General features: G+C 35.3%; 1 protein-coding gene across 1 annotated transcript; it reads right to left on the bottom strand.

The window, feature by feature from the left end:
• Positions 1 to 16,514: 16,514 nt before the first annotated feature.
• On the bottom strand, positions 16,515 to 96,295 carry LOC150097889 (cell adhesion molecule Dscam1-like). The gene is made up of 18 exons (XM_090405938.1): positions 96,080 to 96,295; positions 56,678 to 57,016; positions 53,770 to 54,069; positions 52,851 to 53,105; positions 51,653 to 51,934; positions 48,800 to 49,063; positions 46,710 to 47,048; positions 44,307 to 44,603; positions 39,867 to 40,052; positions 38,733 to 38,828; positions 34,958 to 34,969; positions 34,114 to 34,205; positions 30,909 to 31,092; positions 29,455 to 29,595; positions 27,798 to 27,828; positions 25,105 to 25,265; positions 23,115 to 23,315; positions 16,515 to 17,692 (listed from the first exon to the last, which is right to left on the bottom strand). Exons 1-18 carry the CDS (start codon positions 96,138 to 96,140, stop codon positions 17,532 to 17,534), a joined length of 3,402 nt encoding a protein of 1,133 aa, XP_090262064.1. The 5' UTR covers positions 96,141 to 96,295; the 3' UTR covers positions 16,515 to 17,531.
• Positions 96,296 to 121,896: the final 25,601 nt, after the last annotated feature.

Here is a 121,896-nt window from a genome sequence, read left to right as displayed (position 1 = left end):
ACTCAGATTTTTATTTTTAAATAAATCTATTCTCTACCAGTTTCTTCGCTTGCTATTAATAAGACAAGAAACTAGCCATAAATTTGCAATATTAGTTGACACATGCTTTCAGCAGTCATTGAAAGCATGGTTCTTCACACTAATTCAGAACTCAAGATTATTTAATTTCTGTCAAAGACAGTTTCCATAACAGTTGCAGAAAGATAAGTATATTTTGGAAATATTGTGCTTATTTATTAATAGCTTTTCTTGTTTAATGAACTGATCATTATTTTACGTTGTTCAGATATAGTAAGTTATGTGGTCCCAGTGCATATTAGAGCAATGACAGCCAAGATGTCTTTGTTTAGGGCATTTATTATCAGACCTTCATGAAGTTAAAAGACTCTTTGTGGAAGGTCCCACTGTCATGCACACACAACTCACTAAACTATGCCTTAAACACATTCACTATACCTGCACTCACCGTGTTCTCTCAGCAATGGATTTCAGAGACCTACCACTTCCTATACAAAAAAAAAAATAAAAAATAAAAAATACTCCTCCTCACACAGCTTCCAAGGATAGCTTCTTGTTTTTTTTCTGTTCCTCTCCCCATTCTATGAAAAACCACCTCCTATCCATTAAAGAATCCAAGAAATTATATTCTTGGTTTCATCCTTTATCCAAGTGTAAGCAAACAAAGTTTGCACGTGAAGTAACTTCACAACTGGGCTACCTGTATATAGAGGCTAATGACTTCACATCAATTGCCTTAGTATCCCATATATTTATGGACATATATAATGCTATGCATTATGGGAAGGGCCACCTTATAAGGTATCACACCTTTATATAGAATGATTACATGATAAGAGCATGATGAAATAATTGTTTCTTGATGTAAAAATAGAGGATATTAGTGATTCTGTCGGAATGCAGAGAGTCACGTTTAAAATCATTGGAAAGTGTGAAAGAGTAACTACAAAGAGCTGTAATCGCAAAATAATCAAGACATATGTTGTGCAGGAGGAATGGTGCTCAGTTTATAGATCTGTGGAATGGATTTCATGAATGAGCTTATATATGACTAATGGAATGCACTCAGGGGAAAATGCTGGTCTTGAAATTCACACTTGCTCTTGTTATCAATCAGAGAATGAGAGGTGGGATTGAAGTCTGATTAGCGGAATAATGAATACTGACCATTTAAAACTATGTACAGGTAACCCTCATATAACGCAGATGTTAGGTTACGCAGAAATGCCGCGTTATGCCAGTCTCAGATCACACAGAAAAAGTAGGGTTATGTTCCAAAATCGTTTTTTTTTTTGAATTATATAAACAACAATGACATCCAATAAAAAATATATTTTTATTTAATTCAGGTAATTCATGTAAGTTAAGAAAACATAAACTATGAAACAAATACATAGTATAAAAGTATAAAAATAACAAATTGTACTTATTTCAATGCACATAATGCATAAATGTTTTAGGCAAAATAAAATAGTGCATATTTTAATCTTTCATAGCATGAGGATTTGATAATTGGTTAATAAACATTAATTTTATCATGTAATCACCTGATGCATTACTACAAAACAGTAGAGTAATTCTATCTTTCGAAACTTTGAATCCTGGAGCTGATCTTTCATTTTTCGAAATATAGGTGCGTTTTTGCACTTTTTTCCAATATAACCTGGATTCATCCACATTGAACACCTGGTCTGCACTATAAATGTTTATAAACTTTGAGAGTTTTTTGTTTAATAAGATTTCCATCCATAGGAATTTTCTTTTGAGGTGCAATCTTCTATCGAAATCATTAGAGATTTCTCCATTTTTCCATTAGAATATCGCATACACCAGCAACACACTTTGCACTTATCGTTGACCCAGCAATAAACACTTTCTCGGATTTTATGTTCATTTTGTTTGATTGTTTGAATTGTTGATTCATTTAAATTCAAAGTCCCTGCAAAAACTCCTGATTTTTCTCCATTTTTCAACACCGATCCAAGATTTTGAATATTTTTCTTCTAGAGAAATTAATTTTGTTTTCAATGTTAGTTTTTCCCTTTCATTGCAGTTTGTGGCCATTACTATAAAAATAATTTTTTACACAAAAAAAGCAAGCATTACATATTGTATGTAACTCACCAGAAAATAAAGTGCTCAGCTTGAGATGAACACACTTATGATTTTTAATGCACTTTCTTGGTGGAAGCGAGGACAATTTTCAACAATAAACGTTTTATACGGTAAACAATTGAGGTACATGCGTGCTAAAGGGTATTTCCCCTTAATATAAATTCGCTACTTATAATTACACGTGGGATACAGGCAGACACAAATTTAAAGAAGATAAAATTTGATTTTTAAGTCGCATGGTGAAAACCATGAAAAAGATAAAGGGTTACTACAATTTTAGACCACGTTATATCGAAACTGCGTTGTATAAGTACCACGTTATATGAGGGTTACCTGTATTTAGAAATTTATGTACATTTAATCATACAAATACAACATTTATTTTACAAATGATATTCTATCTTTTTCAATTTAGCTAGTTGAATACAAATTCTACCCTATGGTTCTTCATGAGCTGGTCAATAACATTGGCATAAAAAGTTGGTTGTAACTTAATTTTCCCAAGCAACACGCACACTTGTAAAGGCTAGCTGAAGCTCACTGGCTAGGGCTACTTTGACAGTGTATGGCCCGTGTTTAAGCAACAGGGTGAGATGACGTGGAGGGAGCGGAAATGGCTATGCGCGGGCATGAAATCACAGTGCTGAAGTGAGGACCTGGATGCTCCCACAACCGAGCAAGCCAATGTAGCTTGACTAACATTGGCCTTCGATATGCATCGCAAAGCTCAATTATTGTCGCGCAAGCTTAAAACGTCTTGTCTACAAAAATAAAAGCCTAAATGGAATGCTTATAAATGCATGCATTTATTAACAAATAAATAGTACTTCTTTCTCAATTAATGAGCTTGTGCAGCAAGCATGGAGAATTCGCCACTGAGTGCACTTAAATGGTTCTGGAGAAGAATGTTGTTTAGTGAGAGTGAAAGTACCGGGGAAACTAGAAGGGGGGGGGGGGATACAGACAAGTGAATGATCATAAAATTAGTGTTATATAGTTATTATTACATGATACTTCCAACAAGGACTCATTGAGGAAGGGCACTCTACCATACTGAGATTAAAAATTATTGAGGAATGGCTGAATGGAGATAGTCATGACAAGATGCAGTTGTTGGGTAAAGTAGTTACTGCAGTTTATATACAGATAAATGATAGAAGTGTCAGGAATAAGGGTGAAAAGTTTTTAGCATTGTCACTTCATCTTGGCTCAGAGAGGTCGATGCAGTTTTAGGGATAGATCATAAGAGGTACTGATGGTGATTTAGATAATTATGCATCTACTCAGGGATAAATTCCATTTTCATGCCATATGTCTCTTCTGATCTGTCTCCAGCAAAAAGAATTACAACCAATCAGAGTAAAAGTTCAACAGGAAGATAGTGCACTGTGGATACCTAATGTATAATAGAGGCTAGCAAGGCAAAATATATAGTCAGTTGTAAAGAGAGATGTAGGCATGTATCAGGAGATTTGTGCAATGTATGCAGGACCGCAACTGTGGAGATAGATCAGAAGAGATATGGCATGAAAATGGAATTTATCCCTGAGTAGATGCATAATTATCTAAAACATGTGATAGAGTATACCTGGGGTTTGAGAGTACCGATTCTAGTGATTGCATCAAATGTCCAGTCTTAAACTAGAGGTTGTTAAAAGTGAAACTGCAGAGCTGGTGATTATAACAAACTTGCAAGGTGGCTTTCAGCAGAGTTCTGCCATAAGAAACCTCGAGGGGAAGATAAGTAGTATCAGATGAGTAAATAGCATATTGAACATGAGCTCAAAAAAAAAGTGATCAGCAGATCTGATTTTGCCTTCGTTATTATGCTATTAACTAGCATAATAACGAAGGCAAAATCAGATTATGAGCAGGCCAAAGAAAATCCCAATGGATTCTTTCACCATATGCTAAGTAAAATGGGAAAATGATTATAATATAGAGCAGTGATGGCGAACCTTTTTACCCAGGTGTGTCAAACATCTTTTTTTTTTTTAAATATTGACTGTTGATGTGCACTTGCATACATGCATTATAAATTTAACTACTTAATCATAGATGGTGACGTATACATATCATATTAGGCTATTTATTTAATAGGACATTGATATACAATCTATGAATTCATATTATACAATTAATTTAATAAACTGAAATTATTGAAATTAGTTTTTTCATCAGAATACCAATATTTTTCAACATCCAAGGTGTGTCACCTGAAACCCTCAAGTGTGTCAGTGCTGACATGTGTGTTATAGGTTTGCCATCTCACTGGTATAGAGGTAGCAGAAGGAAGAGTTGAATTACTGAGTGATTAATTTGCAAGATTAATCATCTGGACGGAGATACTTAAGATATTACAAAATCTTAATGTGAATATAGCTATGGATTTATTATAGCAGATGAGCACAGCACAGAAAACTGTTTATGTAAATTATGTAATAGCAGGATTTTTTCTCCTAGAAACTCGGGTTTTTCATCCCGCATACAGACAAATCGGCCCTTCAGAACACACGCAATTTACAGGCAAAAAATACTAGCTGTGGTGAGCAATGGATGGCGCTGATGTTGGTTATTGGTGATAGAGGTTCGGTGTAGTGGTGGAGACGGAGAATTGTATAATAGGTGTCCTCCCACGATGAGTCTTCGGATTCCTTGGAGGTGTCACAAATAATAATAATAATAATAATAAATTGAACAAATGGAGATGCATGTGAAACAGCTAGGGACAGCCAGACATTATCTGTTTATTTTCTTTCGGAATGCATTAAAAAAAAAAAATCACTGCCAGATCAGCTTTGACTATGATTTTCCAGTTGAAAGTGAAATTGATACTGCTGGTTAGTCACAAGTATGTATGTGGGAATAAAATATTGAGACTGCAAGTTGTTAGGATATTAAACATAAATGGCGTATTTTTCTACCATACTTTTTCGAACCCAAAATTAAGAAATCAATATTTTAAACATGAAACAGAACACATTTGATATTTTTTAAATATTAAAAGTATATTTAATAATTATTTTTAAGATACATACTAAGATGCATTTTTAGGGATGCATTTTCTGGGCTAACTTGGTTCGTGTTCTCATGGCCAACCCTTCTCTCCTCATGAAGTCAAAGCACCATTTTGCCTTTCCTGTGAAATCAATGTTCATTTCTCTTGCAAACCTTTTTGCCTCATATTGAACAAACTTGGTTGACACACATATCCCATTCTGGCACTGCTCCATAATCCAAGTCTTAAGCCTCTTCTCCAAGTTTGACCATTTTGCTATTAAGGCTATCTTCTTTTTTGGCATCTTGAGTAGTTGTTCTTCCTGTTTTCTCCACTGTCTAATCATACACTCAGTGGGAGGAGGTCGAAACTGTCTCTCTGAAGCTATATTTCCATCTTCTTTTGCGTAATTGATGACTTTGAATTTGAATTTTGAAGAATATGACAATCGTTTTTTATTTTTGAACATTTTTATGGGCTAATGCTCAAAATATTGTTAATGCATTAACTTACCCTGCCAACGAGTTGCAGACATATGAATGATTTCAGAGTTCTGATTGGTTTATTCACAATCAGCCATTATGACGTCAACAAACAGATTTAGCAAAGGCTAGTGATTGGCAGAAGCCTGTTCGCTGAGACAAGATACCAGCAGTTTTGCCACAGCAAACCATGGGTCTCTCAACCAGTTACACCCCACCCCCCATGTATAAGAATAACACCCCATTTTTGGTCTAAAACTTTTAGAAAAAAGTATCGTCTTATACACGGAAAAATACAGTATATGCTGCGTATGTATTTTTTTTAATCCACCAAATTTTGATCCATTTTTATGTGTATTTATATATATATATATATATATATATATAATTAGTTTCCAATTACAGAGAAACAACAAGTCTTCAACTTTTCATCATCTTGTCTTATGTGAGATAGCACCAAAATTAAAGACATGCAAGAAAACATTCTGTGGTTACATGTCATGCTTGCACTCATAGAGCATATATATATATATATATATATATATATATATAAAGTATTCTGTTTTGAGATTTCAGAACATTTGAACAATTTTTATGATTCAATAAAAAAAAAGGGAGAAATAAAACTGTGAGAATTACAGAGGAATTTCTCTACTGACTCAACATTCCTGCTAAGATTTATACAAGTATTCTTGAGAAACGGCTAGGAAAAATTGTGGAGGCGAAGTTTGGTTTTCACTTTAAGAAAAATAGTTGAGAAATCACAGGAATATAACAAGGATTTGTATTTAAATTTTGTAAATCTGGAAAAGGCATATGACAAGCTGCCAAGAGGAAAGTTGAAAAATGCTCCATTTATATGGTGTAAATGGGACATTATATCAAGCAACATAGTCTCCATTTGAGTTTTAAATCAGTAGTTAAAAGTGGAGGTACAAGAAGGTGGTTCAGTGTTAAATCAGGTGTCTGAGGAGGATGCATATTATGTCCACTGTTATTCATTATCTATATGGATCACTTTATGAAGGAAAGTGATATTAAACCTGATATCAAAATTGGAGATGTTAATCTTAGCTCTTTACTTTATGCAGATAATGTTATACTCCTAAATAAATTTGGTATGAAAATGACCATTAAAAAGACAAAAATTATATTTTTTAGTGAAGATGGCAAATTAAATTTGGAAATAGACAACAGAATTAGTAAAGCTGGTATTGTAGGAAGTCAAGTGAATCAATTTATATGAAATAAGATAGATATTAGTCAAAACAATAAACTAGGTGTATCAATGGTGTAGCTAGAGCTTTTGCTGCCCAGGACGGTCCCTGAGTTTGCCGTCCCTCTCAATACACACCAGAAATACTACAAAAAGTCAAAACGACGTATAGGGAAATAAATTAAACTATGTTTATTTTTGAAGTAAAACGTTCTAAAATGTTTTTACTTTAATTTCAACATTCTAAATGTTATTTTTCTTGCTTTTCTGTTAGCAAAATCGTCGATGACATTGGCGAAGTCTATTTCATAATAATGTAGGTAATTCTTAATATATTTTATTTCTCCACAAAATAAAAACTCCTCTCACAACTAGCAACACTTACATCAATTGTGAAAAAAATTCCCAGTAGTATTACGATATTTGAAAATGAGTTCTCGAGACTGTATTTTAGAATTAACTGCAAAAGTTCAAAAAAGGTTCAAAGTGCTGCCCAGGGTGGACCACCCTCTCCACTCCTCCCTAGCTACGCCTCTGAGGTGTATACAAGACGATGTTCAGACTAATTTTAACTTATGGATCTACGTGTGTAGTTAAGAAATAAGATACTTGATCAAAAACTGGAGACTGCAGATGGTAGCATCATATTAAGAAAAGAAGATAATCAGGAATGTGTGAGCAGAGCTAATCTCAGGTAGTATGATCACTTAAATTTGGAAGAAATTTTTCAATTTTTATTTATTTATTCTTGGCAAAAGGAATACAAAGCAGCTACCGGTGAATGTCCAGTCTAGAAAGCCAGCCCAGGGCCTTGTGGATATCCAGGAGGTCACCACCATGAAAAATTAGCACCTGGGGCAGTCATTCAAAATATGAGTAATTGTCTGGGCCATGGGGTAACAATCACAATAAGGGTGGTCTGACAGTCTCCATTTATGTAGTAGATAGCCACATCTACACTGGTTAGTTCTGATCCTGTTGATAGATGACCAAATCTTCCTAAGAAGAGCAAAACCAAGCTGTGGAGCACAGAATCTTCAACCAGGAATCCATTTGTTGGACCAGTGTTCTCTTCAGATGTCAGGTGTTGATGGTAAGGCAGCTGAAGAGAGTTCGTCCATGGACCAGAAAGGGTTTCTTGATTTTAGGCAAAGACGATGGATTTATGAGAGTCTAGTGCAGGGGCAGGAATGGGTTGTTCATCACTTTATTAAATTCTTTAATTGAGGCTTGTCTTCTCTGTATGTTTGGTGGTGCAATGTTAGATAGGACAGGCAGCCAGGGAAGAGGGGTGTCGCAGTGTCCCACTAATTGTGTGCATGGTAGAGTTTATTGGGTATCTATGTTAGTGTGTGCACTTCTTTCCCAGATGGGGGCACAGTATTCTGCTGCAGAGAATGTGAGAGCTAGTGCAGACGTCCTTAGGACCTCAGCACCACAACTCCAGGTTGTTCCAACAAGCCTTGAAATGATATTATTCCTCGTTTTAATTTTGTTGGACAGGGTGGTGATGTGCCTTTTATAGGTTAGTTTTTTGTTCAGGCTCACTTAGAGTATCATAAAAAAAAATGAAACCCTTCTTTCATGTGCTTGCTAATATGATTTCTTTTTGATATTCTTTTATCACTCTCCTACTTGATTTGCTTTCTTCCATTTCTCCTTGACCATTTGTCATGCAGTTTCTTAATGCATCTTAAGTTAGTCATAATTACCAGCTTTGTAGTTCTATACATACATACATACATACCCCCTTCTTAAATGTAAACCTCCCAGATATAGACTGCATGATCAACCTTCCTCAGGTAGAAAACAGAATTGCTAGTCATAGACAAATATCACCAGATCCACTCAATTTTAGGTAATTATATTTCTCACAGTCGCTGCATGAATTCCATTGCACTCTGAATGAGAGTGAAAATTTTTGCAACCATTTGCTTGGGTAAAAATGTAAATTATTATTGTCCATTATTCACATATAACACCTATCATACCCCTTCCTTGAACTTATTCACTTTTGAGACAATCACCACTATCTCTGGTAATCCATTTCCCTCCAACTAAACCTAGTCCACACACCCTTATATAACTTCCCTCGTTCTTTCCCTACTCATATATTGAAAATTTTTGTGTCGATCTTAAAGAATCCGTTAAGTAACTTCTGTCTTATCCCCTCTCCTCTGCAACTCACACCCCTTCATAAAGAGAATTCCATAGACCTGTCACCAGCTTGATCACCTGATCTCCAAGAAGCCAGGGTGCCAAATCTATGCACAGTATTCAAGTGGCTGAATCATAGTCTTATAGAGATAAGAACCTCTTTAACATTACTTGTCAACATCCAAGTAATCCTTTGAGTTATTTTTCCAACATATCCCTGGCCTTGTCAGTTTTCTGTAATGTGGTCCCAAAATATGTAATGTTTCCATCCCAAATTACCTTGCATTTTACAATATTAAAGAGTAGTGGCCCCAGTACTGAGTCCTGGGATACTCCACTAGTCACCCTCTGATGTCTGTCTGTCAGCCACCCCCACCATTTGTTCTATATGCAAAGCTGTACTGCCCCTATAGAATATCATATTACTATGTGCCCATTCCTGAATGATGCCTTTAACCACTTCAGAGATACTAATGGGACTATCTTACTCTCTTTCTGGTCCTGAGACTAAGATTAAACAACTTCTTCAGAAGCACTGCCAGTTCTTTTGCTCATTCTTGTAGCACACAAGTTGACATACCATCCAGTCCTACTGTTATATTTCCATTGATATTTTTCAATATGTTGAGTACCTCCAGTTCATCTACCTCAATTCTCACATCAGTAACTCTCAACTTGGATAGATACTCCACTAAGTGGAGTTGCCACTTCTTCTGAATCTGTCACTCTCCTACCATAATCATTCTCTTTTGGATTTACTTTGGCCTGTTTAGCTAATTTTCTCTCATAATCTGATTTATCTTCCTTACCATACTAGTTAATCTTCTTGGCTGTGCTTTGTATTGCTCATGAGCATGCTGATCACCTTTTTTCTTTATATTCCTTCCACAGTGCTTTCTTTTTCTTTTTTCTTTTTTTTTTGCAGCTTCTGTTTTATATTGCTACTCATCCACTTGATCTCTACTCACTTTATCCTTCTTAACCTTGGTATGAAGTTAGATAATGCCTCAAAGCATCCATGCCATAACACTACTCCAAGCTTCCACCCAAGTTTGTCATTATTATTAACACTAGACCTCATGGGAGGCAAATACTGTTAGACACAAAGACCATCAAACCATGCTTTAAACTCATTCAATGTATCTGCATTCACCACATTATCAGGCAATACATTTTCCACTTTCCATGCAAAGAACCTGCTCCTTATGCCCCTACTCACATCTTCCAGGTATGTTCCCTTGTTTTTCTCCTATACTAACCTGGTAAAAATTCTTTACTAACTTAAATGTCTCAATCATATTCCCTCTCTTCCTCCTATTCTTAAGGCTTTGCATTCCCTCAATCTGTTCTCATGTCCCATAAACCTTAGTCAGTCTTCTCTGGACCTGCTCCTTATGCCCCTACTCACATCTTCCAGGTATGTTCCCTTGTTTTTCTCCTATACTAACCTGGTAAAAATTCTTTACTAACTTAAATGTCTCAATCATATTCCCTCTCTTCCTCCTATTCTTAAGGCTTTGCATTCCCTCAATCTGTTCTCATGTCCCATAAACCTTAGTCAGTCTTCTCTGGACCCTGTCCAATATATCATCACCATGAAACCAAATCTGTGCACAATAATCCATATGAGGCCTGATCAAAGTAATGGAACCAGAACATCTTTATTTCTACAAGTTAAGGTTCTTCACATCATTGCCATAATCTGATGTGATATCTTTACAACTTGTGCAATGTAACCTCTAAACTTAAGATCTTTGTCCACTACCACTCCAAAGTTGCTTATCTTCTCAACTTGCTCCAAAACTTCCTGGCTAAGTGTATACTTTGTATCCCATTGTTGCCTACCAAATTTCAGAAACTTACACTTTGCAACATTTAATTGACAGTTCCATACTGTTGCCCACTCACACAATCTATTCGTCCTCCTCTAAGAACACATCTGCTGGATTCCTTATCACTCTCCCCAGTTGTATATATCATTAATATATATATACAAATTAAATAACAATGGTCCCAAAACAGACCCTGTGGCATACCACTAGTGACTTTCCTATTTCAAGATAGTGCCCCCCCCCCCATACAAAGCTTGCTGATACCCAGTCGCCTATCCAACTGACTAGTCTGTTATCCAATCCCATCTGCTTCAGTTTAGTGACCAACTTGTGGTGTGATAATCTAAGTATACTACTTTTTATGCATCCCTGACCTTTTTGTAATACATAAGCAAGTTTGTAAAGCATGACCTCCCTTTTAACAAATCCATGCTGACAAGGATAAAGAATACTAGTTATATCCTCTGTCTCACCAACCTCTCCAGTTATATAAATCAGGCTATAATTTGTTGCCTTAACCACTTTTGTGAAGTGGAACGATTTTGCTTTCCTTCACAAAACTCTTGTTAAACAGGTAGGCCAAGGCTGATGCTAATTCCTTGGAACATTCCCTTAAGACATGTCACCTAGCTTACTTAACTCATATATAATTCTCGCTCACTCACTATTAAGTCTTCTTTCATTCCATTCTCTACACTTAATCACCCACTGACAGCTTTGTAGTTCTACATAAACCCTTTGTTGATTGAGAATTCCACACATTGAGCAACCTCCCAGAACAAGACTGTATGGTCACTTTGCCCAATTGAAAATAGAATTGCAATTACAGATCCACCACTCTTAAACACTTGGTTCTATCATTAGCTGTTCACAGTCATTGCATCCCCTCCCCAATATCTCTACAGTTTTTCTGATTGTCCTACCAAGCTCTCACTGAACAATACCTTCTCCAAACCATTCAGATGCAGTCCATCAAATTCACAATCTTCTCATTTCTGAACCCTATGTACTTGCACCAAAAAACCACAGATCAATCAATCTCATTTCTGTCCTATTATATCAAGGCAGCACTCATAATTTTTACTTCTTTCATTTCTCCTTTCTGCAAACTAACTATTTCAATAACATCATTGATCTTCACACCTAGGAAACATGATTTTGTCACTTTCTCATTAAATACACATCTTATCAAATATCCATACAATACTTCACCTTTACTACCACTTTTCTTATTCACTCTCCTTAATGCTGTAACACACACCAAATTACATATTTATTAGTTGAGAATTTACCCGTGTGTAGGCAAAGTCTGAATGTGACGTTTCTTTGTGCAGATGACATAACATTATCATTACACCCTCCATGGAGTCAACAGACTCATCATGGGCGGTTCATTCAACTAACAACATATTTATCATATAGAATCTTAAATTCCTTAACACATTCTGGTAATGCATTCCATTCACTGACAATTCTCCACGTAAAAATCTACTCCTCACACCCTTCTTCACCACACTTTTACTTAACTTCCAGGAATGACCTCTGGTTGTTCCTCTCTCACCACTTGTTGAACGTGACTGTAGAGTGCTACAAAGGATAACATGTAAAAACTGCCATTCTTTGTCCGACATGTTGAATGTGAAATTCCAGGCATTGGAACACGAATTTGCACAAAAACATTCAGAACTGAGGCTCACAACATGGGTTTCCATAGTAGGACTGTAATATGCAAGCCCCACATTACTCAAACCAATATGAAGTGCTGTCTTCAGTGGTGTAAAGCATGTGTACATTGGGACATGAAAGCTTGGAAAGCTGTATTATTGAGTGACGCTACACCCTCTACCTAGCAGGTCAGATATCTGGTTAATATCTCTTACCAGTGTGTGTAACTCTGAAATTCGGAGGTGACAGTGTGGTGGTCCTGTTTTGGCTTTGGATCTCTGAGAGGTATCAGGACAATGCACTGTGTCATTTTTGGATATGAACGCTTCCACAAAGCCCTGATCTCAATCCTGTTGAACATCTGTGGATGAACTAGAGCATCAGGTGAGGTCAAGGGACATGCCATGGTTGGTTGTTCTCACAGCATGGTGTCTGTTGAGGCTGCTAACTTCATATCAGTTGCCTCGTTTTGGAAGTGTATATTGCTATGGCATTATGGAAAGAGTCGCTACTCAGACTAGTTTAACCTTTATGTATATTTTATTTTTTGTCCTGTTGGCTTTCCTCTTACATTAGCAATACCCCCCTCCTCCTCCCCCCAAAAAAAATTCTTTTCTCTATTTGAAAGAAAGTTGTGAAGCTTTGCTACACAGACAAAAACTAACTATTTTTAAATTTTAATTCATCAGTGATACTATCAAAAAGGGTTTTCTTGATGCCCTGGTTTTATAGTAGAAATAAGTGCTGCATTACTTTACAGGTTTGAGTTTAAATAAAATGTATCATGATACAAAAGCATATTTATAGGCATAACTAATTTTTTAATTCCCAAACACCATAAAATTGGTGGGCAACAATCTGAAGGTCCTAATAGGTATATGCCATGTCTAAAATAGATTTATTTCCATACAACTCAGCTTACCTGTGTTAAAGTTTCTAAGTAGAATTGAACCTTTAATAGCCCAATGTTTCACATATACCTGTACATTCATAACTTTTCTATTCGTGTACAATGCTCTGTACCTACACAATTCACAGTGTCCATGTTGCTTATATTTCCTGTAGTTATTTTTCTCATTCCCTCCATATCTATCAATAATGAGTAGTGATAGGTCTTTGTCCAGAAGAGAAATCTACCAGTTCTATCCCTTCTTCTCCTCCCCCCCCCCCAAAAAAAAATTTTTTTTTTCATTAACTTTATATACAAGTAACCCTCGTATAATGCGGTCTACAAATTGTAGTAACCCTTGTTGAATGTGGTACTTATACAATGCAGTTTCGACATAAGATGGTCTACAAACTGTAGTAACCCTTTATCTTTTCATATTTTTTCAACGTGCGACTTAAAAATCAAATTTTATCTTCGTTAAATCTGTGTCTCCCCGTATCGCACATGTAGTTATAAGTAGCAAATTTATATTAGGGGGAAATACTCTTTAGCATGCATGTACATCAATTGTTTACCGTATAAAGTGTTTATTGTTGAAATTTGTCTTCTTTTTTTGCCAGGAAAGCGCATTAAAAATCATAACTGTTAATCTCAAGCTGAGCACTATTTTCTGGTGAGTTACATACACAATATGTAATGCTTTTTTTGTGTAAAAATTTATTGTATAGTAATGGCCACTTAGAGGCCTTTTGCAATATGGTTGAAAATAAAATTAGTGGATTAATTAATGGGAAAACAGATTTAAATGAGAAGGAACTGGTACAATTAATAGATGACGTCAAACCAAATGGTGGGGAAAGTTCTGCCAAAGATTCTGATTGTGATGAATTCGTTAAAGAAATTAACAGAAGGATTGGACTTGGCAAGAAAAATAGGAAGTTATTTTACGCATAATCCCTCAATGGAGTGCTCCGGAAAATTAATGAGACAATTGGATATTTGTTTAGCTCCATATTATGAACTTAATAAAAAATTGCAGCATAGTGGTAAGCAAGGTCTTATTACTGACTTCTTCATAACTAAACCAGCCGAAGTATTCAATGAAAATTATACTAATGATGTCCAAGAGATTTCAAGTGATGATGACCATAAATAAAGAATATCTACGAAATGTTAGTTTTGAAGACAGTGATGACTATTAAAATATGCACTTTATTTATTTTACCTAAAACATTTATACATTATGTGCAATGAAGTTTACGTATGATTTGTAATTTTTATAAATTTATACTGTACTATGTATTTGTTTCATAGTTTGTTTTCTTACCTTACATGAATTACCTGAATTAAATAAAAATATATTTTTGTTGGATATGTCATTGTTGTTTATATAATCAAAAAAAAAACCTATTTAGAATCGTTTGTGTTCTGAGTCTCGCATAACGCGCATATGGAACCTAACATCCGCATTATACGAGAGTTACCTGTTTTTGGAGATTTCAAGTAGTAAGAACTTATTCATCTGTTTTGTCTCGGAAAGAAAGTATGATTATATATCGACCTTCTTAATACATTGCCCATTTATGTCTAGGAGATAGATGAAGTCTTTTCCCTGCCATTTTTTTTTTTTCAAACTCATTTCTACTGTAGTTCCTTAATGTTTATTTGAATTAACATTCATATAATGCTAGCCTTGCATATATTTATACATGTGGGCTCAAGAGCAACAACATACATTTTCCACTTTGTTTAGTATAAGTGTATAATTAATAGTCAAAAGAGTATGTTATATCTAGTAAACAAAGCTCTTGGCATGTCTAACAAAATTCTTCTCTAAAAGATTAGATTAATGCATGTGATACTTGAAAACTTTCTTTGGTTTTGCTTCATATATTTCAAACAATAGTATTTGAATAAAATTGCTATATTTACCTGTAAGTAATTATAGAATGCCTTTGAAACTAGCTATTTTTGGTATGTTATTATGGCAATACACCACAGATGATTATGAATACATCTAACTGGAAGATAACTTCATTGCCCACTGTACGACCAGAGAAAGTTTGGTCTCTAGAGCATCTAATCCTTACTGCACCCACAGTATGACAAATGCATGATACACTTACAACGTTCATGGATAGGATTCTCATTTAAAAAATTAGCTAGCTGCTGTTGCATAAAATTTTTTACAGTTTGTGTTACTCATCAGAAGTTCCCCCTCCCTCCCCCCAATTTTTTTTTACGACTGAGAAATCATTGTTGTGATTTGATGACAGCGTTCATATAATAATCCAGGCCTAAGGATGTAGATGAAATGTGTTGGCAATCACCATTTCCCTCCATTCTAATATTACTTAGGATATGAAGTTTGAACCCAACAGATAAGCTGTGTAGCCTTAACATTGGAGATGCCTGAGTATATGGAACTACAAAACAGGTAGTTATGACAAACTCAAGTGGCACATGGTATTCTCACAATTAAATGGATCAACAAGCTCATGATCAGTATGGATTTTGCCTTCTTTGCCATTTATGAGCTAAGCAGGCCAAAGATCTTATTCATTTGACATAACTGTCCAATTTTCGCAAGAAAGGTTTCTTTTCTTGTGACACCTGTCCTCAGCCTCCAAGAAGCTAGGTGTACTTTTCCACTCAAACTTCTTATCTTGTATATATCCACCCAGCTATTAGAATATTGCCTGATGCTATACAGAAGAGAACAATCTGAAAATTTATCTACCCATTTCTTTGGAATAGGTCTGCTGTATAAGTAGAGGTAATACTTGAGAAGAGCAGAACATAAACAGCTAATCAAATAGTAACAGGAGCCTTTGTAGTTCACTCATTAATGATGATGCCCTTTGGAAAGACAGGATTAATTAAGGTTTCTCTGAATTACAAAGGCAGTGGTTTCTATGTTAATGAAATGACCATATAGGGTTGTTGAAAACTCCTGCAATGGATTAAATTATATATTTTTTATCCTTTTCCAGTCTCTTTAGAAGAAATTCTCTTACACACCAACTTCATAATTCAGTAGACAGGTTTTGGGGTTAAAAATCTAGAAAACAATAGTTCATCATCCTTTTGGTGGGTATCTGTTTCTTAGACTAATTACCACGATTTTACTACAAAAAGAAAATTTATTAACAAGAACTGTCGGGGTGGGAGACTGTACAATGTAAGGCTGAGCTTTGTAAAATTAAAATCCAACAGACAACATATTTTACAAATGACAGAGATACAACAGAATAGCATACCAATATGGTACAATATACAATATATAACAACATGCACAGAAATTTTAGAATACAACAAATTCCAAACTTTTTGTTATAATGAAATGTTCAAAGAGCAACTATTCCTTATAAATTTTCAACATGCATTCTTAAATAAATATATTTTAGTAGGAAGGGATTTCTTGGCCTAAAATAATGATTTTACTCTGAGTGATTAAAAAAAAAAAAAAAAAACAATACTGGAGTGCACAACTTGTACATATTGCCTTGCTTTGTGGTGGACAATACGAATGTCAAAAAAAATTTAAATAACCAAACCTGTCCATCCTATATGATAAATATACAGACTTTGATTATTTTTCCTCCTAAGAATGAATTCATTGGAGTTTGATGTTATTTCTAGCAGGCAATTTAAAATGCATGCTTTAACACCCACAATTTACAAAAGATGGAAATGACAATAATAGGTATGCAAACTAAATTACTGCAATGATGAGTATACTGTGAAATATATTACAGCTATTTACATCTTATTTTTGTAAAAACATTTACATGTGTGTGCTTCATACACACTCCAAATGCCATGTCTACAGGTAAGAAAGAGCCTATCCTTTCATCCTTAGAAATATACTGTGAAGATTTTGGACATGGCATAAACTACTTTACATCAGGTGATTGAATACTATACCATCTCTAATCACTTTACTTTAGAAATGGTACTGCTCTCGTTCTACATTTTATTTCTTCAGCGATGAGTCTGAAAATACGTTTTTCTTGAATTCTGCACCAGTGGAGTCGATCTCACTTTGACTGTGAAAATAAATGCTGTCAGTTTAATTTACAATGTTTTCTCCTCAAAAGACTGGCAGGCATGGAGAGCTTGTGGCAGTACTGAGCTTAGTCTTTGGCATCAAGACAATTTACACAATAATTTCTCTTATTACTCGTCGTGACCTAGAATTTGGTGTTGAATATCCACTCTCTAAGCTTTCATCAAATGAGAGGGAAATCTGTGGATTTTTTTCTTCATCTCCCATGGCATAAGGATCAGGTAATCCACTGACATCATAATATGGAGGATCTGCAAATATAAAATGTAGTATTGTTAGATTATTAAAATATTTTGTTTAACTTGGCTTACACATGCTATAAGTGTCAATACTATTCTTAGTTATTACACAAAACAACAATATTGAAATTTTTTTTTCTTTCTTAATTATTTGGTCAACTGCCTCTGAAATCCTCCAGCTAAGGTGGGATTGTAATTTTCTTATTCCTTCCTACAACATAGATTTAAATCAATCCTCCACTCTGCAAACGAGAGTGGCCGAAAGTTCAAGTTATCAGGCTGTTATAGTCCACTGAACTTAAATTCATGCAGATCTAATTAATGTTACAATAAGGTGGTTAATCCTGCTAATTACATGTACTCGTGTGGCTGGATGAAACTCCCACCTTTCCTATGAGAAATCAGTTTGGTGAGCAAGAGCTACCCATATTTTTACTGTACCATACCCTTCTTTCCCGATCCCACCACTGTAATTGATTCATATGAGTCCCTAGTGTATCTGCAATAACATTAATTTCTCTGAAAGAAATGGGTTGTGTAGCACATGATCCTTGTGCTACACAAATAAGGTGGGGCACCACACATGCATGAGTCAACAACCATGTGAATGTTTCTGCTTAGATTTAAGGTATGTAATAATTACTCCATCTATGATGTTTGTTATTTCCCCTGTAACAAACATCATAGATGGAGAGATGAAGATAAGATGAAGATAACATAGAGATGAATAACAAATATACTAACCATATTTCATCATCAAATTCCTGATATGTACCAGATATTATGATAGTAATAACTTCACATCATCTATCAAAGAATACTTGTTTCGCTAATCTTTCCTCTCCCAACACCCTCACATTTTTAATGTGATACTGCCATCTGTTCACTCCAGTTTTTGATTTCAACACTGTCTTGTATACAGCTAACTTCCAACCATACGAAGTTTACTAATTCACCAACTTCAATAAAAATTGTGCCTAAATAGCTGAAATGTTTTACAGGTTCACCATTCAGGATACAGTTTATGTTTCTGCCTATTTTCATACAGCAGTTATTCAATTTAGCCAGGGAATCTTGTAGACTTTACTTCTGAATAAATCCAGTACAAGAGTTAAAATTAACATCTGATGTAATACCACTTTCTTTCCTTCATAATGTGCATTTTACCTCAAACTTCTGAAATAGGCTTTGTATTGCTTGATATATGGTGTAAGTGGGACCTTATAACTGGAGCGTTTTGAAGAGCTTTCCTCGTGGCATCTTATTTCTCAACTATTTAAAAACTTCAATAGTTGAGAAATAAGGATTTGTCTTAAAGTGAAAATCTGATCCTGAATATCTATTTGAACTGAATCTAGCTTCCCTTCCACAATTATTCTTAGCTGTTTCCCGCTTTAAGCGAGTGATTAATCAGTTAACGTGATTTTTTGTTGTCAATCTGCAGCAAGCAGTGGCCGGCAACACAGCTATCATCACAAGCGCAAACTCTGTTCTCTTGCTCAATCAATTTTCCTTCAATTTAGATACCTATAAGGGTTTATTATATTCAACCCCTAATATGGAAAAGAAAGCAGCAGTAATAAAAATAGAAGAAAAGCTGGAAGTCATTAAGAGACATGAAAGTGGTGCTAGTAATACAATGATTGTGCAAGACCTGGGATACAGTTCGGACTATATTAAATAAGAGCAAAGAATAAGGAAAAGTTATCACTGCTTCTTTAAGCATTAATCAAGATGGAACATCTTCTATTACTCTGGAAAAAAGGATACCTCTTAGTACAAGGAATATTCAGGCAAAAGCTCTTAATATTTTTACATTGCTGAAAGAGACCAAATTTCAAGAGGAATGTGAAAAGATTTACTGCGAGTTTAGGATGATTTGATCTTTTTAAAAATCGAACTGGACTGCATAACGTAAGAATAACTGGGGAATCTGCTAATAAAGATTCTGCGGTCAAGTTTTCTGAAGAATTGCAAAGGATAATTCAGGAGGGTGATTATGACATCTGCAAATATGGTCTCTTTTGGAAGCATATGCCAACAAAAACGTTCCTAGCTAAACTGAAGCATCTCAAGATCATCTTACGCTTTTATTAGGAAGCAATGAAGGAAACTTCAACCCAGTGTTAGGAAGGTGGGGTCCCACCCATGCACGACTCACTGCCACACATTGTTAAAAAGTTATAGTCAATTTAAAATCTTTGGGTTCTGTGAGACCCTACCTTACTAACGCCAGGTTAAACTCTATTGTGCGGAAAATCCAATATCTAACATTATTGAAGAAATCAGCACAATTGATTTAATGAACTGACTAACGAAGATGTGAGAAACTTGCTCAATTCCCATTCAAAACAGCAATTCAATTAAAATTCAACTCAATTCCAATTAAAACTACAAAAGAATGAAGCTTTGAAGTCTGCAGAAATCTTAAGAAAGCCATCGCTATTCAAACATGTTTACTTTATTTTTTTTTAAAAGTAGTTCAATCAAATGTTTAGACATTAAATAAAAATTTAAGCAATTGATTTTTATTAACTTTATGATTTTATCCTGTAACTTTTTTTCTTTCAATTTTACACTATCTGATGGATGAATTATTCCTATTGTTAATTGCATTAAGCAAGGTTTTCCTGTACTATGAGAGCTCTGAATTATGCACTGTAAAACATTTATACTTTGAAATTTGGCCAGAAATGCATTCCTGTTGGAAGTTTTCTACCACTACTTGTTTCATTTGAAAGACTGGTAAAGTAATTACCAGTGGCTGTGCTGCATATACAAAATTAAAAATAAAAAACTAAAAAATTATTTTTTCCTAATCGGTAACCAATTTATTAATAAATAAATTTACATATTAAAAAAATTTCACCCTCACCACAAACAAACACCAATAATAAAAGTTTCGAATCTCACAAAAATAATGCATAAGCACATGATACACTACCCAACCAAACAGTGTCAGAATGACCTTGTAACGTGCAAGCGCAAATGATTATTGGCAAGCCTGGCTGCATTTTGCCAAACGCAATAATTCTCACACTGCATTAGATTGCAATGTATTTGTTTCATGTAACGATAATTGAAAAAAATAATTCTTTTCATATTTTCAACAGACAGTGGCATTCGTCATAATTCAGCCTTGTATCTATAATAAATAAATAAATTATATGTTATTTTAACAGAATAAAATATGATTTGCAAAAAATAGTTCACCCTCACCATGTACCAATAATAAAAGTTTTGTATCTCACAACGTGTGGAAACATATGATACATTGCCCAACCAAGCAGTGTTGGAATGACTTGTAACATGCAATCACAAGCGCAAACAAATATTGGCGAGACTGGCTGCGATTGGTCGAATTTGATAATTCCGACACTGCGTTAGATAGCAGTGTATTTGTTTCGTAATCTAAAGCATTAATCGAACAATTCCAATTATTAACTATTCAATCGATGTCAAAACATAAGCTGTAACCTTTAACATGTTGTAAGCATTTATTATTTATAAACACAAACAAAATTTTAATTTTTCTTTTCCTTGGGGGTGCTGCAGTGTCGCAGTGCTTACGTATGGGTCGCCACTGGTAATTACTCTAGACATCTAGAATATTTTCTCTCATTTCTAGGCTTTTTCAATAGCCTCTGGAATATTTTGCCATCATCAAATTTCTGATAATTATGATGGTGTAACTTTTTCATGTAATACTAACTGCTGATCAATAATTTTCCTCCAAAGGAAGAACACTTGTTTTGCTAATCAAGTGTTTTATTTCTAACCCAGCTCTCAGATCCATAAGTTAGTTTAAATTGTCTTGACTAATTTCTTATTCTGTATAAATTTTTTCAGCTGATTTCCTATCATACCAGCGTCACTAAATATTTTTATACCAAATTTATTACAACAGTTCTTCAATTTAGTCAGGGAATCTTGCAGACTTGTGCTGCATTTATTCAGAAGTAAAACATTAGATTTAATACCACTTTCCTTCATAATATGCACCCTTATTGCAAATCTGATTTTACTTCAAACCATCTTCAATAGAGATAACTGAAGATCGATCAGTTATCTATGTATTGTTTGATATAATGTTACTGTAGCATTTTTAAGAACTTTGCACATGCCTCTTTAGATCAATAAAACTTAAATACAAGTCTTTTGTTTAGCTAGTTTTACACAGATTTTTCTATACTTACAGACAACCTCACTACACATCTGGCTGAATCTGCAGTTCACTTCTGATTTGTTTTAAAACACTCTTCTTTTCAATATGAAATACAAATTGAATCTTTTTTGTGTCCTATACTAGTGGGAAAATATATAGCCAATGAGACTTTTCTCATTGGCTATATATTTCTCTAAAGGCTATAGACTTCTCTAAATGCCAATCTGACTTTGACAAATTGCCAGTATCCTCAGGGAACAAAATAAGATGCGCACACAGGCATGTCAACTGAATTTATTGGGGTAAGGGTAGAAGCATATTCAAAGAAAAGGCTTTCATATTTGCTGTGATGGAGTAGAATGGCAATTGTGATTTGGGCCATAGCAGGATAGTTTATCAGATGTGCCTTGGATATTGTAGCCATCAGCTAAGAAGGTGATCAAGTTCTGTGGAGTGGGCACTGTTATATAAAGTTATAATAATCCCATACTGTTGGTGGGGGGGGGGGAGAAGAACTGTACATGCCAGGGATCCATCAGGCTAGTCTGTAATTAAAGTGTCTAGGAAGGGGAGACTGTTGTATGTTCTTTTTCTAATGTGAACTGAATCCTGGAATGTTGATCTATATGAGGGGCGGAGTTTAGAGCCTATGGTTGTCCCTTCGGCAAGTAAAATGCTACAGAGTGTGAATTCATAGTGAACCTAACCTCCCTACCAGCCAAGGTGGATGAAATAGTAAGACCACATTGCACTTGTTATTCAATTGGTGTTACAGAATCGTATCCAGATTTAGCTGGATGTCTATAGACATCGTGGCCAGTTGGAGTGTTGCCAGTATTGGGAAAGCATTTCAGCAGCACATTCTGTTTGTGAATTCCATAATTTTAGTATCTTTGATAGGAGTGATTCTTACACATTAAGCAAGTTTTACCATAGTAATTATTAAATGCTACAGTAGCATTTAATAATTACTATTTTATTCTTCTTCGTGATTGCCAGTAGTGCTGCCATCATGGGTAGGAAGAGTCTGACATTCAATCTGAATCATAATTTCTTCTAGGAAGATTGCAGTGAGCCTTTGGTGTGTTTCAATTGAATATAATTGGGGATGATGTTATTCTGCCCAATTTAGATCAGCTTCATTACTTAGTGTAGTGCCTGTTTGCACATCTTATTATATTTTGTTCTGTGAAGTAAAGTACTATCTACAGTTATGAATAGCCTTACTATTGATATGTATTTTATAAGAACGGTAACCAGAATACTTACGCAGATGTTCCCTATTCTTCATGTTCATAACTTCTTCATTTAGTGGTTGGTAGTCGTCTGGATAGAAGTAGCTGTTTGTCAAACCTCCATCAAATGGATGATAAGTACTTTCAGGCTGTAAATCTGACTTCAACCACATATCTGATTGGTTATCAGTTATCATACACTGGTTCAGTTCCCTATCTTGTGGGTATAATAAACCTAAAAATTAGATTTTAATTATACATGAGATGTCTGTGAGACAAACAATTTTTCAAAATAAAACTAAGTTTAATACGAAAAATGCACAGAAGCTAATATTTAAATGATGTAGAAAGTTCTTTTAAAACCTCCTACAACAACTATATTTAATCCAGAGTATTTAAAAATAAGGTGAGTGATATATTTTCCCATACACAAGCAGTAAAAGGATAGATTAATTCAGCCTTGGTCTGGCTCCCATTGAAGGTTGGCATCTTAGTATTCAATAATGCCTGAAAGGAAGTGTGCTTTGCATTATATACAAATGTGCCTAGCACTGAAGATACCTTGCACTTGGGGGGAAAAAAAGGATTAAAAGTGAATAAGACATTTAGTTAAATCATTGTGTATACAGTGCCTTGATTAACTGAGATACAGTTAATCAATAACATAAAAATATGCTAATTTGTAACTTGAGCCCAAATTAATGGTACCTCAGCATTTGCTTGGTTTTAAGTAGAAGAGTTTGGGTAGTTAATATTGTTTCTGTTTACAAACACCTTGCAGGCTTACCATAAACTTCTTTTTGAATTATGTCGTCATGTGATGTAGATGGCAGATGTTTTTGCAGGCATGGTCTAGGGATCTAATGTGGGGATACTGTTCTGTCCTCATTTTCTGGTAGCTCTGAATGTTTACTCTGGTAACAGGACAAAGTCCACATATTTTTTTTTTTGTGAATTCCACCCATGAAAGGTTAAACCTTTCAAACTAAGCAGAGAAAAGCACATGGCTAATAAACTTTATTAGTCATATTAGATTTCTGTTCAGGACACTAATCATAGGCAATGAAGTGCCAATTAGAACTGTAGAACTCAATGGCAAAAAGCATATATTACTAAGTCAGAAAATTTCCTGATTTTCATCTTCAGTAAGAGTCATAGGAAGAAGACAATGTATATGTATCAACTCCTTTCTTCCCATTTAGATTAGCTCTGTTCACAGAGCTAATCTAAATGGGAAGAAAGGAGTTGATATCATTAACATTCTTGAATGTTAATGATATCAACCTCCTCTCTAACATGAAATCTATTCACTCCCCATCTTGCATACTAGTTTAGTGGGTTTAACATCTCCAATTTTGATGTCAGTTGCCTTGATAATGTACACCCTTTCAACACCTGAAATTCCTATATATTCGGTTTTATTTCCCTTTACAGATGAGTATTCATTTCCATATTCAGATGTTCCACCCCTGTTTTTCTAGAATGCATGTACATATATAAAGTATCCAACCGAAGGTATAATACCAGAAGTCAAATGAGACACTAATCTATTTGAGGTAGGAAAAAAAAAGTCATCAGAAACGTAAAACTTTTGCAGTGGCTGTACTGCAAACATTTCATGAGAATTAAATTGGATCTGACCTTGTACAAGTAGTACACAGCAGGTAAGAAGAGGAATTTCAAGATCTCAATTGTATCAGACAAATTTAGTAATGTTATACAAATACAAAAAAAAAGCAATAACTCAAAGCAGTATTAAACCTGATAAGAAATATTAGTTAGGTCTTTGCCCACTACAGATAACATCTTTATTTAAAATAAATCTTCTATTAAATATAAAACACCCAATATATCAAAATGAGGAGATGATTGATATTCAAGAATGCACACTAGAATATTCTCTTAAACAGACTGAGGATAGAAAGAAAAATCTTTCAAAGGATAACATTTGTAAGTTGGTGACCCCCCCCCCCCAGCAGATAAGTGTTGTATACATTTTACATAATTAATTAAGGTGTACTTACCAGGAGGTGGTGATGAATTATGTCCATTTACACAAGGAGAATTATCAGGTAGATTAGATATATACATAGTAGGTTTTGATAAACTATCCATGGCATTATCTTGCATTTTATTCATTCCAGCTTCCGGATAATAAGGGCCAGTCACAGCTTTTGGTCTCACACTTTAAAAAAAAAAAAAATGCAGATTAACAAGTAGGATAATTATGGTTTTTCTGGGCAAGTTACTATTCCAATAAACATTAACTGCTATAGTGTCACAAGTGTGCCACAGTAAAATTCTTTATTGTATGAAATTTGAACAAAGAAAGTACATGTATTAGTCATTTTCAGCTGTATCCTTATGAGTATTTCCCACATTTTTGGGATGGTTAGGCAGTCATTACAATTGTTTGATCAATGAAGTAGGGCTTCGACACTTTCTTTGAAGGTTCATATATATCTTTGTAATAGTTTGGTGTTATCCTGTTGGCTAGTTTTTTCATTTACATGTTACTTGGTGTGTACTATGGATGAACATCATTGGTGAATGTAACAGACTGTGAGTTTGTATTTTTCCTCCATAACCTAAGATACAGGAAAGCTGTTTATTTTCTGTGCTCCAGATATTAAGAATTTTGCAATAGCATTCTGAAAGCAATCCCCAACTATATGTATTGCAAAAAACTTAATGCCACACCAGATAGCATGTTTGCTACTGACAAACAGGAACATCGGTCAAGACCATAATTTGGTCTAGCCCTTACCATCCCTGAAGTTTGGGATATGGGTATTCTCAACTGTATAGCATGATTCTGGGCTGAAAATAAAATACAGTCTAACGCAACGTGCCACTTTGTTTATTGGACAATATTATTTAACTAAAATTTTGGGCTTTAGTGTCCTTAATACACTATCTGGATGCTTGCTCCCCCCTGTTCAGTGCAAACATTTACACACATTCATGAATGTTGTGTTATCCACTCAGCCAACCAATTCCCTTATTGCAGAAGAGCAGTACTAATATCAGGAAATTTAGCATTCCAATTCATCTCATGGGACTAAGTCCCAGCATATCCAAGGAGCACTTAAGAAAATTGTAGAGAGGCTTCGAACTTGCTTCCCATATCTTGGGATAATATTGTTTTTTTGAATTTGCTGTGGTGAACCACAGAACATATTTTCTTTTCCTTCCCAATTTCAAGAAATCAGTGCTTCAAACATGTAATCCAAAATTAAGTTTTAAGTGGATGGAATTTTTTGCACACATGCTGCTTAGTTTAAGGGGGGGAGAAAAAAATGTATGAGCAACAGTTATCCCTAATTGATTGTTCTCTAAATTTGAAACAATGAAAAATTGCTGAGAATGTATACATGTTTAACTAGTTCACAAAATAGAGTTTCTGAATGAAACTTCTTCAGGCAATAGCAATAACACCAAGAATAAAAATTGGATTGCAAACAAGCATCTTCAGAGCACACACATAAAAAAAAACTGTCTGAAATTTTATGGCAATATTGTCAACAAGGTGGAGGAAATCAAAATATAATGTACTTTCTGTCTTATATATAGTAAAACTTGTGGAATATCTATAACTATAGTTTAATTCATGCACAAGGATTCCAATTTAAGCATGTGCGCTACTGTTTTAATTCAATTCCTATTGTTTGATAATTGTACTGATGATACATCATCATCATGCGTATCAAGATTTAGGCCTAGCATAGCTTTGGTAATCTTTCTGTTTTCATTCTTTGAACACGTTCCATCCATTTATATATTGTTTGATTTTTTCTATTACTGGTTCTTGGTTTAATTCTTTCATAATTTCTTCGTTTCTTTTGTGATCAAATAGGGTTAACTTTGCAGTTTTTCTCATAAACTACAAAGTTAACCCTATTATCATTTCTGCTGTTTTTAATCTTTGTTTATCTTTTTGTTTTATTGTCCAGATTTCGCTTCCATACATTAAAACTGGTAGGGCTAATGTATTGTATACTTTTAGCCTGGTTTGTTTTTGAACTAGGTTTGGTTTAAATATAGAGTTAATTACACCTGTTATTTTTAAATATTTTGCAATTTTTAGGTTTATATCTTTTTCATTTTCACATGTGATCATACATCCTAGGTAGTTAAATGAATTCACCTTTCTAAGATCTTGTTATCTATTACTATTTTAGTTCTTGCTGGATCTTGTCCTTTAAAGGCCATAGTTTTTTATTTTTCCATTGATATTATCATACCACAATCTTTGGATATCTCATTTAGATATAAAATAGCTTTCTGTAAGTTATCTTCAGAATTTGTAATTATTATTTGGTCGTCGGCAAAAATGAGAGTGTTTAAGTTCACAGTAGTGAGAAAGTTTAATTCCTTGATGTAAATTTTTTATTCCATTTTATTATTATTTAATTTAAGTAGATATTAAAAAGAGTTGCTGAGAGGGGACATCCCTGTAGGACCCCTTGGTTTATCTCTCTCGTATATGATAGCTCGTGATTTAATCTTATTTGTATTTGATTATTTTCATATATACTTGTGATAGCTTTTAGGTTATTATTTGGATACATAAGACGAAATATTACTGTGGCATACGTGTGATTCTATAAATAGGAATGTACTTTCTGAATGAAGAACACACTAATAGATCTGATCATCAGAATGAAATACAGCTGTTATTTTTAAAAAAATTCAAGTATTTATTTATTGTACTTACTTAGAAGACTCCATCTCATAATCTTTCTTGCCTATAATAAAAAAAAAAATTCATGAATATTGTGAAGCCAATATTATCTTATAACAATACTTGCAACAATGAATTTGACTTCAGATGTAATCACCTAACATGTGGTGCAAAGTGCACAAAAATTATCTTCCTAACAGATGCTTACCATAATGTAGATTGTTTCAAAGCAATATTCATACCTCATATGAATTTTATTTATAAAATTCATATGGGTGCAGCTTAGGCCAGATAGTATTTTTAATAATTGAAGTGAAGTGAGATAATTTCACAGATTTCTAGATGTTTGAACTTTTGTGTGGAGAGTACGTGAAACAAAGAATATATTTCAAAATTCAGGCCTTGTTAATTAATAATTAACAAGATTAAGAAAAGACACATGTTTGTTACAACAATCCAGAGTTGTTGAGTGCTATAAAATAGCACAGCCATAACACGATCTGAATAATATATCTTAATTCCATCAGTCATGTTAATCTGCTTTGCAAATTTTACCTCTTAATTAAAAGAGGTAAAATTTGCTCTTTAATTTATTCTTTTAATTAAAGAAGTTCTAGGCCTCTATCTATTTGAATTCATTAAGCGTATTACATAGTGACACACCAAACTAAAATACATATCTTTTTATTTTCATATAAGTCATTGTTCCTTAGTCACTCTCACACACATTTGGTCAAATCTCCTTACATACAAGTATACCTTAATAAAAACTGAATATGTTTGCAGTAAAGCAGGTATTCAAAACATAAATGATCTATTACACAAAGTAACCTGTGAAGAAATGGAACACTTCTATGTTTAGTTCATGATCGGAAAGAAATGTTCAATCACAAAAAAAAAAATAAATAAATAAATAAATTCATAACAATGTAGGCATGTTAACTTAAAAAAGTTGTCATCCATTCTTCATTCCTTAAAGGGAATCATTTACAATGCCTCCAATCAGCTGTTCTACTTATAGTACACTCAAGATGCTAAATGAAACCTGTTTCCATCACTAACCTTAACCACCTCACTGGTCAGCAATAATAAACTTTGCTGCGACATTTTTCTTACAACAGAATATCATCTACATGACAACAGCTGTACACATTTTTACATAAGCAATGTCACTATCTCAGCTTCAAAAAATAGATCTTTTCACCAAAAAAAAAAAAAAACTTTTATGGATTAACTCTTGCAAAACCTCTAACAATTATGTTAGACTGAATAACAGCAATGTGTTATTCGGTCATCCTCTTCTATTAAAATCCATAGTGCAAGCTGGTAAACTAGTCAAAATCCTAAAATAAACTTCTTGTCTTTCAGTTCAACATTTCATGTGTATATGGCTCACCTTCTTAAATAAAAAAAAATAAAAAAAAGATTTCAAAAACATGATGGCAAGCTTTCACATAATAAAAATTATCATTCTGTTGGCAGATGCTTGAACAGATAAAGACCTTTCTTCTTTATTTATCTGCAAACCTAAAATAACCTAGGTGTCAGAAGTAGTCTGTGCAGAATATGTCAATACACAGCAATATTATTATGGCATGATCAAAGGTTGTGCTATAAACAATGCTACGTTGTTTACAGCACAAGTTCTGAAATTTAACAATTATACTATATTTATATATTAAATAAGTACCTTTTTTGCCTTTCTTACACCAACAACAACAGACAACTATAATCATCAGAATTAGAAATATTACGCCAGCAATAGCTATGATCACAATAAGATTTTCGGTTGATATTGGTGGCTGGGCTTCTTTTGTACGAGATAAGGAATCTGAAAATAAAATAACAGAGTCTCATTGTTTTGAATTAATCCATTATATATATATATATATATATATATATATACAAAAATATTTTTTTTTTTGTCAGAAGGTCAGAGATAACAAACATGATATCAGGACAGACTGAGGATATATGAATATGAACGAGACATTTAAGCTGTTGAAGGGTTATTAACACTGAGAAGATTTTTCATATGGTGGAATAAAATGACAATAGGTCATCCCTGGAAGTCAATATTTTGGATGGACAGTGGAGAGAAGTGCAAACAATGGATGAGTTCAAGGAGCTGTATGATAGACTTTGTATTAACTTCCTATGAATGAGTCTTGTAACTCCGTGAAGGTCAAGAAAATAACACGTGTACACATTTATAATTTCCTGTTATATGGAAAAGCCTGGTACCAATCTTGATTTGTCTAGGCAAAGGAAGGAACAGAGAGAATATCCCTTGAATTATTTAAAATAAAAAAGGTTCTTATTGGAAAGGTTCAATTATTGATACTGATGGTTAATAATCATGTTGAAAAGACAAATGCAAATTTTAAAAGCAATCAAAGCTAAGCTTGTAGATTTGATTATTGTTTTTGCTCCATAATACTTTCTTACATATTCATTAATTCATAAAAATAAAAATAAAAATTACATACTCTGTGGTGAATAAAAAGTTAATGAAATTTTCTTATAGAAAGTCCATGGCTAAGGTAAATCAATGTATTCTTAAGAGCCTATAAAATGCTTTACAATATTAAAAAACATCCAGGAAGACTGCCATCAAGAATATATTTCAATACTGAATATCATTTTAACCTGAGACACTCAACTATGGAGATATAAAAACTTGACAACAGTCGCGAGGAGCTGAAGGATCTTCCTCAGCCATAGCCAAGATAGCCAGTCTTGGGCGTGGACAGCAGGGTTTTTTCCCCGGTTTATTCTGGGGTTTTTCATCCCGCAAAGCAGGCAAACTGGCCTTGAGAACTTAACACTACAGGCCATAGGATACACCGGGGCATAGGGCTGACCACCTTATCCTGTAAACGGAGTGAGGTCCGATGGTCAATGGACCCTTGACACCGCAAGGTAAAAGAGGGTATAAAGAAGATGAGATGAGATAACAGTCGCTGTATTGGATAATTAAGAAAGTACAATCCCAGAGAACTGGAATGGAATCGTATATATATTGCTCTGTACAAGGACTTGAAGGTGGTTTAATATTAAACTGAGGTACATTATTATTATTCTTTCTCAGTTAGAATAAATATTATGTAAGATGAACAATAAAGAATAATTCACAATCTTTACCTTCAAATAAATTAGCCAGTCGGGCATCTCCACACCATGAATCATTGCTAAATAGACACAAAATCACTCTGACATCACTGAAACCATCTGTTGGTGCTTGAAGGTAAACATTCTCTTCAGTACTAGTTACTGGGATTTTCTTTTCATAATTCCATTCATTATGTGCAACAGATTTTGCTTGAATCTGAGATATTAAAAAGGGTAAAAATAAATAAAAATTCATCAACACAACTCTGCTTTTTAATAAATGACATAAATAAACAGGAAATATTAACTAAATAATAATTATGACAATCCCATAGCACATTATATCTAACTCAGCATGATAATTAATCTGTTAAAGCAATTTCCATATGGAAAAAAGTGAGGAACAAGCATTGTAAATTACATAATTAATGTGAAATAATAATAATGACAGGCTACACTTATGTACATTAAAGTTGTTATAGTAAAGCAAATTTCTCATAAGAATATATACCAATAAAATCTGAATAAACACATCTAGTGCAAATCTTCAGGATTCTTTAACTCAACTGAATAACACCCCAAATGTTTGTAGAGAAAATATAAAGAAATATCTGAATGCAATTGAAAATCACATCTAATCATTCTCAAATGAAAGCTGTGCATCCAGTTATATGAAATATCATTGTGATTTTTTTCTTTTCCAAATTGAATCCTTGACACTTAATTTTATCATGTTCAAAATGAATGACCAATTAACAGGATCACAAAAAATGTTTTAGTCCTTTTCATACAGTTTGCACACTCTGAAGACCAACCAAGAAAGTCATATCCATCTGATCTTGGAATGGTTAACGTCGAACGGGGGATCGGTCGCTTACCGTCAGAGGTAGCCAACAACATCAGACTCGACGTAGCCAACATCCTCGTTCACTCTTTGCCTCCAAAAAGTAACTTATCTTATTCCCAACGCATGGTTCTCCAGAAACTACGCAAAGAAAAAAGTATCGCCATCACCAGAGCGGATAAAGGTAATGCCACAGTTGTCCTTAATACCAGCGAATACAATCGTAAAATGAACATTATCCTCCGCGATCGCGCTACCTACATCCTGCTAGAACACGACCCCACAAAAACGCAAGTTAAGAAATTAAAAATCTTACTTAAAAAAGTAACCTCCTGGCCCCCCGACGTCACGAAAAAACTTAAACCTTTCCGCTCCCGTCCCCCCCAAATATACGGTTTACCAAAAATCCACAAACCTAATTCCCCACTCAGGCCTATAGTAGATGCCACCAATGCACCTTGTTACAGACTGTCTAAACAGCTGGCCAACTCTCTGTCCCCCCTCACCGGAAATTCAGCTTCCTATATAAAAAACTCGACCCACTTTAAAGCCCTCACAGAAAATTTAACCTTGAATAATACAGACATATTAGTAAGCTTTGATATCTCCTCCTTGTTTACCAATATTCCCTTAACTGACACTTTATCTCTCTTAGAAAACGTTTTTCCCTCTGACATCTTAGATCTCTTTTCCTTTGCCATCAACTCTGGGTATTTCACTTGGAATAACAAAATCTACAAGCAGATAGAGGGAGCCGCCATGGGCTCCCTCCTCTCACCCCCCCCCTTGCCAATTTCTATATGGAAGATTTTGAAAAACGAGCCATAGACTCAGCCCCGCTCAAACCTTCTATCTGGCTAAGATATGTAGATGATGTGTTCTCTATTTGGCCTCATGGCCCAGACACGTTAGATTCCTTCCTTGGTCATCTCAATAGCCTACATCCTAGAATCCAGTTTACTATGGAAAAGGAAAAGAACAATTGTTTACCCTTCCTAGACACCTTAGTCACGTGCCTGCCTAATGATACACTTGCCTTCACTGTATACAGAAAACCCACACACACAGGCAGATACATTCACAAACTCTCCCACCACCACCCCTCACAACAATATGGCATCATTAAAACCCTTACCAAGAGAGCCCACAATCTTTGTTCCAGTGGAACTGCCCTCACTACTGAGCTTAACCACATACACAGAACTTTCCTCTCCAATGGCTACAGCGAACACAGCATCAAAAAAATAATCAATTCCTCCCCCATTCCCCGTCCCTCTCGTCAACAAGAATTTAAAAATGTCATCACTATACCCTACATCTGTGGCACTTCGGAAAAAATAGCCAAGATACTAAAAAAGTATAACCTACACACAGCATATAAGCCTTACCGCAAACTGGCTACCCTTATCCATTCTACGAAAGATCAGCTCCCTCCTCTCTCTCTGCCTGGAGTTTACAAAGTACCCTGTTCCTGTAAGCTTGCGTACTTTGGACAGACAGGCAGATCAGCATCCATCCGCCTGGAGGAACACAAGTCGTACATCGTTAAACACAACTATGGCCATTCAGGCTTGGCTGACCATGTTTTGGACACCACCCACAGAGTATCATGGAAGAAAACCACCATGCTCCACCACAGCAAATTCAAGAAAGAGAGACTTTTCTTAGAAGCAGCAGCAGCTCTCAAAAACCAACCAAATCTTAACAATATGGTTGCATTAAGCTTCCGAAGATTTGGGAAACAGTCATCACCAGAGGTCCCACCTTACATTCAAGGCCACCTACAACTGCCCTTAGAGGGCGCTCCACCTAGATAGGACTTTATTGTCACCCACGTGGTTGGGCTTAGTATTGTAAGTTTTTGTGTGCATGTTACATTAATTGTCTTTGTAATCCCCGTAGATGTCCTAGTGACTAGGACGAAATATAGGAAGTATTAAATTCTATTTTAATTCTTTTTGAGTGTTGTAAAAAATCCATTAAACCTCCAACATAAAATCTGATACTGTTACTTGAATTGTAATTATACTAATGCTATGAATCAGTAACTGACTGATCTGTAATTAAAAATAAGATCTCAAAGGCATTTGCTTTGATTCAAGACTAATTATTAATTGAAAGTTTCATGCGCATATATATATTTTTTTCAATCATTTTCTAAGATTGGAAAAGAATCCATGATTTTCGTTATCACTCAATATCAGAGAATATATTTACAGATGTGAGCAGAAAATTTGTTCACAGGAAAGTAATAATCAAATAGTACATTGGATTATCATAACTCAATCAATTCTCACTAAAGTCATAGTTTGTTAGCGTTTAAATAGAGCTGATAAGCTAAATACACTAAAAGCTTTTATTTACACAATAAAGTTCAAAACATACAAGACTTACCTTTCCTATTAAATGCAGTTCTGTTGGCTCAACAGAGAAAGTTAAATAATTGCTTTCCTTGTCATAATGTGCTTCTTTTGCACGAGGCATATCTAAATCATTACACAAATATATGCATTAAATAAAAATTAATGCCAAAAAGAGCAACTTTGATGAAAACAAATAAATTCCAATCAAATAAAAGTAATAACCAGGACTCGACAAAATCCTACTCAACAAGACAGAATTCCCACCACTTATCATTAAAAATAAATAAAAAATCCCAATAAAAGTTTCAAAAAGTGATGCTGTATCATTGTTTGGGAAACATTTCCATTGTGTGAGAATCACTCTAACAAGAAGAGTTAAAAACAACATGGTTTTTGGTAAAATATACATTCATATTAATTTTTGTTAGAATGGCCTTTTATATATTCTCTGCCAAGTTTCTAAACAAATTATTTTTGATTTAATATAAATAAAATTCTATTTTATCCAGTTTGCAGCTACTTGTCATGGGTGACTGTATTTGTCGAGCCCTGGTAATAACTACAAAAATAATAAGAATAATCTGCAGCTATGTCATTATTTAAAACTTGCATTGTGAATGATGTTTAGAGGGCAATTGCAAACTATATTCATAAGTAAGGTACAGTTAAAAAAAAAATGCTAGATTGTTTTGAATTACAGCCAAAGCAAGCAGGGCAGCACCAGATGTCAGTTAATTATGTTAGTTAAATATGTGAAATACAGAAATCAAGTTGTCTGGTATGCTACATAACTGTGTTCTTAATTCATTTCAGGAAGTTCAAAAATTTCTAAAATAAAATGAGTTAATTCTTGAAAGATTAAGGCTGGTACTCACCTCTTAAATTCACTGTTGAAGGAATGTCAGGATAGGAACAAATAAAAAAAAAAAAAAAAAAAAGAAAAAGAAAGAAAAATTAGATAATTTACAAATTATTAATATTATATATATATACACACATACACACATTGACTCTAATTGAAAAAATTATAGTGGCATATGCAGGAATGAAATCCTGCCTGTGTGGTCTGTGTCATCATTCCCTGTCATAATAATCTGCTTTTAATATAGAGGCACAAAGATCCCATTTACTTCCTGCTATATGCAACTATCTCAAGTACAAATTTTATAAATGTAAAAACTGTCAGGATATCAGTGGCGGCCTGTACATAAGCACTGCAACACTGCAGCACCCCCAAGGAAAAAATGAAAAAATTAAAATTTGTTCGTGTTTATAAATAATAATAATGCTTACAACATTATATAAATGCAATACAACATGTTAAAGGTTATAGCTTATGTTTTGACATTAATAATTGGAATTGTTCGATTAACGCTTTAGATTGCAAAACAAATGCACTGCGACCTAACGCTGATATTCGTTTGCTCGTCATTGCACGTTACGTCATTCCCAACTGTTAACTGCTCAAATGGCAGTGTATTTTTAGTAAGCTTGCACGCCTTATTTCTGTGAGATATGAAACGTTTATTATTGGTGTGTGCTGTGGTGAACTATTTTTTGTAAATCTTATTTTATTTTATTAAAATAACATATAATTATTTATTTATTATAGATACAAGACTGAATTATAACAAGTGTCACTGTTGAAAATATGAAAAGAATATTTTTTCAATTATAGGTACACGAAACAAATGCACTGTGATATTTTTTTGTAAATCTTATTTTATTTTGTTAAAATAACATATAATTGTTTATTTATTATAGATACAAGGCTGTTGAAAATATGAAAAGAATTATATTTTTTTCAATTATCATTACACGATATTTGTTTGCACTTGTCATTGCTATTGATACGAAACTTTTATTAGTGTCTGTTTGTGGTGAGGATGAAATATTTTTAATAAAGCAATTTTTAATATGTAAATTTATTTATTAATAAATTCGTTACTGATTAGGAAAAAATGCTTTTTTTTTTGTATATGCAGCACCCCCACTTAAAATTTTCACCGGCCACCACTGCAGGATATCCTAAACACATTCATGTCTTGAAATACAACACTAGATAGATTAGAGCAGATAATATTATTGATTCATTCATGTGCTCATCTTCCAAAGTAATAATTGAAATCAAAGGGAATAAGAACAGGATTACAAATTATCAGCACTGTTATTTAACTGCTTCCTAAAATGTTAAAATGAAATCCCATAGAATTGTGATTTCAATATGACAGTTCATTCTTTTTCCCTCCTATTATCTAAACTTTGTTGATGGCATTCTTAGAACTGTATTATATAATCTATGCTTCTGATCCAGAAGCTGAAAAACAAAATCCTACTTGAGACTAAATGTATATAGAAGTTAGCAAGCTCAAATACCTAGGCAGTATTCTTATTACAGAATGGAGACTGAAACAAAAATTGCAAAAGCAATAAACAGTCCAAAAGCTAAAACCATTGTGGACAATAAACTTACAATTATAAATGGATAATATCTTATTGACAAACATTAATTCGATGCACCTTTATGGAAGTGAGTGAGTCAAAAGATACTATCAAAAAAATAGCTCATCTGGCTTGGTAATATTTGCAAATCTAATAGCCTCTCAAAGAGCCTGCATTAAGGAGGCCTATAATGTGATTATAATTTATATAGGAGAAATATCTGTCCATATTATGCACTGGACTGGAGTGGAGTGACATGCATTTTCATATAAAGAATAACTCATTGGAGTATTTCATAAAAAAAGTATATGCAAAATTTAAAACTCCAACTATCAGATAACTGGTCTATAAATAAGCATGGCAACTGACACAAACTATAAATCAGGAAACAAATCAATTTCCTAACACATCTGAATGATTGACATATTTACTATATTTTTCATTAATGCACAACCTTGATATAAAAAAAAAGTATTGTCCACGAATAAGAATAAAATTCAACTCACTGTCAGGGATACTGGTCAAGTATGAAATATGGATATCTTCCTCAAGGCATAGTGCCACATAGAAACTTTTTAGTAATGATATAGAGCTGCACTCCATGCATATAAACAGAAGTCAAGATTACATTAAATGTCATTGCGAATTTCCATGATTAAGAGAATGCAGGATTCTATGGGTGAAGATTCATGAAAGACAGACTTTATGCAAGAAGATACGATTGTGCTCACTGGAACGAATTACTTGAAGGCAAAAGAATCAAGATTGTAGGCTATTGCCAATACATGACATGATATAAGCAAATGGAAATGATATAACAAATGATTCAATGTATGTATGTATATATGTGTAAGTGAAATAGTGTGATTTTAATGTCAAAAGGAACTGGTTGGGCTCATGGAGGAACTACTGTTCAGTGAACTTGATAAGTCAAAAGGTCAAAACTGCAATTGTAATGACTGCAGAGGAATCATCTTGGCAGCAAGGTTTAAGAGTTACTTGAATACGCAGAAGCTCAGTGGCTGACTATTGTGAATGTCTGCAATGCAGTGAGACAGCTAACAGAAAACTATAGGAATATAATGTTATGAGCACAGTAAAATATTGCTAATGGATGCAAGAATGAAATCCAACTCGAGCAGAAATCTCAAATGGTAGCAGTAGGAGTAATACATATAATAGCTTTGATGTGAAATAAAAGTTAAGACAAAATGCTTCTCTTCGGCAATGCAAAATTATTCAAATTAAGTGGATATTGAATCCAACATTATTTCAAAGCCGAATAGAGAAACTACAAGAGTTTCATTGAAGGATAGTGATTAGGGCTTACCCCATCTTTACTATGAGTTTTCCCTGTCATGAAAGGTTTGCTTATGCTTGGATCTGCTGAAACTTTTATAGTTTCTCTATTCAGCTTTGAAATAATGTTGGATTCAATATCCACTTAATTTGAACAGTTAAGACAAAATACTTAGTCAGGTCATCTGAAGAGGATTGTGAACTGCATAAACAGATAGTACATCTTATATCCATAAGGTTTATCACTATGAGTGATTTCAAGTACAGGATACAGAATGGGGAGGAGAAATAAAAGTTATAGAGTTACTGAAATAGTAAGCAGAACACTGCAAAGGAGAGGAATACAAGAATACTGGATCAAGAAATAAAGCTGAGATCCTGTCTATAAATAAAACAGTAATCAAACTGGTGAGAGATTTGAATATATATGCGATACTGTAAGGCAGCTGAAGCAGTGCAAATGTGAGAAACTGCACAGAAGGTAGTCAAATTTCCACTAACTCATTTAACTCCCATGCAATTTATTTTTCTAACTCTGCAAATGGAATGGCTTAAATGTTTGAGTACAAGGCAGTGCCTTTTAAAGATGTAGACTGAAGAAGTTTGCCAGATAATCTCATTAACAAGCTTTCTAAACTGCATTCAATAACCTCATATCTAAACATTTTCTCATCCATTTAATTGATCTGAAGAATAACAAGATTCAGGTTAAAATTGATATTCTAACCTGAATAAACTTTTTTTTTTCATTTGTAAATAAATATTAATGTAAATCACTATTTTAAAAGAAAAAATGGTATACAAAATTTTAATACTACTAATGCCTAGTGAATTTTAATAAATAAGTTACTATGTTAAGTGAACATTTGCATATTTTACAAGGTGCAAATAAACAAAATATGTGCCTACCCTTTGTTTTTGCAGAAATTTCTTCTGAATAGGGGCTATATCCTCTGGTGTTAACTGCCAAAACCTTAAACCTATAATTTGTTTCAGACTGAAGACCTAGAAAATGAATAAAAGTTACATGTTAATATCACATTTTCCATAAGTAAATAATCCCAAGTAACAAAACAATGCATGTATGTGTACACGGAACTGTTTGATTCCCATCCCCAGTCTAGTGCATAATGGTATTACTTAGAGAAGTTAAAATACCGGTTTAACATTGCCTAATACAGTAATCCCTCAATTATCCAACCAGAGTGGGAGAATAATTTGTCAATCAGATAACTGAAGGCACAATTAAAATGGTATTGTACCAGAAGTCATTTGACACACTAACACATTCAATACTAATTCAATATACTAACAAATACAGTTAGAAATTTTCTGCATGTTGAATTTAAAAAAAAAAATGTATGACTAGAGAAGCTGCTGGCTATTTAAAAATTACTAGTGAAAGCAGATGGTAAATGGAAGTGATATAATGATTCTACATCAGTATTTGTTTCCTTTTGAAAATATTCTTCAGAGCTGAATAAATTTATGAAAACATGCAGGTACTGCTAGTGGTTGCTGAGCAGATAGTCATTTAAGTAGTAAAACTAGCTTGGGTTCTTTAATGTCAATTTTATTAAATAAATTCTGCCATGTTTTACTACTAATGGGGCATGCAATCAAGAAGGATAAAATTTTGACTAAAATAATTAAACTTAACCTGATATACAGAAGACAATGGGGAGTTTTAGTAAATATTATTCTAAAAAAGTTACTATATTAAAAACACACTATCACTTAAAAACTAATAAACATTTATTTTTTTCTTGATATGATATTGAAAAGTTATACTACTACCACTTTGCTTATACTGGGGCCAAGGTTCTATTATTTTTCCCCCCTATGCTCTTGACATGATACCAATGTATTATTATAAACTTTCAACCTTTCATGGCAAAATTTACCATAAAAAAAAAAAAAAACATACACTAAATGTTTCTCCATTTCCCAAGCTCTCTCTTCAACACTGCTTGGATAATGAAAGTTGATAGTTTATGAAATCTGAATTAATCAGTAATTACTAACAAATAAAACTTGACCCACCTGTTATTTGACACACATTTTGTGATCGGCAACTCTCATTCTTAGACTGGGCAGTCTCAAGATTTGTGTAAGTTACCAAGAATTCCGTATTAATAAAGCCTCCATTGAAACCTTCTATCCAGTTGAGGGTAATTTTATCGGAATTTATGTCCACAACCTTTACCTGGTATGGTCGATCAGGTGCATCTAAGAAAGAGGGAGGAAAAATTAACTTTCATTGTTTATATTTGACTGTATGATCTATGGTCAATTCTCACTATAATAAGCTACCAAAAAACTTCAAGCACTATTCTTAGATTATAATACCAATTCTTAGATTATAATATGCTACTCTTTTACTCCCTATAATATGATTCTCATAGGGATGAAGAGTACTTTAATGAGATGCGAGTTTGTGTGTGTATATATATTTATTATGGAATCCTATCCACAAGAGTTTGTTCAACCTATAATACATTAGTAGTACTGTAGTTGATTGGAAAGGAGAGAGAAGAAAATGGTTAACATTGGATTTACAGACCTATAGATAGTACTCTTCAGGAAATACATAAGAAAGAAGACTTCCAAAAGACAGAAGTAGAAAAAAATGAAGAAAAGTTTGTTTACTGAATTTGGAAGTGAACTGTGAAGGGGTGTTGAATAGCTGCTGCAGATATTTTAACAGATTTAGAAAAAAGCAGGGAAAATATTTAAAGAAATGAAGTGAATTAGTGAGAGATGGGTCATTAATTAACCTAATATTGCTCTCTTCTATAGTGAGTCAAGTACTGTTATGCTCTTGGGACACAATCCCAAATGTGAGAACAGTATTCAATGGGTAGATGGATTATTTGTACAAAGTTAAAGTAATGCCTCAAACAAAAGAAAAATCTTCATACATTTTTTAAATCCATCCCACAAGAGGTTGCAAACCTATAACACATCAGTGCTGTGAATGAACAGATTACATATTAAAAAAAATAACAGCAAATTTTGTTTTTAGATTTAATCATGTAATTTTATTATATACTTATATCTGAATTTGTATTTAATTTGATTTTTCAACCATTTTAATCTCTATCGCAAAAATTGAATACCAATTAATATTTTATAATTGTAGATGAAAGAAACAGATGGCTTCGAATTAATCAAAAATAAACAGTTTTGTGAATGTGCTTTGTAATAAAATTAAAAATATTTCCACAAAACATACAGAACTATTTAGACATAAAGTACTTCTTCTTTGGCACTATAGTGCCAAAGAAGAAGTACTTTATGTAGGGTCTTGGCCTCCCATTTTTGGGTTTCATAACTCACTACGAGGTGGGGGTCGTTACCCCCATGCTCAATCATGTGTAATTGTCTGTTAAGGGTTGTGTTCTTAAGACCAATTTGCCTGCTTTGTGGGAGGAAAATCTGGCTGTCCACACCCAAGACCGGATAACTTGGCTATGACTGAGAAAGATCCTAAGCTCCTCACGTCAGCGACGAGAATCGAACACAGGACACTCTTTCCCAGGCAGATGGTTGCGAAGCACGTAACCCCCTCAGCTAACTGCGCAAGACATAAAGTACATCCAAATTAATTCCATAAACCAAAATAACTTATGATTAATGCATTTTTTTAACAAACAAACAATAATTACACCACTGATGACCTCAGTTAATATGATTTATTCAAATTAAGTAAACTCTTAAGAAAAGCTGTTAAAAATCCACTGTCAGAGCACTCACAGCTACCTATAGCAATCAATGTGTAGGTTATAATGTGTTTAAGAGGGACAGAGAGAATAAAATGGGGGGGAGGAGTGTTATTGATGATAGCTGATGAACTGCAGCCAGAGGAGAATAGAAGTTGTATCGCAGGATAATGAAAAGAGCTCATTTGAGACTATTTGTTTGAGATTGAGACTAGCAGAACAAAATATACAGTTGGATGCTGCTATAGACCAGGTGATGGAATAGATGGTGGAGATAGTAGTATGCATAAACAAATTGATGAAATGAGTGGAAGGAGGGGGATTTCAACTATGGTAACATTGACTGGAAGGAGGAGAGGACACATATGAGGAAGGAACTGGATTTTATTCAGTTACTAAGGGATAACTATCTGAGACAGCATGTAATAGAAAATATTAGGGGTTTGAGAATGCTTGACCTGGTAATAGCAACTGAGAATTTGACTGTAATAAATATGGCCATGTTGCCACCTATTGGTGAGAGTGATCATAAGGTCTTGACCTGGGAGGTGGCTAAAGGTGTGGAATTTTCAATTAAGACAGGGTATAAGTGGAATTACCATGCTGGCAAGTATGACAAGCTTGGGAGATTGCTTGGTTCAGTGCCATGGCATGTAAAACTGCAAGGGCTGGATGTCAACAGAGCATGGGAAGTGGTCAAGGAGCATTTGCAGGAGGTTATGGCTGATTGTATACCTAGGGTCCGAATAGTAAAACAAGTACAGGTTAAATGGATGAATAACACCATTAAGCTTGAGCTGCAAAAAAAGAAACAACTGTGGAGGGAATTTAAAGAGAAAGGTGACCTGCAGGCACATGAACGGTATAAAGCGCAGCCCAGAAGGGTAACGAGCATGGTAAGAAAAGCAAAAGCGGATTATGAAAGTAAACTAGCTATGCAAGCTAAAGAGAATCCCAAACAGTTCTTTCAATATGCTGCAAGTAAAAGAAAAACTGTACACGGCAGAATGATCTTAAGGAATGCCGATGGCAAGGAGGTCACTGAATCAGTCAATATAGTGGAATTACTGAGTGAGCACTTTGCAAGCGTATATCATCAAGGTGGTGACATTGAAAGAATGAAGGAACCATTAGTTTATATGGGAATTGTGGTGAATGAAGTGGAGGTGACTAGTCTATTACAGAACCTTAATGTGAATACATCTGTGGGATTGGATGGTATACTGGCATGAGTCTTATGTGAAGCAGCTAAAGAATTATCAGTGCCCTTGACCATGTTGTTTAATCTGAGTCTCAGGTCTGGTTTAGTCCCAAAGGGGTGGAAAGAGGGGAAAATAGTTCCACTGCATAAAGGAGGTTCCAAGACTACCATTGCAAATTACCGACCGATCAGTAAATCAGGAGTCATTGTCAAGGTCTTGGAGAAAATAGTCAAGGGAAAAATACAGGAATGGATTGATGAAAATGAGATACTGTATGGGGGACAGCATGGCTTTGTGAAGGGTAGATCATGCCTCAGTAACTTGCTCAAGTTTTATAACACAGTAACAGCTGAACTGGATAAGGGTAATGGGTTTACAGTGATACTGCTGACTGGCTAAGGCCTTTGACAGGATGTCACATGGAATTCTAATCCATAAACTGCAACATATGGGAATGGATAAAGGGTCGATGAGATGGATGGGTGGGTAGTTGATGGAGAGATATCAGAGTAGTTTATTCAGGAGTAGAATCCAAAAGACTGCATGTGACTAGTGGTGTGCCACAAGGTTCTGTTCTTGGACCACTGCTGTTTAATTTGTTCATCAGCGATATAGGGAGGGATCTAAGAGGAACGGTTCATTTGTTCGCTGATGATGAAAAGTTGGGTAGGGCAATAGTGAATGCAGAAGATGTCAAAATCTTACAAGGTGATTTGGATAGATTAGAGATCTGGGCTAAGGAGAATGGCTGTCAATTTAATGTGACAAAATGTAAGGTTATGCATTTGGGGGTGAAAAAATTAGCAGCAGTATACCACATTGGTGGAACTGTACTCCAGGAGATCGATGAGGCCAGGGACTTGGGAGTGTTGATGGATAGGGAGATGAAGTTTAGGGGACACATTGCAAAAGTGGCTAAATCAGCTCATAAAATCACTTGGTTGCTGAAAAATACTTTGACGAGCAGAGATAAGCAAGTTATTGTTCCTCTGTATTGAGCCTTGATAAGACCTCATCTCGAATACTGTGCCCAGATTTGGTCACCTGGGTTTCTTCTTAATGGGGAGGAGGGTGAGAGGATCCAGAGGCTAGTGACCAAGATGATAGCAGGTCTATGGAATGAACCTTATGAGAACAGGTTGAAGATTTGTAGGTTGCAGAAATTGGTTGATATGCGTAAAAGAGGAGATATGATTGAGTCATTCAAATTGCTGAAGGGTTTCTATAGGATTAATTCAGAGGATATTTTTGAGATCAGGACTGGTGGTGGGAGGACTAGGGGACATCTATGGAAGCTGGGCAAGAGTGTCGTTAGTAAGGGTGTTAAAGCTGGGTTCTTTACTTTTAGAGTGGTAAATGAGTGGAATAAGCTGCCAGAGTCTGTTGTAGGCACCATGACAGTGAATGAGTTCACTGTCATAGCTATGAGTTCAAGGCAAGGTATGATAGATACTGTGAGAATGTCGAATAGTTGTGTGGACATGATGTTTAGGGCCTCCAATGAGTCTAAAGACTCCTTGGAGTCGCCCATAGTAATAATAATAATAATAAAATCTTACCTTTTTTAACTAATCTTATTATGGTTTTCTTGTCATCCCCAAACTGATTCCATGCTCTACACGTATATTCACCATAATCTTTTTCTCGAATATCTTTGATAGAAAGTACTCCTGCATAAATATCATCTCCAATGTCAGTTATATTAGTACCATAATTTTCATTATCATTCAACGTACTGCCATTGACAAACCAATCAAAATTAGGTTGTGGATAAGCCTGCATCTTGCAAGTTAACACTGCTGTTTCTCCAACATCATATGCAACTCTGTTGTAATTGTGCCTGACAAGGGGAGAATCTGAAAATACATATTATTTTTAAAGATGTATATTTTCAATTTTATTTAAAAATTTTGGACTTGTCAGAAATGTCCAAATATTATACTATGAAAAAGTAGTTTTAATGTCTTAAATGATGGTTGAAATTAAAGGAATATCATGTAATAATAGTACTAAATAAAACCATTTATTACATACTGTACAATGAAAAAATAAAAGGTTTTTTTTTAATCATTATCATCATGGGCATCTCCATGGAGTCAGAAACCCACCCAGAACGTATTATACTGCTCCTCCTTAAACTCATTCACTGTCAGAGCACTCACAGCTACCTATAGCAATCAACTCCAGTCACTCACCATTCTTAAAGCAAAAATTCTAGTCCTCACACCTTACATCTTCCAGCTCCCATCTTGTCATGTATTGAAATTTTTTTTTTTTTTTCATATCAATCTCATAGAACCTCTTTAGTAAGAAGGTTTCTACCATATTACCACTTTTCTGTCTGTTAACTAAATTTTGCAATCCACATACATTTTCAATCTGTCATCATAAGGAGCATTTCAGATCTGTCGCCATCTTACTCGTCTCTGGATCCTTTCCACAAAATAACCCAGGTGACTGGTACTGTTAAATGGCTTGTTACTGTTGTTATGGGTTCTCTGGTCAGTTTATCTGTTTTACATAAGGGGGGAAATTGTGTCCCCCCCCTGTATGAAACCAGCTAAAATGCCTTTCACATCTTTAGATTCAATTTGAACTAGTCTTTCCAACCAAAGGGCATCACAGAGGTATATATGAACATGCAAACAATACACATTATAATGAATAAAAATATGTATAGTTTTCATTGCTATAAGATCTCACATTCCCACACCTTGAGGAAACAATTCATCAGGGAAAAAAGAAATCATGTTTGCTTTCATCAAACTACCTTTCTTCTGAATACAAATATTTTGTTTATTTTTCCCAAGAAACCTATCCTGACAAAATATGATTTTGTTCATTCAAAAGCTAATCATGCCTATCAGTCTCTACTACAATGAAGATAACTCAGTCTTTCATAATCAGTAACTGGTATGACAACTTCCTTTTATTTATATACACTTATACTTTGAAAATGAGTCCGAAGTAATTAGCATTCATTGTCTCTACCCCACCCCCTCAACTGTGATAAAATTGATCTGTTCTAATGTAATTTACATTCAGATATACTGCCTTTGCTCTTCATATATAAGATATCAGATTTATTTCATCATCATCATCAAATTCCTGCCATGTACCCTCAAGGGGTGTGCAGGATATGATAGTACTACATGAAAAATTTACATCATTACTAACTTCCTATCTACAATTTTCCTCCAAATCAGTCTGTTACTTGTCAAGACTCAAACATTATCAAATCTTATATTTCTATCGTCTAAGGCACTTTTTACCGTATCAATCCACCTGTATCTTGGTCTTCCTCTGGGCCTTTTTCCTACCAATCTGGCAGAGAACATTTGTTTTGCTCATCTTTCCCCGCCCATTCTGTTTAAGTGACCATACCACCTGAGATTAGCTCTGCTAACACATTCCTGGATGCTGACAATGTCAAGTTCTTTCCTAATATCCTCATTTTTAATATATTGCCATTGATGCCTTATTTAAAGAAAGAAATTTGAAAATGTCATTTCTGCCAATTCACTTTAAATAAGTTCTAAAGCTTTTGTAATGGCTAAATCATTTTTCATATCAGAATGTATTCAGACTCATTTCTGAGCAACTACAAAACATGCAATACAAACATAAAATAAATTATCACAGTAATCTTATAAGGAAAATTAGATCAAAATATCTGATGTCATTACAAATGTATATAAGATGAATAATAGGGAAATGAAAATACATTAAGTTAATCTGGTGTCATGTGAGTTTAATATTTTCTCAAAGTTGTCAGATATTGAGCAGGAAAGGAAGTACTTCTCCCGAATACTTCACAGCAACATTTAAAAAAAAAAAAAAATCACACCAATTGTGCTGATTGTTTTTCAAATCACAGCACAAAAGGATTAAAGTCAATAAACAATATCCATTCAGATTGAGTTGCAATCACTATGAAAGAGTGTTCAATAGTTAAAACTTACGTTGGACTTTTAGGACCATTTCAGAAACAGCTGACTCTCCAAAGCCATTTTCATATTCACAGCTATATCGACCCCTATCTGCAGGTGAGATACTGCCACCTTTGCGATTTATGCCTTCAAATACGAGTGTACTCTGAACTGAATAGGCACTGCTGTCTTCTATGCTGCTATTTGTCAGAATCTTAAACAAGCCTTGATCCTGTGAGATTTCATGTCCATTCAGCACCCATCTAACACGTGGTTTAGGCTTTCCACGCGACCGGCAAGTTATACCAAAACCAACATCACCATCCTTTCTAACAATCTGAGGACGAAGTGGCACAATAACTGTTGCTGGTTCTGTAAAATAAAATAAATGTTTCACAGTACATATAAATATTATTTTGAAAACTAAATAACGTAATACTAATATTTGTATACAGTATTTTTATTGACATCAGTAAACATTCTTTCTGAATTTTCTACTAAACCTGTAAATGTAAGCAGTGGATTCCTAAAATCCATTAACGGGCCAAATGAAAACACACTGAGCTTGCTTTTCTTCTTCTTCTTCCATCTGCCATCATTCTCTGAAATAGCTATCCTTGTGAAGCATTCCTGAAGTAATGTGTTAAGTTTGCAACTTTTCACATACAGAACTGATATTAAAAAAAAGCTGCACAAAGATTAATATTGCAATGTAAAAGGTGTGGAACAGTGATGAAGTACTGTCTTCAGATATGAAATGCTGGTAATAAAAATGTTACGTAATTTTTGATTTAGTTTTTTTTTTTTTTTTTCATGAGCATTCTCATAAGAGACTTCACATTAGTGTAAACCAGTCACAGATAATAAGTTTACATCAACACACATAGCTCATTGCTACTATGATAAGGAGGCAGTTGTGCCATTACATAAAGCACTGGTCACACACCACAAATGGACTATGGTGCTCGAATTTGGTCATCTACTTTCCACTGATATGAAAATACTGTAGGTATCCACAGATGAGTGACTAAGCAATATCAGGACTCTGGAATGTTGTTGCAGAGAGAGAGAGAACGTAAACTGCAGCATTTAGGATATGTGGAAAAGAGGTTATATGATATGATAAAGATATTTAAATTAGTGAGGAAATTTTACTGGATTATGCAGAGATTATAAAAGGAGTAAAAGAACATGAGGCCATTCCCAAAAGTTGTGTAAATGTGAGGTAAAAAAGGGAATTAGAAGGAAATGTTTTAAATTAATAGTGGTAGGTGAGTTGATGCAATGCATTGCAATGTGAATAAGTTCTATTACATAATGGTTTCATCTTTCTATCCCCCCCCCTTTTTTTTTTTACTATTTCTTTTGTACTCTTCTGTTTCTGCTGACATGGAATTCAGACTTTTGGTTTTTATTGTATTTTCTTTGTCTACTCTTTATTTCTCAACTTTCTGATGTTTTCAACATGATTTATTTCAGATTTAAATACTGTTGTTTCTGTAGTATTTCCTTCACTCATTTATATTTGTTCCTTTTTCTTTCAATGTGTGCTAATCTGAACATAGCATAGGCTGCATATGTAACTATTTGTTTTAATATGATTTTTTTTTTTTTTGTACCGTAACGATTTCAGAAATATATTTAAAATTAAAAATGCGAACATCACAGTCAGGTCTGGGAAAGTAGCTGAGATTCAAATTCAGTTTAACTACTTGTCAGCTCGAAGTAGATCCTGCTAACTCAAAAAATCATAGGCTGAAACAGCAGGATTTTTCTCTGATCTTTTGTCAAAAAAAAAAAAAACATTGTGAACAAGTGCTGACTTGATAGTTGAATTAAAACAAGACAAATAATGAACAAAACTTATTACCAATGAATTATAAAGCAACTTAAGAATGTCTGTTTTAAGAAAACCTCTGGATATACTTATTATACTATGACTTACAGAGAGCTAACAAAACTATATTTGAACCATATTCACATTGGTGTGCAAATATAAATTTCAGAATTTTTACTAAAATAATACTATGCTGTACCATCTTCTCAATATACGGTGCCAATTCAAACTAATTTTTTTCTGAAAAAATATAAAGCAATTTTGATGAAGAAAAATGTTCACTTACCATGCACTGTTAAATACACAGATGAAATTGAACCAGTGCCTAAGAGATTTTGTGGTTGGCAGTAGTACTGACCCTCCTGACTCACATGGGCACTGATAATGGTATAATTAGCAGTCTTACTTAACTCAGCCCTTTCTCCTTCCTTCCACCAACGAAATTCAGGAACTGGCCATCCAGGAGGTCTAGCAGCGCACGTTAAGATGATTGGTTGACCAGCAATTGCAATTGGGTGAGGAGGATGGATTTCAGTTTCTCCTGGTTTATCTACAGTAACATAATGTCTTAAATTAGTTGTAAGAATGTATCAAAAAATAAAGTCAATTATGAAAGATGAAAACAGTGTTCCAAGATATTAATGAAAATAGACTTCCTGTTTATTCAATTACTTAAGACAATATCTGACGATTTTAAAAAGATCTTCTACAGACTTGATAACAGAAAAAACAATTTTATTTTCCTTAGTATAAAAGCATAATGAGATAGTTATTATTAAGTAGGCAAACAATGAGCAATTTGTACTTCGAAGCTGAAAAAGTTTTTTGAAAGTGAATGGAAGAATATGACGTTTCCATAACCTTTGCCACAAGTTATCTTGGTGGTATAATGGTGGCAGGTGTAAATTTGAAAGTAATGAGTGAGGCAGTAACAAACAAAGTGAAATAGTGATTGATGATTCAAAAGGGAAACAGTGAAAAGAATCCTTGAATGCAGTATAGGTGTGTGTGTGACTCTGGCTATGATGGGAATACAGACAACATGATAAAGGTAGTGGATATAAATGATCTGAAAGACAATATAAATTGTGGGAAGAGATTTGAGAGAAACATTAAAAGTGTGCAAGAAAAGTAAATCAGACATGATTTTATCTGGTTCGGTTGCCACGGCTCGAGAAAAAGAGCAAATTATGAATGAAATGATAGCCAGAAATGTATGCATGTGTGCAAAGAAAAGCTTGAAAAAGTGGATGTCTGGTATGTGTTTGACATTTTTCAAAGGATGGGTTTTGTGACTGAAGAATGAGTATGCATGTTTATTTACATTTATAAAGGCACTATTGTTTTGGAGTGAACAGAAACCAGGGAAATTAAACTTGTCAAGGGAAGGGGGGGGGGGAATGTTAGACATGGCCTTGAATACAGAAAGAAGACTAGATAGCATGTTGAGGATCAATTGAAACTGAGAACAATAGCAATGGGCATAGCGCCATATGCAATTCTGGTGATGTGTTGTTTACATACAAATGTCAGGAAGTATTATATCTCCTCTGGATGCAGAGCAAGGATGTAAGTAAGAGGATAGTCTTGAAAGTGTACTGTGCAATCTAGAAATAAGCAAGACAAAAAAAATGTATTGCTAGAAACATGGAAGGTGATGAGTGGATAATATTTATTGAAAGAAATTAGCTTATCATGCTCTTATGAGAATTTCATTACCACAATACAAACTAGAAAGAAGAAGAATTATCCGATGGAAACAGAGTGAATTTCTAAGAGATATTTATCTTAAGCAGCATGTAATGGAAGTTCTCAGCTTTATAACATCAGAGAATGTGATTGTGAACAACCATCAAGGTAATCATGCAAGCTCTCCAGTACAAAGTGATATATATAAAATTCTAAGAGGAGAAATGACAAACTTTGAAGCATATAAAGGTGGGGGGGGGTGGAATTGTGCTTGAGACCTGCAGTGAAGAAGCATATTTTGAAAGTGAAATAGATTGAAATTAATAAAGGCATTAAGTAAGTTTTCCATGCACACTTTGAAAGAGAGAGATTTAAGGAACTGACAATATCCTTAACAGTCATTTAATGTATACTTGGAGGAGCACTGAAGTTGAAGGTATAATCATGACACTACACAAGGATGATGTGAAATCAGATATTCTGAAGTGGTAAAATTCTGAAGAACTGATATGGACAGGATACAGGATTAGGTGGATACAATATAATTCTTTATGAGGACCAGCATGGATAGATTAAGTAATAGTCATATTTTAGTAATATTGTTATATTTTAGAACATGGTAAGGTAGAAGCTGCCAAGGGGAATGCATATAACATGGTAGTTCTCTCTCTCCTTTCAAAAATCCTCTAATCCTTTTCAATCTCCATAAGCAGCATGATGCTTTTAGCTCTGACTTTCTGGACACTGATAAGCAGCCAGTTTCCATCCTAGCTGTCATTGACAGTGGAGTGATTAGCTGTTGATGATTTTTGAAGGCTTTGGGGTAAAGCACATAGACAACCACTACCATCTCGCATTCCTAAATTCTAATTGGTACTATTACCTGAAACAGTAAGAGTTAAGATTGGCTGACACAGAAACAGCCAAGAAAAATGGCCAAGAAAACATTTATCTATTCAGTGACTAGAATCAAACCTATAATGGTCTTCTTCCGTTTAGCATTATGGAACCAGAAATGTTGCCAAATGGTTATACAAGCACCCACAATATTTCGGATTTGCAAAAGCATTTGAAATCTCCGCATAGCACATTAGCACTTAAACAGCAACAAACAATCTTAGATAGCAGATCAGTTAAGAACAAGATATCATCCAAGTTATATAGAGTGGGACAGTGCCTGAAAGGAGAAGAGTAACACAAGGGATACCACAAGTGTTCAGTGCAATGTTATACAAACAATATATAAACAGTAGCATAAATAATTTGGCCAAAGGGTGATTGGGGAAGAACATTCAATTGTATGCTGATAATGCAAAGCTAGGGAGTGTTATCGGATAAAGTTGAAGAAAATAAACAAAAATTTTAATTTAAGATATTAACATAAAGGTTGAAAAGGAAAATTAGGAACTTGAATATGAGATGGGAAAACATGAAATAAGTATATACTTACGTCTGACATTAATAGTAATTGAAGCATTACTGTTAGATTCTCTTTGTAGTGATGATCCACTTGTACGCAACAGTACTGAAGCTTGACAAGTATATCTTCCAGAATCATCAGCAGAAATAGCATCAAGTCTTAAAGTGTCACCATTCTGCTGAAAGAATGGATCACCTTCCTTTAACCACTGAAGAAAATGCGGTGGCGGGTTGGATGCTACATTGCATTTCACCACTAGTGACTCTCCTAATGAGACTTCCTTCTCAGGTAAGAGATTTACTTTAGGACCATCTAGAAAGAAAGATTTAAAAAGAGTAATATTATATATCAATGAAATGTATAATATCTTGATTATCCAGACACTCATTGCAAAATCAATTAACCATCAATTCAGTTATCAGACTTTCTGGTAGCATGCGTGGAGACACAATGATAATATACTTGTATTTTAACTATTCTGCCTCCAAGTCATTCCATCCCAGAGTTAGATAACTGAAAGATTACTGCATAAATACAAGTAAAACAACACTGATAATAATTTGTCTTATAATTTACATTGTAACCAAGCAGGATATTGTATACATCTATAATATAGTGATGCCATTTTAATAAATACCAGGTTTTAATTCACAGACATTTTTTAAAGCTAACTGTTTCTCCAACATGTTTTGCTGTCTATATGGCTGACAGCATCTTCAGGAAGCTATTTAACACAACCAAACAATCAAACTTTCCTAAGGAATGTACCTGCTTCCTTGTCACCCTATCAAGACAATACATGTTTTAGTAATTCACTACGAGTAGATTTACATTTACTGAATAAAGACTTATAGACAGTGAAACATGTCAGAGAAATATTTAGTTTTAATAAAAAATGTCTGAGTTAAAACCTAAGTATTTATTATGCTAATGTAAATCTACTCATAGTGAATTACCTAAAAAGATATGCCATTTTACTACTTGTATATGGAAAATATGATTCCTGGACTGATTTGAGTTATCCTGGAATCTAGTTCCAACTGCTAAGACATTAGGTGAAAACCAATCTGAATCTGAGTAGCGACCCTTCTCATAATGCACAGCAGTCAACTATATATATAATTAGCTTGGTCATGAAGATACTTTGTTTGCATGTACTTGGGTAAAGGATTAAAACATATAATTTGAATATAATTTCACATGATATCAAGTAATTCAACAAACTTACAGAGTACAGAGAGTTCCAAGTTAGCCTGAGTTGCTTCCCCAACTCCATTATCAGCCATACAGGTATATAGTCCACTATCTTCTGCTGTAACTCTAGGAATAGTATGATTGTGTGTATTGGAAAGTAAATGTCCTGATTTAACCCAACGTACTGATCGCACAGGAGGATTGGCTGATACAGAACAAGTCAGAACAGCATCAGTGTCAATCATAACATTGAGTGGATTATAAGGCCCAACAACGACTCTTGGCACATCTGCAAAATTATTAAAAAAATTGGTTAGTAGAAAGATACACATTATCAAAATCATGTATATTTTCTAAACAGCTAACATATTTAGTGCAATACAGGATCTCACTAGGATAAAAATTATGCAATGCTTCTTATTAGCAGATGAATATTTAATATACCATTCTACCTGAATGCATGCAGACCACACTCTCACCCCTGTATCCGCCTTCCATCTGTCCTTCCACAACCTGCTTCTCAATCTTTCACCACAAAAGTCCAATACCAAACCTATTCAAATGCAGCTCATCTACATTATATCATTCTTATCTTCCTTCAAATTCACTTCATACATTCATAAATTGCATATCCTTTGCCTTACATAGCTCATGTCATCATCCAATTCATTATTTTGTTCTCCTTCTCAACTCACTAATCTGTTTCCAATTATACTATTATTCTTCATCTCCCACAAAACTTCAATAAAATAAAGAAACAAATAAGAAAGAAACTTCTCCAAAATGATCTCTGAAAACAGAAGAAACTAAAATGGAGGGCAGAGGCAATTCCTTCTGTTTTGAAAAGAACACTTTAGAAATTGCTGCACCTTTTATAAAATTATCAAATTTATTACTGTAACATCAAACTTAAGTATAATTTTTTTTTAAAAAAAAGGGAAGTATTATCTTACAGTGTACACGAAGAGTCACACTTGCTTCCATTCGCATTTCTTCTCGAATGGCCCGATTCCAAACTGCACAACGATAAGTAGCACTATCATCTTCCATCCGAGGATTCATAGTAAGGATACTTGAAGTAGGTCTATCACGTGATCCTCCTTTTTGCAATTGACCCTGAAGTGGTATGCCTTCCCGATACCATTGAACTAAAGGATCTGGACTACCTCCTTCACTCATACATGTAAGGGCAAATGTTTCTCCTTCTTTGCCCACGGGGTTTGGAGGTGTAATCTGAGGTGGTCCAGGTGGAACTAAAAAAAAAAAAAATTAAATTAAAATATATAATGCATTTCTTATTTAAGTCATTATCTATTCTAATTCTTGAAATATAAACTTGCTAATTAACATTCATTGTTACTCTCACAAAACAAAAAATTTAATGTTTTATGATATGCAAAATTTGAGTCAGTGTAATTCACATGCAATAAGAATTTAGACAAATATGAGGTTGGTCTGCTTGATAATAAATGTATCAAGTGATGGTATATACTCAATTTTAAAAAAAAATGATAATACTGAAAAACATAAGCTGAACAACCTTCTAAAAAATACAGGAATGGATAAAAAAAGGAATAATTTCTTGATATTATTCCTTTTATCAAAGGAATAATATCAAAACAATTGAAAGACAAAATTAGAGATGCAGTAGCTAAAGGTGATCTGGAAATGTTGAGGACATGACAGGTCAGTCACAGGTGAGCTACATATGAAGCTCTTGATGAACTTCACACCTATTAAAAGACTATGCACTCCAAAATATCCTCTAATGCCTTTATTTCCCAAAAATAGTAGGTAGAGCTCTTTTAGTCATCCTAACTTTTTGAAGACATATGGGCAATCATCTCCATTCTTTAAGCCTTCACTTCAGTTATATATTCACTCTTGATTCATTAATAGCTGCTCTCTTCAAATTAGCAACAGATAACTACCACCATCATATCCACATCACATCATATCAGCTGGCCTGGTTGGCTGAGTGGTTAGCGTATCTGCTCTCCAGCTAAAACGCTGCGGGTTCGAATCCCGCCATGGGCATGGAGGTTTGTGATTGTCTGTGAAAATACTAGAGGTGGTGGTGGTGGGTGGTAGATGGCATTGCTGTATATGATTGCAGTTGCAGTTCTTTGTAGTTGGTGAATCAAGTGGTGGAGACAGAGCTGTAGAGTAGGCGAGTCTTTGGAACTCCCTGGAGGTGTCATCTAATAATAATAATATCAAAGTCCAAAAATCTAACACTTCTATTATTGTCTGTAATAAAGGACATGTAAAAAACCTTGAAGACTAGCATTCATTCTTGTTTGATTTTTCTGTTTTAATTCACAACACAAAAGAAATAATAGTTGAAAACATGGCTGAAAACAAGAATATGATTTCTTGTCAAGTACAAGAGTCTCGTACATAAACTCAGAAAAGTTGCATTGTTTGGAATAGTGAGGGACAAATGCTACTTCAGATGATTTCATCTTACACCCGGGTGGCAACATTAGGGGTGGCCGATAAAAGTTAGCATCCGGGCGGCAAATACCCTTGGCGTGCCCCTGCTGATGGATTATAAGTTTCAGAAGAATTACCAATAGCAACTGTAATAGTGGCTTTAATTAACCAACTAATATGTTTATTTATTACTATTATTACTACGCGACACCTCCAGGGAGTCCAAAGACTCATTGAGGAAGGGCTCCTACTCTACAGCTCTCCACCACTCAAACCCACCAACTACAACTAACCAGAACCACACCAACACCATCTGCCACCCATCATCACCACCAGTATTTCCAGACAATCACAAACATCCATGCCCACAGCGGGATTTGAACCCACAGCCTTTTGGCTGGAGAGTGAACATGCTAACCACTCGGCTAAACAGGCCGGCAATTAATATGTTAATCTGTATTTTCATCTACAGGGAAGTCATTATCATAAATCTCCAAAAATAAAAAATAAAAAATTAATGAACTGAATGAATGGCTGTCATTAAATTCAGCATTCACTCATATTTAGTCAACAACACTATGTGCAAGAACGTGAGGATAAGTTCCTGCTTTTTTATTTTAAACAATGTCACGCTATATCACTGTCTTGGTGGGACCTTAGTGGCATGTTTTACTCTGTAATGAGTCTTTTGACTCTATTGAAAGTCAAATGATAATGATAATTTCAATTTTTCATGGTTGGCACCAAGAATCAATGTGGGTATCTCAAAGTTCATAGAAAAATCAATAAGATAGGAAATTTGGATTTTAGATGATGGATTTTAGAAAAAAGCATTTGGCAATTAGAGTTAATTGATGGTTTTGTCATACTAAAGATGGAAGAACACCCATCAAAATTATAAAATAGCATATTCATCAATTAATGGTTTTTGAACAAGTTGTGGTTCTAGTAAAGTGAGAATAAAAGAGGAAATTAGATTTCACCTAAGATACCCATCTACCCATCCAAACAATAAATGCATACAGGTATGGGATGCCATGGGGGGGGCTGCCACTGCAACAAGCCTTAAATCCTATTTCCAAACAACAGGAAAAGAGGCTTATTGCAGCACTATGGACCACTGCAAGGATCTTTTTCATAAAATATTTATGATGAAATAAATATTTTATGAAAAAGAAAATCTTCAGATTTTAAATACTGTTTTAAAAAAAGAAATCCAAGTCCTATTCATCCCTAAACTAGCATAAATTATTAAATATATCTACAATTAACAACTCTAATGCATATGGACAATCACTAAAACCTATAAATTAATGATTAAATATTCACAAATGTAGAACTACCGTTTTAGACATCCTACTTTAATAAATTAATATTCATAATTAATTTGATGGGTAAAAATATGATTTAAATAACAATACTTACTTAAAACTGTAATAACAAAGGCTACATTATAGATATCTGCTCCACTGCCACCTTCTTTCAGTTTGCATTCAAAATGGCCGTTATCCTTATCATACCGAGCCCTTGAAATAATTAGATCATATTTACCCTCCTGTGGAGAAAATTCTATAGTGTAGTGAGATTCAAGGGCAACATCTTTAATGGCCGCATTATCTCTGCCATCCCTATTAGTCCGTATCCAGTAATAGAGAGTGTTGCTAGAAGCTAAGGCAGCATGAAAACGACACTGGAGTTTAATGGATTCACCTTCCACAACATCTCGATTTTCACTTGGCAGAAGTTGTGCCAATCCATATAAAACTGAAAATATGCAATAAGGCACATTAATGATGTATGTATTTAACAGAACAAGAAGCAATTTTTCAATAAATTTAAACTAAAGCGTATTAAGTCTTAAATTCTGGTCCATTTTTCCAGATGAAAACCCCCGAGATTCGGAGAAAAAATAATAATAATAAAAATGAACTCGGCCACCTCCACATATGCAAGCTAATATTTCATATCATAAACATTTTCCAAGTTAAATTCCTCACAAATGGTTAAAGAATTACGATCCTTGTCTAATTAGAAAATGTTCATCCCAGAAAACTGTTTAATTAAAATCAGAATTTAAAAGTTTAATTCTGACATTACCTTTGCTCCAGTTCAAAAATTGTTCCCCCCCCCCAATCCATACCGCAATCTCTTCCAAGTTCCCACGCCGTTTCCCAGACTCTACTTGTGAATCTTTTTTTTTTTTTTTTTTTTTTTTTTTGCTGCCCATCATATATACTTTTCTGAATTAAATAACTGGATTTGTAATCATTATTATATGACACCTCCAAGAACTCAGTGCTGAGGACACTCCACGGTCTGTCGTCCACTAACACTATTTTGTTGTCTGTCTTTCGTCTGGCATACATGCGAGACGAAAAACTGTGAAATCATATATATATATATATATATATATATATATATGATTTCACAGTTTTTATATATGTGATATATACATACAGTGGTGAGCTAAGGAAATTTTAACAAAGGGCTCGCATCGTCGAGCAAAAAAAAAGCCGTATTTCACACGAAACCGTTTATTAATACAGCTTGTGTACAAATGCCAATCAAAAAGTATGAGGGGACAATTAACCTGTAAAGGCTATAATTTTTAAACAAATATTTCATGATCTAAATATGAAATATTTGCACACAATCATCTGTGTTAATTTATCTTACATAAGAAAAACATTTTTTTACTATCAAAATATAATAAGAATAAAATCTTTTATAACCGCACATATGAAATAGTCCGCATTTTTTATAAACAAAATAAATTTTTGTTTGCGATAGAAGTTTTTATGACAGACAATCTATAAATAATAAATAAATATTATCTAAACACAATAATATTCAAGTACGTTATATTTCTCTTTGCTTCAAGTGATAATCAACGGTACCAATCAAGGGGCATTATTTTATAGTCCTATTTAAAACTATTTAACTATTTATCCTATTTAATCCACGCTCTATAAATGTATTCTACGCGCTCTGTTCTTTGTTTGGTATAATTGGAATCGGTTGATTATAGTTTGTAACAGTTTTTTACTTTTTAGTGCCTTACATCAGTTATGTACCCTGAAGATGCCAACAGCCTTAGTTGGTGAAACTAGTTGGTATAACATAGTTGTTTATTATATGCACGTGATCAATATAATTCCATTAAAAGTATTTCCAGAGCTTTTTGGTCAAGAAAATTAAACGTTTTTTTAACAAAAGTGAATTATTATTTGTAAGATGGTGGTAACAGTAACTATAATATTTATTTAATCAAATCACTTTGTTAGGATACCGTATGAGTTTGTTGCTTAATATATTTCAAAAAATTGTTTTTTTTTCTCTTTTGTTTTTAAAAAAAAAATAAAAAAAGTAAACAAGAAGAACAAGGCACTCGGGAGAGCCCCTTATAGCTCACCACTGGATATATATATATATATATATATCACCTTAAATTAAAAAAGACGATGTAAAAATTCCTCTCGTTACTACGCGAATCTAACTCAGATCATTTTCCAATCGTGGGGGGAGGAATTCCCCCTCGTTACAATAAAAATATCTTAGTCTAACAGACCTGTACTAATCGTATTTCTTGTGTGCATTCCCATATTATCAAACTTGAATGAACAATACGCAGTTCTGTCGTTTATTAATAATAAATTTAAATTTAATTAAAATCTGGATCAAAGTATGTTACGGCGAGAATGAGGATACGGTTGTATTAGTACTTTGGTTCTTAGCATTCCATTCTGTCAGATTAAATTAAAACTGTATGATTTGTAGATGCTTTCCTAGCTTTTTTTTTATTTTATTTTAAATTCTACATTTTTTGATTTCCGTTCTCTTTCAAGATCATTGCGTCTTGTTGCATTTATGTTCCGTAATGCCTATTGTCGTCTAATAACTGGAAACAGGCGTGCAATTTTGGGCTTAATTTTCCAAGGTCTTTTATAATCATATTAACTTCATGGAGACATTTGTTTTATACTTATTGTTCAACTATATGATTAATATGATATCTTCTCTGGATGACGTCATCTTGTATCTAGTTCGCAAAATTCGAATTTACCTACGGAAGGAATTCATGATATTTTAAAATTAAAAATTATAGTTTTGTTACTCTGATGAATACACACACACACAAAAAAAAAAAAAAAAAAAAACGGAACCACAGACTATCCGAGTTTAAAAAGTATAATCGATAAAAACATGATTTGGTAAAATCTTTGTTGTTTATTATTTTCGCACCAGCTAAAATATTCTTGTCATATCCTTCATGAGCAAAATAATTAAACTTGTCATTTGCGTCCCTTATTTTCCTCTTCATAACGTGGAGATGACAGCCCAGTGGCAAACTTATGAAATCACGGCAACATCCTGTTAGGTTGATAAAATCAGTCAGCTGACCGTGAATAATTACTAACGTTATCCACTTACGCACAACTTAAATCTCATTTTCTTTGCTTGTAATTCTTATAAACAATATTGTATTAATGACACGGGATGTAGGTCCCGGTAGAAATAATGTAACCCTGAAAAACCATCAAGACAAGGCCTTGTCACGCCATCTATTTTTCCCATACTTCCCTCGAGTCATTCAATATCGCATCACCGACTATGATTATTACAATCGAGTATAAATAGTCATGTTGTGGAGACTTTCACTGTTCCATAGAGAAAATTTCACCGATTTTTGCAATTTTATTTTATTTAAGAATAAGCATTACAAATAATAATAATAAATAAACTATGTATAGTGTTTTTGAATTTTAATAATTCCTTTCAACCTTGCAAGTAGTTTGATTAAAAACAAAGGTGTAATAGCCCTGCTACTTTTGTAAGGATTTCATATTTTAAATTTCAAAATATCCACGTTCAGTGAGGGCCATAAAAATTTGCCAAAGTGTGGACAAAACTAATTTTAAAAGGTGCTTAAATTTATAAGCAACATAAATGAAATAATGAACGTTAGTATCAGTGAATATGAATTCAAGCTAATCTCTGGGGGAGGGGGGGTGTTTCTAGAACAATTAATTATCCCTCCTCCCCCCAACTGGACACATCACTTTCGGGCTTAAATAACCAAACTCTAAATTTTGTTACTGTTGTCATCGTTTATTTTGAAGAGAAATCATTAAGTGCTGCAGCCTCTACTTGTAAGCAAGAGTTATTAAGTCTAGGGTCGTTAAGACGACCCGTCAAAGTTGCTTAATGGCATTTCGTGACTCATCCTTAGCAGAATACAATAGGAAGCAGCTACTGGGTAGCGTGGCAGCAGTGCTATTATGAAGCCACTGAGATTAGCCTCGACCTCATGCAGCAGGTGGTCAAGTTCAGTTACCACGACGCAATATGAGGTCCGTCACACCCTATCACCCTGTTATTAAGGAGAAAAAGAATGACGGGAAGGAAACAACCTAGGTAAGCTAATTATGTTGGCTATGCACGCTGACCGTGTCTTTGTAGATGAAGATCAAAAACTTACTATTGTTTCTGACCTCCGTAAATCCTCACCAACATACACTGATTACCGTACTACTAAATCACTTGGTCAATTGTTTTGATAAATTACATCGCAATATTTGTAACAGCGAAATGACTAGTTCCTAAGGCTGAAAAAAAAAAAAGTGTTTTTATATATGGCAAAAACACGTGATCAAATAAAAGTAAAATTTATTATAATGAAAAGGATACATGCAGGGCAAGATATGAAGACAACATTCTATTTGTCTAAATTTTAATTAGACATTTAATATTTGCGAAAGATATAAAATTGCCAGGGTGAGTAGCAATGAAGTTACTCGTCGTGGCATTTAGTTATTAAATAGCTTTACTGCAGTAAAGCTATTTAATAAATGTGACTGAACGAAGTTTTAATTTTAACAAGCTAATAAACGCAAGAAATGCATTAAAAGTTAAGTTACAGAAATTCTAACTGCTAATGTTAATCAGTAAATGCTAATTAAGTCGATTTAGAAACTTGTGTTTTTGTAATGAATTTTAAGTGTCTCCCAAAGAGAAAATTTCAGAATTCTTTGAATGCTAGAAACGCTGATATCTTATCACTGACGACAGACAGTTGCACAGACACGACCTCTATACAACTTTGTTGTATTGAATTTTAGTGTTTCCAGGAGATGTTTACAAACTTAAATGTATCATAAATTGGACGATATGAAAGGTGTGGAAACGAAAAGCTTGTACTCGCAACCATAACAACGTAAAACAGTACTTTAGGAATCAATCAGTAGAATAACAGATTGGACGTTAAGAAATAGTTAATCAGGGTTGCGCGTATCACTTTATTTGAATTTATTGCGACTTCACTTAACTGGCAATAAATTCAAACAGAATAAAACTCCTTTTCAATTCTCAGTGAGTTAGCTTATCCAAATCGCTCGGATTGTTTCGATTTTTTTTTTTTTTTTTTTTTGTAGTTTTAAATCGAAATCCAAGACTATAAACATGTTAGATAAAAGGAGTATAAACTTCTTGTACAACGGACAATTATAAACAAGATTTAAGATTCTCAACAAACCATCTTTAATGCAGTGTTCACGACATGTGGACTGCCTGGCTTCCCTTCTTTCCGTATAAACAAAAGAGACGCGAGTGATTTCTAAGAGCGTCGAGTGGGACATTCATCTTGCCACCAAAACGTGTTTACCATTTTTGCTGTCAAAAGTGTGCGATTATATTTGTGACTGTTTTGAATTCCAATGCCGATGTCTAAACATTCAAGCTGCGATTACGTCCAATAAAAAGACCCGTCTGTAAAAGCAAGAGTGGAAAATAAATCATCGCATCCGGGTCAAGCGAAAAAGGTCCGAACTCTGGCAGATGAGAATTTGTGAAAATACCCATGCGAGGTGATGCCATTTCGAATGGTGTCACATGATGTCCCAAAGGTCAGTAATCCAAGAAATAAACTTTCCAGGCAACCAAGTTTAACCAGCAGAAACGGCTGCTATCAATGTGTGTATGTGATGGTAGCTGTGGGGAATGAGTATAAAATCTCTGCATGTATATACGAGTAAGTATTACGTGTATACGTTTAGGATCTTCAGAATCTTGGCAAGATGTAAAGTTTATCAGCCTTTCAGGTTTACCTAGCAGCTATCCTCACGGAAGTGGCGCCACCATCGTTAGACTATTTTATTATATAAGAAAATAAATATTCACTGGAATTACGATAGAAATAGAACGTCACCAAAAATAGGCAACTTGTGTGCACTATTCTGCAAGAAGGTGTCTTTAACACAATGATGTCACCAGCACATTACGACTAAATGGGTCCAACCAGCTTTGCTTTACATAAATTGTGGGGCTACTAAAGCAATTGATGTGCAGTCAACGTCTATATAGAAGTAGGCTAGTCGTGTAGATACTTCGTTTGCTTACTCTTGGGCAAAAGATTAAAAGAAGAATATATTATCCTTTATATAAATGTTGTATGCATTTTCCTAAGAAAGATCTTTCTTTTGCGCCAGTTTACTAATATTGAAAACTTCAATACACTGACGAAACCGACAAAAATAGATGAACTTTCATTCTGATGACAGCTTTTTCGGAAGCAATTAATGATTTTCAGAGATGAATCCGCCAAAATTAGCAATTTTAAAAATTCCTAATAGGAGATATCTTTTCTAATCCTCCCGCCCCCACTCAAAAATGTTTAGAAACTTTTCAGAACGTATAATGGAAAGTATGATTTAAAATTCAAAGAACTATTGGTCTTCTAATAGTATGATCTCTCTCTTGCCATTTTATACCCCACCAAGGTATCTCTCTATGTATTCACGATTCAACAAGCCGGATATTCCACACTAGAAAGTTACAAAACAGTCCAGTTATGTTTCGTTTCCAATTCGCTACCTTTCTTTTAATACTTCATAGCATTTCTTAAGTGAGGATATGGCGTCCACCGTCCTGGACAATTCTGTACTCGACACTTGAACACAAACCTTTACAGTAACAAAAAGCGGCATAAGGTAAGTCGGGTAGAGGAGGGGCGGCAGTCGAAAGCGGAAAGACGGGTCTTCGAGTAACATCTGTAGTTATAACCACAAAGTGGTGGATTTACCTAAAAGCTAACTGCCGACGAGGAGACGTCAGCTGGGCGGCCAACCTGAACTTCAAGGAAAAGGGACAATTTAAGTGAAAAACAGCCTTGGGATATGTGGGAGTGCTGTAATTTAGTAGGGCTAGGGAGGCTTCCATTACTTTACAACTAGGCTCGGCATACATCATTCGGCAAAGTTGAAGACATGCAGCGACAGATGGTCCATTACGAGTGTGTAAAAATGAACCTCCGAACAGACGGGTCTTGTGCTCTGCCCGCTGCGGGCAATAGGAGTGCTGCTTTAATGACTGCAGGATTGCACTCCATTAGCTGCTTCAGAAACACTGGGCCCATTTCGCCAGTTAAGACGAACAAGTCAAACGAACTCATTATTTTTCAACCTTCGCTTTCTTCTGTATGCGGCATCTTAGTTTTTGAATTATTAAAAAAAAAAAAAAAAAAAAGATGGCTATTACAAATATTCAAAGAAACGTTCAACTTTATAATACACACGTAAATACAACGGAGGTAGGTGCAATGTAATAATAACAATAATGCGAATAAACATCTTTATGTGTGTATATAATACAATACTGATTCACAATTGGAAACAAGACTACAAATTTACAATAGAATGAATGGCATAATCAAAAGAAATTTTGGAAAACGAATGACTAAAGAAACTCAATTAAGATTACATAACATGACCTCGAAACCATCGCTCAAATTTGAAAGTGAAACTTGGATTCTAAAACAAAGACTAGAAGCAGCACAGATGAAGTTTCTAAGGCCTCTCCTGGGACTCACTAGGTTAGATAAAAAGAAAAACACAGAAATAAGAGAAATTAGATACAAAAAACACATCATACAGGAAATAGAATATCAGCAAAATTGGCTACACCACATCGAAATGATGAATAATAATAGGATCCCCAAATTAGCATATAAATATAAACCTACAGGAAGAAGAGACCACGGACGTCCAAGATTAAGGTGGAAAGATCAACTTCATCTGCAGAGCAGAAACAGGACATAAAAAGCCTATACCTGAATTTCTCAGACGCCGATTGTGTGTATATCTTGGAATACATACTTCTGATATGGCAGTGACACGAATATTTGGAAATAAAAATAAAACAGCAGTTTAATATTTTTTAAAACTAGACAGGAAAATAAATCTGGTGTCTTGTTTTTTTACTGCCTAGTCAATGATTCAAGAAGAAATCGAAATGGTAATCTTTAAGACTTTTAGGGAAGTGGAGAAGACCTATTAAGAATGATGGTGAAAAAGCGAGGAGCTTTTAAGAAAAAAAAAATCTTTCATGTGTGAGCAACAGTTTAACCAAGAAGTTCTTTGTAACTCCCAAATATGAAACGCTGCTTGTAAAGATAATAACCAAACGATACTTTAATTTCCAAGTATTATTTCACTCGCACTTGAAAGGCAAATTCAAGATTCTCAGAAGCAAATTTACAAAATAAATTTGCTTCTAAGAATGTATCTTAACTGTTGAATCCCAGGCCGAATAAATTACTCCCAGCTGGAACTTACAGACAAATCAGTACTCGTGTATCAAATCACATTTATCAACTTAATGAAGAGCGTGAAAGCGACCTATTTCCCCCCCCCCCTTAATATTTTGTTTTTGGCGTTTGCATACGCTATTAGCTCGCCCTAAGACAGCGTCAAAACCATCTAATCCTTTATGAAACAGTTGACTTGCTTAATGAGCTACAAACAGTTTCCAATTAGAAGGACTTGTTTCACTTACGCACTTTTCGTTCTACTCATTTTCCGCCGTATACGTGCATATGAGCGAGTGTTTGGCACGGAGTAAATGCGAGGCGCTATCCACAGTCACGGCTAACAACTTGCCTCAATACGCGAAGGGTTGTTAAGAGTTTTTAATGGTGCGTGCCACCGGTTGGCTCCTGTCTCCGTTAATGATGGCAGACGTGTTCCGCCAATTTGAGAATGCTGGGGAAGGCGAAGGGGGGAAAAAAGGGCTCGTTCTCTTACACCCACTGAAATCTACCACCAGTTTAAACCTGTTGCATTCACTGTCTCCCTTCTAGCTTATCAGACATTAGCGGCGGCTGTTTTAGGCGTCCCTATTTGAGTCCGAAAACAGCCACACCTTCGAGTCTACAACAGACTGAGTTAGGGGGGGAGACAGGAGCATCAGTATATGATGCATGTGAACTTCAATGAGATGACATGTTTGAAGAATGAGGGAAAGAAAGAGCTCTAAAGCAACAGACGTTGTTTTAGAAGCATTTTGACAGTAATTAATAACAGACAAGAATGGATGAAAGATTTTTATTGTGGAATGAGGAAAATAGTAGAAAGAATACGTTTGCTTAAAATATATTTTATTTCGAATTAATCTTGAATTAATTTTAGGTAACAGATGAATTTTATCGCTCTTTTTGCCAATTAACAGAAATTTAATTAATGCGAGACGTCTCTAAAGAAATATCCTAACTGGAATGTTCCTTTTGAATCTCTTCCATCCATGAGCGGGTAAATTTGGCAATGTACACCTTGCAAACTTATTGAGTGTGACGTCACCATTCTTGAGAGCATGCGCTGTGTAACCAGTTAACAGCAGAAATATAAAAATTGATCTAGTTGAAAATTTCACGTCCATAAAAGGAACTAAACATTTTTCAGCTCGGACATAACCAATGAACGAGTTTGTTAGGAATGTCGCTTAGTTAATTATAATAATTTTATATTAATATAATTTAACTGAAATTCAACAAAAATTCTTTCCGAACATCCTGAAAGTACAGAACAAAATCCCAGTAGATAATCACCGACAGCCAACAAATGCAGGGGGGGAGGAAGTGATCCCATGTAATCCCTCCAACCAGAAAAACTTGAAACCAACTGTGCAAAATTATGCGTGGCGGTGTTGCGAGGTTGGCAATGCGTTAAACACAATTGCCCATGGAAGTGGCTCGCGCGTGCACACAACACCGGTAGCAATCACGATGCAGGTGATGAAGACAGGGGAAAAAAAAAGTTGGGTGCTAAGCGAGGTGAACACAAGTGGTGGATTTTGCATGAAACGTGCCCACTAAGGTGTACTTAACGAACTCTTCGGTAAGACCTTGTAACAAAGTTTGAAGGAAGGCTTGACCGACGTTAGAATGATGAGTGGAAATGGCGCCTATTGGCAAATTAAAATCAAAATAATCCTGTTGGATAGATGAGCAACATCATGCGACTTGCCTTGAGATAACAAGAAAGTTGCCTGTTTGGTTTTTGAGCTTTACTAAGTAGCAAAGGTCCGATTGTTCGATAATTAATCTTACAGAAAGGAGATTGGGTGAGACAGGAAAGACATCAATAAGCCTAAGGATTGTGTCAAAACAATGAGCTGCTACTGCATCTGGATCTTGATCCATTGCTAGCGGACTCGCTTTCCCAGCTCGAAGATTTACGACAACAGCACAACGTAAACATTTGGGTTTAGACGACAAAAAGTTTTTCCAAACGCTTTGTGCTGGTAGCGGTATGCGTGCTACAGAACCCGTATCCAATGTTTGCTGATCATAACCTTGGCGAGGCTCACTTCTTACAGGTCACACAGAACCTTTAGTAGACAGCTGCGTTTACATTTCGGCTTTTGCTGTCCTAAACGTGGCCGTTACTTTAGATGCCAAGCTCCGTATACACAATGACAGTAATGGGCGCCTACCGTGTGCCATAGATTCATTGACGGGCCATCCTTTCTGGGGAATTGCCATTTACTGTTTACTTAAGGCTATTGCTTTTCTCTTTCGTCTCTGAATTACAATCTTCTTATCGTCTAGTGGCTACTGCCGTCTACACGACGAACAGTCTCCAGCTGGATCACGCAACAGCCCCAAAACTTGTCTTCAGTGCAAACAAAGGAAATATTATTCTTGCCCACGGAATTGTATTGTACGAACTTTGTGCTCACTCCAAATGTGCCTCTAGAAAATCGTACCTGATAATGTATTAATAAAGTGCTATTGGTTCTTTAATATTCTGAATGTTAATACGAACCTAACCGCTTTTGGTAGTGCAGTGGATAAGGTATAAACAAATGTTATAGTAACTGCTGCTATAGTTGTTTCTTTTCCAAGGTTTTAGGACAGACATGTTCAGTCGAAGATACAGACCTTCTGTTTGCTCGGAAGCATTATTTTAAAAACGATTCAAGGTCAAACAAAACAAAAACAAAATATGAGTGGATAGAACCGAAGGCTATTCATTCAATAATAATAACCAACGAAATCCAACTGCACAATGCGAAGTTTTAATAGGACCACAGTGGTATGCGAGAGGCAGGGTAGTTGAACGGTAAAACTAGTTATTACTAGTGAAAGTAGACCATAGTGGTCATGCAGACATTAAAGAAAAATGCAACAATCCTGATTCGTAAGAGTTTTACACAACAAATCAACTAAACTGTTTTTATCAAAGGTTATTTTTCAAAACAGAAGTTTGATTTTGCGTAGTGCAAATCTGTGAGCAAGTATTTGCCGAGGATTCAGCAAAAATAATGATAGAATAGCCTCACCGGAACTTAAGTTTTCCTTCTAAATTTAAATTAGGCCCTTTGGTTGTTCACTGGTTTGTGTCATATTGGAAAAGTGACCTCGGTTCAAATCCTAAGACAGAAGAGAGGAATATTCTACGATTTTATTCAGGCGTGGGCAATTAACTGATATTCGAAGAAGGAAATGATTTTTCCTGCTGTAAATACGAAGTTCTTGTACTCCTATTAAGCAGGTTGGCACACCACCTCTAACCCTTGAACGGACTATGAACATACTGCTAATTAAATCTGAAAATAAAGAAAGAGAAAGAAAAAAGAGAGTAACTTAATTAAAATTGATATCGGAATTGTACCGTTTCCCAAATCAATATGAAAAAGAATCAGTTCGCGTGTCACTCGGTGACATGAGTATCAGTGCCTAGCCATCACTGTGACCTGGCCATGCAGTTTATTTTACCCAGTGTATAAGAAAGGTACACTACATGCTCAACTAATGATGTTCATCACTCGGTGCGATATCTCCTCTTTGCTTCATAAATAAGTTCCAGGATAAACCTTGATCTGTCCAAGGTTAATCTTTCATAAAAAAAAAAGTAAATAGATATTTGTTTTAAAATCACGAATAAAAAACATCATAGTGAGAACTGTTATACAGCATATTTAAAAAAAAAAAACCTTCAAACATCGCACCGAGCGATGAAAATCATCTGTTATCTGAAAAATTTCATAAAATATCCATACCAATATAAAATTCGAACCTGCAGGTGTATTAAGTTTAAGAGAACAACCATTTTCACAACCTTCGCCAAAATAATAACAATGCGCACAATATAAACAGGTATACTTTGTGTACTCCTTCCGCTTTCCTTTTATTTATAATTTTTTAACCGTAAAAACAGCCTTGGCCCCATTAACGAATATAACTAGTAGTGCTACTATTACTCAAAAAAATATAATGCGGTTAATATCCAAATAGAGAAAGAAATTATCCGTAAAGTTTATGAAAACGGGCTCTTTCAACATGGGAGGGGGGAAGAGAATAATGCATAACGCGCACTACATCTGAGGGTGCTGTTTTGTGGCGTTCACCTGGACTGTAAGGACTTGTCTTAAGTGTGTCATGTGTGAGTACTCTGTTCATGCGGGTGCCCACTCAAGCAGTGACTTAAAGAACTGTCGTTATTTTGTCTTTGGGCAGGCTGCGCCTGGTAACATTAACCATGTCACGAGGGAGAGAAAGAAGAAAAAAGAAAAAAAATTGACGCCCGACATTCAATAGCTGCATAGTTTCTTGCTGCGTGGTGACACCTGTTGATTTTCCCCTCCTTCACTTTTCCATGCAAGACGGCTTTGCTGAGAGGGCGCTGCGATCTCCTGTTTAGTCTACACAGACTGTAGTCAAGCACGGCTGAACTTCCCACAAACGCGATGGGGAGGAAACACCAAGCTTGCAGTGTTTATATATCATTAAACATATTTTCAGGAACTGTGTACGTAAAAATAATACGCGCGTATTTCTAGGAGATAAGAAACTAAATTATCTTTCCTAATAAGACTGAGTGGTAAAAATGGATGCCACCTTAACTTAAGGGGTGATTTAAACAAATAATCTTTTAACATACGCTAATATTCCAGAACATCAGAACTAAACAGTGTGTTTATGGTACAACAACGATACATTTTCAATGAAGCGACCTACAGAAGAACTTGTTGTTGTATTATTAACCTGTTCAAGAAGTGTGTCCCGATAAAATCGATTTATTCAAAACAGTAAGCTGATTAGCAAACACTTGCGTGACGTATCGAATGACATCAGTAGATAAGATACTACTTAATTACATTCATTATTTTACATAGAGGTAAGCCGCAGAAAATTTTATGCGCCAACTTTATTGTATTTTAATAATAAAAACCTCAAATGTCGTTTCATTTTTTTGTTTAAGGTGCTTCTAGATGTATAACGTGAGTTGTCAGGTCTCGTATCCAGTAAAATAGGCAAACAAACAGAAGAACGCACACACTGACATAATACACAGACATCATAGCCTTAGTTCCTTAGGCTGTAATTTCCACCACCATCCGATATACAAACTCTTTAGGCTATAATTAGAACTCCTAAAAGAGGTGTGCTACATGAACCCATTGTTATGAGCACACGACATGCTGGTAGGGGAGTTCTAAATTTTCCAGCGCTTTAAGCAAAAATTCCTCTCACCTGCCCACTCCCCTACACACTAAGTTTATTAACAAAAGGCTTTCCGCTTGAAGAAGCCATCCCAATGTTAATTAGCAGTAGCCACTACTGGGTGGATGGATTTAGCCGTGCACATTGTTTAGTATTTTAACTAATTACATTAATTAATCTGAATCAAAATATATCAACGATAGACTATTTAAAACTTATGCAGTTGTTGTTGTTATTGTTGTTGTTTTTTTTTGTATGATGGTTCGCTGGACATTGATGAAAAGTAATTTGAAACTCGATTTTTTTCTTATTTGTTAGAGCCAAGATATCGGTGACATCAATTATTAACTCTCGATCTTACAATATGATAAATCTACGCTTCCAACTGACATTTTTGTCGACATTCGATGCAAGCAGATTACAAGAGAGACTGGGAGCAGTCTAGCTTAGCTGTGCACTGCCCAGAAGTGGGTGTTGGCAGCATTCGTGTTAGGCTCAGGGTTAAGAATAATGACCGGGTAGAGGCATGACAGTAAACAAAAGATCCGAAGGAAAAACTAGGTTGGTCCGGTTAAAGAAAAGAACAAAGCTGTTACGAAGTGACCCGCGTACACAGAAAAAGGAAACAGAGAAACAAACAGAGCTATTGTTCTAAGTTTCAGTAGTCTAAAATGTTTTGTTGGTAATTTAGAATTTTCTCTATCCTGAACTAGAACTAGTTCATAGGGAAGCAGAAAATGCAATATCCACTTAACTAACTAGAATACATTGTTTTCCATGTGGAGGTCATATCAAAAGGGCTCTTTTTTTTTTTTTAAATAGAAGTTCGAAATTTTTATTAGGTTATTTGAGAAGCGTGAATGACCATTTCTAATTAACAAACGCATTCTGATTTTTAAAATCACTCTAAAGGCTTTTCATGCGTAAAAACGTATATAAATTCATATATAAATCTCATAACTGTGTAATATTAATTTGGGGGGGGGGGGGGATATGGCAATACCAACATGAACTTTTTCGAACGACTTCGCACAAGGCAAATATCGCATCTTCCTAGAGACTGCGCAGAGACATTATTACAGAAATCACAATAATTAAAAAGCCCTCTTCTGGAGTACGTGAGAACTAATCACCAAGATTTTGTACATTCCTAAACTAATAAATAACAGTTCTTAGATTCCCCAAAAGCATTTGGTTTTCAGTGTCATTTGTACTACATTTGCAGGTATAATAATCATAATTTATTTATATATAAAATTCAATAAAATGCCCTATTTTAGGATTATTTATACAAAATTAAAATTGTGTGTTTTCAAAGAAAACTTAAATATCTTATGCTTTTGCATATATTAACTGTGTAGGCGCATGCGTATATGCTAAGAATGGTAGTATATGCTAAGAAAGTTTTACACTGGCTACTAAAATATGATCCCACTGTAATAACAGTAATTCGATGCAAATATGTGGGATATATATTTTTTTTTATTCTTAAAAATTCATGCACTGGCATGCATATGACATACGATATTACAATATCCTATAGCCATGACAATGATCAATATTCGAAAACATTAATGAGCTATAGTACCATGAAAACTTCAGTAACTAGTCATATAGCTAACGTACAAAGCACTGTTTCCAAGGGTGATATATAATGCCTCACGTGACCGCGATTTTAAAATACAATTATATTTTGCTTCTCTGCACCAGTTCTGCTTACCGAAACATTATCCAGACGCCCTCATTTCCCTACCTCGTGACCTGGGATGGGCATCAACTTTACTAGTATGCCTAAATAACTGCGCCGCCAAGAATGGCCCAGGTAGATGCAAGCAAGAAGAGAATTAAAGCTGTAGGGCCTTCTGGTACCTCAAGCGAATGCTGATGAAGCAGACGGCGCCTGCAGTGCATGCGGGAAGGATGGAACGTCCCGAGGAGAGATGATTAATTCTCCTAAGAAGCAACTCTAGTTTAGTTTTCGAGGGGAAACGCTTAATTGTAAACGTAAATGAGATAGAGGGCAACATCCCTCCTAGGGACAAGTCCTGGTTAGTTCAACGGATATAATTAGGCAGTTAGAAAAACGATAACTTTGAGAATAGTTGCTAACGAAGCCCAGCGTGTCACTGAAAAACTTCTGTTTTTATTATTACTCAACACGATTAACAAACCATCGTTATCTCTGACTGCTTACCAAATGAAGTGGATGTTAGAGTTCACATTCTGTGATATCATTAACTAGATGCCAGTTTGAATGACACAAACAGTGACCGTGTGTTGAAAATGCGTAGCTTTAGACATGCGTTTCACAATGCGGAGTTCAGACGTGTTTACTAGCTTCTCCCCATAAGCGCACCACAATGAAAAGGGCTGTGGTGCGTCCCCAGTAAACGTCTCCTTTATGTCTTAAAGGCACCAGATGTTGCATTGTACGTAGCACACTAACGCTTCCAAGGTCTTATTTCAGATTAAATGGAAAGTGGATTGAAATCCTTCAAACGTCTGTTTACTAAACACCTCTTATTTCAAATTCACGATAGAATTATAAGGAATAACAGAGATTGTTCGTTATCGAAGTATTGAGTTAATAAATGCAGACTTTTTTTTTTGTCGGGGTTATTGGTTCCTTTTGGTTAATAAATGTTCATCGAGGGGGGAAAACACAAATTCTATCTATGAGCATGAATGTCGTTTCTGGAGTCATCGTCAACAGAACTTCCAGCTGCAAAATCTGAATAAAACAAAGTCAACAGACTGGTTACATTTCGTGTACTCAAGTGACAATACTGCTATGATTAAACGTAGATAAGTATAACAGAGTCTCTTCTTTAGTGAGAAGATGTGATAAGGATGGAGCACTTTGAATTGTCAAATATAAACCGGAGAAATAATGGGGGAGAAAATGGATAGGATGATTCATCTTCTTTCCTGCACGGAAGGCAGTGTGCAATACAATAGGTTTTAATTATTCTATCACCAGGCACGTGACTGGCTAAGAAAATTTAGTTTATTGGGAGAAAAAGATGTGTATTGGTTTTCTTGTGGAGTGTTTTAGAAAAGTTTCCTAGAGGATTCTGTGGTAGTCTGAATGCTTTTCTCAAGTTTTATGTTCCTCTCCAGTAACGTTTCTTTTATCACAAAACAGCAAGAAAAAAAAAAGAAAAAAAAAACACTGGTTTATACTACATCCGCAACCTTTCATTGCGGATGTAGTATGAAGCAGTGTTTTTCTCAACTGTCTGGTTGTAGACAAGTTATATACCGATCCCCGCATCTAGCTTGTAGTTTACGGCATGCCTTTATTACCCAACTCGTCGTATTTGCTGAAAGTTATAGCCAAACTTTCACTACGGGGTTTCGCTATAAAAATCTGTCATTTACCGAACCGCGATGGATTTTGGGCAGAGAAGCAGTCGACTACTGCAACCATCGTGATAGGCAAAACTCGATCTCGAAAGTGAAAACAGACTCAACGAACGCCACCTCGTTGGTCCCACCTCATTTTTACTCGAGATTTTTTTCGAAATGTTAATCCCATCCATGAAAAGCCTATTTATATACAAAGTATATTAGATTAGTACCGTAGGATAAGATTAGATTAGTACCGTAGTCAGTAGGATAAGAATTAGATAATCCTCATTCAAGAGACTGTACTGGCAGTCATTGATCTACGAATCAAAATAAAATTTTTGGTTCATATATATCTCTATAAAGTATAGTATAGTATATTATCTCCATAAAGTAAATCTCTCCAAGTTGGATATCGCAATGGAATTTAGGTGTATACACAAACACCTGCTTCCACTAAAGTTTCCTGCCTGCCATTTTGCACTTGCCGTGGGACCTACTATTGTTGCCTATTAAACTTTGAAATTGACCGTGACCCCTGCGTAATCTGTAGGCTGCTGATACTTTGTCATAAGAGGTTAGATGAGAACAAAGACATCGAAAAAATGCTACCATAATGACCACGGGGGTGCAGCTCTTGTCTGACCACCAGTTCCGCTTGGCTGGTGGGTCGAGTCTTCGTGTGCTGTTTAATGCAGGATGTTGGTGACTGAGAATCGCCTACCATAACGCGATCTTCATCAGTCGGCATTTATACACTTCGCTGCCTTCTTTCCCTTTCTAGTGATGTTATGACTGCCAAGAGAAATAACCAGTTTCTCCGAACTTCTAGACCATACAACTGTTGGGTTCGCCGTTAGATTGTTTTTCTAGATGGGTGATTTCTTTCTGGATTTGCACCTTGTAGCATAAACTTGACATTTCACTGCACAAAGGCGTTTTCCGTTTAACGCAGCGGAAGCAAAGTGCGAAGCATTGAGGCAACCACTCAACTAACTTTTCGGAAATCCTCATTCTATTTCTAGGCCTGAAACTAGTACGAAAACAGAAAAATCATATGTAAGCAAAAGGGAACAAACTTCGACTCCCATAATTTTATAACCCCCCCCCCCCCTTTTCACTGCTCTAGGGGTAGAAAGGGACTTGAAGATATACCCTGTCTATAATGATGGCTGTCTGAGTGTCAAGGATGGAGCAGGGGAGTTGAATTGAAATTTGTAAACTGCTCTTCGGGTACGTTTTTACGAAGCTCTATGGTGCAAGGATAGCAACAAATAAATCTCTACCGTCACTTATGTAAGAAGTGATGTCTTCAGATGACAAAAGATGCTCAAATTATACGGTGGATGTGACAAATCAGGGCACGATCCACTCGTCCTGTTGGACGTTTTTGTATCGTGAGTATGCCCAGAGAACGGCTATTGTGGGGCCTCAATAAGTCGTACGAGAACCCTCGAGAAAAGAACGAAGACAGGAGCTCCTTCAGTCTTGCTTCGTTGGCTCCTTTATTGCTTTTTGGCTTCCGCAAGGTTGAAGAAAGGAAGGAAGAATTGTGTCCCCAGAACCGCACGATTCTCGATCTCGTACGTATTACACCTTAGGAGCTTCGTCTCCGCCAACTTCAGCGAGGGGTCACTTTTCCAAGCCTACAAGTGGCAGCTGTGTAAGCTAAGCTGGTCCTTAATACGTCACAATTATCTCCTTGACTGACTCTCTTTTGCCGTAACCCAGACACCGTGCTTCGGAGAGTAGCCCAAGTGCCCAGACTTAGAGAATAGCTCTTTGTTCGCGAGCAACAAGTTCGTCCGCTCCAACAGCTGCGGTCCTCGAACTTTGCACTAAACGGTGTACGAGCGTCGATTTATTATTCTGCCGAACACTGTCGGAATGCAAAACTGGAGGATCGGTTTCAGCAGGATACAACGGACAGTCTCTGCTCCACAATACAAAGAAGAAAAAAAAAGGGAATCCACCCACTTGAGTTGTGCGGACTACTGCTGACAGTGATGTCACTAGCGTTTACTATATTTCGGTGAATATAAACCGGCTCATTATAAACAGAACACTTGTAAAGATAAGGTGGCCGAACAAATTGGTGGGAATCGGTTAAGCCACGCTAGAAAATGGAGAAAATTATAAGTGCAAGATTAAGAGTACTTAAGTTACCTTGAGGTTATTATCGGAGCTTTTGCTCATATTTCAAGATCAAACTTAATGTCCGTAGGATGCTTTTCCCCCTGCCCTTTAACTCTCGAAAGAATTGTAATGCAGTAAACCCTCGATTTAACGGACAAAATTGCCGGTCCGTGTGTCACATGTGAAAATTAACACCCTGTTAATTTTAAAATGCTTTTAACCAAGATTTGCTTATAATTAAATTAACAGGTTTTTTTGTTATTAATTTCCTGTTGTTTTTAACACATTTTGGCGAATAGGCCATCATATGTCGGAAAAATACTGTAGTAATTTAGCCGACATAAATGAGTCACCGCTCATAAAACATGTTCGGCGAATGATTAGCAAAAGAACCAATTACAAGTTGTAATTGGTTCTTTTGTCGCGTGGCGTAACAGCAGAATTCAAAAGTTCATAAACTTTTTCAAAGCAGGATTACCTAATCCAAGCGCCTCAACATCGAACTTTCAACTTCACGCCAGAAGTGATATATCATTCATCCGAAGACAAATAAATAGGAAAAATATTTTGCGTTTTTATAAAATTTAAATTTTGTTTTATTTTTAAGAACATTATTTGTTTATTTCAATATAATTAAAGCTAATTTTCGGAAAATTGTTTGTTTATTTCGATATAGATCGGACTTGTTTTTTAGTCTCAAAACCACGATGAGATTATAAGCAATAATACATATAGAAAATTTTTCTGTGAAATTAAACTTTTCATAGATACAGTACTTAATTTTAATTACATAAAAGTTTCTACATAAGTAAAAACATGTAAATTAGCTAATTTGTCAATTTTTTAACATACGCATTCGGAAAATCTACTTTATTATATAACGGACTTTCGAATTTAACGGACACCCCCCCCCCCCTCGTCCGACGTTATATCGAAGTTTTACTGTACATTCGACTGTAATTGGTAATATATTCAATACGGCTCCTCCCTCCTCAACAAAAGATTAAAGAGAGAAACGAAGCATAAAAGAAAAACATATGTACAGTGGAACCACCTCAGTAACTGAATACTTCCTGGGGGGGGGGGGGAAATCCTCATATATATATATATATATAGAGAGAGAGAGAGAGAGAGATGTGAATGGAAAATTGTAGTACTCCACTTGCACAATTGTGGGGATTAGCAAATAATTTTTTGTTACGCCCTATGCATACATTTTTACCTATACTATACAGTACTGTAATACAATACTGGCTCCATGGGCAAAGCCTTGATTCGCTATTGTTGTGAGTTTCAAGGCCACTATTGCCTTGGTAAAACTGTATTGATTGCTTTGGAAATCTGATTTTTTTTTTTTTTTTTTTTGGTGTTAAGGAAAATACTTAAAATATTCGAAGTGTTTTGCAACTCGAAGCTAGATAACGGATGAAATTATGTGGTATTAAAATCCAGGCTATTATGAACGAATATCGCTTGCATCATTTTTAAAATACTTCACTGAAGTTTGCGAAATAATTCGCCTTTCAATGGAAACCATCCAAAAATTTGGGGTTGAAGATAGTCAAAGAAATGCTTGTCTACCTGAGCAGTACCTTACAATCCTAGCTCAGGATTCACCGAAAAAAAATACAAAGGAGAAAACAGACCTTATTTGTGTGCAAGACAGCCTTAAAAGGTCTTCTTGACAAGACTGGAGCAGACAACATTAGCGTTTCATTGTCTCTAACTGCCTGTAGAAGATAACTAAGACTCTCTCGGTTGGATAAAGTGCTTGACGACCCACCTTCGATGGCGCGCTTTTGATAAAGAACGATTATTAATGTTAAAACTCGGTACAGGTTCTCGGTTAGAATAGAGATCGTTGGTCGTCACTCTGCAGTTGTCAGCCGTGACCTACTTGAAAGAACAGGTTTCCCTGCCCTTCTTACATCCACTCCCATCTAGATCTTAGAACTGGGTTGGCTCTTGCTTTATCTACAGCACGAGTAGCTTTCTGATACAAAAAAGGGAGGTGCATTCACCAAAATAGCACGTGACTTGTGATCTACTTCTGTAAGGTCACACGATCCCAACAAAATACTTCCGGAAGGGTTTTTGTCCTTTATTTCTTAGCCCCGCTTTCCTTAATTAAGCACACGGACAAACACTCCAATCAAGGCCAAACAGACACGTTTGGGCAATTGTTATTCATACAAACCACACAAGACACATCAGAATCCAGTTAGATATGGAAGTTAGCATGCTGTGCAGTTAATCCCCCTTCGTAAGAACAGATAAAGCAGCGTGGAGTTAGGTGGAGTTTCTGCAAGATTTGCGTGTGTGCACCAAACATTTCTCTTGCCCTCTTTCTGAATATGTGGCACACGTCATACATGTGAAAATTAAACAGCTAATATTGCGCGGTGAAGTCATAACATTGATTAAAAAAAAAAAAAAAAGCTAAGCTCCAAGGATCATAAATAGTTTGCATAAACTTATCTTGAAGAGCATGTAATTTTATTTTTTAATTCGAGAGCATTTTAGACTTCAAAGATAAACTAGTTTGATGCCACTCAAACCGACATCAAGCAAATACATAGCTGCAATAACATAGATAGGGATTTGATAGAAACTCAATCTGTTTCGAAAGGGATAATCAGTTGTTGATTCAACTAATCATTCATATTTTTTTTAGTGAATTAAAAACATAAAATGATAGCCCGACACAATCGCTGTTAACGCGTCAAACTATGTTTGCTGAGTGATTGAAATATAACAATGACACACGACTTGATGCTTACATTACCATGTTTCTGTTACTGCCCAATGGAAATAACGTTATTGACTGAGATTTAAGTTGAATTCTGCATTAGGTGGTGATCAAGGCGTAGTATTTCAAAAATATTATAAGATTTATTTCTTCATTTAACAGAAATTATTTCTACAGCAACCGTAAGAGGTTATTGTCACAAGAAATGGACTTGGAAACCAACTGCGTGCTATTAAGGAGGTGACGAAAGGTGAACAGTCATACGGATTCGCTGACAATCAATAAATCTCTTAATAGGAAACGTGGCTAGTCAGAACAAGCATTTAAGATAGGTAAAAAGCGAAATCACTGTTTCTTACTGATAAAGACTGAACAATGGAACAAATAAGCACGTAAAGCCTTGATAAATCAGGTGATGCTTTTTCCCTTCGCCGTATACATTTTGGTGGTGTTTGGTTTATTGGTACAGGTTTCAAATGAGTCTGAAGTTGGTCCAAATGCAGCCCAATTGTGTCATTGTCTCCAATACCGTCTCTGTTGGCGGGAGTCGAATAACAATTTATATGAATAAACTTAAATTAACCTTAATGGCCAGGATGGGGACTTAATTCAGACTTCTGCCAGCATAATATTTATAGAATAAGATAATCTGTTTTTAATGAGGAGGAATGAGCACAGGGAGTATCCCTGCCACTCGAGGGCACCAACAATATTAACAAAGGTCAATTACTTCCCTTCGTTCCAAAGAAACAAATTCGTATTCCGAAAATTTTTACGACTTCGGGCTTGTTGTTATTAAACATGCGGGGTGACCAACAGTATTCATTACACGAACTATTTCGTCGGTATTGCAATTTAGAGGAAGGCCACCGCTATTATTGCATTCCTTTAGTCATTCACTGTTGGCCGCTGTAGACAGCTGATATTTTTTCTACGTCATTCGCAACTATGCATGTAATTTATATATTGACTGGTATCAACAGATTAGCATTAATTAAAAAGTAAGAATTGAGACGAATCACTTGAGATGGATACGAGTTCAACAATTAGCTTTATAGAAGATTAATGGGTTTACTTTAACAATAGCCGACTGGTTCCAAAGAACTTCCAATCTACTGTTCTTTTACTGCTATCACCCGTCATGAGTAATTTAAAATTGTGCCATCTAGGCCAGTTGATCAATGAGATTAGTTTTCAGTTGCTAGTGCAATTGAATTCATGAATTTTGTAGTTTATCCTGTCGTTCCAATTAAACAGAATAAAAATTTCGTGCCCTAAACCCAACGTAGATGTCTATCCAATTTTTACCTCCTCACGCAAACAACTTGGACAATGCTATCTAACCGAAATACTACCTAATCTTTTTTTCCTATTCCCTTGTCAGAAAAACAAAGTTCAACCTTCGGAAAACTTTTGTAGATAGCAAATGCGTTGGAGTCTATACCAAATTTAGCACACTAAAATTTACCTCTTAGCCATTGATTTAATAATAATAATATACTTGCTAAATACATTATCAAATATATCAAGCCTTATTATTCTGGAAAGTTCGATGGTTTGCATCGAGACAATAGTAGCCTCAATGTTATTGTTTTCTATGTATTTTAGATTCTATATAAGAAAGAATACATTTAGTAAACGATGTTCTGAAAAGGAATATTACAAAATGAGATTGGGAAACTACGTTTCTCTCCAACACAATCGTTTGTTGGTTGTTACTTGAATTTTACAATTGGGATGACGTCAGTACCTTTCCATCTACAACAGGAAAAGTTTAAAAAGCAACTGGATACAGGAAGGGAAAAAAGTTCATTTGTAGTGTTTATGAGACTCCTGTAGTTCACCTGCTGGTCAGGGGTACCGAAAGTTTTCTTCACTTTCTCATTACCGTGTCTGGCACTGTCAGCGGGATCCATTATCTGATACTATGACTATGTTTTGCTTCTCATTTGTACGTGCTACGAAATTCTGTGGCACTGCTAGTCATTCTACGTAACCTTCGCCGCTCGACACACAAGGAGTGTTTCTGTCCGTTAGACCACACTTTCCTTTGGGAGAGGTTACTGAAGTGTGGCGGCAAGATGTTATCATCGAAATCATATGTAATGGGCTGGAGCTCAAATAGGGGTGGGAACGCCTAAGGGGTGGATAATCTGCGATAGATTCAGACCTCTGACGAAACAGGGTAACGTATATTTATCGGGAAATTGTACTACCATGTCATTTCATTCGCATGAGAGAAACTGTTCGCTGACATTCGTCCAATATGTTGGAGGCTGTTTAATTTAAAATCCAATTTTTGTAGCCAAATTTAAGAATCTAGCAGAAGGTTATACTGAATGCTTTTACGATAAGATTTTAGTTCAAAAAGTTAAACTCTTGATAGAAATTTCGAGTCATAAAGCATCTTAAAAGAATAAACTACATTAAATATCTAATTTGTAGCCAATCTTCATTTCACTTTGAGTTAATTAACAAAGCTATCGGCATAATAAAGACATCGGCATAAATAAGCAATGGCATTTTCGATTAAACGCAGTTATTTCCATACACAATTAATGTTTTGAATATTGTCCATCAACATCCCTGGATACGCCAACACATGATCAACTTCACGTTGAATGCCCCAAAAATTTTATTACAAGGAAACTTCGGTTTTAGCTCTCTAAACCATTAACAACCAACTACAGAATCTCACGCTGTGATGCAAGCAACCGACAGGTGACTCAGAAGTGATCCTATGCAGACAGCAACGGCATTGAAGTCAGCAACACTTTATTTTCCAATAAAAGCACGTTTCTATAGCCAGGAATAACCAATTTAAGATTCGCTAACTCCAAAGTCTTTTGGAGTGGGATAATGAATATCTCGCTTCACCCATATCTCATAGGCAGCCGTCTAACAAAATGATCCGAGAAAGAAGACCACCCATGAGCCAACAGGATGAAGCCAGATAGCTAATGGGCGTAGGCTCAAAAACTTCTCCTTCAGCTCCACCTAAGACTGCTGCTAGGAGGGAGAGCATTCGTGTAACAAAACAAGGTGATTGGCTCTAGAAATAAAGGCATTCCCGTAGCATAGCTTCTGTTTAAAACTGGGGAATGTATGCTGTAAACTGAGAAAAGGGTTCTAAGTGTAAAGCACAAAATAAAAATTTAGTTAGCAATAGCTTGAATGGAATCAGAAATTTTGCAAGTAAAACATTTGCAAAAAAATACATGTTATATGCAAAATGAAGACCTTGCAATCTCTTGTTTTCTAAATCCTTTGGAAACATCCGTGAGATTAAGCACGATATACTTAGGGTTGTTTCTTACCATGCCGTGTGTAAAGTGATATAGCCTATGATAACAGATCACAAATCCACTTAACAGAGGCCATTCTCCGTCTTGCTTATGCAGGCAGTAAAAATAGAACATGGCTGTCATAACTGTGGACAGTGGTGATTGAATTGCACGGAGCATAAACAAGATATTTAGCGAAGCTACTCGTTCAGAACCGCCATCTCGGGAAGTCTTCAATTTGCTTTTTATCTCAGTTGTCCTTTTATTTATCTTATCTATATATCGAAGCACCGTTTGACTGCTCTTCAATGAGTGGAGATGCACCACTACAGAGGACTAAATATGTTGCATTTAATGAAAGGATTCTGCATTTATTGAAGCATGATGTTCTGTGTAAATCACGCTTATCATAGGTGTCACTTCACCTTGATCTTTGTCTATAGTTACATAACATTGATGGAAAACACGGCTGACTGGATATTTCATCTTGTTAATGAATTAGGAGACAAACTATTGGGATTAAAATGTAGCTCTTAAATTAAAAAAAATCAACGAACTAAGTTCGAGGAATGTCCATCCATCTCAATAGGACTGTCTTCTCTCTCATTGATGTTTAATTAATTTAAAAGCGCGTGAGCTAATCAAATTTTACACGTGAGTTCTCGAGAAGAGAGAATTTCTTGTAAAGTGATGCAAATTTATCAAGTGACAAGGATATAAAATAGGTCCCTTGGTGAAAGTAAACGTATTTTTATTAAGTGGTGACAAATAAAGATTTATTTATTAAACTATGAATTGCATAAGGGGATAAAACTATCCTATTTTCCATTTCAAAATAATGTATATTCTGATGTCAAAGCACGGGTGCAGGTGTGTGAATTTTAAACTTTTTTTTTGTTGTTGCGGGGTTATTATTATTCCAACAAGAGTGCGTCTTGTTGAAGACCTTGCTGTTATCAAAAGGATGTAGAGCGAATGATTTTCTTTTTCTAAGGGGGTTGATGGGACCGGTTTATCTTCTCCCGTTGCCAAACGTGGAAGGAATCAACCTGAAAATGGGTGGAAAATGTCCTTGTTCTTTGTTCATTACAATTATTCTGGAATATTGCCGACTGTCATCGAAGCTTATGAACCATACTTAGTCAAATGAAAGATCATTCATGTACAGTAAGAGAGATTGATCGAAAAGTTACCATTTTCAAATGAAGGGCGAGATCGCCAGTGGGAGCTCCTGGATTACATATTAGTTGGGGAAGCTGCATGTAGTTCGAAATGTAGCTGTTAAATAAAAAGCAGTGAATGAAATAAGATAAAGCCAAGATTCTCTGGTAGGAATGTTTTCAATAGAAAACATTTTGAATAACCATGTCACATTTCGTTCTGGTTTTCTTGCTAATGCCATTAAAACTTTTCCCACAACAGAATACATCATTACCTAAATGACATCTCTAATACTAACCAGCAAAGCTAATTGTGTATTTTTAGGGGCAGCGCTGTCGGCGTTAATTAAATGTATAATCTGAGGTCGCAGTTAATTAGAATTCGTTCACTTAAAGCAGTAAAATTTCTTAAACAAAAGAAATGAGCGCTTTATTTAGGGTAGGATCGAAATGACCCTGAGGAAATTTACCTTCTTGGAAAATGCTAAGTGTTATCAGGTTGGTATTTCGCGTTGTACCTTAGGTGGCGCTGTTAATATTTCTGCCTAAAACAAGTTCAGAGCGTTCGATGTGCACTTGGGCTACACAATGCCAAGTGCCAGGAATGGCGATGACAGTGCCGATAACATTGCACCGGAAAGAAGAATTGAATAGTATGGCGTGATTGGGCGATATTTCATTGACCAGATCAGACATAATACACGCCAGTACAATTTAGCTTAACCATGTTCCATATCCGGCTGTAGATAACATGTCCCTAAGGCAGACAAAACTAGTCGGGCTGGGCGGCACCCTTCACTCGATTTCTTTTTCTTTCTCGTTCTCACTTCTAGGAACAACTCTCCCCCCCCCCCTACCTCCGGTGCTTGGCAATGCACTCATTGTGCCGCTTTTAAAAAAAAAAAGTTTACAAAAAAACAAGGCAATAAGAGGAGCAGTGTAGAAGAAAATTAGGCCGAGTGTTTGCATGTTTGCAGTGGCGTATGCAGCAATCTGTTCATAGACGTTTACTGAGCATGTGATTTGAAGTGTCACAATCCCATGCAAACTTTAAAAAAAGAAAAATCAAAATACAGAAACTGGTTCATGCAGAAATGTTTAAGCAACTACTGGGGACTGTAATGGCTTTTGGCTTTGAATTACACGTACGCAGTAATAATTATATTCAATTGACAATCGATGATTTCAAGATGGCGTCATGAAACATATGACAGAATAACAAATGTCATTCTGAATGAGTATTATATTAACTTTAAGTATCCCTTAGAGCAGCGCTTCCCAAACTGTGGGCGGCGGCCCCCTTGGGGGGCCGTAGGTTTTGTTGAGGGGGACCGTGAAATAATGAAAACAAATTTAAAATGTTTTAAGACTAAGTAGATTACTAAGTAGATGTCTATATTGCGATTTTTTTTTCGAGGGGGGCCGTGAAATATCTCAATTTTTCCAAATGGGGCCCTGACATCCAGAAGTTTGGGAAGCACTGGCCTAGAGTACCTAACGGGCTCATATTTCAATCACGAATATCTACATTAAAAAAAAAATAACAATAAAAAAAAAAAGCATTTACGTTGAGAAGCATTTGGCCTACTGGCCATCTTTTAGACACGTGCACTAATAGTAGGAAAAAATTTATCTTAGCTGCCCTATAATTTACGAGTCAGAGCGTTGATCCGGGGCGATCAAGCAGACCTGTGTAACACCAAATGAGCTTTCTGCTTTAGGGCGCAGGCAGTCGAGGTCAAGCTCTGATATGTTTTCTTAGCCACGCAAGGCGACCAAGATCCCCGACGTTCGGTTGAAACACCCACTGCCGTTTAATCTCTCGAAGGCCACAAAACCCAATCACTGTTTTCAAGTTTCTGAGTGGAAATCAGTCTGGAAGATACTGAAGAGGGTCGTGGTTATCTGTTAGCAACTGAAAGGCTCCACCTAGTTGGGAACGTGACTGAAATTCGATAGGCATAACTGGTAGAGTCGAAGGAAACAGCAATCTAAAATTTGCACGTGCGAGCAAACACGTTTAAACAGACCACTGATATATATTTCGTAACATATAATTTTTATGAATTTCTGAAGTCTACCAATGTGCTCAAGGACGAGTTTTCCCCCCCCTTTCTGGTTTCATTTCGTTATCACAACGAAATGAAATTTCGTTGTAATATCACAAAATCATAAAGAATACTTCAATGTTTAGAGTACTTTGTTTCTAACGTTCTTTTATTCTTGTGTTGCCTTTAAAAGTAGAAAAATGATTTGACTTCGTTTAAAATTACTTTCCTGATTAAAGCCTCGATTGCGCATGGGCCACTCCCACAGTTGGCCCTGTTTTATTACACATTAATCATCCTTCACTGAATGGCTGTTTAATTCTTGATCAACATGATTATCTTCTACTTAGTTCATTGTTTTTGTGAGTTAGTCTTTCTTACATTTCATTTAAATGGAAAGAAATATTTGGTCTTTATGGTGTTTAGATTTGGCTTTTTTTTTCCCCCTTTGAGACCATAAATGATGAATCACAAAACACGAAAAACCGGCTGTGTTTTATTGTTTTGTTGTCAACATTTAGTAAAGCACCAAGACACACCTGAATGCCCACTTCTACAGACGAGTGACTCATGCTTTTAATGTTGAAAAAACTACTCTGCCAAAATTTTTATTTTCTTCCACCAGAATCGTATTCTGTTGGGCATTGTTTATACTGGTTTAACGCATGAGACAGGAGAGGTGAATGTATTAAGTTACTTGGCCACCTGCTGGAAATAAGTAATTGCTTTATTATTATGAACCCTTCAACTACTTCTATCCTGTCCCTTGCACTAAACGCGAACAAGACCTCAGTGATGACCGTTTCACTTCTGACAAGTTTCAGGCTTAGTTTCCACTGATATTATGGTGTTCGCGAGCTCAGAAGAAGCTTAGGTTGAAAGGTTCTTTCAACCAAGGAAAAAGCCTAATTAACAGACATAATACACGACCTGGCAACTTTAGCTGCATCGACCATACTTGAAACGAATCCTAACCTTAATATTTAGTTTGATTTCTGATATTGGTCGAACAATACTGAATAACTATTATGGTTTGTAGTCATTCTCCCCGATTTCAGCTTTTCACTATGGTTTCATTCTTTGCATTTGTTTATCCAGCGATGTCGATAGTCATTCTTCGCAATGGATTGCAAAATTGCCTATAAGTATTAGCTACATTTCGTCTGTAAACACATAACGAACTTCTACTCCATATAAAAAGCAAACTTAAAATATCTTGCTTGTTCTGTGTAACTGATAAGGAAGCGTAGTATTTAATAGCTGCCCTATAGAGATGTGGGTGAATAATATTTACGCATAGTAATCAAATGCTTGAAAGAGGAGACAGGGGAAATGAAGACATGAGCATGCGGTTTGTTTGCTTGATGTATCTCCACGATAGGAGTGTAAGTTCTCTGAAAATGCATCTCTGGACTGATTTGACAAGTTAATGATCCCTCGCAATCGCCATGACATGCTTGCTAATTTAATGCAAAGTGAACGATTAATATTAACCTTACGATAGAGTCCACTGAAACGTGAGATTTCAGCAAAATCAGGTTACGGAGGGGCAGTTTGATCGATCGGATCTTTACAAAAAATAAAACAAAGAAAAACTAGCACATTCATAATTAAATTAATACAATTCCCCCCATGACCAAAGCGTATATAATCCATGTTTCACTTGTGATTCTTAGTCCAAACATTCTTATCTGAGCAATCTAGTTGCGTCCAAGTTATAGCATCTCTACGCACATCCCCTATCGAGAAGGTCAACGGCATTCGATCTTTAAGGCTAGGGAAATGTGGGGGGGGGGGATAAATCCACGTGTCTTCCATTCGGCGTTCAATAAAAGCCACCTTGTTACCAACAGGCTAAGTTCTGTAGGCAATAAAGGGGGGGGGGGGTATATCCTTTTTTTTTTCACAGGCTCAGCATTAAACTTTAATTACAGTCTCTGTTGAAGGCCCAATAGGATCGCTCATTGCAGACTGGCGGGGTTGTGGAAGAACCAGTTCCTCGCGTGACCGGAGTCTACAAGACATTAGGAGGGCCTGCAATAGAGGGCTAAACCCCCAAACGGGTCCAGGAGTGGACAGGTCGTTGACTGCTGTCGAGCGGCAACAGTAAAAAATGACTGCGGTAAAGAAAGAAGCGTCTATCAAGTTGGTGCTATAAAAACATCCTTAGAGGGTAACTCAAGAAATTTATGAGACTTTAATAAGATGCTTCTACTAATAAATGCTCGAGTTAATAAGTTGAGTACCACAGAAATTGCAGTACGTACAGTTCAGTTGAATTCTGAACAGAACTGCAGAGTAAAATCAGACTAAACACAATTCTATTGTTAATAATTAATTATTATTATTATTAATAATCATCGCAACTGTTAACCATGGGAAGTTTCTGTTCCTAATTCCAATGTGAAGTGAAATTCAAGCAGTTAGGAAGGAAAATCGCTTCTCTTTATGCTGCTCAGGTAGTTGGTGCTATCTTGACAAGATCACCTTTCGTTACAAGAATTTTCAATCAGTTAAACTAAGAACATGGTGCACAATGGACAATGTGAATTCATTAAAAAGATGTGGGAAAGCTTACCCTTCGCTTATGCATGGCGCATAAAAGGGTTTCAACAAACGTAGTCCTGCCAAATACCCTTGACTGTAATGTTTTGGTAATATTGTTATCCTCATCATTTTCAAATCCTTACTCCAAGCGGTTCTTTTCATTTATTTCATTTATTTTATATATATATATATATATATATATATATATATATATATATATTTTTTTTTTTTTGCTTCATGCACTATCTAATAATGAAGAGGGGTGAGGTAGAAACAAAAGGGGAAAAGAAAAATATTTTATGGGTCGAAAAAAACAGGTTTTCTTAACAGCATGCAATAATGATTATTCATTGAGTTGCATAAAAACCTGACCGATTATACTTCAATGTTACTGGAATGCTAAAACCAGATCAAACGCCATACGACAAACGGAACCATTAACGTATCTACAGGGGCAGCAATTCTTGTTCCCGCCACACATTGAAACTATTTACTGGTTAAGCAAATTGGAGGTCCTCAAGAAAAGGACCAAATTCCTTACCCTTCATCTCCGCCTTTAGAGGCCATTTTTCACACGGGGATATTCAAAGTTGGAATACAGGCTAGATATTGAGTTCGTTTACTCCCAGAGAGAGAGAGAGAGAGAGAGATGATCATGAGCAATTCTTGTAACTCGCAATACTTGGACAGATTTTAACGAAGCATCATCTATTATTGGTGGAAATTATTAATGGTTGATGTTGATTTGCCGATGGAAATATATACTACCGATTCCTCCCCAACTGAGCAAATTGCATATATATTTTACGATATCGCACAAAAAAAAAAAAAATGTGTTGCTTATATGCAACACTTCTGTAGCATTTGTTGGAGACCTTGAATCAGTGTCATTCCCGGGAAAAAAATTAGATTGTGCCGTTACTTTTAATATACTGTGATAGCATGTGACTGCTGAATATTTTCTTGTAAGAACGGAGTTTAATTTAGGAAAATTATCACTTTTGTCAAAAATCTGTCACATTTTGATGCAATAGTTAAACCTAGAGAATAGTAGCAATTTAACAACGCGAGAGAAGATGTGGAATCTTGCATAAAAGCTTCAATAATCTCTTTAAAAAATCTTTTTCTTTATGGTATTTAGTTGTCTATTTGAGCTTTCCATGAAGTCATGTGCAACACAGATAACAGCGTTGAAGTGGCCATCTTATTATAGCCAAGTGCATTTAATTCGCATACACTGTTAATAAGGAAAGGTACCGGATTTACTGTCAAGCTCAACCAAAACGAGAATAAAATTAAAACAGTGGTGAATAATTATTCAGTATATAGCAGGTTTTTAATCCCGTATACAGACAAATCGGCCCCAGAACATACGTAGTTTAAAGACAAAAATACTATTAGTGTCGGTATGTGTAGTTGATGGACTGTAGCGTGTTCTGTACATTGTTTAAGTAGCTCCGATCGTGGATCCGGTTGAAGTAGCCAAAAAAAAAAAAAAAAAAAAAAAATGTGTTGATAATACTCAATTACAATTTCAGTTACACATTTTCTCAGTGTTAGAAGCAGGGAAAGGCTTACCATTTCCGTCTTCTCGCTTCTGGTATTCGATATCTCAAAGAAACCTAATAAGCTACGCAAGCTCGAAGACTAGAGCTTCTTAGAAGCAACGCGAGTGTCCCAATTCAGGGTGTAACATGAAAAATGAATGTAAAAAAAAAACTGTCATCATTACGAATGAGGTTTTTTTTGAAGGATCCTATTACCGCTGTTTTGTACATTCACATATCCGATTATATAAAACTGTCTCGTAAAAACTATAAAGAAAACAAATGCCATACACATCTGCTTCATGATTTAAAAAGTACACACCTTTCATTGCTTAGCAGTTTCGGTATAGGCGCATTTCCCGTGCTTAAAGATGGTTTTGTCGACTGAGTTGAAAATACTGTAATAGGTTCTGCGAAACTAGGGATTTGGCAGTTAAGCGAACTTTTATTATTATTTTAAATTTTATGTGCTTTCCCTTGGCGAAGAAACAACCGTATAAGGACTGAATGAAGACTACGAATGACCCAGCATTATTAATTCTGTTAAGCTCATTGCCCGTTTTTCTTATTATTTATTTATCGTGTAGTGCAAATAAAGCAACCTCGCAAAGACACCACTTTATTTGAACAATCGCTCGGCAATTACACATCGTTTAAGGGTCCCATCCTACATATTCAGTGATTCAACTGGCTCGTGAGTCAGAAGTCCCTCCGCTCAACACCCACTGGCCTCCTACGAAATAAGGTAATCGATACATCGCCAAACCACAGAGTCCAGGAAACAGAGGCAACGACCCGTCCATACCTGAACTCACTTGGAGACTTGCTACCAGGGCACGACACATTACCAGTCCCTAAACAGTTCATCACTATTCGTTACAGTAAACTGTAATGAAATTCAGCAATTTAGTCGATTTAATAACATTTAAACTGTTAGTTCAGGATCAATTTAACCGAGATAGGTTCGAATAGAATTGTATGGGAACAGCTGTTCGATATCCCTCCATAAAGAGCTCAAACTTTTTCAACTTTTTTTTTCTTTCTTTTTAAAGGCTGTAGGGAATATCATACTTGGGTCAAACACTTCTCGTTCCTCCGCACAAAAACCACTGGAAGGGATTTCTCTCCTTTTGTAGGAAGCGACGGCCGAGAAAATTCTTTTGAAGCATGCAGGCTAAAAGGCCAATCTTAAGTGTCAGCAAGACGAAAAAGAAGGTCTTCCGCGTATTTAGCCAGAGGTAGAGCAAGCAGCCTAGGCCAACGAGGCCAAGTGCACGCTTAACGCGAGGCCGTGCAGTTGGCAGCAGTTGCCTGAAGTCCAAAATATTGCGGAAGTACGGACGCGATGACCACCCAAAGGGTAGGAGGGAGTCGCTGCTTGGCCGTAACAGCAACTGCTTTTCTTGTCGATGAATTTTTAAGAGTTTTTCCTTTTAAGTGGAAACGTTTCTGTTATGATTATAAAATAGTCAGAAGGGAACTGAAAGAGGGCAAAGCATTTTTTTTCGGTGAAAATCGCACTCGATCACTGTGTTATAGTCTAATTTATTATTAAAAACAGGAAAGACTGAAGATAAAAGTAGTTTTTGAAAATGAATAACAACTGTAAATGGAATTAAAATTTAAAAAAAAAATGAATAATACTGCAAATTAATAAATTCAAATTCGACAACTTTGTATCTTTTATGTATCATCTTGTTAATTTTAAATCCTTTGTTTTCGACTGATTTTTTTTTAATAATTTATACTTTATGATTGGAATTTAGAAATGCAGATTTATCAGAGATATAAAGTGTCATCTTTTCTTTTTCTTAATTTAAACTGACCTCAGCTTAAATCTGTGATCGAATAGGTCCTTCACTGAAAAACAATCGCAGTTAATTCCGACCATGAACACAGAGTTCAAATGTTTCTGAAAAAATTCATCAGAAAAAATATCAGATTGTGTAATCAGCATTACGTAATCTAAAAAAGTCTGCACAACAAACAGGGCTATGCTGACATCTTAATTTGGGTATGCATACGTTTTTGAAGAATTTCCGAGGGTGAAATAAATCGAGCAGTTATTCAATGGGTATGGTTCTTCCGAGGTGGAAAATATTAAGTTTTGATGCTAAAAGCAAAAATGTTGTGTTCAGTAGCATATTTACTTGACAGCGTACTATTCTACCGATTAAAATAATTTTAAAATTAACGAATATAAGGAAATTCTAAATATATAGAGTCTTAGAAGGAGCTATACGACAACATCCACCCTTTCCACCTTAATGCCGGATTTAGACCCAAAGTCAATTTAACAACTGCGGGTTCTCTTCAGCGCTGAATTTTCTTTTTTTAATTAAATACTTTATCGTAGACTACTAGAAAGCAATCCAATCACACTCCTCCGAATTTTATTAAACATGGAAAAATATCACTAAGATAACTGAAATCTAGGTGAATATATGCATTATAGATTAGGTGATGAGGCTATCATCCTGCTTACTGGAGGTCCGAAATGGCCTAAAAAACTCCCATGTTTAATCTAGGGTTACGTTTATCTAAACCCTTCGAACACCCACAGTAATTAATATTACTGGACTATAGGATTACAGCATATCGTGGGTAGGATTCACAGAAAATTAACATTTATCCCCCTTAGGGTTCTAATTAAATAAACTCATTACTGCAATTAAATGAATGCCAAGAGGTCAACGTATTCGGTTAGGCAATGTCCGAGAGTGTTAATGAGCATTATGAAACTGTTTCGTATCGGTCTGCTTGGCAGGTGTCACTAATGATGTTCAAAGGCGGACCCAAAGCGAGTTAATTAAAGCTACCCGCATAGTAATCTAATTGGAGACTTAATAACTAAGGTCCAATAAGCGTTCCAAGTGTCACAGTAATATTTTTCCTCTTAAACACATCCCTGTATGACCCCTTTTCCTTTGGAAGTTTTCCAATGAGCATAACCTTTCGTTCCAAATGCACCACTATTCCAACAATCATGTGATAATCCTCAAAGGCTTTTTATTAATAAGGTAGCAAAACGACTTTTTTTGAAACTAAAATAATATATATAAAATCTGGTTTAGCGTAGCCATCTATGCTCGTAGAACTGGATGAAATGATTTTCAGTGTAATAACCAAAATCACAACACATGTCAAGTTGGGTAGGGAAGTTTTTCGTAATGGGGGGGGTCTAATTTTTTCTAGGTAAGATTCAAACAGAACAACAAAATCAGGCAAAGTGAACTGTGAGACATTTCGATGTGCTGAGCTAAAGATTACGGGAATCTGTAACCCACGGATCTCTACTTACAGAGCAGTGATAAACGGAGTTACTTTTCTTGTAAGATTGCTTAAGATTGGTTTATTTAGAGATGTTTTGTAAGTGGCAGTCTTTAAGCATCGCTTCGAAACTTGCTCCAGTCATGAGAAAGCCAGTATAAGAATCCAAGGTATATAATTTGATTTGGAACAACGAATTGTAAAGATTTATGCATACGGACTTGGTTTGGGATAAAGAAAATACTAATGAATGCAAAATTCTTTAACTGAAAATTTAATATCTTTTCATTTTTTTTTTCCTATTGAAACTTCCAGTCAAAATTAATCTAACAGTTTCTCTGTAAAAGCCTCAAATGCTTCAGCAAGTACAAAGGTTTTCCTGATACACTAATCCTATTGACATTTCTACACCACCCAACCTCGCAATGCCGGAGAACCTGGAAGTTTATGGAGACCAATAAAACCGCTCCAGGAAAGGGAACATTGAAGGCTATTTTGTTTGTGTTTTTCGAGGGGGGGGGGAATACTAGCATCCCACTATCGATCTAGTATTGCTACAAGCTCTGTAATAAAAGCAGTCGACTTGCTTAATAGTTGGATCTCTTACGATGAGAAACTTCACTTCTCAATTGTTATTAGAAGTAGAATGTTAATTTGTTTCTAAGAAGTCTGCAGCTTCAGGTCAGTTCAACTAATGATTCAATAGGAGTGGCGTGAACCCAACACACACGGAGGCCAATGATTAACTGTTTTATCATTGGCCCCAAGTGAGTCGACGTTTCCGGCGACTCTGATGGATAGCATAAGATCTCCACCGTAACAATAACAAAGTAAACGCTAGTCGATACTGACATCGGACTACACTCAACTTACATGATTCAGAGAGTCTTTTAGTCATTTATTTATATATGCCATACAAGGTTATGAAAAAGAGAAATAAAGAACATATGAATATCAAAATGGCTGAGAATACTGTGCAGCGTGATGAAAATTGTATTTACAAGAGAAATTTGCTCAATTGTTTCATTGTCGTGTATTATTTCACCATTTGATGGATCTTTTTTTAGCAACAAAGATTTGTGATATGTGCTGCAGCTATCTGAATATACTGAAATGTTCATTGCGATTTCTCGACATTTACGTTATGGTATAGCAATAGAAAGTCAATACCTGAAGAGGACACGACCACTTTGTGTGACAAGTGGCGTCTATAATTCTACCAATGCCCTAAGACTGCAAAAGGCATCGGATTACATTAACTTCAGACGCACTTCTGCTGCATCCATCCATCCTTACTACCTCTATTCTTTGGAGCAGCTACTTCCCAGAAACTATCATTTGTAGCCCATTCAAAAGAAATGCCGATCAAGTTCTCCTTTCTAATTTTGGCCCACCCATGAAACTACTGTTATACAGATTTTGAAAATTTCCAAGTAAATTAAAAAAACTACACGGAAAGGGACTGTGCATCTTTGAAGTAATTATCAGACCGTAAAAAAAGAAAAATGGATGCGTGCATTTTCTTTAGTTCAGCAATTCCAGTACCGACACAAAAGACAATTGAAAGTTCTATTTACAGGAAAGCATTTAATCTTAAATAACCCAAATCGGCTTCTATCCGTTGTCCACATCTAAAATTAGCCATACCCAATCGTACATATTTCCTTTCTGAACCAGCGCCTCCGTCCGGTTTTTTTTTTTCTTCACCTTTTGAACTCCACACTCCACCGACAATTATACGAACAATCACCCATTCTCTGCGCACTTCCACCACGGCATTACTAATGTGAAAGGCACGAAGTCAAACCACTAGCAAGACAATACGACAGCTCTCTTCTGTGTAGCAGCTTATTATAGTCTCCAAAAGATTGTTCGCATAACTAACACAAAACGCGGATCCCCTGTACTGTAATGGCTTGAGATTTCAATGGAATTCAGTAGCAAAGAAGGGAGAAAGCTACGAGCAAGACGAAACTTGATTCTCAATAGAACAGTAATTATAACAACAAAAAACCTACTTATAAAGGAAAAATAACGGAGAAAAAGTTGACACGTACCCTTTGCAGCGTATGTTATTTCTCTAATACACCACTGACAAAATTTCTGTCGATTTTTAAATGTCTGTGAAATAATTTCTATTCTATTCTGTTATCTGATCAATTTGCTGCGTAGTATAACAAACGATGGTACTAGCATGGCAGTTTAGCTACGGTAGCGCTCGTAGGAAGATGGGATACTAGAAGTCACTGGAACTTTTGATATTAATGTATGCAGTCCTTTAGTAAATGCGGTCGTAAGTTCAATAATCCAACACTCATGGACGTAATTTTAATTCATACATGCAATATTTCAAAACGCAAACAGTGTACTGAATTTTAAGCGAATCATTGAATTAACTGCGAATATAAATTTGCTGATACGTCCAGTGTAATCATATTTCTTCGTTATATACATATGTCCTAAGTAAACCTAACGTATCTAACTGAATGTAAATATATTGCCGATTATTTTTTTTTCTCTCTTACAGTACTGAAATTTTAAAGATAAAGGAGATGAATGTTTTTTTCTTTCCAAAATACTGTGAATAGTTCGAAGCATTCTTTGAGGTAAAGTAGGCCATTGATTTAAAGTACTGTTAGCGTGCTAGTCAACAGCAGTAGTTTTGAAAACGAGATAATCACCACTGGTGCCAACAATAAGACTTCAGGGGCATTTCGTTCCCTCTTTTCCCCTCAATCTTTATGCTATATTGAGTACCGGGCCCTATAATTTGTTCCCTTTGTTATACGTCTTTCGTGACGCTTATCCTTGCACTGACAGTACAGCGTTTTCCATCGTTAGGAGCGTTGGCAAGTCATTTTAAGGGTGGGGGGTTTAAAAAAGAAAGGGGGTTTCAGTACACCCTTTCCATTCCTAGAGACTTAAGAATGTACCCATTTTTTTTATAGAAAACTTCTACTTCATTAGTAGCTTCCATGTTAATCCTATCACGTTCATTACAGAGCAGTAGTTCAAGTTGCTCTTATGAAAACAATCTTTTGGTTGTCTATTTTAGTACGGGGAATATTTTAAATTGTCATTTATACATCGCACACACATAAAGCAAAGCAAACAATGGCCAGGAAAATCGCTTAACTTTCTTTTCAAATAAAAGTTCTTTTGTGCATTAACTCGCTTTCGCATCTAAAGCAGAACTATACACAACCGTTTTACTTTTACATGCATACAAAGAAAATTTATTTCTTCAATCTTATCAATTAAAATTCACATCTTTCGTTAGCATCACCGCGAGATCAACTGATTGAATGAAGGAACCCGGATGGCCTCAAAGCGATAAACAAATACGATTTACGGGGATCTGAGATACTCTCTGATTTGCGGGTGCCATCATGGATAGGACCTTAAGCTCCTCTTATAGTTTGCGAAGTGAGGTAGATCTGGAATAACAGATGCCGAAGATGTTTGGGTTTTAAGCTCGTGCATCTTATGAGACGGAAAGGTCTCACCTCAGGTATGATACAAAACAGGATACAAAAGCAGGAACATACTGGAACTCTGATACCTTGATAAATTACTGTTGTTAGGTTTACAAGCAACAGGTGAGATATTTTTCCATATTCCCGATGAGCTCACACTTTTAAAATCTCATTCCACATAAAAACGTAAGCGCATATAATTAAATCCACAAGTGTGTGTCGTGTACAGAACACTTGGGAATACCATAAGCACAAAACCAATCCGACAATCATTTCTAGCATCGAGCTAAAACTATTCGGATCTCACGAGGCTCTTTGAAGCCTAACAATAAATTTGAGAAGTCAATATAATTATTTTGATGACGGGGCTGAAGCCAAGTACTTCGCGTTGCCCATAACGGGTGGAACAATCACAGCTGGATCTCGAGATCTGAAAGAACGCTTCGTTTTCTTATGAACAAATAGGATATAAAAAATACAACTTACATGTCGCCATCAGAGTTGCAAGAAACAAATCACTTCTTGCCGTGTTTGTCCTCATGGTCATTCCTAAAGTAAAGTAGCGTAAACTGTCCAAAATATTCTTGACGGAGATTTGTGTCCACTTTTAACAGCACCGTCACTCCAAACACATGTCCGACGATCACTCAGAAGCAACCTGTGCGTCTCTAGAGCACGAGCCAACAACTAGCGCACGCTTTACGTGCCGTGACCCACAGTTAATCTGTTGCTCCACCCCAAGCACGACCGACAGCAACTTTGTTACTAAAGGTATGTAGTCATCCGCCAAATCAAATAGATCGTGGTCAACTCCCAATGCACGAAGCAATAATTGGTTTAATATATGTGCTACGTGTATAAATATTACGTTTATGGTAATACTGAGTGCTTCGTATGTAAAAAAACTGGCGTCTTCATTTTGCAAAGCTTATTTTGTCAGGTAGCGGAGGAATACATTCTAGCATCACTCACAGTAACACTTCATATTAAGTCTCAGAGAGCGCCTTGTTCGAACTCACGGCGAAGATGAATAAACAAAGAGGCTATTATGCTCGTAGACACTTATGCAGTTATTTATATTCACAGAATTATGAAAGAGAGACAGAGAAAGACGGACACATCGTCTTTGATTGCTTTCACTTGATCAATATAACTTTTAGTTGCAAAGGCTTCGTTGAATGTTACGTTTATTATCAATGCTGATGGCAAAAAAAGAAAGAAAGAAAAATTAAATAATAAAATACAAGTTTCATATTGTTTGTATTTCATAATAACATTTTTGTCAACTGTTATACTTCAATTCTTACTGCGATTGAACCTAGAGCCCTTGGGCTTACATCCTTTAGTACAGACACCCAGTATTTTACCAACTCGAACTACACTGTGTACCAGTAAAGTTGTTCGGGAATTATGGGAACTCTTTGACAAGCCGTTTCTGTCAATAACTACAGTTACGCTATTGAGAAATAATATTGATATAAAATTAGTTGATGTTTGGTTTCACTACATTTCATTAGACTAATCTAAATATAGATTATCATTATCAGATCTTATTTCTATCTTCTAAGGCACTTTTTAGTGTATTGATCCATCTATCAATCTTGGTCTTCTTTTGGGTCTTTTTTCCTGCCAACCTGGCAGAGAACACTTGTTTTGTTAATCTTTCCTCTCCCAATCTGTTTAAGTGACCATACCACCTGAGATTAGCTCTGCAAACGCATTCCTGGATGCTGACAATGTCAAGTTCTTTCCTAATATCCTCATTTTTAATATGATATTGCCATTGATGCCATCTGTTCACGCCTCTAATCTTTCTCAGGATTATCATATCTGCGGTCTGTAGTCTTTGGTCAAGTGTTTTACTTCTAACCGACCTTTCAGATCTATAAGTTAAATTTGGTTTGAACACTGTCTTCTATACAGCTAATTTAGTGTTCCGACTAATTTCTCTCTTATTCTATATGTTTTCAGTTGACTTCCTACCATACCAGCTTTGTTGATTCTGTTGTCTATTTCCATATTTAATTTACCATCTTCACTAAAAATAATGCCCAAGTAGCTGAAATGTTTTACTTGTTCTATAGGTTCTCTATTCACAATGCAGTTGATATTTTCAATGATTCTGCCTATTTTCATTGTCTTGGTCTTGTTATTGCTGACCTTCATACCAAATCTATTACAACAGTTATTCAATTTAGTCAGGGAATCTTTCAGACTTGTATCGGATTTATCTCCAATTCTGATATCAGCTCTGATATCCAAATTGGAGATTTTGATATCAGGTTTAATACCACTTTCCTTCATAATGTGATCCATATAGATAATGAATAACAGAGGGGATAATGTACATCCTTGTCTCACACCAGATTTAACATTAAACCATCTTTCTGTACTTCCTTCAATTGTAACTGCTGACTTACAACTCAAATAAAGACTAAGTATTGCTTGATATAATGCCCCATTGACACCATATAACTGGAGTGTATTGAATGGCTTCTCTCTTGGCACCTTGTCAAATGCCTTTTCCAGATCTACAAAGCTTAAATACAGATCTTTGTTATATTCCCATGATTTCTCAACTATTTGTCGTAAAGTGAAGATCTGATCCTGACAGCCTCTATTTGGCCTGAATCCAGCTTGTTCTTCACCCAAGCTACCATTCCACAATTCTCTCGTAAGCCATCATTTTCCAAACTTTATAATTTCAATATATTTGGATGAAGAAAAAATGGGTATTCTATGTGAATCTATTAAATTCAGAGTTAAATTTTCAGGCGTTCTCATCTTCATAAAAACTATCAAGAAACGTGAAAAAATTATGACATTCACAGTTCTGCTGAATGATAATGTTCTTCTATAAATATTCAATCGGAGTATCAAAAGTTGTAATCTTCTTTTTGCTTTATTTTTCCAAATGAAAACCAAAATCGAAATGGGTAAATAAATTTTAGTAGAGAATCTTTAATACCAGATTGAATTAAATATTTTATAAAAATGCTGCATTTTATTAAATACCATTCTTCGAGACGTTCTATCCCTTCAAACAACACACTGGTAAACATGAGTTGACTCCATAAACTTTTTTGTAAGAATTTCAAATAACGACATTTCAATCAAATGCATCGAGCAAGAATAAGAAAACTTGCGTACCTACAAAACGACTTTTAAGTGCTTACGCATTTGTGAAATGCACTTAAAAACTCTTTTCAGTGTTATGTTCCTATTAAAAAAATAATTAAATTAGCTACCGGCTATTTCTTTTCTTTATTTTCTCCGTTAACATTCTGGTAAGAATCGCTTGTACGGCATGGGATGCAGTTTATGCTTGGATTTAGTCACCGTAATTAAAGAAGAAAAAAATAGTTCTAATTGCAGATAGTAAAAGAGGATATATTGCCCGTTAAAAGATTTATACGACATTATATGAAACTTAAGATGGGCGAATTAAATAGTTTAATTCATAAATGGAGTACTTTTCTTTACTTTAATAAATACCAATCAGGCAGAAACGTTAAGTGATAATCTTTATTGCGAAAATATTTTATTCAGTTTAAAGTACAAAATGCTCAGTTGTCTTCATATAATTTATTTCAGTTTTTCATTTAGAACATTTCTTCCAACTGCATAATTTAAAAAAAAAAAAATCATGCCGATAGTTTCCGTTGCTTTTTTTTTTTTTTTTTGACAGGAGATGCACCCCTCCCCCCATCTCCCCTCTATTCACCGAGAACAGACCCATTTCCTTTACGCGGTTGAAGAAAGAGAAACCGGAGGGGGGGGGGTTCCTTACAGCAGGTCTCGTCTAATGCCCTTTAGTATTGAGCACGCTTAAAATTTTCCACTCTGCAACCATCAAGTGGAAAATTTTAAACATTCTCAACGGCCTTTTTCAAATGCACTTGGCTTTTACTTGAACACAAAAGTCGAAATAAAATAACAGTAAGCGAAATGTTATCATCTGTAAATCATAATTTCTCTCGCGTATCTTATTAAATTCAATCGATCTACTGCGGTATTTACTTATTTTACATTGAACAAAATATATTATTTAAAAACGGAGAAATTCCAAGCCTTTGGCTTCCCCATAAAATCCATGCAATGAAGCAAATATACTCAACACTTAAAATCAGACTCAGCGTGAAGGATGCATAAATCAATACTTGACGCTCCATTGTTTATGTGCGGACAACAAAAAAATGGAAAACTCCACAATAATATCGAAAAAAGACGCCGAGGATGTCTAGTATCGGCCATTAGATAAACTTTCTTCAGGTGCCCATAGAAGTATGTGTATTCTTCTTTTCACTTTCACCATTCTCGCTGAAAACAGCTTTTAAACCATTAAAATGGATTATTAGATGTACAAAGTCTGTCACCAACCGCTACGTTTATTTTCAGCCATGCAGCAAATCTTGACGAAACCTTCAACTTTTCTCAAACTACTTTTGGCTCCACCCTTTACTTGTAGGCGGAAAGAACTGGAAACGAACTATTTCCGCCTAGCTTTGTTCTTGAACTAGTTCACAAGACACCCAAGCTAACGAGAAACGCATCGTACAGAATAACCGACACAGGGGTGGGTGGGAAAAGTATTTTCAATTATCGATTCTTCTCCCCTCTACCAAATGAAAAAGTTAGTTGCTTATACGTTTTCTGTTCAAATTATATCAATGCTGACAACAACTCTATAAAACCTGATTCGATTATGCAATATATTTATCAAAGTCCATAAATAAAAAATATATATTTTTTAAATACATTCAGGATAAACTAATTAGCAATTCCATAAAACGTACTTACATTTCTGTAAGTACGTTCTATTACTTACCATAGAACGTACTTACATTTCTGTAAGTACGTTCTATGGTAAGTAATGTTCTTATGTAAGTACATGACATAAGAAACAGATTTATTAAATTCAATCTTATTTTAATTCAAAAATATCACCTTTAAATTTTAAAAACGAACCACATAAGTGGTTTACAATTTTTCAACTAGCGCCCTCTGTAGAATCTGTCTTAATATTTTTTTATAATAATAATAATAAAATGGGTTATTGTTAAAAGCAAGCTTGAAGTTTGTGTTTCCTTAAAAATGAAAGAGTTTTGTAACGTTAAAAATTAAAAAATTAAATACTTTTGTAACAAAGCATGAAATAATAAAAAATATTTACTACACTGCTTAACACATGTGGCTTCTCAAGGTTTATGCATAAAACCCATGCAGATAAAGGCTTGTGGACTTGCTGATGTATTAATTGGAAGGGGTTTGTGCTGAGAAAGAAACGCATCTTAAACTGTAAATGTCACTTCATAATTATTACCAATTCAAAATATTTTCTTTCCAAAGCAAGCTAAACGGGAGCATTCAACTTTGGAAAAGCGGTTTATATGACAACATCATTGTGCTCATTCTGAAGGTTGTATTTCCACGACAGAAGAACAACGAACATGTTTTTACTGGAGGGAAGGCTAAAATCACTACACAGGAATATTTCCACCTATCCATGTCTGGAGACAAGCCTATAAAATTCTGTCACAGACAAAAAAGTTGAATGTATGCCCGTCTTCTGCTAGAGGGTTGTTGGAACTCAACTGATATGCAATAAACAAGCAATGACATTCATTGGATTCGAAAGGCCAGGTGTGTGCCAGGGAAAGATCAATTATTGATTAAGAGTAATATAAAGATGCTACCACCTTCACAAGAAGTTCCAACAAGATGGACTTAGTTGTAGAATAACAACAGAGAAGGTATTCGCACATCGCTTATAGTTTACATCAAACTTCTGTGACTTACAGTTATCAAGTAAAGTAATTTGCAGATGATACCGCATTGATATTCACTGCAAATTCTGTAAATGAAATACAAAATATGGTGAACACAGATTTGCAAATAATGACAAATTGGTTTCATGTGAACAACCTCACTGTCAATGCTGGAAAAAACAAAATTTATAATTTTTAAACTCAAAAATGCACCTATTAGTAAAACCAATTATACCAATTAAAGAAAACATGAATACTATGACCTACCTAGGATAAAAAATAGCAACTTAAGCTGGAAACCACATATTACAGAAGCATGCAACGAAGTAAGATTTATGCTATCTCGAGTCTTTTTTTTTTTTTTTTTAAGAAAAAAAAATCTTTTTCGCGGCCTATTTTAGAGAATAAATTCTCGTTTAACTCACACAAAACCGTAACCATATTTTTCAGCTGCAATATCCAAACTCTTCAAAAAAATACGTTACTTTTTGACGCCTGCAAAAAAAGAAATTGTGGCGTGCATCCATCTAAACGGTAAAAACGGTCGTTTTAGTAAAAGGAGTGTAGTTAATATAATCGCAAAATCGATCTAACTACGGGAATTGATTTCTGCTCCCTCGATAGGAGGTCGCAATGAGACATGAGAACACGAAACTCATGATACGCCGCACGCGCGAAGGGGGAAACAAAACAAAAAAAAAAAAGTCTGGTCACGCAATTCGCGAACAACAACAAAAAAAACAAATAACACGATTTGTTACGTTCATCCCAAAATGTGCAACAGCCTTCTTTTAAGGGAACTCAACTGTCCAAGGAGAATGTTGCCAACAAGATGGCACAGCATCGCTTACAAAAGAAAAAAGAATTTCGGTATCAGTTGTGCACGTAAGCTGGTTCGTTCGCCAATTTGTTGTCTGCGTGAGTTATACGCAGCATTTAATACAAAGAGATGAGGTGGGGGGGTTCATAAGCAATTGGTTATCGACTAGGGTTCATCAGCACCAAGCACGTAAGAAGTATTCACTGCATGCTAATAATGTGACTGCTTTCATATTCATTTAAAACGAAACACAGACAAGCTCCCCAACACAAGAATCCCATACATAATTGTCATTCATGATATTAATATTTATTATGTGGCTGAGCATTCGGTGGCCACGTATGCTTTGTTTGATGGATCTCTTATCGAAGAAAAATATAATGAAAAAATAAAACCATCAAGGAAAATTTGTTAAATATAAATTCTGATGTCCATTGTGGACATTTGTGTTAAGACAATAAATGCCACGTAGACTATGTGGACTTCTCTTGGCATGCAAAATATGAACGCTTACAGAATAATAAAGTGATGATAATAACCATCACTTTACATCTTGTGAGCGAAATAAGATGTCGCTTGTTTATGCTTTGATTCGGATGGAGACTGAAGAAGAAACGGGAAACAGAAAAAGGATCGAAATATGCTATTCTGGATGTTGAAGAAATGATGAAAGAAATGCATATCCATAGGAGGCGCTGAATTTTTTTTTTTTTTTATTTCAAACTCAGCGTAAATTTATTCGGTTAATTTGTTAGTTTTATTCTGACAGGTGCATGTATGAGAGATAAGGATCTAATTTGGTACACAAGGCTTCTATCCCGGCTTAGAAGAAATTCGTTATCAAATGTCTTTAATCACGAAAAGATGGCGAAGTGCGTCGTTTTCTAAGTGCTCATTCAATGAACTAAAGCGAGAAAATCACTGAGTGTAAGATTAGAACCATGCGGCAGGTGGTCGTAGGGCCTCCCGTTAATGGATGTACAGAACTATTATTTATAGCCTGCAATCGACGCGAATGCTCTCATCCAGTTAACATTTGAAATGTTAAAAAAATGTTCCCATCGAGTCGATTATTTTTCTAAACTTAAGTAATTTTTGGGTTTCAAGAAGACCATTTTTTTTTTTAATTTTCGTTTCTTATACAGTAATTACCAAATGCCATAGTTTATCCGTTCATTTATACTAAATTTTACCAAAATAAACGCATGATTGCAAATGGAAAAATATATTTATTTTTAACCAGGAGAATGCATACGCCTTAAGTCAATTTTTTCACTACGTCCCACTATACTTAAAAAAAAAAAAAAAAAAACGATGGAATTGCATATTGCTAAAGATGTTGATTTTATGTATCATCTTATCAATACTATATTCGTTTTTTTTTTTTTTTTTTTAGGTGTGTTACTCCAGACCCTCACTTGCTATGAATAGAGAGTCTCACGTTTATCTCTTTGTATTTTTATTTTCTGCTGAACAGCCGGAAGTATTTGCTGAACCTGTTTTAAGGTCAAGAGTCCTTGATGTAGCGGAGGCCTGGGATTTAAAGACGCAATAAAACCTTTGCATCACACATTATATCACGTGTTTACATTTATAGTTTTCTTTCCCAGAGAGAACTTTGAAAAGTTCGCTGTCGTAGTCTGACGATCGGCTCTAAGTTGAAAAACAACCTTTATGCTGATCTTGTGTGATGCAAACATCTCTCTCTCAATTACTTTCTTATCTTTCCATCCCCCGCCGTATACGTACTTTAAATCTATAGGAAAAGAAATAACACGGACAGGAAAAACTGGCAATGCGTAGTTACTGTTCGTATTCTTGTCTGCTTTATTGAAATATTAGCGCAGGATTATAAATATTTCTTTTCAAAGAGCTAGATGGCTTTCAAAAATGTGTCTATGCATCTCTTATATTTTTAATATATATAATAGGATTTGATACGTGAAAAGTATTCTAACCTTATTTCGAGATTCATCAATTACTTTAACTAAAAAGGAGATTGTATGTTTCGTCCACCTTATTCAGTATGAGTATGGAGAAGTTAGGTGCGTGAGTGATATGCGTATTTTTTTAAATGTAAAGGTATGCAAATACAGCCTATTTCTCAATCATTACATAATGTATTAGTCATTCCACATTAATGAAGAGAGCTTTAAACCATTTCAACAACGGATTAAATTTCTTTTGGATTCTTTTAAGCACATTTTTTAAGCCCTTATAAAATTGGAGTCTACGTTTATAACTCAATTTTTTACAGAAACATTGACAAGTCTGTTAAATTATAGAGAATTGCAAGTGTGCCAAAGAGACTGCTAATAACACAATAATTGCTTCCACGTTTCTTTAAAAGCTTGTTCTAGTCACTGGCTGCAAGCTCTACCCTACTATTAGCTGTGATAGTTCGAGTATCAATCTCTGGCGCCAGCTGCTGCACTTCTTTCAGGTGGTACTAAATTAGAAGAGCTAGCGAACAGGCGAAACTCAATTTTCTCTGTGGGGGCAGGTGCTGTTGTAACGGCTAAGGGACCTAAGGTGTCTTCACTGTGATGTTTCACTTAATACAAAGCCTGCCCTCGCCTTCCTACTTCCTTTCCCTTGACGCTGTACCTGAAACTCGCCCCACGCGCGCACGAGATAACCCGATTTCCCCAAGGAAGAAGAACCGAAAGTCAGAGGCAGCTGGCACACGAGTTGGCCGTCGCGTGCCCCGGCCGAGATATTTAAATTTTTCGATGTCACGTGCCAATGTTTTCGGACATGGAACACCTGGAGTCTTCTTAGCGGACAGGAGAGAGCTTTACGCTTCTCCCCCGTCTTTTTCTTTGGGGAAAATCAGCTATTTACCCTCTAGGCCTTGGAATGGTGGCCTCTATTTGTCCCTGTGCTTTGCTATGCATGAAGAAGTGCTCTTACCTACAAGGAGGGCTTCACAGCCACCCCGCTGGAGACCTCTCCTACCCTCAGGTAGTGGCGGACCGATAAAATAGTCCCTTTTGAGCGATATTTCCGGCCCTACACTACTGGCGGTCACAAGAGAACTTCCTATGGAGCGAGGAAATGGAACATCTGGAATTGCTTGTGAATCCACCACAGAAGGAGCTATTTATCCCGAACTTGAATAGAAAGCAGAGATGTTGGTGAATTCTGCTCAAGTACTCTTATACTTGAACCGTGGAGCTAACTACCTGCCTTGTGCAGGGGGGGTCATCAGATTAGGGGGTACGAGGAAGCGGGAGAAAAGAATTAACCCAAGCATTCACGCCAGCTCTATGTCCACTTGAACTATGGCTTTGTCATTTCTAAAAAGGGTTTCCAACTTATAGGAGAGGGTGTGTACTCAAAGGAAGGAAACGCTGACATCCTCTTCTTACCAAATATCATTAAAATTGATGAAAAATAAGCACATAAAGAAACGCCTATAGAAAGCATTTTTATGGCATGGGAAAAATAGTTTCAAGACAACTTAAACTCCTTTATTCATTTATTTTTAATAAGTTATTTATTACGCTTTTCTCAACCTGTTTGCTTATTATCCCCCGAACCTTATTTCGCGTGAGTACTTTATCATGTACTAGAAAAGCGACTGGACATCAGTGTTATAGGAGATCATGCGGTCATACTTTTCGACAGTTGACTTAAATCTCAGTATGGCACCAGGAAAAACTTTCTAAAACTGATAACCAATTCTAAAATGTGAAATTGTATTTACATTTATGCATGTATACTTGGGTTAGTTGGTTTGTTTAGATCAGTGGCTCTTAACCTTTTTTTTTGTCTGAGACTACCTGCTCAATTTTACACTAGGTTAATGACTCAATAAGATAATTATAATATATTATCAGGCAAACCTAAATTGCTTAATTAAATAAATTACCATCAACATATTTGAACTGATAGTTAAAAATTAATTACTTTGGAACAAATTAATTTTTTACTCAAAAATTATGTAAACTTACTGTACTTAATAAGCCAATCAATGATGGCTACCATAAGCCTGATGGGATCCTGTTAATTTTTCAATATCAGGTTCAATGTTCGACAAAGGAAGTCTGAAGTCTCCTCTTTCACTTATTTGCAATCTATTTCGCTGCTTAGCTAACAATTGCATCATGACACTGAATCCTTTCTCGACCAAACATGAACAAGAAAAAGCAATGAGCAGTAATTTTATTTCTTTCCAAAGCTGAGGATACTTGCATTGCCAGAATCTTTCATACCCACGCTGTTGAAATTGAGCTTCAAAATAATTTTTTAAGACAATAAATTCTTCACACAAATTTGGATGAACAGAAGTGACATCAGAAAGAAATGGATTTATGATCCAATCGGGCATTATAAGCTCATCAGTCTTTGAATCTGATCAACAAGTCTTCTTTCAGTGTCAGAAGATGGGAACAATAACAATCCAAATCTGTATTCAACATTAAATCACCATCTATTTTTTGTAGACTTGGAAACTGCAGAAAATCTCGTCTTGCAATACTCTGCTTGTAGAATGTTAATTTTCCGATAAAAGCATTTATAATTCCCTTTGCTTTAATAAGTTTCACGTTAACCCTCATTTAATTTGGCGAAAATATCGGAAAGATAGGCGATGTCAACCTTTTCCTTTTTTTTAGAACATTACACACGTTCTCATCACGTGAATTAAGAAATTCCAAAACAGTATCTTAGAGATCATTAAAGCGTCGCAGACGGTTTCCATTTGAGAGCCATCTAACTTCAGTGTGAAGCAAAAGACGCTCAAATTCTTCATTTTCATGGCAAAGTTCCTGAAAAATACGAGTATTCAATGACTGGGCTTTTATTTTTTTCCGTGCTTTAATAACATCATCCAAAGTCTTATGTAGTCTACCGCTAAGATGTTTTGCAGCTAAGTGCTGTCCATGAAGAATGCAGTGAATTGTAAAGATATTTGAAATGCTTCTTTTAAATGTGCTATAAATCCGCGGTGGCGACCAACCATAACTGGTACTCTGTCAGTTGCACAGGCAATAATATTTGAGAGAGGAATGTTTTTAGCATTAAGTCTTTAACAACCTTTTTTGTCAATTTTCAGTTGTTCAGCAAACAGAAACTCTTCAATAATTTCTTCTTTAGTATTTACATAACGCACACAGACCATTAACAAAGCTCCGTTGTCTCATCGAGTTGCAAAGAAAATTCTATGCTTTGTAAATCATCACAAAGTTTTTTTTTTTTTTTTTCAATGTTCTTTGCCATTTCGTCAATTCTTGTTGATACTGAACTATTGCCGAGAGGAACTGACGACGCCATGTTACTTTTACCTGGGCCAATCACCGTATCTAAAACTTCATTTGTAGCCAGTAAGATAAGAGTTTCTCCAATAGTATGTGGCTTTCCACATTTGGCAATTAATTTTGAAAGTTTGTAAGACACAAGTCCCTTCGCTCGTTGGTTACTTTGTGTTGCAACCAACCCTTAAGTCCAGGACGATTTTTAAATTTAGTATTTAATTCGCGAAAGTACTCCGCATCCTTTTTTGCTTTAATTTTTTTCACATATTAAGCACATTGGTAATTACTCATTATTTATAGACGGAATAACTCCATATTTTAAATATTCACATGAATATTGACGACACTTTCTTTTTTCAGTCATTTTAATGGGCAACAGTGCTACACAATATCAATGAAGTGCGCCATACGATACCACGGGCTAGATATAAACTGCAAACGAGGGTTGTCAGATAGGCATTAGGAAAAGCAGCAGATAAACTTTATAAAAGTCATGAATTCTGCTAATATTATTTTCGATGTAGAAAATTCAGACGAAAAAGTAGCCAAATTACTTAACTTTCAATGTAAAAATTCTAAAAAATAAGTAGCGAATAAATTTGAATAGTATTGCCCGACATACAATATTCAGACAGTGTTGCCAAACTTCCAGTTATGCCTTCGTAGAAGGCATAACTGGAAGTTTGTGCTACTTCATTAATCTAGAATTGTTTCCAACTATCGTCAGAGCCGGATTTCCTTTCTGGCTGCAACAGTGAAATATCTCTACAGAGAATGCGATGTTTGATTTGGTTCAGATGTTGCCTTTTCCCTTTCGGAGGTACTGCATATAAATTTTTAAGAAACAGTCATAATAAATTAGAGGATCCATCTCCATTGTTTCCGAGACTTACTTCAACTTTAATTATCACGAAACAAAGAGGTTGCAGTAATCTATAGATGTAGCCTTCCTCTTCGCGGGAGGTCGCCTATAAAAGCCTGACCGGATTATCTGAAGTATCGTCCCTAAACTCAAGACAAGAGACGGGCTTCAAAGGCTAAAGGTAAATACGATGGGTGCGGCAGCTAGCTTTAAAGAAAAGAACCCCAGTAATGAGTAGAGATCACTATTCTGGCTTGGCGACTGTCTGCTGGAAGAAAACCGTGACGGGGGTTGTCTTTTATCCTCTTGCAGTCAGGGGCCGAGTTTTCTGTGTGATAAAACGCAGGCGTGTCCACACATGAAATGTCCGTCAGTACTGGTGGGTGTTGGCTGCCAACGGCTCTGCAACAACTCACTCAGCTCCTGCTTATTTGACACTGACCCTTCCATTTCTTATCCCCCATTACCATCGAGGGATAAAGTCCTTTGAAGGCCGAGCTTAGTTGTTTCTCTAAGTCACAATCACCTTAACGACAACGCTTGTCGGTAGCCTTACTTTGCTTGTGATAGTTTTTAACATAACAAAGTGACGTCAAAGGGGGGGGGGGAGATAAGTTTGCTGATCTTCTAGGATCAAACACAATTTGGTGTGGAGATTGGTCGAGCAATTTGTATACAGAATTCTGAATGTCTCATCACGAATTTTTTCTAATCACATTGAGGAGTCTTCGTTACAAGATTCTATTTGTATGTAATAACACAATGAAGACGCAACAGATATCATTTGCCAGAACAAAAAAGACCAAATAATTAAATAATCTTTAAAAAAAATCCGTTGCCATTTTAAGCAAGGAAGAAGAAATGTATTGGTAAATCCAACGATGTTTAAGAGATAAATCTGTAGAATGTATACAAGAAATTTGGGAAGGAGCGCAACAGTATGCTATTTGTGATATTTTTTTTTTTTTTTTTTGTCATAAGGAGCAGTGTCGGCTCGTGGCTTGAAATCGTGGGGGTGCTGCAACTTTCGAAATATACACACACACTGTAAGTACAGAGTATACGTATTTGGATAAAATATCAAAATTATGGTAACAATTTAAAAAAAATTAAACATGAAAAAATATTGTTTATTATCGATAAAATTATTCAGTTTGGTACAATTCAAAATTACTTAAAAATAAAATCCATTATCATAATGGATTTTATTTTTAAGTAATTTAAAAATAAATTATTTTTAAGTAATAACCCCAATAATGTTCTAAACTAAAAACTATAACAAATGTTATGTCTTTAATTGTAATGTCCAAATATTTAAAGAGACGGAGTAAACACGATAAGCACTACGAACACTTTACTACAGGCGCAAACTGCATATAAACAACAGTGGAACTGCGCTGCGGACAGTGCCACATTACACTAATAGCTCGCATCTCACTATGACGTGCATATGTTTTTGAGAGTAGCAATATGGCACTGTGGTAAACACAGTGCTGCTAGCGCCCTCCTAAGTGCTACAAGATGGATATTTATTATTTTTTATACAAAATAAGGGAATTGTATAGGATTGTTGATGATAAAATAAAATATTACAAGCAAATATAAATAAATTAATAAATATATCTATATGTCGAGAAAAATTGGGGCTGTCGATTTGCAGCACCCCCAATCCCGCAGTGCCTATGCACGAGCCGCCCCTGATCATGAGGACTAAAATGAGATGAACGGACCTTTCTTTTTTGCTTTGTTTTACTCTAAGTCCATCTGCGCATAGAGATGGTAATTTCTCTCTTATGATATTAAATGCTTGAGGTCTTTCCTATAATTATATACTTTCTGTTTCAGAATTTCTATAATCCTCTTTATGTTAGATGAAGAGACGATTGTAGAAATGACCTATGTTAAAAAAAAAAAAAATCTTTTGTGTTCCACGTTGAATCAAGGGCGAGGAAAGTCACTAGAATTTGCCTTTTTTTTTTTTTTTTTATGTGCACGTTTTCCACTCCTCTCTGATTCATCTGATTCAGAACGACACACAAAGATCAACAGTTTTTTGGAAAGAAAATTCAGAGGCAGCGGAGTTATGTGAAAAAAAAAAAAAATCAAATCAAATCTCCGGTAACTTTTAGCCAGAAAACAACCGAGATTCTTATAGCTTGTTGTAAATCTTGCTTTCAATCATACAATTTCCTGGTCATATACAGCATAAGGCGTTATTATATAACAGAATATAAAGATAGGAATTGACATATTTCAGACGACATATTTCATTGTTTGCATCTGGCAAGATTTCTTTCTTCTACCTAAAATTCCCGCGCCAAGAAAACAAGATAAACAGTCCTAATATAAGGTCTGATGATTACACCTTGTCAACTTCAAAGTCAGACCCCTCAGTCAAACCAGTCATCTCTCATGATTTCAACACACAGCTGTTAATGTTGGCTTAATGAACTGTGTCTCGCTTATTTCTTACAAAAAATAATGCAGCTATATCAACTGTAGAAGACTACGGATAGTGGACAAGGGAAAAAAAGGTCTTAAAAGAAATATTTTAGATTTTTTTTAATCAAGTACATTGAAACCTTAGACATCATTTCCTGTTTATATTACGTGATGTAAGAAATGCTGCCACAGCTGCTAACCACAGGCGAAATCAACTAATGAATCAAATATTTATTCTGATGAATATTTATGCAATAATAATTAGAAAAAGTTTGATCTTTTCAGTATTTTCTCGTTCAAATTTTCTATTGAGTGGAAAAATATTTCTCATAATCCTACCGTCCCGGTCTGAAAATTTCTGAGTTGTTTTGATCCATTACTGGACATGTTACAGCAATTCCGTAACACGAACTAGATCAAAATGATTAAAGCAAATAACTAATTGCTTAACTATTACAGAAGCGAAAGCACTACAATTGATAAATTAAACCTAAATGTAACTTTAATTTACCTTATCAGTTATTCATTAGGGGGCGGGGAGAAATGCAGATAAGTGAAGTACATCTAAAGTGCAAGTTACACTAGTGTTGACTGTATTCGCACAGTAATGCAATTAATTCTTGATTTCTTTTTTCATTCTTTTACCTGTTAAAAGTTAAACTCATGGGTATTAAATGTATCTGCTTTAGAATGCCGTCAAGCAGCAAATGTATCTCATATATTCATTCTCTCTTGAATCACGCCATTTAAGAGAAAACATAGATCTGGCTATTCAATTACAGATTCTCTTCCATTTGAAATGGACTTCTTAATGCTACTCTCTTTACTTGCAGAAAAGGTATCGTTCTAATTAGCAACTACTGACTTACAACGCCACCTGTGCAACACGTTACCTTGTAATGAGATTACAGATCTGCGATGTAAGTTTTAACTAGACCATGCGAAAACTAATTTCTCTACTGTGAATATCCGCTCCAAAAGACTATACAACCCCCCCCTACCATTTGTGCCCCCGATTCTCATGATATAACTGATAACTATTGATTAATCTCACAGTATAAGGCCTCGTCCCTAAGTTGTTCAATTACCTCTGGCGTACACAAGATTATTAAAGAGTTTTTTTTTTTGGCACTTTTGCCTAAAATATTAGAGTAACAATAAAAAAAACAGTAAATAATCTTCCCTCGGATTAGAAACGGATTAGATGCAATTTAATCAAGCACCTTAGTGACATTTTCAATAATTGGTAGTATTATTGTTGTCGCTATGCGCTACTTATCGAAATTCGGAGCAGAAATGACATCCTCAGGCAATTAAAACCCCGCTGTGGAATGTTTGCAAATGTCTTTAAAGTGGCAAATGAGCTTCACCAATGATGCGAGCGCCACCTTCCATAGAAGGCCTGAGTTAGCTAGCAAAGTTCCATGTTTGGTCTGTAGAGCGGTGTCATGGTACAAAATGCATAATAGGCTTACAATCTTTTTTGGATGAAATTTGGATAAAAATAATAACAACGTCAACCAAGTAATCTTCCAAGGTAACCAAATCTCCTGCTTCTTCAAGCTTTTTTTTAATGAGGTCTCCCTTATTTTTTAGATGCAGTAAGGTAAAAGAGTAGAATCGATTGGCTGACACGGCATTTCATTTTCTCCTTCGTCCTTTATTTTAGTCCGACTGTATAAAAATCGTAAAGAAAACATAAAATCAAAGAAATAACTAATTTCGCATTTGGTAAAAGTTGAATGATGACGCCTGCAGAGATCGCTTCTTTTAAGAGTTCTATTTATTATTATTTTTTATTATTAACTGGATTTAAGTCTTCAATTTAGCAGGCAGTAGTTTGTTGACTACCTCTGTCAATCGAATAAAAGAATATTAAAGGATGATAATATTTAACTTTAGTCCTCATGATTCTTCCATTAAAAAAAAAAAAAAGCCAGTGATGCGCTGCAGTGCTTTTCAAAAGCCTCACCGCTTTGACTCTTCACAGAGATTAAAGCAAATCTCAATCGATATAATACTCCTCCTCCTGAAGCGAAAAACCCTGTGCTATTCAAATGAATGAAGCTTCAAATCTTCCATAACTAATCTTCTCACGATCCTTAAGGGATAAAGATTGTTAGATCAATTTTCTTTTCGCAGGCTGATTTTCACATCTAGTTTATCCTGGCATAAACATATCACGCCGATAGCCTCCAAAAATTTCTTTTATGTTTAAAACTTCACTCAACTTCTTCCCAAATCTTAATTTATAAATCCCAAATCCGATGAACTTTAGAATATTCTTTTCGCATTTGCACCTGAAATTTCCCGCAGACTTCTTGATTGTATACACAAGAAGGCAATCCATGTAATAGGTAACCCCTCCTTCAGAGACCCCCTCCAATCACTCTCACAGGTGCTCCATTTCTGAATCTTTTGGGTGCAATTCCACCAAAATGGCCACCAATATTTCTCCAAATTCCTCTAATCATATAAGATCAACTCTAAGCACATCGAACCAACCTCTCATCATCATCTTTCACTGAATCTACTTCTGCTCTATGAAAGAGCCTCTCATAAAGCGTATACAATCTGAGTTTAACAAGTTCAATAGATTCCTTTTCAAGGAATCTATTAAACTTGTTAAACTCAGCCATGCTTAGTGAAAACTTGACATGCCAGTCCCAAGCCCAGATAAATGGGAGGGTTGAGCGCAGGGTTAGCAACCCAGTCTCAGAAAAAAATCTTTGCTATGCAAACTGAAATCTTCCAAAATGTGATACCGGATGAAGAAAATAGAACACGAGGCACCTCTGTGAAAGCCCTTCTGGGGAAGCAGAGGTGCGGAAGAGTGACAGACACCTTATCAAAAGAGAAGCTTAGACTGGGATGTTGGAATGTTAGAACCATGTTCGAAACTGGGAAGACATACCAAGTCTCGAGAGTTCTAGAAAAATACAGACTAGAAATAATGGGATTAAGCGAAACGAGATGGATAGGAACTGGAAAAATCAAATTAAACTCTGGTCACTACTTAATCTACTCTGGGAACCAAAATACGAATGATCACACCAAGGGAGTTGCACTAATGATGACAAAGAAACCCATGGTGCATTAATGGAGTGGAACCCAATATCCCAAAGAATACTAAACGCTAGATTTAAAGCCAGCAAGCAGAACATCACAATAACTGCTATATATGCACCAACAAATGATGCGATCCAGGAAGAAAAGGATATTTTTTATAACATGCTACAGAGAAGTACAGAAACAACAAATAAAAAAGATATGACTTATAATTGGAGACTTTAATGCTAAGGTTGGAAATGATAATACTAATAAAGAAACTGTTATGGAAAGTATGTAGAAGGAGAAATAAATGAAAATGGAGAATTACTTATAGACTTTTGTATGTTCAATCAGCTTGTAATAGGAGGGAGTCTCTTCCAACATAAAAAAATACACAAGTGGACATGGATAGATCAGATAGAAAAACAAAATAGACCATATACCTATATCAAGGAATTGGAGGAAATCACTGTGGATGTCAGAGTTAAAAGAGGAGCCGAAGCATATTCAGATCACTTTCTCCTAACAGCTACTATGAAAGTAAAAATATTTAAAAATAAACAAACAGTGCGTAACAGGAAGAGGTTTAGAATTGAAAAACTCAAAAACAGAGAGATTAGAAATAAATTTATAACAACTCTACAGGATAAATTGGATAGACTCAGAAAAAAAGAGAAGGAGATAACATAGAGCGAAAATGGACTAAGATTAAAGAGATACTAATAAGCACATCAGAAAAGATATTGGGATTTCGAACTAATACAGACAAGGAATGGATATCAGAAAACATCAAATTAAAAATAGAGGAGAGACAGAATAAACGAGAATCTGTTACAGATTGGTGAAAATGTTGAACAAGAACAAGCAGAAAGATATAGAGCAATTAACAAAGAAATAAAAAGAAGTGCAAGAAATGATAAAAGAAAATACACAGAGAATCTAGCACAAGAGGCAGAGGATGCTGCATATATAAATGATACTAGAAAGTTGTATGATATTACAAGGAAATTAAGTGGAAAAAGAAACAAATGGATAGTTAGTTCCTATATACAATAAAGAAGGAAAACTATTATTAAATGAAAAAGAACAGATAAATAGATGGGTGGAATTCTTCTCAGAGAAATTTCAAGAAATGACTGATGGTGACAGAGCCTAGAATTAAATGAACAAAATGCATCATTAGATATAAATTTGAACAAAATAACAAAAATAGAAATTACAAAAGCAATAACTCAGATCAAAACAGATAGGGCACCGGGAGCAGACAACATACCAGGCGATATACTAAAAGCAAATCCAAAACTTATAGCAGAGATATTATATTCCTTAATAAATGAGATATGGCAGAAAGAAGAGTGGCCTAAGGAATGGAATACTGGTTAAATTATCCAAAAAATGGAAATTACCCTGTCTGAATGCAAAAAAATTGGAGAGGTATAACATTGCTGAGTGTTATAAGTAAAATACTAACAAGGATAATACTAGAAAGAATCAAAATAGAAATAGAAAAACGACTAAGACCAGAACAGGCAGGATTTAGAGCCAATAGATCATGCACCGACCACAATGCTACTTTACGAATTATCATAGAACAATCATTGGAATAGCAGACAAGCTTATATATAAATTTTATCGATTTTGAACAGCTTTTGATAGTATAAACAGATCTTCCCTATGGAAATTACTTAGAAATTATGGACTCCCAGAAAAAATAATAAGAATAATTTAAAAAAATGTATGAAGATTTTGAAATTAAAGTAATACATGGAAATACTCTCTCAGAACCATTTAAAACAAAGACAGGAGTAAGGCAAGGTTGTATACTCTCCCCTACACTGTTTTTAATTGTCGTAGACTGGGTGATGAGAGAAGTATCTCATGGAAATACAGGATTAAAATGGTTACTTCAAAACCAACTCCATGATCTAGATTTTGCAGATGATATCTGTTTACTTTCACAGAAGCACCAACAAATAGAACAAAAAACAACAACACTTGCAGAAACAGCCAAAAAAGTTGGTCTTAGGATAAATAAAACAATGTTGATGAAAATAAGTGCAAAGCAAAATAAATAAATAACAATAGAAGAAATACCGCTTAAAGAAGTAGAACAATTCATATACCTTGGTTCAATAGTATCAATAAAAGGAGGAACTACTGAAGATATAAATAGAAGGAAACAGCTAGCTTATTCAACTTTCAACCAACTTGGAAATATTTGGAAAAACAAGAATTGGTCTATAAAAACTAAAAGGAGAATATTTAACTCAAATTTATGAGGATTAAGTAAGTATTAAACTTGTTAACAGATCCTTTCTTTCTCCTTAACTACTTGCACACACAGCACTGTTGTGTTATAGTTGATTATTAGAAACACGTAGACAAGAATTAATAAAAATAGTTTATTAATGTAGATATTTCGATCTGAATGGAACCTGCCACTGTCAGTGCACAAGTAAATTCAAACGGGGGAGCACGTCTATGGAAGGGAATACAATCCACTGTTCAATGCTCCCTTGTGAATATGTCTTAGCACTGATAACGGCGAGTTACACTTATGTCAAAATATCAGCATTAATAAATTATTTTGCATTAATTCTTGTGCCTACGTTTGCCTTTTACTATGTCGCAAACGCCATTATAAATTAATGCGTTATGTTTAGGGACTCTCGTGTGCAAAGTGTATATGTATAGTTTGCCTTTGGCATCACCTTCTAAATAAATCAAAAGGACGATGTTTAGATCAATTTTATGCAGTTCGTAGTTAGTTGTAATGAATTTTGCTGTTTGTTGATAGCACACTGATAGATAACAGATCATAAATTAACTTCGAAAGCTATAACCCAACCCCGTTTTCCTTAACAAGTGCATCCTGTTAATTCCCACCTTTGAAAAATCTCGTGCATGCCGCTGATATATCAACAGGACTCTCGCATCTCACAGGAAAACAAATATAACAGAAATTAACTGGGGAAAATATATTTAATTTTTTTTTTATTTAGACTCCATTATTCTCAAGTCAAGATCTAGTACGAAACCTAATTTACAGTTGATAGCCTGTCATCAACTGGGGAATGCCATTGAGCATCCATTCTCGTAATGCCCGTTAATTCTGTATCGATTTACAATACGTCATTAAAGCTGTTTTGTTTACCTTGTGTTAAACAATTAGTATCTGAGCTACCGTATAGCTAGGGAGCGCCACCTATTAATAATATTCTATTTTCAATTGTTTACTCGATGAATTAAAAATAACAGGATCACAGGCACATAAAATAGACGGAAAATTTTACCTCTGTCTCCACACACCGAATTAAAATAAAGAAATCTTTCTTAATAAATTTGCGTTTCATTCCTATTCTGGCCAGCGACAGCCAGCTAAAGGTTAGACTCTCTCTCGCGTGTCGGTGGTTATTGCACGCCTTAGGCATGTGACTGACGCCCTAACCAACATCCCCTTTGCGTGCCGTCTCCGCTTCGTAGGGTCGGAAGGTCTGCATTAGTAGAAATCCGGGGTTAATTTCCGGCGACTCCTTTATTCTAAGGTCTATGAGCTCCCATTTTTTTCCCACGGTGTACCGAGATGTTGGGCGCGTGCTCCCATGCTAAAAACTTCCGTTTCAGCTATTAAAAAAAAAAAAAAACTTTAGGAAAATTGTGCACTGTCTGCTAATCAGTACAAGTCGTAAAATAGATGACGTCACTATTTCGTCTCATAATCCAAAGAACCGCACCTGCTTTCACCCAAAATACAACCAACTAGCATCTTTCACCAACGTATGCTAAATCACCAACAGGTAATACAAAAATAAATCAATTATTCAAATTCTCTTTTTCTTGTCGAGAAAATGCTTGTTGTAGTTCGTTTCGGTGATACTGGATTTTATAATTAAATATTCATTTTTCTTTGAATATTTATTCATTCCCTCCAGCCTTCTGTTTGTCAGACGACTTGCAGTTTCGTATTAATTATATACCCTTCCCTTCCTGTTCAGTTAACCTCGATTGTCTTACGCATTATAATTTAATTTCAATCAGTTGTATCAAACATTTAAATTCGCATTTTCTTTTGGGTATGCTACTCACGAAGATTTCATTTGAGTTGTGGACTGTTTAGGCAGACACAGCGGGTAGTAACAAATAAATTCGCCTTGCTTGATAAAAAGTGCTCCGTTTTATTGAAAAAAAAATTTTAAAAAATTAAAGAATAAGAAATCTGTATTAACGAAACCAAACGACTCTAATGCTAGATAATATGCAGAATAAATAATATTTAGAACAACAATTTTTTGGAACTCTCGTTATGACATGTATTATACAACAGCGACTTTTGAACTAAAACTGGGGCACTTCAAACTACGAGCAAAGTAATTACCACAATTGCTTGGACATAATCATTGTAATTATTACCTTGTGTCGCATTTAATTAACTTTCTCTTTTCGCTACTATAAATCACACTGTCTTTGCTCACAGAAAACGCCGATGTTTATGGATTATGCTCTAGAAATGGTACAAGCTGATATTCGCTTAACCCCATATGCATGCATAACATATGTGCATATTTTTGTTTTATTAATTACGATTTTTAAGCGTCATTCTTATTCTTTCGTGGTTCCTAACGTATAATGATTTGGTTCATGCTGAAATTCCCAAAACATTTCGATATTTAATGGGAACAACGAGCCCATACGTGGCGGATGTTCTGGCACAGGGAGCGTCTCAGAAAATTCAGGTCGTGTGGTTGACGTACGTACATTTGTTACATCCGAAGCAACCTTTCTTAAATGATGCAATTTTAAAAGCCTGAGTCTGCTGTGATTGCAAAAGCATGTCGTGTAGGGAACTGCAGATATTTCGCGCAGATGATTGATTCACAGAAAATATGAGCATGTCCAAAAATGAAAAACTAAAATAATTACTTTGTGTGCAGCAAGCTGTTGAGTCAGACCCAAATCGCTGATCCATGAAAAATCCCTTGCAGGTCCGGATGGGGATCTCGGTTGGCCATCTGGTGGACCCTTGGGTGAGCGATCATCTATGATTGCTGAAAGTATATCGTTAAATTTTAAGGAGGTGGCGAGAAGACTATCAAATTCATTCTAATTTACAGCCAGTTTTCCATTTAATATTTTTTACTACCTATTACTACCTACTATTTTTTACTAATAAAAAGAAGCATTTTATTTAATATATTAAAAGAAAGACAAATACCTAATAATATCCTAAAAGCTATCATAACTATATATATAAAAATAATCGAATACAAATAAGATTAAATCACGAGCTATCATATACGAGAGAGATAAGCCAAGGGGTCCGACAGGGATGTCCCCTCTCAGCAACTCTTTAATATGTACCTAAATGAAATAATAATAAAGTGGAATAAAAATTCCCATTACGGTATTAAACTTTCTCCTACTGTGAACTTAAACACTCTCCTTTTTGCTGACGACCAAATAATAATTACAAATTCTGAAGATAACTTACAGAAAGCTATTTTAGATCTAAATGAGATATCCAAAGATTACCGTATGATAATATCAACAGAAAAATCCAAAACTATGGCCTTTAAAAGACAAGATCCATCAAGAACTAAAAATAGTAATAGATAATAAGATCTTAGAACAGGTGAATTCATTTAACTACCTAGGATGTATGATCGCATATGAAAATGAAAAAGATATAAACGTAAAAATTGCAAAATATTTAAAAATAACAGGTGTAATTAACTCTATATTTAAACCAAACTTAGTTCAAAAACAAACCAGGCTAAAAGTATACAATACATTAGCCCTACCAGTCTTAATGTATGGAAGCGAAATCTGGACAATAAAACAAAAAGACAAACAAAGATTAACAACAGCAGAAATGAAGTTTATGAGAAAAACTGCAAAGTATACCCTATTTGATCACAAAAGAAACGAAGAAATTATGAAACAATTAAACCAAGAATCAGTAATAGAAAAATTAAAAAATATAAACATAAATGGATGGAACACATTCAAAGAATGAAAACAGAAAGATTACCAAAACAAGCCATTAGGAAAAAGAAAACCAGGACGTCCTCTTAAACGATTCAACGATGACTTCTAAGGCCGGAACAGGCCAAGCTGGGCCTAAATCCTTGATATGCATGCTGATGATTTTTTACTACTTTTTTTTTTTTTTTTAATCTCTTCTTCGAATAAAATCAGACCAGAAATTTTACAGTAAATTAAATGAAAAAATATAATTAGTATTTGAAAATTAAATCTTATTAGAATATAAATTACATTAATAAAAAATGCTAAAACGAACAAATATTTCTCAATTCCTTCTGTATCACCCTTTCGGAAACAACACTCGGATCCAGCCATTATTTCCAATTCACTTTCTACGTATCGAGATCAACGTCAATCTAAATACTGTAATAAGTATTTTTTATATAAATGGCATGGAATTATTTTGATCAGACTTTAGAAATTAAAAGTTAACACATTAAAAGTGACAACAAGTGCCAATTCCAAATCAACTAACAGTCACAAAGAAGATGAATTTTTATCAAAATTAATACCGCATCAGTTGAAGATAATGACACCAAACATTTCGGACTTTTAGGTAGTTCCTAGCAGCTGTACTGTACAGAGATTGAACCCTTTCTAAATTAGTCATAAGAGAATGAAAGATGTTGGATGAGTTGCGGAAGCATTCACATGTGATGAGAAAGAACCATTTCAGATTCAGAGAAGTGCTGCATATCACAAAGAATCTTTGCGTACACCCAATATTTCACACATTAATAATGCAAACAGGATGTGTTCGAATACAAGTGGAAAAAAAAACTCCCAAAAATTCAGCTCATCCATGAGGATTAAACTCTACTGGCTTTGTGATAACGATCTATAGTTGTTGACGCATCATTTATTCTTAGATATTTGTACTTCAGAAAAAAATTAAAAAAGACTATTCAGGTATCCAAGCCTGTAATCTTATAAAGCAGAAATAAACCGGAGTTGTTTTTATGACATAACAGTTGTTGTCAACCCCTGACAGTTTCTTACATAATTAATTCCATTTCCGGTCGGTTATGCCATTAGTTTTATCCTAAACAATGCCACAGTTATTTTGAATAATGCATTTTATTGATGACTCACAGAAGAATTCACTGTCAAGTTAATTTAGGGAGATAGTTCTCTGTGTGGGTCATGTTCGGAGCATTCCTTAACCTACGTGAATGCCCTAATTTGTGTTTCCATAATGAGAACCAGAGGGTCGACTTTTCCTTTAATGATTTAACTTTTTTCTTCGTGTGGAAGGCAACTTTTTTCTTTCTCCCTAGAACAATCCTTTGGTACAAAAGTGGACTGTTTTCCTTCTAGGGTTGTTCTTCAGAAGGAAACCTGATACAACCGCTAGTAACAGAACGCCTTTGTAAGAAGACTTCTTTGCTGGAACAAAAACATCAATCTCCATGAGAATGTGACCTCGGGTCAACAGCATATTTCGCTCTGACCCTACGTACTTAACATCATACATATACACATTGTAGTAGAGAGAGGAAATTGAAAACTGGCTTTATTAGTGAGTGGCAAGCTCGATTTAACCAACTTAAAGTTCTTACTAGGTAACAGGGAAAGGAAGAAGAGAAGAAAATACTCTCATTTTAAACAAATGACCTTTTTTTTAGTTGTAATGAACACATCTTTATCCACTGGGGCAAACAACGGCTGGAAATCGGATATCAGCTTCTTAAGGATATCAGGTGACCAACTGGCAGAGGAGGAAGAAACGTATTATATTTGTTAAAGATAATGACATGGAGTTAATCACCAGGTTCATGCCCTTAAAATATTTCAAGCTGTCGGTAAAGGACTTAAATTTCCTATTATAAGAAAATTTTAGACTTTACGATACTATACATTAATTTCGTAATACCTGTTGAGTGTCGGATAACAATTTTAATCATGGACAAAACATAATCAAAATGGTATATTAATTCTTTTTAACAAGTTCTAAATATAGATTGCTAACTACCAAAAAGTATATAATTAGTTCAGAGATAGTTTCGTACTTTTAAAATTTTAATTTTAAAATGTGTATTTGCTTAATAAAACCAGATCGT

Source organism: Typopeltis vanoorti, chromosome 16, assembly GCF_054136105.1.
Source record: "Typopeltis vanoorti isolate ZY-2024b chromosome 16, IOZ_Tvanoo_1.0, whole genome shotgun sequence".
Lineage (NCBI taxonomy): Eukaryota > Metazoa > Arthropoda > Arachnida > Uropygi > Thelyphonidae > Typopeltis > Typopeltis vanoorti.
This window is presented reverse-complemented; position numbering and strand designations above follow the sequence as displayed.

Coding starts and splice junctions, on each gene's coding strand:
- LOC150097889 (XM_090405938.1), bottom strand. CDS start 96,140: ATGACCATGAGGACAAACACGGCAAGAAGTGATTTGTTTCTTGCAACT. Junction 47,049..48,799: donor TGTGTATTTAACAGTGCATG/GTAAGTGAACAT, acceptor TTTATTTTACAG/AACCAGCAACAGTTATTGTG. Junction 44,604..46,709: donor AATGGTCCTAAAAGTCCAAC/GTAAGTTTTAAC, acceptor ATGTATTTTCAG/ATTCTCCCCTTGTCAGGCAC.